Genomic DNA, 132,717 nt, shown 5'->3' with positions numbered 1-132,717 from the left:
TTCTTTCCTCCACTGTCCTTGCAAGACTCTTTGGTTTTTGCTTTGCAGATTGAAAAAGTCAAGGGGCATCTTTCCAGTCCCTGAATTATATACTAGCTTGTTAAATCACTCACAGATCTTGTTTACCAGACTCAATTTGACAGAATACCTATTGCAAAAATCACTTGGTAGACAGCACCAGTAGATGACCTTAAACAAGGCTCCAGCAGCTCCCAGGAGGTTTTTCTACAATCAGTTAAAACTATTTGTCAAGATGGTAAATACATGCCAGAACTGATGGTCTCATCTAAGCACAGACTCCCTGCTGCTGCTGGTACCATCCCTAATCTGGGGTAACATTGGCTGGAAGGTTTTCCAAAATTCCCTTGGATAGCTAAGGGTCTACTTTTCCAGGATTAAAAAGGCAAGAAAGCCTGGCATCTTACAGCATAAAAAAATGCCCTTATAATTTCCTTTATTCTACTCTCTGCAAAATTCTCATGGGTCTTCAATGCACAACACGGGAAGCAAAATGAAACACAAATTCATTATTTCCCCTTTGCCAGCTGCTTTTCCCTGTAATGAAACTTTATTTCCCATCATGTTTCCATCACAGATGTATTATGAGACTGGCCTGCTGCAGCACTGCTGCCCAGCCTGGCTTGCATTTTTTTGGAAGAGAGTGGCATAGGGAAAACACAGTGAAAAGTGAGCCTCGCTTTGTTGGAGCCTTTCCTGGATCAAGGCAGGAGTTCCTCGCAACCCCACGTGTTTGTGGCCAGAAGGTTCCCCAGCCAAGGATGTGACACCAGGTCATTTGACACAGGGAGCTTAACAAAGGGAAAAAGCCTTCAGAGTTTACTCGTGCTCTTGGCTGGAAACAGGCTGCTAAAAACTGCACTGGAATTAAAGGGCACAGTAGTGTGGAAACTGAAATCTCATCAGATGTTCCACTGGAAAACAGAAGGAGCAGCTTCTCCAAGCGTGAGGCAGCGCTGCTGCTCTTGGAGCTCTGGACAGAGCGAGAGCCAAGGGGCTGGGCAGGCCTGCCTGGCTCAACAAGACTGACTTCTCTGGATGCTGCTGAAACTTGCCACTGTTGGTGAAACCCTGGCTTTGACAGGAGCTTCAGCCAGAGGAGATAGATGTGGGGCAGGAGAGATGAGAGGGAAAAAGAGCACAGCGAGAGATAGGAGGGGAAAGGGGCTGCTCTGTTCCCAAAGCCCTGCCTGCCTCATCCCCCGTGAAAAGGCCCCTTCAGCTAGACCTATCTGTCAGCCTCTGACCTGCCTTTCAACATTATGATGCTCTTTGATTTTATTCATTCCTGCTGGAGGTTTTGCTGAAATATAAACAGCAGAGCATTTCAGCCGGAATTAAAAAAATACAAATAAAAGAAATGAGAAATTCCCCAAGCCTCCAGGCACATTTTAAAACACATTAAAAAGGACAGGACAGTACCAGCTTCATACATACCACAGCTGCAGTGATTTGCAGCAGAAGTAAGGAAGGTTGAATGTGCTAGTGTTTTGTTGTGAAATATGGGCTTTGCCTTCAGAGAGATCCCTACAACACCAAAACCTGAAGGAGAGAGTGAGATTGCCACCTTGGTATTTCTGCTTCTCCATGTGCAGGGCAGGCTGGACTGCGGGAGAGCAGAAGCTTTTGTGAGGTCCCCAGGACTCACAGGCAGCTTTACACTGGGATTTACAACCAGTAGGTAAAGAACAACTCCAAAGGTGTTTTATTACTTGTGATGAGGGTCTATCAAAGAAGCCACAGGCTACTTTGCCAACTGTTTGGTGTTACTTCTTTAGTTCTTATTGGCAACCCTCTAGGCTATTGCTCTATTTTTCTTTCCCCCTCCCACTCACTTATCTTTCATCTTCCAGTCTCCAATATTAACTCAGTTTCATGTTGGAAATTATTCCGCACAAATGCTAAAGAAATTCAGCTGCTAAAAAAGAGAAATAGAGAAAAAAAAAGGCAGCAGGTCAAGTACCTGACACACACAGAAGCCAGGATAATACAGACACACACAGGGGCCAGGATGCTACTCCAGCACTTTATCACAACACTGGTTGTGCAAACAGAAGATGAGTTCTTGACTTCTTTTAAATGAATCACCAGTAAAGGCAGAAAGCTTTTCTTGCACAGATTTTGACATTCCTGTTTTCTGGTTTGAAATATGGCCAAAGGATGAACATGGATGATTTTCCTTTTATAAGCACAGGCCTTTAATGACACATCCCACCTTGTGATTAACAGTAATATCTTGGTTTCTTGATTCTTCTGACACAAAGACCAAACAGTGTTGGAAACTGTGTCTATTTACCATATGCTTCTGCTTTTAGCCTTTTTCAAATACTGCCCAAAATAGAAGTTCAGACTTGCACTGTGATTGGCACGTGTACAGTCACTGTGGGAGACAAAAGATTAAGAAATGTAAGTGAATATTGACTGACACTTGTTTGCCCTGTGTGAAAATAAAGAGGCCCAGGCCAGGGCAGTTATGTGCTATAGCATCAGTAGAAATGGACTGTCTGCCTGTGTAACTTAAACAAAACCGGGGAGAGAGAGGTGGTCTATGCTGTTAATCTATACTGGAGGATTTAGAAGCAAATAAAGCTCTATTAATCTTTTCTAGCTTGTATGTACAGATGTTTTACTTTTGTAACACTATTTCAAGTTAAACCCAGATGGTGCAAATCAAGCTGTAATGCTCATTAAATATATTTCCAAAACAAGCATTTATTCCATCCCTTCAGCATTCCAAGGGGTTCAGCAGGGCACAGCACCCACCCTGAGCAAGGATTGCATATGGCAAACTTGACTCTGGCAAGGGAACACAGTTCCAGCAGTGGCTCTCTGCAAATGGCTCCTCCAGCCAAGACTTCCAGCCCAGGAGTCACTGGTATGTGTAAAATGCACCCAAATTTCCAAGCTGACAACAGCCACAGGGACTGGACCATCTAAGGTACATCTTTTTAGAATCAAATACACTTTTTTCCTCTGAACAGTTACAAGGCATTTTGGGAAATAAACCACAATTTTTAAAGTATTAACCATTTTTCTTCCTTCTTTTCTTTCTTTTCTTTCTTTCCTTCTTCTTTTTGTAAATTGTACCTTCACCAAGAATTCTTCATGTTTATAAGACTGCCTATACAACTTTTCCATGGATTACACTGTTTACAGTGACCATTAAATTCTACACAGACCACTATGTAAATGACCAGTTAAGCCTGAGCAAATATCCACCTTGTTTTTTCAATCCCACCATAACTTTTGCATTTACTCCTGTTTATCTGCTGTCTTGCAATGCCTTTTCTTGGCCTTCCAACCACATTAATTTGCTCCTGCAGTTCTTTCTATAAGCAAATTGTTTAAAAGAAATACCTATGTTTTTATGTAATAAAATGTGAAAGAGCAAAACCCCAAAGATGCAGTCCAGTGTAAATCATGATGGAACACTGATAATAAACGAACCTTATTCATGCCAGATAAAGCAACAAATCCTAATTTAACACACCAAATAATTTATCCTTAGCCAGAAAGACACTCAGACATTCAAACAGCCGTCTTTGTACATATGGAGGAGCTGCCAAGTCTCCATACTTGAATGATCTCATAGACTCTGGAAAAAAAAAAAAAAGAAAAACAAAAAGAAAATCAAAACATTTTACCATACTAGCTGAATACACAGGGGCAGAAAAGGACCAAAATGAAAACATTTTATTGGTCTGGGTCCTAGTACAGATCTGTAAACAAGTGTGGGGAAAAATTATGACCACAAAGACACAGAGGAAAAAACAGAGCTAAGCAAAACCTTATTTAAGTTTTCTGGCCTGTAATGGTGCTATCTATGAAGCAGTGAGGAATAACCACCCCTAAATATCTATTGCTGTTGTTCTCTCCCCAACTCACACCAAGCTTAACTCATATTTCTTTCTGAAACAAGGCAAAGAGGGACTATTTACAAGAGTATGGAGTGACAGGACAAAGGGGAATGGCTTCACGCTGAGGGAGGGCAGGTTTAGATGGGATATTGGAAAGAAATTCTCCCCTGTGAGAGTAGGGAGGCTGTGGCACAGGGTGCTCAGAGAACCTGTGGCTTCCCCATCCCTGGAAATGTTGGATGGGGCTTGGAGCAACACGGTCTAGTGGGAAGTGTCTCTGTCCATGGCAGGGGGTTGGAAGGAGATGAGCTCTAAGGTCCCTTCCAACCCAAACCATTCTGGGATTCTGTGAAAAGGTCTGCAGCAAATGATGACCACTGCTGGAGAAGTTAATGTGTAAAGGCAGTAAAGTTTTCCTCTGAATCATCAGGAAAAGGTGATCAATTTTCAGCTACAATGCCTTTTCCTTTTGGTGTGAGGATTGCTGAGTTAGAAGGGTGAGGAGAGCAGGGGACAACATGGATACATGCAAACAAGAGGACATTGATCCATGTGCTGCTACCTAGGAGAAATATATGTGTGCAGCCCAGTTGGCTTGGGCTGAGGACTGAGCACATAGAGTTACTGAACTCAGCTTGGTTCTCAGCTGTGTACACTGGACCTGATCCCCCAGTTGGGTCGATTTCCAGCTCAGGCTGTGGAGGATGACAATTTTACCAGCCAGAGACTGGCTGCACGCAGGGTGTCCAGACACACTGTGGTGCCTTTTATCAGGCACATGTGAAACCAGCTCTGAGAGATCACACCAGGTACACCTTACTCTGCTCAGGTGAGACACAGGCAAGCAAAAATCTCAGGTTTAAACAGCAACTGATCAGTTTGGATTTCAACTTTGTCAGTTGTTAGGTCAGAATGGGCTGAAATTCTAAACCTGCCACATACTTAAACTCCTAGTTGACAAGAGAGATTTAAACAGTCCATTACAGAACTGAAAATGTGAATTTTCTTGAAGCCTTAACATCCTGTTATCTACCTGTAACTCAGTATCTCCCTTATGTTGCTGTTCATAAAGGAGGAGAGCCACCTCAGATGGGAGAACCAACCCTGTCCCAGCACCTCTCACCCCACCTCAGCCTCTCCAGGCTGCTCCAGCATCCCACAACATTCCCCTCACCAGTGGGATGGCACTGGCAGTGCCTATTTGGTGTGTCTGAGCATGCAGGGCACAAACCCAGCTCTGTGTGTGTGTAGGAAGGAGCAGCCCAGCCCAGCCATCCCACCCCACTGCACACCTGCAGGGACTCCACACTCAGCCCACAGCTCTGGAATCTCTCTCCCCAGTCCTCTCTGCATAAATCAAGCAGCAGGGAGGCTCAGAAACATGACTAATACGTTGGCTAGAATCTCTCCTGCTGTAAAGACACAGGAGGAAGGGGGATACTAAACTAACCTTGCCTTGGATGGAAAAGCAGCTGGAATTTAATGTTCTTGGAAGCCAGCCCTGGCTGTTCAGACATGGATCTGCCAGGGAAGTCCCCAGTGGAGGCATCGCTCATTCTCCAAAACTAAAATGTCAAGAGAAAGCCCTGGAAATCATTAAGCACTCTGTTCAACATTTCTTGAACAATCTCAGGCAGGGGAGGAAAAAAAAAAACAACCGAAAAAAAGTCTCTCAACCAGACAAATTCTCAGTGTTAATATAAAACAGAGGGGGGGATCACCAGCAATCTGAAGTGGAATTTTGCTTAATTGTGTCAATCTGAAATGATTACAACATCAAACCAGCCTCCAAAAGGAAAAAAAGGCAAGAAGGAAAAGAGCAGGAAGAAAGAAAAAGGGGAAGATAAAACAGAAATAAGTGTTTGGCCTGGGCTTTCAGGGTTTGCACTATCACAGCCCACCCTGTGCAAACTGCCCTGGCCCAGCTACACCCCCCACCCCAGGAACTCCCAGTGGAAGAGAACTACTGCTCAAACAGAAGGCAAAAAGAAAACCTTCCCTGGAGAAGAGCTAGCAGATCCCACAGAAGCTGTGCCTCACTGGCACAAGCCCCACTTGGAAATACGTCACTACTTTTTCCTAGGGTTCAAATTAAAAAGAAAGGAGGTAATTTTGCCATCTGCCACAGAAGCACAGCTCTAGAAAAACCGTGGGTGAGTTTTAATCCTACACCAATTCAGCCACACACCTCAAGTGGCTTTGATGAAAACACATCTCTGGAGCTCGTTCTTTGCAGCCCTTCCAGTCAGGGATGATTTTCTCACAGATGTCCTGTTTTCTAAAGACTTTGCTAGTGAGGTGCCTCCTAAATCAGTGACCAGAGTCAGTGTGGAAATACACACCACAGGCACCACTGCCTTCCACTAGAAACACAAAGGATGAAGTCATGCCCACTGAAATAACTAAAAAGCCACTGGCCATTTTTGTAAGAGAAGCAAACTTGGTAAGCAGCAGGTTAGACTGGATAAGGTTTTTTGTTTGATGCAGTCCTAAGAAAATAAGGTTCTGTATTTTATGAGTTGCTTATTGTTGGCTGATCCAGTAGGTGCCAGAAACTATTTATCTTTTTTTTTTTTTTTTTTTTTTTTTTTTTTTTTTTTTATGATCCAGAAAACATTTGGCAATCTCTTTTGGATGAAAGCTGTATCAAGGAAAAATAAAAATCATCATGTACTCAAGTATCAGACTGTCAGGAGTCTGAGAGTGCTAACTAAGATCAGCTAAGTGCTCCACATTAGCTAAACTTGATTTATTTTTTTTCCATTTAGGATCAGTAACATTTCCTACAATGCTGGAAAACACAGGTAACAATGGTCCTACTGAGGACTGCTGCAGGCTGATGAAGCTGTTAACTCTCACAGCAACAGAAAAATTGACTTTTTTCTGTTCCCTGGATGCCTGGACAGGTTCTGCCTAAAAAGCTGCTAAAGGAGCAGATGGAAGGGGAAAGTGAAGGCTGGAAGACAATGACCAGAAGGATCCCCAAAAGCAGCCCTGAGGAAAGCCTGGCACAGCTGGGTGACTTCCTTGAGGGCTGGGGAAGGAAAGAGAGAAGCACAAGTCTGAGGTACTAGTGAGGATTTCCCAAATTTGTTTATGCACATCTATTATAGGACACATTTCATCAGAAAAGATTGATATTGCTTTAAAAAAAAAAACACAACAAAATGAGAAACAGCTTTTGTGCATTGGGATGAGACACCTCTTCCTAAACCAGGCTTCCAAAGCAGAAACTAACCACATTTATTCCAGTATCTAGCAGCATACATGGGACTGAAGCTGACAGAAATAAAGAAGTTTTATCCTCCCACAAGTTGACTGGTACAGCAATTTTCATCTCAAGCAGCAGCAGATTACCAGGACAAACATATTCACAGGGATTTCCTGTCAAAAATCACTCTAATACAAACACATTTTAGTGGCAGAAGGGGAAAAAAAGCTCACTAGTCACACGAGCAAAATACTATTTCCATTTAAAATGAAGAGCGTGGCAGCTCCAGTTTAATGGAAATTAAAGTGTGTTGGCACTGTCAACTAACTGCAAACCACTTGAAAGCTTTGTTTAATTTTTAATTTAAAAAGTAATACAGGAACAGGACATAATGTCAATACTTTTACAGATTCAATCCCACTTTCCATGTGTATAATGGAACCCTTAAAGTTCTCGATTCGCGTGACTTCAATTTGGGTTACCACAAGAAATGTGTTATGACTTCAACTCTTCAGCCTAATCTTTTAGGGAAAATAAAAGAGCATTTTTCTGTAGCTTGTAAACTAATTATACAAAGTTATTAGTACAAAATATCTGTTTTCCACTGTTCTGAATAACCTTTTATACCAACAAAGGAATCAGAGTCCAGCTTTGGAGAAACTTTATCAGTTAAAGTTTATTTTCAGCCTGGGATCTCCATGATTTAATTAGGATAAACAAAGGTCAGAGGTATTTTAAGCCTCAGATTCTTTGATGCCCAGATATCATAACGTGAATTCTTATCTTGTAAACTCAGATTTTGACAGAAGGTGTAACCAAAGGAAACTCTGGACTACTCTCAGTAAGTGGCAGGTTTCAGAGTTGCAGTACAACTGGACTCAGTATTATGTACTCATACATTCTTTTAAAAAAAACCTTTAGAAGATTGATTTTGCTTCAATATTTAACAGTCTGAGACTGTCCATGAGAGACCATAGCCTTCTCCCATTGCCAAGCTGTGCCTCGTGGCATTGCAGACACCTAAGAGTGGCATTCCTTTCATGACCTGATTAAGCCCCACAAAAGCCCCTCACACTTCTGGGTTGCTCCCCACTGTTCCTTTGAGGAGCTGTGACAGAAGCTTGCCCTCCTTGATGGTGTCAAACCTATCCTTTATCTACAGTCAGATTATACAAATTTGCTTGTGTGACAATATTCTCTTACTTCAGATGTTTCTTTTCCATTTCTGGCGTTCCAGGACATGCTTAAAGAGCAGCTTCAAGTTTCACAATGTGGGAATAATAGATTCTTGAAATACTAAAGTGAATCAGTAAGTAGATTTAAAACAGTAACATAACCTTAAAAAATGAAGTGTTGTGTGCCTAAATTGCCCTTTTAAAAACCATGAGAAATTAAAATTCATCTACTTACCAACATTCAAAACAGCATTGACTTAATCCAATTTGTTATTTCCTTGCCAGCAGCATATTTTTACTTTAGTCTTACTGCCTATTACATTTTGATTGCATATCCTTGGCACTGAAGGAACAAATGCTGGGTTGATAATATCAGAGCATTCAATGTCATTATCTAACTAGAAGTGACAGGCAGAATAATATATTTAAGAACTCTTGCTTAACTAAAGGACTGGATGAGCTCAAGGTGAACCAGTCTGATGCATCCCCAAAGCCTCCTTTGGAAGTTCTTGCTACATGCATGGCAGGAGGGGAAAAAAACCCCCCTGTATTTGCTCATTTACATTCAGTGCTGAAAAAGCAGCATTTCAAGGATCAAATGGCAACACAAGGCACTGAGTTAGAGAAAATAATAAATTTATAAGCCTTGCAGGATTTGTGACCTCCTTTTACTCTTGAAAAGGATCAGGATATGGGGGTGAATTGAGAGTTTTGCATACTTTCCCTTTTAAACTTGGACCTAATAAATAATCTTTCCTTACTGATTTATTTGAATAAACTATTCTGCTCATATTTTCCCTGGCCACTTTTGTGCAGACAGAATGGCAAGAGGAACACAGGGCTACCCCTTCTGAGACTGGCAGGAGACCGAGCAAGAGCAGTGGGCTCAGTCATCCAAATGCATCATTAACCTTGGGAGCATTGCTGATGAGCTATCGGAAACCCTTCAGCTCAGTGAGCTTTGTCTAGAGACTTGCTTTTCTTTTTGATATTTTAAGCTTCTTTGAGTGCAAGAGATGGTTCTGTCTGCACAGAGCTCCATAAAATCCCTGAGGTTCCACATCCACAGACACCCACCTACAGCCCTGGCACTACCAGGATTTAAATGATTTACCTTGCCCTGAATTTTTCTTGGGCTGACTGTCTGAGACACACAGCAAGGTCACTGATGGGCTCTACCTCCACACATCATCAGTGTCAAAAAGTGATTTAAATCAGGGTAGCTGATGGATTTTGGCTACAAAAACCAGAGCAGACGTGCTCTGACAAGTTCTTCCTGGATTATTTTATGCATTTATGACCCATTGGAAAGTGCACTGGATATCATTCTCCAGCCTGGCACTATTAGTGCTGCACACTGAACACAACATTTACTACTTGTCTGCTGTGCCTCAGTTTCTCCATCTGTAGCACAAGGACAGGATGATACCAGTTCCCTCTCTGAAGGCACTCAGACTGATGGATGAATCCCATGGGAAGAGCAAACATATGAACTGCTTGCTGATACTCTGAACTGGGCAGGAAGGCATCACCACATTCTTGAGGAACAGCTTCCTCTGGAATCTTATAACCAACAAGGAACTGAATTTTTCAGCTCTCATTTGGACAAATGTGACTGGAAGAAGAGCAGCACAAAAAGAAAGGATTTAAGCAAGATGTTGTTTAGTAAATATTCATTAGATATCAGAGTAGCAAGCATGATATATCAATGTATAATGGCTAGGAGAGAGATAACCAAAATCTATCCTGAAGTAGTTTCCTCTTTTCAATTAAGGTCACTGAAGGAACCTCACATATGTCCTTCAGAACCTCAAGGGAGCCCACAAGACATATGGAGAGAGACTGTTTTCAAGGGTGCAGAGTGCCAGGACAAGGGAGAATGGCTTCAAAGTGGTAAGGGCAGGGTTAGATGGGATATTGGGAGGAAATTCTTCCCTGTGAGGGTGGGGAAGCTCTGGCACAAAAAAGCTGTGGATGTCCCATCCCTGGAAGTGTCCAAGGCCAGGCTGGACAGGGCTTGGAGCAGCCTGGGACAGTGGAAGGTGCCCCTGCCATGGCAGGGGGAGTGGAATGAGATGACCTTTAAGGTACCTTTCAATCCAAACCATTCTGGGATTCTATGAAAATAAATGCAAAGTCGTGTGCAAGGACCCTATGTGTTGACATTACACGAACTATTTTAACTCCTAAAAGTAATAATATACAGATGTCTCTGACAAGATGTGAGCCAAGATTTAACAAAAAGTCTGGGGTACATTTCACATTGGCTCTGTGTTGGTGTGTTCATACCACATTCATTCTGCTCTTTATCATCTTACAGCTTATTTTCAAAGAAACCAAGAGATTATTTTCACTATTTTCAGTATTAAGCCATTATCCTATTGAATGAAATGGAGAAAATGAAACTGTAAAGCTTTCAATACACAGAAGTCATTAGGAGTCAGAACTTCCTTACCTGGCTAAAAGTTCACTCATGGTATGTTTACTCTTTCCTCTGAAGCCTCTGATACAGGTGTCACAAACAGGGAATTAGAACAGAAGCAGCACTGGTGTAAGATTACAGAATTTAATACTGGTGGGGACCTGATTACTGAGGTGAGTGACTCAGATTGGTAACTCCTATACACAGTATTTTGGGTATGCAATTCTAATCAGAAATTCATAATGCTTGCCAACACTAAATATCCCCCAAACAAGCAATTACAATAAATCATAATTACCCCATTTTGACTGTCTTGCTCTGAGTAAGTCTTATATTCATGTTTATACTCATTAAAGAGGACCTTCTGTTCCAGCACCAAGAACTCAGGGTTTGCATTTGTTGTTCCCAGTTCTAGCATGACATGTTACTGAGTTACTCACACCACCATCAGTTTATCTCTGAGCCACTGCTCTGGGGCTGCTCTTGTCTGAGGGAATGGCTCTCTCTTCCTCATGAGCTGTTTCAGTATTCCAGTCACCCTGGAACATTTCAGCACATCTGCAGGGCCAGGCAGTGACAAACACAGGCCACACTTTACCCTTGGCTGTCTTGTGCCATCTCCAACAAGCAATGCTTTGGTTAAATGTTTAGCTGCTGTATTATTTGACCTTAGAACAATTCAGCTCCTTATCCCTTTTCCACAATGAAAGTGACACATTTTCCTACCTGAAAAGAAAATGGAAGATACATTAGCACTTCGCTGTTGGCTGTGTTCTTGTACAAGTTTTCTCTTTAGCTTCATAAATGGCTTGGACTCATTTTGTGTTTCGATACACATAAACCCCACACTTTTTCAACCTGAAAAAAATATGCTTTTATTTTGCCCATTGCAGATCCCCTTTGAGCAGGCCCTTTCCAATGTTTTAGAATTAAAACAACAGCATCTTATACACTGGAATTATTCAATATGTGCTTGACACGCTCTATCACACTGTAGACATCATAGAAAAACCACTTCTCTTACACATCAAGATAAAGACATTCAGTAAAGGCAAGTTTTACATAGCAGCAGCTAACAGTTTCTTGAACCAGCTCAGGGAGACAAGCAGAAGGTTTTATTTTGGATCTGCATTTTGTCCTTAAGTACAAAGTTGAACTAAAAATGGGAAACTGGATAAGGCAAAGATAAGTATTACCCATGTAAGTATGTATGTATTATCCAGTATTAATGCTCAATTAAAGCAAAAAAACTAATAAAACTAAGAAAAACATTACTCACAAGTTAGAAGCACGGATTCAATCCTCTATATTCAATTTATTTGTTGATATAAACACCATAACCCTGCTCTGTTCTGTCAAAGCACGTAGGTTATGCCAAAACAGTATCATCTGTTTACATCTGGCTGTCTTCTGCTCACATTTTTGTTACCTAACGTTCTCACTTACAAAACCTAATATTAAAAAAAAGGGAAAAAGATCCTGTTCTTTCAGCTGGGTCATTTCCTCCATCTGTGGTCTGGTTTCTCTAGTTTTCCCACAGATGTGAATCCCTCCCCCTGCACTGTGGTTTCTTCCCATGCAAAAGGAAGAAAAAAAAAGGCAAACTAAAGATGAAGTTACAAAACCAAGGCAATTTCTATTCTTTCAAATCTTACAGTTTTAAGAAGAACATTCAGTTGCTGGACTCAGCATATACACCTGGGGAAAGAGAGCAGAAGTATATCTGGAATGAAAATCATTCCAGCTGGGAAGCAAGGAAGGGATCAGGTGGTTTTCCCCCACCTCTGTTCTCACTCTGTAGACCTGGAGGCCTGTGGACTCTCCTGCAAACAGCAGCCAGGAATGGGCCAAAAGGAGTCCTTGACATGTGCCTTGACACGGAAAAAAGATAGAATTAAAAATTACACCAAAGAACTCTCACTCCAGCCACTTCTATCAGGCTCTGCAGAGATGCCACAGCCTTTCAATACCTAAAGGCAAGAAAGAACTTGACTGACTGAAGTTGAACGATGGAGCTTCCAGAGCCAGACCTGGAATCTTTTCTGTGGACAGAGATGCAGTTCAAGTAGGGGAAAGTGTTTTCCAAGAAGGATCTGAACCAAGAATCTCTTTGCTCTGTCTGTGCCTCCCACCTTGCAAAGCATGGATCAGCTTTTGAGTTAATAAAGCAGCTTATCTGAAAATGTTTGCCAAGAAAAGAGCTTTCAGAAGGGAAAAAAAAGAAAAAAAAAAAAAGAAAAAAGAAAATAAAAGACACCATCTCATTAATCTTGTGTTTCCTTTCACACTCTTGAGCACAAAGCATTTCTCAAACTCAGTAATCTGGAAATAAGAAAAAGGAGGGGGTTACAAAAATCTACTTTATTCCTTCTCTCTTTGCAAATACATTTGAAATGAATGGTTCCATTAAGAAGAAAAGGCAAAGGAGCCCAAGGGTCACACCCTAAAAAGCATTTCACAGCCTGACCCCACAGCATTTCCCCCAGGGCTGTATGGTCAGTAAGGCTTCACAGCATTACAAAGGCACAGAGAGTAGGGAAGCAACACCAAACAAAGAGCTAAGGAAATACAAGGCTTTGCATGCTATTAATTCATTCTTCATTTTCAGTTTATCTTCCATGTTGCTCTTTAAGAGTCAGTCCACCTGATGACTGCTTTCAGTAAGTTTAAATTTACCACAGCTTTAAGTATAGAGACAACAGAAAAAAAAAATCTGATAAACTACCAAGGAGAGAAAAACCACATCATTTAACAGAACAATCTCTGAGACCAGACATGTATCTCTTCAATGAACTGTATCTCCCTGCTAGCCTTGAGATTTCTTTTGCACCAGCAGACAATGATATCTTTACATGCTTCATTTCAGAGGTTCATTGGAAAAATGCTACTAAAATTCCAGCATTCCAAAAGACAGTCAAATTCCATATTGCAAGATGTAGCTGGAGTTTGGATGCAGTTTTTTAAATGAGAAATTAAAACTTCAGACACAAGGTCATCTTTTAAATCATTTATTTCAGTAGGAAAGATTTTTGAAACCTGTTCTTAAATTAAACTAGCTTATGCAAACACACAATTTTCACACACACACACAGAATAAAGTATTAAAAAAGGTGAAGGAAGAGGCTCGAGGACAGGCAAACTGCACATCACTCAGCGAGATCATGGTGCAATCCCACCATCCCTGGAACCCCTCATGCCAGCAGGGAACATTAAAAATGGCTTGTGTTTACTGCATGACACCTTGATCCCCCCTCCAGTGATGGTTGGTCCTTACAGGATTATTATAAAACACATCTATGTTTCCTGGTGCTTTTCCCACTGCAGTACAGTAGTTTTTGAATGGATACACTCCTGCACACAAGGAGCCAGAAGTGCCAGTAAACCAGGCACCCCAGAACCCTTTATTTCAACATTTCATCGATTTATACTACTTGTCTGCTTTGCAGTTTCAGCTGCGAACAGCTTTGGAATGGTAAGAAATTACTTCAGCAAATACACATGAAAGCCAGAAGCCACCCAGAATAAAGAGAAATAATAAAAATCAAACACACAAAGGAAACTGAGTATTTACGGTGGTTTTAGTCACTCAAGAGCAAGACCAGGCTACCAGCCAGAACTGTGCCATGATCTGCAGGAACTTGCATTTCATTACATTTTATACACCTTCTTTTCCTTAGCAACTCAGGAACTTGGAGAAAACTTGTCAGCTCAGTTCTGCCACAGCCAGAGCTACACCAAGTAATTTGTATTTTCTCCTTCAGCCTTTCTGCTCTCTTTGAATATTTTTAGAAAGCATAAGATTAATTTTCAAATTATCCTTCCAACATCTGAATTTATAAAAAGACTATAGTAAAACTGCAGTGTTTTTATAAGGATGTATTCCAGGAAAATAAATATTTACTCGCTTAAGAACAACACATTCTTTCTTTCATTTCCCCTTCCAAAGCTTCTGAAGCCTTTGCTGCTAAAACAGTTTCTAGCAGTTGTTTCAGTGAAGGACAGTGCTCCCTACACAGTGTTGGCACCAGAAATACAATATCCAAAACTGAGCTCTTGGGATATTAAGACTAAGATTTATCCAAGCCTCCTCTTTCCCCAAACAGTTTTTCCCTCTGGTGTTTATTTTACATTAACAAAAAGTCTGCAAGAGAAATTGTCTCCTAAGAACTCTGCTCAGTGTTTACATCAAAGTGAGACAGACAAAAGCAAGCTCCTTTCTAATAACGTGAGCTCTTGAGCTCATGTGGTCTAGATCATGACTTGGACTATGCTCTTCATTTCCCCCTCCCCTCACCCCCCAGCTAAATCTACTCAAGAGACAAAATAAAAATAAGTTAATTTTTAAGAGGTCTGAGCTACTTCTGAAAAAAGCTGAACAAGCTCAAGCTACCAAAAACTTCTGCATTTTTCCTAAAAAGAGGCTATTCAAATACAGAAATGATACTACAGCAACTCAAGCCACAGCTATTTTACACTGACCAAAACAAATGACTGCTGCAGAAATGCAATGGCTGTCAGGAATGTCACCCCTTGGAACACTGAGGACACAGCCTGCAAGTCTGCCCAGGTGGGACTCACCACTGAAATAAAGGAATTGGTCTTCAAGTTAATAATAAGGCACTGACAAAAGTCCTCCTCAAATCCAAGCACTCACCCTCTTCATGCACTACAAATTAGAATGATGGTTTTTAAAAGAAGGGATAATCCCTAGGAAAGAATTCCATGTCCACTCACACAGATCCTTCTGATGCAACTTTCCCAAGCCAAACCACCTTAAGCACAAGCTGCTTTTAGAGAAAAATGAAAGAACAAGCTAACATTAAAGAATAATAAAAAAAACTTTCCTAGCTGTCTCCTTGTAGGAAGAACAGACAATTCACTGATGGGATTTAGTACCAGTCTTGGGGTCTTGGTGCTGTAACAGGTGAAGAGCTGGCCATGAATAAGGTTGGAAGTAGCAGTGTTGGTGAGTTAGAATGCCAAAAAGTTAAAAAGTAATGAAGAAGTAAATGAACAAGTAATGAAGAAGGCCACTGACAGAGCCAGAAGAAAAAGCATCCCACATTTTACCTTGATTTGGACAAGATTTGTTACAGTTAACCAAAACCATAAGATCAACTTGCCTTTTGTCAGAGGCACCTCTACTTCTCATGTGCCTCAGCAGCACAAAAACCTGCAACTGCTTCTGCTGGGAGAGAGGATTTGTTGTCACCACGTGTTGTGGCTCATACTGACAGAGGAGGACTAGTGTTGAAAACACAGAAATGCAAATACAGGAGGCTGATGTTGCAAGAAACATAAAATTAGATTAATTTACTTCTAGTGAGGAGTAGATAACTAATAAAAACCTGCTGTGTTTTTTTTATGCTTCCTTTTGCTTCCAATATGTTTTCCAATGTGCATTCTTCTCTAAACATGATTTTAAAGCTGGGTGCTAAAGCTATTCATTAAGTATTTATGTGACTTCATTTAGCATTTGTAGTTTTAATGCCTATAATGTGCACCTAAATACTTAATAAATCATAATAGCTTGAGCAATACTCCCCTGGCATGAAATAAACATTTGGAAATGAAAAAGTGTCTGGGATGAGCTATGTTCATTCAAACTACCAGAATTCTTTAAGAACAAAAATTATAAAAATTATTTGCTTTCAAAGGACGCTGGAATAGAAGTCAGGTTTGAAAATCCTAGCCAAAAGTAGCACAGATTAATTAGATAAAAACTAGCACTAAGCAGTGCAATGTTATATATTTTTAATGCAATGCACCAGTTTCATAAACCAGACATTCCCTGGTGCTTAATCTTTCCCAAAACTTTCAGTTTAGCTAAAAGCTGGTTATCAGGAGATAATTAATATTCATATTTGAAGTCTTGCTAGAAGAGCTACTCTAAATCATTTTTGCTCAAATGCAGCCAAAACAGGGAATTGCAAGGGGCATCTTTAGTTTTAAAATCAAAACATTAAGGGATAATGTGAAAAATATTAGCTGAAGTGGTTCAGCAGCTATTAACAAGATAAATAATTAGAGCAACACATAATAAATGAAAATCAAAGAAAAACGGCCAACTGTCTGAAGCAGTCTGGATGAGTCTTACCTGAATACCATAAGATTGCTGCTCTCCTTGTTTTCTCAGCAATAGTTTCAGTTATTTAACTTTTTAAACTCTTTTTTTTAAAGAAAAAAAAAAGAGCATTAGTACATTCTTTACAGTGTTTCATTTGACTCGTCTGAGACTTTCCATGAGGCAGCTTTCCCTGAGGGAACAAACCCAGCACCTCTTTCTGAGCACCATTTATCTCCAGCTCTAGAAATATCAGTGTTTGTGTGTTGCCCTGTAGGACTATGTGGCCATAAACAACAGGAAAGTATTGAACTACTCACTGTAACACGTGCCAAAAATACTTCCTGTGCTGTCATTACTGACTCCAGTAATTCTGGCTACACATTTTAAGAAACTCCTCCCACAATATTCAATCTTTCCCACAAAAACCCAGCAGATCTGAGGGCAGAAAACAAGGAAGAGTAGGAGGCCTAAGGAGAATGAAAGCTGGTAACAGCAACAATTCATTAATGAATAATTTGTGAATTGTTTTCCCCACCATCCTCCTACCATAAAAACCTAACTCAAAACAGCTGGAAAACTGCAAAAATCCAGTAATAAATGACATGTCCTGACCTGGCTCTGTCCTTAGCAAAGCTGTGGGCTGTCAGGCTGTGGCTCCCAGTTGCATGTTTCCTTTCACTAACAAAAGAACAGATACAGTTATGCTACAATGAACCTAGAATAGCTTATTTCAAAATTCAAAATCCACAGGCTATTATTATCCACAATGCTTAAAAAAAGGTCACAAACTGTTAAAAAAACCCAAACAAACACTTAGTCATGGAGAAGAAACACACATTAAGTAAGTTTTAAAACGGAAAAAAACCCCAAACTCAAGTTGTGCAAAGTCTACGAAGTAACACTGCTGGCTGTGAGGATGTTGTCTTTACTATACACCCAAGGAGGGTAAACTTGGGAGATATGTAAATTGCAGAGGGATTCAGCACAAGCAACCCCTTCCCAAAATTCTATTCATTCCCCAGATTAATAACAGCAAGAAAAGAACTGCAAGGGGAGCCAAATTCTCATAGTCCTTGTGGTGTAATTCCAACAGAAGCATCTTTCTACTGTTTGTCTTCCTACCAAGAGCCAATTCAGAACAATTCTTGGAAACATAAACCACCCTATTACTCTTTACATCACCAAGTGGTTGGAGTTTGTGTTTTATTTTGTTTATTGTGAGATTAGATTATCCTTCTTTTTCCCTGCCAGAAATCAAAAATTAATCATTTCCATTACGTGATTAATTTGACTCTGGAAAAAAAAAACCAAACCTCAAATGTGAATTTATAGGCTTCTACTCAGATGCAATAAACAAACTATACATTTTCAAAATAACAACTACTAGTAGAAACCTTTATTAGATAGTCAGAGAACTCTGAAACAGACTGGTAGGTAGCTTGTTTCTGTTTAAAAAGGAGAATTCATGGTGGAATCTGCAAGCATATTTACGGTCACTAAACCACAATGTCAATTGAACAGTTACTACTTTTTCACAGACTTCAAAGTTCCAATATCAGAGTCATATTTTGGACAATGTTTCCTTGCTTTACAAAGATCATATTTTTGAAGATTAAAGACCAATCATCCAGGAAACTAGGTGACGTCAAGGAAACCCCAATAAAGCAAGAATCAAAGTCTTAAGCATCAAACACACACATAAAGCACAGCTCCCTTTTTTACAACCATTATGTTTTTCTCTGTGAGTAATTTCAGTGACCAAGAATGATTCCTGTCAAGGATGGAATTTCAATGGCCCCACACCTTCTCTCTCCTTAGGTTATCTTACCTTCTAATAAATTAGTTAATTGCCTGAAGATCAAAAGAGCTTCTGCATGTAAGGTCTGCTTTAGGCCATGTTATCAACACCACACAACGTCAACTACTTTGACCAAGACAGATACTAAAATCAATTATTGCCAAATGAGAACATGAAAGCTTGAAATTGTGCCTCTATCTTTTTAAAATGTCCATCTGAAGTGATATTATGAAACACCACACACTAACAGTGGTCCCTAACTGATAATTAGCAGATACCCAAAGTCAAACATCTCAGTGAGCTGTACCCAGGTGTTGATGTTTTGTCATTCAGCTTTCCTGTGTAGGAGAGTCACAGGCATAGAAACAAATGGGACAAAACCACTCAGTTCTGACCCAACAGTGCTTTCAGTTTTGTCTTATACACACCCCCTGACTGCCCAAACCATGTGTTTTTAACCAGGAATTAGGTCAAAACATACCAAACCCATTTTTGGCTCAGCCTCTGTGCTACTGTAGGAGTCCACCTCCCATACAAGACCAAGGTTTGCAAGCTCAGTACCGCTCTGAACTTGCAGTTGTGTTACGTTTCTTACACTTGTAGGTCTGAGAGGAATGACACAGCTCCAGGATACGTCTGCCTGGGACAAGCTCCCCTCCAGGACTCCTGGTATAGCCTAAACAACATCTCCAGAACATGTAGTACCTTTCACCTGGTTCACACACAGCTTTTGATACAACTCTTAAATACCAGTTTACCTGTTTCCTTAAGAATGCCTAAAAAGGTGAGTTATTTTCAAAATTAGTATAAAGTTAAAAGAAACTCAAAACTAGCTACAATCTATTGAACTCAAGCACAGCACCGCCAGAAGTTTCACACACACTATTTGGTGTTTCATGTTGTTTTTCCTTTCACTCTTTAAGGCAGTGGTTTCCACAGGTCAGTTCTGAGAACATAATGAAGCATGGTCCATGGCAATTCATGTTGCAACTCCATTTTTAATTTGGGGGACTCCACTCCCCAACCATTAGTGGTTTTGTTCAGGGCTCCAGAGTTCAGAGATCGAGTTGACAGGTTCTGTTCTGGCACAGAATACAGCTGGCACATTTTTCATCAGGACCTTGTTCTCAATTATGAGATGGTTCAAATTGTCCTTTTTTATTGTTTTGAATTTGCTTGTTATTCAAAGGTCATCAAGTTGGCAGGAACCTGAAAACAAACCAACGAAGAATTTACTTCAGGTAGTAGCTACTTGCATTCAACTATTTCACAGACTAGACACCTTGTTGAAATGCACATCATTCTGTCGTCAAAAAAGGGGAGAAAGAATACAACTATTATCCAGCAGTAAAAATATACTTAGGGCTGTAGAAACCCTGAGTATTATAAAAATATTAAGCTGCTGTAAGGTTTATAATTTTCTTATATGGCCATAGAACTTCCTAATTTTGATGACATTTAAGTTGTCAGCAAAACAACATTAACATTATAAATCTCAGCTCTGCTAGACAAGGAGAACCCTCTCACCTGAGCCCCAGCTAGAAAATTCTTGGCACACAGATCAGTGATTGCTGTAGTCTTTTTGAGACTGATTTTAGAAAATGAGGGATAAACACTTATTTGGGCTTTTCCCATAGCAAACCTGAATGCCTACTGCAGATATCACTCCCTTTTTCATGAAGATTAAAGCTAATGTTTGCAATACATTAGTTTATATCCCCATTTTCTCTCCATCAGGAACCTGACAGCAACATCTCTCATTTAGCCAGGTTATTAAAGAGCCACCACATTCCTGATGACTGTCAATAAATAGTCAGTTTGGTCAGATATGAATCAAGCCTCTCTTGCTATGCATTTACCATTTATTTACCTGTAGAAGAAAGAATGCTCAACTGGGCTAAAGCTGCACCACTAAAATCACAAATGGTATCTATTAAAATAGTTCTTATCATTATTCAGCTATTACTATTAAACAGACTAGGAGTTTATATTCCATTGAAAACACATTTAAACACCCAATTTTTCTAAGGCAGTTACACTGTAAACACTAATAAACAGCATTGCCAACCCTTACTGTACCAGAGGTATCTTCAGAGGACAGTTTTTCACCACTTACTTGCAAATTCTTTGCCACTATTTGCTACTATTGCCATTTTCTTCAGCCAGGAACACAATTTCTCTCCTTTACACTGTCTCAAATCCCTTCACAGGAACTTCTGCAACCCTCCTTACTTCTTAAGATCTCTCTCAGAGGCAGAATTGAACAAGAAAGCACAGAAGGATCTGGAAAAGCCTTTTTGTTTCCCCTTGAAATTCAGTAGGATTTCTGCTCTGGGAACTCCATAAACAAATGTGTGAAGAGAAGGAAGAGTTCAGGGAGACAAAGTAACTTACAAAGGATTTTGCTGGTGAAAAAGGTCAGTAAGAACTTATATGAGAACAGCATTTAATAGGAGTTGGAGCAGTCTTATCCTCCTTTTTGATCCACAGAAAATGCTATTTTTGCTTTCAAAGCGTGGAAAACGTACCGAGGGCTAAACTACTTTCTATACATTTTAGGAATACAAAATACATACACAGCAGGAAATATGTATGTCCATGACCTGAAATAAGGCACTTCAGGAAACTTATCTGGGATTGACATTGAATGCTGCAGTTTACAGTTTTTTCATATAATTGTGCAATAGCCTTTTTCAAATGGACAAGACAAAAATACTGCTATTCAGACAGGTATTTTAGAGTATTCCCTGCATTTCTCCAATTGCTGTACATTAGTCTCAAGGTAGCCACAAATCTTTCTTCATTACCCCAGAAGGTCTGAGGACTTGTTTGCAAAGGGCCAAACAGAAAATCCAAGGCAAATCAATGAGGAAATCAAATCAAAGGGGTGGAGAGGCTGCTCAGGGAACACACAAAGCCCACGGTGACAGCTTGGTCAGCTTGAAGATCCATCAGTTCTGAGCTTTTAAAAGCTCATTCCTGTCCATTGTGTTGCTCTCACCTGTTGTCTGTTGCTTTGGCAGGCAGCACTCAGGTGTTTAAACCAGAGCATTGCATTCATTCTGTTTCCAGCTTGAAATTTATATGAATTTCCTAAAAAAGAGGAAAAAAACTGATGAAGAAATATAAACAGTGCTTGTTTTTAAACACTTAAATCCTACCCATATTCAAGTACCTCTAAATAGAAATATTATGAGACGATTTACTAATGATGCTCCATATAACTTTACACTTTGTCTGGAGTAGGTGCAATTGCTTGACTTATTATTGAAGAAAAATTTCAGCTTGCCTCTCTTCCTTTCCAACATTCTAGATTTCAGTTAATGCCTGTGTCAACTAGGAAAGAACGAAATATCCCTCAAAACAGAAGTGACTTTGTTCACTGCCATTACTGCAATTTGTTTATAATATCATGATTTTTTAAAATGAAGTGCAAGATATCACTGAAATGCACCCTGGAAAGCTACGTTTGAAAATATCTGAAAATCACTCCTAAATGTATTGATACATTTCAGACCAGTATTTTCAGTGGCTGGAATTACACAGTGCTTGTTTGGGTTCAGCAAGGTCAAGTGTTACAAAAACATTTCAGATTGCTGTTGCAGAGTTTAAGCTGACAAGCACTCAATATATTTATACCTTATATATCAGTGCTTCTAGGAGAGATGTTTGGAAATAAAATGTACTAAGACTTGAAGTAGACAAAGTAATAAATAATTTTAAGCTCCTTTATCAGAACTTGTAATAATGTTCTTTGTGCACAATTTGAAGTGCTATGGAAAAGCAACATTTTCTTCAGAGTTTGAGCTGAAAGCAGGCACTGAGTTGAAATAATAGACATCCACAGCCTTCTCCACATAACAATCAAGATCTCTGAGGGCTTTTTCATGGTAATAGCACTACATCTGAACAGATGGTTTGGGTTTTGGTTTTCATTTGGAGAGAAGGGACTGCCCAACCACATAGTGTTAGCTAAATCTTTTTTTTTTTTTTTGTTACTTACATTTTCACACATGTGAAAATGCCTCAAAGTGTTCTAAATATGGTTTAAAATAATACAGATGAATACTTCCAATTAAAATCTGGGGTTGTTAAGAGTTTGGAAAGATCCTACAACTCAATGAAAACTAAAGATTCTCCACGGGTTATTGTTCCCATAGCATTCCAAAGGCAAAGATGACAGGTCAGAGAGCAGCTGAAACTGGAAGGATGTCACCTTTCACCTGCTCATTTAGGTGCTGACAAATGAGCTCAGCAAAGAAAATATTTATTCTGGGGATCAGTGCACTGCTTACCCTTGTCAGAATCAGTCAATAAGAAGAGATCTGGATGCTCAGGGTCATCTGCCATCATCACCATCCAGCCCACCACTGAGACACTCTTACTCGGCGTGGATTTGAACTGGAAACACAAACAAGGTTTGAGCTGGAATTAAAACAGGAGATCTGCACAGAACAAGCACCAGCAGGGCAGTTCCTCTCAGTGCCACTGTTAAAGACTGGCTAACTTCAAATAAAACAAATTTAAGAAAATTAACAGAGGCTGTATGAAATTAGTGAAAACAGAACTTAAGACAATGAATGATATTCAAAACAAATGAAAAGGAATTTCACAGTCTGCAAAAGCTTGTTAGACATCTAATCTGCACTGCATGATTCCAGCAGCTTTCCTCACATTAGTGCATATTTGAATGCACAGTATAGTTCAAAGTGTATTAATAAATGCAAAAGTATTCCCTCCACTGTTCAAGAATTGAATTTGCCTGGGTTATAACTATTCACAGTTAGCATGCAGTAATTATTATAGTACTCTGTAATTACACATAACATGAGTCCTGGGGACAAGATAACACAACAGTGTAATTAAATATAATGACCTGATGAAATAAATGGATCAAGTGAGGATGTAAATTCAATAAACCAGTGCTCAGAAAAGGGCAGTAATGCTCATTTATCAACACGTTGTTGAAAATGATGGTGTTTTCCTGTTCCAGGTGTTATCCATGGATTGACAGATAACTTAGGCCTAAGCACAACACTTGTCTGCTACACCAGTCCCTCTCCTGACAGCTCTTTGACCCCACTTTATTTCATTCATCTGGTCACAGTATTATTTTCTTCTTCCCATGCTTCTCTCAGTTCCAGGCTCTACTCACCCATTCAATCCAATTTATCTCCAAACCATAAGCTTTCCTTTCTCCTTGGCCTTCTTCTATTTTACTTATTAGTAGACCCACCCAATTCACTTCTCCTTGCTTTTTCAGGCAGTCCCATCCACATCCCAGCTTCTCATTAATTCAGTTCCTCTCATGTCTTTGACTGCCAGGTCTCCTCTTCCCATGTTCTTGGGTCCAACAGAGACTTTTCCATCAATCCCTGCACTCTCACCCTCTGCAGGGCTTTACCTCATTTCTCTGCCCAGAAAGTCAAATTCTGGAATATGCTCATCCTCATCAGATGCATCTTCCTCCTATCCTGTGAATCCCCATTCCAACCTCTTTATTAACACAGCAATTCTGATCTCTCTTCTATTACATTATTGGAAACAATAAAACATCTTTGAGACAGTTTGGGCTTTAGGTTATTCAAATTAATCTACAGTTCTAAAATAGTTTTATTCTTCATACTAATGCATCAAGGTAGATGCACAACATTAAGCATCCAGTTACTTTGTTTCATTTAGAACTATTTCTTTAGTATTACAATCCTGGAACTCTGGTTCAACCAAGGAAAGAGTTACTGGTAATAAGTTTGAAGATACCATGAGCGAAGTAAGAGTTTATAAGAATGTTCTCTGCATGGGAATACAGTTGCTTTATAACTAAAATTCCACTGCAAGTCTAATGTCAGTTATTCTAATGTATGCTAGAGATTAACTGAAGACCTGGAAGGTCACAGAATCATCATGAAATCACACAATGTTTTGGGTTGGAAGGGACATTAAAGATCATCTCATTCAATCCCTCTGTGACAGGCAGGGACACCTTCCTCTAGATCAGGCTGCTCAAGCCCCATCCAGTCTGGCCTCGAACCCTTCCAAGGATGGGGCAGCCACAGCTTCTGTGGGCACCCTGTGCCAGGGCTTTACCTCTCTCACAGGGAGGAATTTCTCCCTATTATCCCATCTAACCCTGTCTTTTGTCAGTTTGAAGCCATTGTCCAGGTGAACTTATCTGTCTGGGACTTGCACAACTGGCTACATTTTAAGCCCTAGTTTAAAATCCATTAGAACTTGGAATGAAGAAATGTTAGACCAGGAGCTGAAAGCAAAAGCATTTAAATCAAGTTGAAAATAGTTTGAGTCCAGGCTCTTTGTATGCACACACTAAAGTTATGTAACTCACAGAGGTGGACAGATGTGGTAAAGCCTCAAAAGAGGAGGAGGTAAATGATACAGCTCTATCAGATAAGATTTCGTTACAGTGAGGGCTGTAAATCCTTTTCAAACAGAAATAGAAATTTCTTTGAGGAGGCAGTAAGTAATGTTAGTCTGTAGTGAAAATTAAGGCATTTTATCCGAAAGAAGTAGTAAAGACACTGAAAGGGAATAATGGAAATAGCCCATGAGTTCTTTAGAAAAAAGGAAGTGTATATAAAGGAGTTGTTATGGACTCACTGACAACACTGCCTCAAAAGGTATGATGACACAACACTTAAAAGGGATCTGCAAAATGCAAACTTCCAACTAGTCCTAAAGCATTAACAGCTTATTTTCACAAAGATGGAAATTTGAGTCACAAAGCAGTTTTGATGGATTACAGATCAAAATGTACCTCTTGAACAACACTTACTTCTAGAGTTTCATGGAAACAACACATGGGGCTTTCCTATCTTAGCTTATATCCCAACAGGTATCCAGTATGTGACACTGCCATGCAATCCAAACTGCCAGAGCTCCTTGCCTTTTCTTTTCACTCAAACCCATCAGTTAATCATGGTGCTTTCTCCATAAAATGAAAAGCTCCACACAAGGAAAGTGTTTCCTGCCAGCATCAATCCGTCATTGCTCGGAACACATGTCAGCCTTCCATCCCGTGCTCAGCTGGATTTGTATTCCATGTTTACACAGTCCCCCAGGGCAGCTCATTCTCTGCTGATGCACAGAGCCTTGCTAACAGCAAGTCTGCTTTGTTAACATGAAGGGAATGAAAGCTTCATTGTAATTTAATGTTCCTGGTTCCTATTTGCTTTTTGTAATATAGGCCACTGGAATGACTCTTATTATACACATGGAAAACTGCACAGCTCTGGCACTAGGCTTCACATAATTGATTTTTGCTGTTGTTGTTGTTGTTCTGAGCTCAAAGGCTCAGTAAGTAAATCTTTGAATCAAAAACCCTGAATTAATCTGTGAACAGACTTCTCACTCCAACATTTTGGCACCTACAAACCTCCTCCTCCACATCTCCAGCTTTATAATATCCAAATAATTTTCTCGGTGCCTGAACATCCTTCCCAGAATGACAGCATTCTTCATCAGGGTATTTCAGTGAAGTGCCTCACCCACAAGTACCAAGTTTTCTAGATTACAAATAAATTGATCTAATTTTGATTATAGCATGCACTGGAAAGCTTAGAACTAACTAGGGTTTGTGCTCAAGGGTGAAGCATAAAAAGTCTCTGTTGTTTCCAAGTACCCACAAACACAGTAAAATCTCTGATGCATGCTATGCTGTCACAGAAATCGGCAAGGCTCTCAGTCCCATCACTATAAAGTGTCTTCACATTTTCAGGGTGCTTATTTTAAGTGGCCATTCCTACTGCTGCCCTTTTCTAAATGTGCATGAATGCTCCAGTTTTCACAGAGGCTTCTCTGGGAGTTCCATTTCAGCATGAGATAAAACTATCGTGCACACATTCCTGTCAGATTGTGCTGTACTACATGTCTGGGCTATCAAGCTCACATGCTTATTTACAGACAACTCTTCATTACTGTAGTTATAACTGAAACCTGTTCACTATTTAAAGTCACTGCTAATTTTATGCTGTTACTCTTAGGAGATGCAGCACACAATACTGGATGTACTCCTTGGCCCTTGACCATAGGCAGGAGAAGAGCTGGCTTGCCTGTGTCTAAAAAGCAGAGGATTTCTTGCCCCTTTTGCTGAAAATTACTCTGGGATTTTTATGAGGTAATTTTCCAAAGAGGCTGGCTATTATAAGCCTGGAAGAGCTTTGAGTGCTGGTGCATTCCAAGCTGCCTGGAGCAATTGCAGCAGCAGAATGGTCAAAAGCATGCCTGTAATCAAGACACGTTTACCATGAGAGCTCCAGCCAGGAAACTTTATATAGCAGACTGACTCTTTTGTTGCCAGCCCTCCTTTCCATGTCACAGAGGGCTTGAGAAAGGAAGCAGAAAAGACAGATGTTTAAATGGCTCCAGAAGATGCTTGGAATATTTTGCTGAGGTAAATCTCCAATGTATCAATCTTTGAAAAAGAAACCTACTTCAAAGTAGATGGCATCATCCTTTTTATCTGGGAAGTATAAAAAACCTCAAAGCCTAAATCTAGCCTTGGATCTCTTCATTTTGCAGAGTGAATCTCTTGGGAATATTATTGGAAAGTATCTGGAGCATTTACTCATGCTCTAGCTATCTAGGGATGATTGACCATCTGCAGTTCATTCTCTTCTGATTAACTTCTCCTGAAAATGCAACCAAACGTGAACTGAAGCACGACCCTTGACAAGTCATCTCCACAAACTCCAGAACCAAAGCCGAGGCTCTGTACAGTAACTCTGGAGTGAAATGGATGGAAACCTAAGCCATCAATAGCCAGGCTCAAAGTAAAACATAGGCAGAGCAGCTGAACAAGTTACTGACCACCTATCATTAGCCTGTTTCATAAACTGGAATCCCTCAACTAACCCCTCAACCCCAACAGCAGTTACCAGGTTTTTCACCCTAATTTCAATATAAAGGTCATTCTCCATGTCATAACAACCTCTGAAGCAGAGGTTTGCCGTGACTATTTGTTTAAATAGTTATTTAAACAAATAACACTGCAAACTATTTGTTTAAATAAAAGACAACCCAAACTGTAGTAAATAGTTATTACAATATATTAACCTTGACTGCACCTGGGAGACCAAATCAGAGCCTGAGCTCCACAAAAGGCTTGGCATCCACGAACAGGACAGAGCCTAAACAGAACAGCCTAGGACAGCCTTTTTGCTGCCCTAAAAAGCTGAAAGCAAGACATGAGCTGTGTACAGCCAAATCCAAGGTTGTGCTGGACAGTTCAGTCCAACTTCATAGAGCCAACTATTAAAAGAAATTAATGTTCTTCACAGTCATTGCTTTTAACCACCACTCCTTCCTTTTTCTGGGAATTTCCTTGCTCAAACTCCTCTTGATATCTGCAAACCAAGAGGCTGGTGGGCTTCTACTGGGCAATCCTGCAAGCACCCTGGGCTCCAACACCTCCTGGCCTCTCTCTGCAAACTTCTTCATTGGTTTGCTGGAACATCCTTGGACAAAGAAACGAGCACACAAGCATGTGAGAGAGATTTTGGCTTCTTAAGCCTCTGTTCACCAGTGGTGTAGATGTTGTAGGAGTTGTAACATATCAGTGACTTGGGGTAATATCAGAAGTTAATTCAAGAGGTTTAGAAAACAATCTCTGAAAGAACATTCTATGTGGATGTGACTTATTTCTAGGCAAAGTAAAGGCTTTTGCAGGAAGAGAGACTCGGAAGGATCAGGTACCAAACTATTCACCTTTTTCCTTCATTTACTTTTGCTAAAGAAAGGGCAAGAATACTTCAATTATTGAAATTGTTATTCTGAAGGAAATGCGTAAACAATGTGAATTCCATGTACTTAATTTCCAATGAATTTAACTCCTTGCTAAGTAATTTTTTGAAGTTCTCTAAATCTGCATGCTGTTTAGATTGTTTTAAAATGCTAACACACAAGAGTGACCAAGCTTCCAAATGAATAGATACAAGTATGGTAAAGTCCTCCATAATTTTGTAAAGAACAGTGAACCAGGGAGACTTACAAATACATATTCTTTTCCTAAAAGAAAACAAAATGCAATTTTGGCACAAAGCCTGAAGGAATCACAGCAATAACAGGAACAGAAGGTCTGACATTACCACAAAAATTTCTTTTCCATTTCTCAATGTTTCCAGAAAAAACAGGCAACTAGCTGTGAGTGACATAATGCCAGCACAAGTTCTCTCCTAGTTCCTTCTTTTTTTTTTAATACTTTGCATTTCTACTCATAATAGCTTACAAGTCTGTTCTTTCCTTTTAATGAGGTGGAATCCTTCCCTGAAGTTTTCACTGAAGCCAGAAACAAATGCATCCAAACACACACACTTCTCCCAAGGAACCCAGAAGAGAGAAGGCTTGGTGAACAAACCTTTAGCCTGGGCTAGACAAATTAAGTAGGATCAGTTTAAATCTTACCTAAGCAAAGCTAGTAGGGGGGTGGATGGCTAAGAAACCACATAAATAGTTCTGAAAATAATTAGCTTTTATTAGCTACTTTGAGTATTAGAATACCGTTTCCTAATGAACCTCCAAATGGAAGTGGGAAATAATCTCTTAGATTAAGAGAACTGTATACACAAACTTTCTACACAGCAACTTCAATTATCCAGGAGCCTGTGAACCAGAAATGTTAAGCTTCGAGTCTCTACCCTCTGCATATAAAAGTGTTAGGATAAGAAAACAGTATTTTGTACCAAAGAGAAAGTCCCCTTTAAAAGGATTCCAAAAGCACAACTCAGTTTGCAAAATTCCATGAGCTCTATGCAAGGCAAACGTCCTACAGTGACAGTTGTCATAAATTAACCTGAAACACCTGCCAAGGCAACAAAGTAATGATTCTGAGCAGTGAATGAACTCAGATTCAAGTGTCTCAAATTTGACCCGGTTTCTTAAGAGAATCATTATAATTAACCAGGGACATCAAACAGGAACAATACACATCTTAACATCTCTGGGATGGGTACAGAAAATCCTCTTGCTCCTTCACCACATAAGCAAAGCATTCCCAGCTTCTTTCAGACTAAGCTGCAGCAAATAAAAGGAATCTCAGCATCATCTGAGATCACAGCTCTCTGCTAAGCAGATGAAGTGCTTGGTACTCCACTGCAGTTAATGGATTGCAGGATTACACAGAAAAATCAAACAGTCTAATTTTACCACATAGCTGAAATTAGTACATGTTTAATTGTTGTATCTCGTGACTGCTCAACTTTTCCTCATCAGTGCTTGTTTGGACTTAAACTGCTGCAAGACTCAAATCATCCAAAGAGAGAACCTCTGCCTGAGAGAACAGACAGGCCAATGACACAGCTCCTTTCCTAAAAGATCAGCAAAGTCAGAGACACACGGCAGATGCAAAGCAGATGTTCTTGGTGTAGCATACAAATGTAAACGATATTTCCTTGGGGTTTATCCATATGAGGTGACTGACTGACTGGGAGACAGGATAGTGCTGACTAGAAATCAGGCAAGGCCTGAGCTACTCTCAGTGTTTACATCAGGAAATCACATTTTAGGTTTGGCAGGTGATACTGGAACATGCCTGGTTTACATACATGTTTTCTCTCTGTAGCCTTCAGGGATTTTGCAGCGTAGTAGAAGAGCTGGGTTCCACACAGTGCTACCCAGTATTTCGTCCAAGATGCTACCTGGAGAGAAAATAAAAAAAACAACAACAACAACAAACAAACACCCAAAAGAGCAATGGATAAGTGAAATGCTTCATAACACTGAGCTGTGAAAGAGAAAGCACCATCTTGCAAGAATTGAGAGCACTGACTGTCCAGCCAAGCATCAGCCATGTTTCCAAAGCTGCTGTTGGTTATTCATGCGGGCCTATGAATGCATGAAAACTCCAGAAAGCAGGAAGAACACGTGCCTTTCCTCTCTAATCTGACAAAAATGTTCTGCATCTTGCTCTAGCCTTCCTGCAATCCCTACAGAACACTTTGTGGAGGCAGAGTTCCTTTCTTTTTCCATCTTAGGTGCTGCCATAAGGTATCCCCCATTGTCCTGAATGTGTATTTTGATTTATAATTTACCATCAAGTATTTGCAAATCCTAAGGGTTATCATCTATTGATAGATTGCTGGGATTTACCTACTGTTAAGGAAGACAAAACATGTTTCTCTCCATTTTAAAGTCATCAGTAATTGTAGAAATTAGACTGTATAAATTTTCCGCAGCATCCTCTTCTCTTCTACTTCCTAGATTGTGTACAAACTGAATAAATGCACCAAACAGAAGAATGGAAACTCTGGCAATGACCCTAAACCTTAATCAGCAAGGCAGAGGAGATCTCAGACACTTGAAGTAGTTGCCCAATGGCCATTTTACTGTATTTATAACTGGGCAAAGGAAGAAGGTGAGAAAATTAATTTATTAAAAAAAAATCTTACTGTAGGTTTTTTGCCTTCTTTCAACAAAGTCTTCCTCCTGAGAACACCTTGAATAGTAACTGCTCCTGGATACAAATGAACAGCCAAATCTTCAGATTCTAGGGAGCTGAAAGGAGCATGTGAAGAGTTGTGTGAAAAAATATTTTTCCTAAAGTAATTTTCCAACCATTACCAAAAACTAATGCAAATACCTTGATTGTAACTTGAAAATGTCAACTTTCTATTTATTTAACTTCATTGTGGAAAAAGACTTTGGCTGTTACAAGGAATTGCTGTTGTGGAATTAACACTCGCAAGCAAAAGTGATCAGAAAAATTAATTAGCCAAGCAGGTAATCCTTAATTAAAAAATTAAAACACGACTGAAAAACAAGAACAATAATTTTAAAAAGCAAACATTTGAAGTACATTGGTACAGTTGCTGTACATGTTAAACCTCTCCTTCAGCCCTCGCAGGAAAGATGTGACTATTTTTTGGTTAGAAACACCAGAACCATTAGCACATCAAAACCAAAGCACAGCTCAAACATGCACAATCCTTAAATTATCTGAAAGCAAGGAGAGTGGGCAGGAGCAGGAATAAAGAGTAGAAACCCAAACCACAGCTTTAAGGTGTTTTAATGCAACTGGTGCTCTACTGATCATCTGCCCTACGAAGGACGGGAGAGCAATGGGCTGAAACAAAGGCCAGGTACAGCACTGAGGAAAAAGACTGAGCTTGATTAAAGTTACAAAGCTGACTGGCTTCAAAAACACTTCCAATCAGAGAAAAGTTACATCAGGAATCATTTCAGTAAGTGTCAATCAGAGCATGTAACTGAAGTGCTGAACCCAGCAGCTTTTGTAGAAAAGCCAAAAGATTGCACAGCACCCAAAAATCATTGTGAAGGAAGCCAGGATTTGCTGTTTCATCCATCCTACGTCCACAGTAAACTGGAAATGTGGCAAACACTTTCACTGCAGCACCTACTGAGGATGATGGTATGGAGACAATTTTGGACACTGACAGATGTGAACATGGGTTTAATTCAGTGACACAATGCTTGCTTCTTAACGTGACAGAAGTTTCACAGTTAATGGAAATTTCTTTTCCAACTACAGTGACAAAGCTGGAGACAGAATCTGTATCCATGAGGAATCAGAATAATCAGTTATAATAATCAGAATAATCTGCCAGCTTGCAAATATTATGTCTATTGAATTGGGGGCACTTCGAATGTGTTACTCATTTCAGGAGTCTCTCTGATTTCAGGGAAGAGGAGCAAAGAAATTCAGTACAGAACTGCCAGCAAAGAAAACATCTGGAATGCCATCCATTAGCATCAGGAGCAGCTTTGTTTCCCCATGAGAACTACCAGCACTGCTCCAAGTGGCAGGAAGCTCAAAAGTTACCCTGGCAAAACATCTTTAAGCTTTGATAGAAAGATCTAATGGTTCAGAATTTGGATTTGCAGACTGGAATGAACAGTCCTTATGCTGATATAGAGTAAATCATTGAAGGGAAAAGTTTTAAGTCTGAAGAAAAAGGTCTCTACCTTTATTTTGACACGTAAGTTAGAAAGGTAACATCAGAAAACACCCACTTAATTATTAAACCAAACCAAATCACCAACAGCAGAGGGAAGGTTTGACACCTCTGTGTGCAGTGGGATTGTACCTGCTGGCCTTCATGTGGCCTCGATGGCCATTTCGTGACACTCTTGTCCCCGGACCGAGAGAATGGTACAACCTGTTCCTGTTGGATTCCATTATAAATTGGATGTATTACATATACTGTCATTCACACAAACAGCACAGAACTTCTTTTGTGTGCATAGCACAAAGCCACTTCTTCCATGAAAGAAAAAGTGAATAATTTTATTTAGAAAAATGCATGCAGAAGTAAATAATACGGTTTTCAATTTCATCAGATGTTTTCTTGGTCAGAACTCACAATACTGAAGTGTTTTACTGGTATTGAAGGATAACACATTTTTAGAACAAAGTCTGCATTTAGGTTAGACTAAATAAATGTAAAGGAACCATATTGATAAAATGTATCTTGAAATCTGACTTCAGATATTGCTACAAAAACGGTTTCAACTTCTCTGAGTATGAAAACACACAAACTGTTGGGATGAAAGGAACCACAAGCTCTGTCAAAATACGCCTGACACTGTTTAAAATCCTGTTGTGCCAAGTAACATTGAAATCAGCTCAGCAATATTTCCATTTTCCAGTTCATCTACACCGTACACTTTACCTGTAAGCTCCATGTTTTAAAATCATTTACCTGATCCATTCTGTTATCCCTATTCAGGAATTGCACCCCAGACCTGCCTTTTGAACTCAGCTTTGCTTCACTGAATCTTGTTTTTCTGAATCAGATTCCCTTAATCAACTGAATCCCATTTAAGTCAACATTAGCATTGTTGAGGCACTTTGTCCTCATATCCCATTTTTTAGTCCATTTTTCTAGTTGCTTGTATTCTGTTGAAAGACTGAAGATCAGCAATTCTGTGGGAGCAGGCAGTTAAGCACAAGCCTTGTTATCAAAAAGATACTAATGAAACACCATCTACTAACCTGTTCCACAATTTGCCATCATTTGTTTATCATCATAACAGATATCTCTGAACTTATTGTTTTTTAGAACACACTCAAGATATAGGCAAATAAAACAATAAAGAGGAAAAAAAAAAGTAATATGAGCTGTTTCTCTTTGTATACATATATTTGGCATGCAAATTAAGTATGTTTTCTTCTTACCTTAAAGCTTGGGGGGTTTTTTGCATAACAAGGAGGAATTCCACTCTTGGAATCCTGCTATTTCAGGGAAATCTATTCAGAGACACTCAGGATGACAACCAGAAAGACTGAAGTGTCACTTAATACACTGCCCTTAACAGGATATAACTGTAAGGACTTGGAATTTTAGTCCTTCCAGTAATTTTTGATTGGCCTGAAGGGACACCCCAATGCTGAAAACTCTTTCTCAAGTTTCAAACTAAGATCCTCTGGCACTGAAAAACAATCAGTGGCTCTAGTTCTCATCCCTTCTGCATTCCCCAGCTACAAGCAGAAAGGCCAGAAAAAACAAGAATACATTTTACATTTCCTTCTGTTACTTGGGGAATCTGTGTGTGGAGGAACTGTTTTCTTCCTCTTAAAGCATATGATGCAGATTTAAGCCTTCCTACTCAATGATGCTGTTCCTAAATCACTGAGAAATACTCAATTCCCACTTGCACTGCATAGAAAATAGCCATTAACACTGGATGCATCCCAATTTTGCCAGAGTTGATAATTCCAGGCAACTAATGCCTCTCCCTCATTTAAATATCTTTATAAAGAATGGAAACCACTGTGCTTCACTGTACAGACCAAAACCAGAGAGAGACCTTCTCTAATTATTTAAAATTTTGACACTTGTATGCCAGTGTATTACCTATCCCATTTTAAAACATGCCTCATCATCTTATAAACCAAGGAACAGACTCCAGGTTGCTGCAGATCTCCAGGAATTTCACCCATGATGTTGGGAATGTCTGTAAGGAACCCTATCCCTCTCCCTGGAACCAGGCAAGAGAACTCACCCTGAAACCTCCGAGAGTGTTCCCAAAAGCTTTCTCAGGAGAGATGGAAGCACAGAAGGCAAGTGGAATTTGGAGGAGAAATCTTCTGTTTGACATGGAGCAAACCTTTTAACTGAGGGAGCCTGGGGCTGCCAGTTCTTATTAGCACACGGATGAAATGCCCCTGCTTTGTCTCAGGAGTCTACACAACAATTCTGCAGTGTTATCGTAAGTGTAAGCCTAAATTTTAAAGTTTCTTATGCTGCTCTGGGTAAAAACACTCAGCTCATCACTTTTTCTAACTTAATGACTTTTTATCTTTGAGAAACAGCTTGCTACCAATGCACGATTCCATAAGGCAGCAGGGAAGGGAAAGAATGAAAGAAAACCTTTCGAATGTTGTTTGTGCTTTGTGATGCAGCCTACAAGTTAAGAGACTGCCTTTCTGACCCCATTTGTGTTCTCTGCTCATGTGGAATGTTACCTAATGAAATTTTTAAGGGCCTTTCCTCATGTATGTGTTCATATTTAAGGTATGAAGCATCCAGGAGTCCACTTTTGGCACAGAGAGATTTTTTAAAGATTTCTTCCAAAATTAACACAGAACTTCAACTGCTTCAGTGAGTTCAATCAAAATATGTTTGTGGTAACAGTTCCCAACTAAAATGACAAAGTTTTTTGACAAAAATTCCTATGAAAAATGTGAAAGTGTGGTAGCAAAAGACAGGACAAGACAACTCTGAAGCTGATGGATTACCTGAAATTGTGTTATAGAAGCAAGCAATGCACTGTATTGTGCTTCTTACTCAGCTGTGGGAAGGTGAATATTCCACCTTTTCCTGTGTTAACTACAGCTGTTTGTCTTTTTCCACATTCTCAGATACAGCATGAGAAGTGGCTGAAGTTGTGAATGCCACCTGAGCACTCTCAGGTGCTGGACAAGAAACAACTTGGTAACTCTGGATCACAAAGTCAGGCATTAGCAAGGGGAATTGTGTCTTCCCATGTAACAGTGAAGGGAAAAGAGCATGAGAGAGACAGAAGAGGTGACAATGTCAATGACAAGGGAGCAAAGGGACTGTGAACACATTAAGTGTCTCAGGGAAAGTGAAAATGAAAATCAGACCAACACAAACAGCACACGTGATATCCACATATATAAAACCTTTGGGGTCTAATGGTTCTCTGGCTGAGCTTCTTGAAGGATGTGTGCGCTGAGTAAGCACCCACTTAGATAAAAGCCCTATTAACCATTAGTGAGCAGAAGGTGTTTCTCTGCTGCTTTAACAGATCCAGTGAACTCACTACAGCTTTTTAGTGCTCTTACACACAGAATATCTCTAGTGCAGTAAAAAAAAGTATCATTTTCAGGAGTGAGAGACTCTAAGTCACAGTGTGAATAGAGAAACACAGATTTTTCTTACCTTTCAAATGCTGGCCAGGAAGTCTCTTCACTGAGTTCAGAACCATCACTGCTACCTAGAGAAATATAACAACAAATGACACATTATTTCTTCATCTACAAACCATCTCTGTCAATTATCTCTGAAAGAATCAGAATATTTGAGATTCTGGATATCAGACTATTTAAGATGACATGTGCAAAAATACTTCAGTAAAATACTACAAGGAAAACACTTTGTGATTTGCTTCAGGAATTTCACATAAACTGAGATGGAGATTGAAGGGACAGGATCTAATTCCGCATTAAGTTGAAGAAAAGAACCACTAATAAATGGGAACTGTATTTTCAAAATATATAGAACACTCTAAACACAGATTTGTCTGCATCCAGAAAAACAGGTCACTTATTTAAATAATTGCTTATCAAGTCACACACAGTCATGACACAGAGGTGCAAATTCCTTGCTGAAACTCCAGTACATGATTTGAGAAGCCTTGAACAGCTTTTTAAGGCTATCTCTCACTTACTCCATCAGATCACAACAGTATTATTTCCATCTATGGTTTGTAAACTAATCCACAATTATTTTAAACACTGAAAAGAGAGGAAAATCCTAAATCCCAAATGTCTGATGCATCCAGTCATGGCAGTCCAATAAATAAGACAGTAACTTTACAATCCCAGTAAATCCCACCAGTCTGAAAATGAGTATTTATATATAGATACAAGGTAGGTGTTATCTGTAATGTTAAATAGCAGTAAATAATTATCAGTAGAGATGCTGTTATCAGAAATCAGTAACTTCTGTACACAATTCCAAGCTGTTGCCTTGCTGCTCCAAATCTTTCAGACCAGCCCAGCTGCCCACATGAGCTATTATCCTTGTTCACTACTTCAAATCAACATTTTTGGCTCCAGATAACACCAAAGCCTAAATATCAGTGCAATTCAATGTCAGTCAATGCTCAAAGCCACCTTTTGGCACACTGACTTGCCACCATGTTTTCTCTGCTGCCTGAACACCCGTATATAAAGGGAAGAATTTATTCACAATTGTTTTGAAACAAAGCAGAAAACAAACAAATAAATCTGAATCAATGCTCCTTACTTAAGAGTTCCCTCAGAGAAACAGCAGCTGAAGATGGGAACCAGTTCCCTGTAATTTTACACAGAAAATCAGCAGGAAAAAGTGGTGCCCTGAAAAATAATGTGTACAAAGTAGGTCTGGATATTCACTGAGTAAACACTGACTAAAGATGGAGGCAATAAAGATTTACACACGGCAGGGGTAATTCCAGCCAAGAGCCGTGAAAATCTCAGCATGGGCTGAAGTTCCCTCTGTGCAAAATTTAAAAGAAAATACATGCCTTTATCTGCCAGCCAATTCAACTGAGATGCCTCTTTTGCAAGCATTAGCTCAGCATCAACATATTAACATGATCTCTGTGGGATACTAGATAATTTGGTCTCAGTTTATTCTGGATTTTTCCTGAAGGAAAGTCCTAACCTGGTTCACACCAACACTACAGTAAGAGCCATTTGTGCAGTGGAAGGAGCCATGAGATACAGAAGTGATGTCCAGTGGAGGCATAAAGGGCTGCAAGCAGGGAGGGAAACTATTCCACAGGTAACTTGCATCACTTTCTAGAAGTGCCTTGAAGTTTTTAGTACTTCCATTTGCAGATCATTGACCCTTAAGCAGCAGCTGCTGGGAGGGTTACAGCAGCAGGTAGCTCTGTCCACAGTTATATCCAGGTGCCACAGGGTAGATGAGAAAAGAAGTGACCATAAAAATGATCAGAAGTTCTGTTCGGCACAGCTTACACCTGACCTGCAATGTGGAAAAGAGAACGTGTGGGAGCAACTCCACATTATTCCCAGCACTTCTATACAGAAGGACTACCAGGTAAATCATGAACTATCCCAGGAACAAAAGGAGTAACAGTGGAATAACCTATCCAGGTGGAACCTCCTGTTCCAGCAGGAGTCTTTGTAAAGTCCTTATTTCCTGGAAGAAACAACTGTCACTCAGTACTTGCAGCAAATTCTACAATCCACATCACAGTGAAAAAAAAGCTCCGTGATTTATTTCATCCTAATGAAACCACAGTTGTATTCTCTGTAAGGCAATACATGAAGTCTCTTCAAATTAATAAGAAGTATGGTTTGGGGATGAGGAGACAGAATCAGATGTAACAATTCCCAGACAATTTTAAGCAGGCATTTTGGGTAAGACCTCCCAGCTGTCTTTGAAGAAGGCTGTTTGTGGTAGAACAATCTCTTACAGCAAGGTCTTAAGGTGCTGAAATCCTTTTAGCAGTTGGAATGACAATTAGGATGGTAGAGTTTAACCCCAACATGAAAATAGCGTTCCATGCATATAATTGAAGTTTTCCTTGCAATTACTTGGAGCGATCCGTCCTGCAAAATGGGGCAGCAATTGCTGTCAGGTCATTCAGCCAGCACTGAATGCATTAGGGACACTTAGAATCTAATTTATTTTCTTACTACTGCTTAGATTTAGCTTTGTATTAGCAAGAAGTGCAGGTTTAATATGACAAGAGCTCTACTAAATTTAGGTCCATGTGATAAATCCACACAATTAAAACCCCCTAATAAGACAGTATTATGAAGTTATTGTTTGCACTTAAAGCAGGCTGATACATTAAAATTCTACCTGAAATGACATTTGATGGCAACTGTATCAGCTTTGCTAATAAAGTTATATTCAATTGCTGTGCTAAGTACACTACAGAAAGACTTAAAAGCTAACGTTGCTTTGTAAAAATGCAAAGCAATCATGAGCAAGAGCTAAAATGTCACCTGTCACAATCCCTGGTACGGTATCAGTACAGTGAGAAAACCTACAGAAATTTCGGAGCTTTGTACAGCAAAAGTTTCACTTAAAAAGTTAAGTGAAAATACAATACAGAAATTGCCAATTACACTTAAAAGGAACATCAATTTGTAAAAAACACTGGACAAAACACCATAGCAATTGATTTAACATTTACACTGATGCCTAGAGGGCTTGTAAAAACTTCAACAAAAACTTAGAAAAGGTTGAATTTTAGTGTTTAACAATTCCTGTAACATCCACATAAAAATATCTCCAACAGGATTTTTTAGATTCTAAAACCCTCTAGGAGATATTTTGCATGACACAAGTTCTGATACTAAAAACACCTCTCTCCTGAAAAGCAAAAAAACCCACAAAACCTGACATCCCTCCTTCCAAAACAAAACAGAGGTAAAAGGGACAGTTTTTAACTTAATAAAAGTTAGATGTCTAGCCAAGTTCTGTTTAAACATTAAGTGCACTATTTGAGTGTCACCTCAACTGGAAATATTTCATTCATTCAGTACTCTAAAAATATATCACCTTCTTAAATTCTTCTCAAGTATGTACTCAATATTTGAGTTTTTCCAACAACCTCAAGCAGGTTCTTCAGTTAAACTTAATAACAAACCCTAGATAGTATAAGCCCTTTCTGTTAGTTAATGTTCTAAACAAATTTTGGTTTTATGTAAGAAGCCACTTAATACAAGACACTATCTTCCTAGTTTTCCTCATTGCTAATAAACTTCTTGTGCAGGATTGAAATAAAATCAAATCTTTATGAAGGTTTTCTTCTATCTTAGGAATAACAGCACTTGGCAAGATGGCTTTTTTGCTAACTGTGCTGGTGATTATCTGAGAAGGCTCATGATTGCCTGCAGAGCCCCAGCACTGTGAGTTTTCCACTCACATCTGCAGATGTGCAGATGCAGATGCATGTCTGTGAGATGTCTGTGCTGCTGCCACACAAACAGCGTGAGGTTCCCAGTTTCGGGATAGGGAATGCCTGTGCTATCCCATATCCACTCCCCTGGTCACGGCACCCACTCACTGCCCCAGGTCTGGGGGTATTGAACACTTAACACAGGCTTGCTTTATCCAGAAGTTAGTCCCCAAAGTTAAACAGGTGTTAATATAAACAAACCAACCCCAAAGAGTTTTAAAAAGTCTTCAGACTACAAATTCTTTCCCCTTCCCAAATCTGTCATCGACACTCTCCTGGCTCCGGTTACAGTGCGTTTCCAGAGCTGGGGACGGACTCAACAGAGCCTGAAATGTGAAAACACACAAAACTGCTCAGGAGGCCTGAACATCAACTGCTGCAGCACAGCCCAGACAACAAACAATACAGAGATGGGCTCCATGCCCTGAAAGCTCTGTTCTGCTTTGGTGAGTTCACAACCACACTGCAAAGCCTCATATATAGCTCATGACCATTTAACTATTGTAAAGTTTAAGCAGCTCAACTCTGCTCCCCAGTTAACCAAATACAGATGGCAAAAACTTTGGCAGAGGACTCAAGCAATATCATGCCAGAAAAATGATAGAAACTTTTAATACCACCACTGTATCAGCAAGAGCAAATATCCAAATGGATAAAGATGGGGCAGAAACAGGGGGTTTGTACAACTACATTGATTTCAACACATCCAGAGCGTGAGCCTTGGACCAAAGAGTACCAAGAAAGATTGGGGAAGAACTGGAGTGCTAGGCTGTGCCTTCTCCTCTCAAATCCAGGCACCTACATGTACATTTTTAACCTCTAATATTATACAGTTCTTTTTATTTATCCTATCACTAAAGAAGTGGCAGATCACAACAGCAAAATCAGATATCCACATTTAACACAAGACACAGGCATCCATATACTCAAATAAAGGCAATATATAAATAAAACATACTACTTCTGCCTGAAACCCTACCTGAAATCTGATCTGATGACTCAGAGTCCTGAACACCTGAACAGCACAGTACAGGTTAAAGAATCAAACAAACACTGGCTGTGTAAAGGTCTTCCCTACTCCACAGGCTGCCAAGACCCCTGAAAGTAAATGCACACATACTACATTTATTTAAAGAGAAATATAATCCCTTGTAGAATTCAATAACTTCGAGGTGGTGACTTAACAGAGGAATTCATTAAAATGCTGATACTCTCGTAAGTATTTCATGCCAGTTTAGGTTTGGAAATGTACTGTTCTTACAAAGGCACTTTCTTACATCAATTCACACTGATTTAAAATACTTTTCTTTGACTCTGCAGCATTAATTCCTCCAATTGCATTAGAACACAGGCTTTAGCTATTCTCCACTGATTGCAACACACAAAGGCAAATGTTCAAGAGTTCTAGTTTTTCCAGAGCTTTCATCCATATAATTGTAGATTAGGAAAAATACGTGGGAAAAAAATAGCTTAAAAAGAATCTGCACCCAACACTGCTACAAACACAACCCATAATTGTTTCCTTTGAATTTTTAAACACCTCAAGTTACAATCTCAATTTCAGCAGTGTTCCTGTGTTCATACCTACACATCTGTTTTTAAGTGCTACACATGAGACAGCACTCTCAAAGAATAACTTCCTCAGCAAAATTACTTTGCATCCTCCAGGTTAGATGCTCTAAGAGGAGAAAAGCCACACAGAAGCAATATATGAAAAGAGGGACCTATTTTACACTGTCCCTTTACTTCTTCAGAATTATCTGAACAATTTGCCATTGTAAACAAACTCAGCTTAAGAAATTCAGTAATGTGGCAGAGCCAAATTGTAAGTAATGGTGGAAATCCAAAGCTTCTGAGAACATTAATGAAACAAGCTGAACATTCCTGCAAAGATACTTAGGAGCATAGTCAAGCAATAAATACTTTAAAAGTGTAAGAAAATTGGGAATGAATTTAGAACCATGTATGCTTTAGAAAAATATCTTACAAATTAAAGGAAGTTTCATGCTGTTTCTGAGGGGAACCAGGATCTCTTAAAATCATCTTAATTTATCCTACTTGTAGGTGAAGAGGTGACAGGAGGCAAATACAGGCAAGAGAACAGGTGGTGGGAGTGTGCAGGTGGTTCCTTGAACCCAGCCAAGAGCAATGCTCACACCTCAGGAGGGCAGAGTGTACACAGTGACCTCACCACAACAGTGACCTCATCCAAACACAGCCCTCCAAGAACAAAACCACGTTGTAGCTCTAGGCCTGGCTGATAGCAGTGGCTGGGGGTTCTCCATGACCTTCCACTGCAAAGTAAAAAGCATCTGTCCCAATTTATTGAAAGCAGATACTCTGGACTGTCTGAACAAAACAGACATTTTCAGTACTATTCATCTGTCTGTACTTTCATGTGTTGTCTCACTAAAGTGTCTGCAATAAACAGGAATAAAGTGGAGTTTTAAGGACTCAGGCCATATAACTTCTTTTTAGCCACCCACCTAAGAATGAGAAGAATCATATCCTTGAGGATTTCAATTCTCTATGTGATTATAAAGAGCTCAAATTATAACCAGCTCAAATGCAGCCAAATACATTATAAATGTCTGAAACTTACAAAAGACTCTTTTCTCTTGCTACATTCCTGAGTTCAAGAGAATATTTCCCATCTTACACCATATATGGGACTGGGAAAGTGTTTCTTCCTTCTTATTAGGATGGCCCTGGCACTGCTGGAAAGAGATTTCTCACTTTTTAAAAACTTCTGTCCAGATAACAAGCACCTATTTATAATATAAATAAATAAATATAAATGGAGGATGGCAACAGAACCAGAGGTACAGCTCCCTGATTCCAGCATAACACATGACCATCAGCTCTGGAACACCATCCCACAGTGCCAGGAACAAGAACTGTTTTGACCCAAGCACAAGAAATCAATATAGAAGAGGCTGTATCTTTATTGTTTGTTGGTTTGTTTGTTTTCAGAATGAATTGAATTACACAATCAGCATCCAATGGCTGAAATTAAGAAAACAATCTGACAAAAGTCTCTGCCCATGGCTGTCACGTCATAGATTGGTCTGTTTTGAGCAAACCCCATAACTGTCTCACTTTCTGCATTGCTGCTGCTTTAGGAATCATTCATTGCAATGAAAAACATCGAACTAGCATATTCTTCATATGTGGAAGGTTAATGACACTGCTGTAAAAACTGTGGCATGCTCTGCAGCACTCCCAGAGTGGACTGTCAGTCCTTCCCAGCAGGGCATAACCAAAATGTCCATCATCACTTCAATGTGTGTTTTAGGGTACAGACTCACTGAGGGATTCCTATGGACGGTGTTGTTACATTGGTGGTGTTTTGATATTTAACAGAGGCAGATCCTATCAGATCCTTCAACATGAAAGGACTGGAAAGGTCTAAACACCTCTGAGCCCTCAAAACACAGGAGTGATTTAAAGCAGCATTACGGTTGTCTTTAAAGGCACATTCAAGGTGCTGACATAGCAGAAACTCTGTCCATGTTTTGAAGAAGGATCATTTATCCAAAAAGTTAAGTCCTATATAGGCTTATATGTAAAAAAGGTAGTCCTGTTTCTAGAGCAACAGGTTTAAATCCACGTTTATGGGCAAGGTGAGGAATAACACTCCTTTCAGTACACACATTCAGGAGACATTTTCCTGACTGTCTTTTGAAGCTGTGCTGTAGAATACCATAAACCTCCTCTCTGCTGCAGTGACTGTACTAATTCCAAGTCCTGCGTAAACAGACTACTTCAAACATGATGGAGAAACTCAGCAGCTTCAATCAACTTCCTTAAATCCTGCTGAGGCAGCAGCACAGAATGCCAGACAACTTACATTTCCAAGAATTCTGCAGTAATAGATACTGCAAACCTCCAGAACTTACCCTCTTCTTCCATACGTATTTCTAGCACCTCTATCAACCTTTTGTGTCATTGAAATTTTCATCATCAAGAAGCAGCAAAAATAACAACACTGCTGGACTGTTCAAACAGTGATAAAAGTGAGTATGGGGAGGCTGGAGGTGAAAGAGAATGGGAGGGGGAATTTCTAACCACAAATGCTGATCTGGCACTAAATGCCCAAGGTTGCTGTTTTACAAGCCATTTATACAAGTCTCCTAAAGTGGCAATTTTGTTCCAGCTGGTCAGGTCATGCTTGAGCTAGAGAACAGAACTGAGAAATTCAGAGAGGAGACAAAGTAGGAAAATCCTATATTCTCCAAAATATATAAATGGTGACTGTTTCTCAATTGTACCTTATGAAAAATTGCCTGTCAGCTCTGACAAACCTTCCTTGCTAGACTCTAATGGAGGTACAGAAATAATTTAGCCGGGAAAAAAAGGATCAAGTGCAGAGAATTTCTTAGGTATTTAGATAGAAAACATCCATAAGACATTGCCCTGAAAAAAGGGCACTGCTGCATCTCAGCAATGGTGACAGAAGGTTGGTTCTCCTGCACCATGCAAGCCCTGGGAATGAAGCTGCCTGGACACTGAGGAGAAGCACCACTGCTGATGGACTTTGAAGTGGAAAACTTTGCCACAGCAGAGAATCCGCAGAGACAGGCAATGCACACTAAATAGTGGAAGCTGTCTGATGTGAACAGCTTCACTTAGACCAATTACTTTGGTCTAATTCCATATGGTTTTCTCCTCAAGAAAATACACATACAGCTCCTGAAAGCAGCATCATCTGACAATCTCTGACCTTGCCTCCTTCCACAAAGCCTAAAAAGAAAAACTGCTTTTAAAATTCAGTTATCCAATGAAATGTGAAGCATTACAAAGATCTTTCATCACCATAAATGCATAAAATTTGAACACCATTGAATTCCATCAAACAAATAATTCTAAGGAAAAAGACTGCAGAGAGGTTCCATTTGTCAGCCCTGCTGGCAGACAGGTGGATTTGAGAGGCACTTTTGTCCTGTCCTCCCTCCACTTAAAAGATCTGTGTGCAACAGTAAAAAAAAGCCCCTCTTGTCACAGAAGAAACTCAGGAAGCAGAACTTCTCAAAAAAAGCACCACTCTAAATATAAGAAGATAAATAATTTATCAAAATTTAGTAGATTCTGACATTTTGAGGCATTTGAGAGCTAAATTTCTATCTTCTGTCTAAGTCAGAAGCACTTAAAAATTATGCTCTTAAAATTGTCAGCAATTTACACTGTCAAGTCAATATGGCATTTTAAACAGAAATCCCACAATCAAACTTTTTAAACTTGAATTGATTTAAGGGAAAAAAAGATAATAGAAAATCATGTCCTGCACTTCCTTCCCTTGAGAAAAAGGAGTATCAGAAGCTGTATCACTAACAGGGATAGGAAAAAAATCTTCCTTTTCATAATTTCTCAGTTCATGCTGTATAAATGAAGTCACCCTCCTTCCCCCACATTTCTCAGATTTGTTCTGCAACAGAAGAAGTATTCTAGAGCAGCATTGCTGCAGGCACAATCACTACCTGATTATGCTAAAACCTTGATTTAAAAGGTTTAAACACCTCAAGTTACAATCTCAATTTCAGCAGTGTTCCTGTGTTCATACCTACACATCTGTTTTTAAGTGGTATACAGGAGACAGCACTCTCAAAGAATAACTTCCTCAGCAAAATGACTTTGCATCCTCTAGGTTAGATGCTCTAAGAGGAGAAAAGTCACACAGAAGCAATATATGAAAAGAGGGACCTATTTTACACTGTCCCTTTACTTCTTCAGAATTATCTGAACAATTTGCCATTGTAAACAAACTAAGCTTAAGAAATTCAGTAATGTGGCAGAGCCAAATTAGAAGAACCGGTGGAAATCCAAATCCAGGCAGTGCATGGGTGTGTTTGCAGCTCCTACCTATTGAAATTCCACTGGAGAGGGTGGAGCTCTCAGCCTGCCCCCGGGAAGGGACATGGGGCTCCATGACGCTGTCGTCCAGCAGGTGCCGCGGGCCTGCGTTGGGGAATGTCGCGCTTTTGAATTCCGCCGTGTTCATCTTGTGGATGAAACTAGAAACGAACAAAGACACAACTGTTACAGCCTTGCTTTTGGTACCTCTCAGGAGCTGCTTTAACATCCTGAAGGATTGTGTGCACTGTGCTCCTAAAGCCAAGCTAAATTGTGGCCAAGCCATAAGGAATTGTGCACAAACAAATGATCGGTGAGAATTGCCAGTTTTAAAACTGCACAGAACTCGTGTAACGAAGAGGACGTCAGGAGTACATTAACAATCACTTTCAACATCTTATGTTATTTTTGTCTTCTATAACACATAACTGAACTGCAACATTGCATTCTAGCTCATTAAAAGAAAACTTACATAATAGAAGTTATTCATTACTGGGTAGTTACAATCTTGCATATTGAAGACATGACAAGGGAAATGATGAGATAATGATCAAGATATCATTAGAAAATATGGAAAAAGCCTGAAGCCATTACTAAAAAGAGTTAGTCTACAAAGAAAGTCTATAAAGCAGGTCTCCCTGTAAAAATACCAATTAAATAGTGATAAAATTTTGAATTCGAAATAATTGCTGTGGCATTGATAAAAAGTGATAGTTTTGTCATTCAGAAAGAGCCATTCTGGTTAACTCATTGATTAGTCTTATCACCAAAACTTCAGCCTTCCTATTTTCATTAATTCTCTTCTGTTGGAATACCAGCATTATAGTTCTGAGCTTGCTCCCTGGCCACAAATTGCTCTGCAAGTGAAGTACTGTGTACAGATCATGTTCCTTTTTACAAGCAAAGCTTTTGTATTGAAAGATGATACATCACTTAAAAAAAAAAATAAAAAGCTCAGGATTTTTAGGTTAAGCAAAATGCTGACTTGTATCCCAGACTGTGACATTTCCTATGTCCATGGGGTATCAGGTTCCGAGGTGAAGGGGGTGTTGGTGGTAGCAAAGCTCCTTCAGCTGCAACATTTTTCCGTCCACTTTGTGGAGATGCTCCGACTTCAGGGCCTAGGAAAGAAAAAGACATTACTCCTAAGTCATTTCAGAATTACTGTCAGGATCACTTCTTAGAAAATCATGGAAAAATTGCACAAAACTTCCTAAACCCCCTTTATAAGAGATAGCTGCTATAAAACTCATCGATCTATTGATAATTAAACCCCCTGCACTTCAGGGGTTTTGCACAGGACTAAAACCAAACACACTTAGTTCAAACAGACCATCCAGTGAAAGTATTTTGCAAGTAATAAAGGTGGCTGCATTCACTACACCAGCAATGGGCACATTCCACTGATTCTACATTTTCAAACTCCTGCCTTCAACCACTTTTGGCACTGCTCAAGAAGAATGTTCATTTTTGGAAGGATATTATGCCATGAGAAGTTTAGATGAAGGCCCTTCTGTCTAGACACAACAAAGAATGAATATTTAACAGCTCTTCACCCCAAATGACATGAACAACTTAGTGCCACAATACATACAAGAACCTAAAAAAAATTACTCAATTGCTTCTTTACAGATCACCTTTAGACTTTTTATTACAAACATGCAGTGTTTAAACTTCACACTTCTTTATAGACTCAGGCAAATATTTTCCACGTCTGCAATTCTAAAATAATGCACATGACAACCTCAAGTCTTCCCACATTTATTAAGCATTTACCTACTAAATCTTCTCTGGAAGCAGCAGAGTGGGGGGTGCTGGTCCCTGGTTCTATCTTTAATGAAAGTCTGTGTTAAAGAAACATTAAAAGTTTACTTTAGCAGGAAATAAAAATTCGTGAGTTTGTGAAGAAGAATTTTATAAATTTATGCTTGCAAGCTGCCTGACTCTGTGATTGCAAGAAATACTACAAAGGTAATACAAACAGTGCAGAGTTATCTTTAGCACACACTATTTCCACACTTGATTTTTCCTGCCTATTGCTTTGGTTCATACAGACCACCAGGCCTTTCAGTGCCCCAGGATGGCTGGCACACACATGAAACTAATACTCCAGATAAAACCTGGGAAAAATGAAAATAATAGACGACTTCTCCCCCCACCTTGGCTAAAAATATTTATTCTTGGAACACTTCATATTTTAAATTTTTATATGAAATGCACTAGTGTGCCAAGCACCAAGCCTTTTTGTCTTTACTGGTCCAAAAGCCAAAATCCTCTTTTGTGTTTTGGAAAATACATTATCAACGTGATTTCAGCCATAATTCAAGCTTTTTCTGTAACCTTTTAATGACATTTCCAGCAGGCCCACAAAGAAAGCAGACTATAGGAGTAGATAGCTCCAGGAAGATGGAATGTATCTTGTCCATACAGTTTGCAGAACTAAAATCTTTGAAACTACTGACACTGAAAAAGCATCCATTTGATTTTGGGGAGAAAAAGTTTAAAGTTTGACAGCTCCCCTCCCTCTCATTTCCAGATAGGATAGGAATGATTCATTACAATTTTATAATCTATTTTTTTCAAATAAAATCTTTTAGGAAGAAAAAACATGTATTCAAGTCACACTTGCTGTTCTCCAACTTCAACCTTTTTGCTGACAGACATTTTTAGGGGTGAAAAGTAGAAGAGCCACTTTAAGTAAGAACAATTCTTCAAATACACTCCTTGGCCATAAAAACATTCACTTTAGAGATGTACAAAACCCATCAGTGCAAAACCAGACATTGTGAACAGCTGTCATGCTTCTGATTTATGTCCCATTGTCTCCAGTCATTGCCCTGCTACCAAAACATGGATTGTACAGGATGAAGAGACTGCAGCTCCTTCATCAATCAAATTCCCACTGCTGGTGAGTCCTACTCAGTGAAGGTGAAGGAAGGTGGAGAGTGGAATTCATGAATACAGTGTACTAAGGAGACACTGCAGGTAAGAAGCTTGGGTTTGGGTTGGCTTTTTTTTTTTTCTGTCCTTTAAATGTTTGACCGCAGAGCTTTACTTTCAGTGATAGAAAAGTGAGACTTCCCAAATCGGACTGTAGAACATCCCAGGGAAAAGGTAAGGCTGGATGCTTCCACAAGGACATGCAGAGAACAACTTACACACCAAGGGTCTGAGTCCTCATTAACTGTTCTCTGACATAAACTGAAGGGTCTTCATTTGCTGCCTTTCAGTAAATCCAAGTTAGGGCTATTAAATGGCAAAGCATAGCTGTTCCTAAAGTGTGCATCCCCCTCCTGCCATTCCAAGGGAGCTGCACAAGCAACCAATTCAGGCCCTCTGAGGTGACAAACTTCCCGGGCGGGCAGGATGGGAATGGGTGGGGAACCTCCTCCAGCACATCAGCCAATGAACAAAACCTTCCTTCATAGGCAACAGATTTGCCTCAGGGTGTTTCCTATCCTCAGTTCCTGCCTCTTGCCAGAGATTTCCCTCCCCCAGTTTTGCTGGATGCCAAATCACTTAATACAGTAATAATCTTTTAATTAAGGACGTAGAAACCTTGGGTGGGAGGCTGGGAGGAACAGGCAGAGACAGAGAGGAACAGGAACTTGCCTCTCAAAAATCAAGTGCTTACATTTTACTCACACTTTATAACCTAATCAAAGAGAAAAGTATAAAAAGAAGTATTATCTGCAAGTGAAAGCTTTAAGTCACCCTCAGTAAAAACTTGGGAGTGGATGCACAGATGGTTTTGTTCTGATGAAGAATGACTTAAGCCATCTCCATTGACAGGATTCCTCCTAATGATGGAACAGTGTTACAGGTGAGTCGCAGGCAGAAAGCCTTTCTCAGCACACCAAACCAACCTGAAGCAAGGGCTTGGTGCAGTCTGGCACAGAAAAGGGAGCAGATCTGCCATTCAGCATGTGCGAAAGTGCCTTGAGCACAACATCCTGCTGGAACCACAGCTGCTCACAGCTGGTGTGTCTGAGGTGCATAACCACAGAATCACAGAATGGTGCAGGTCAGAAGGAACCCTACATCTCATCTAGTTCTAACCCCCTGCCATGGGCAGAGACATCCACATAATATAATACAATTCCCCAATGCAAGTGCAATCTCACAAGGCTTTGAATTACAGAAGTAATTTTGCAATAAATTATGGTCAGTTTATAGCATTTTGTACTTACTCATAATTGGCATCTTCTACAAACTTTTGTAGTTCTTCTATGTACTGAACTGAGTTTAGATATTTTTGGACGTGAGGCAACATAGGAATATCTGGAAAACAGACAGCATTCATTGACACTGTGCCACTCATCGGTAAGCAAAGTTTGGATTTTTTCCAGAATCTATTTGAACAGATTCAGATCTCTTGCCTTTATATGTGAGATGGAGCTACAAACTACTGATATTTTAGAACTCCACAGCAATTCTCATGCATTGAGCTGACAGTCCCCACACACACAAACCCCAGAGCTGCTCACCAGAGCACATGTAAGGGAAAAGTAAGACAACATCCTTGGCCAAAGTGAAGGCCCAGAACTGGGACATGGAAGGCTGTCTGAGAACTCCTTCACAGCCCACATTCTCTTCACACTGAGCTTTCAGGGAAGCCACAATCCTGTGCTAATTCACATTCCGCCATCACAAACACAGAATTAGGACTTCACTAGAATGGGAAGAGGACTGTGAGGGAAACCATCTTTGAAGAAAAAAATACATTTTCTGATCTATGGGCAGAACCATAAATGTCCAAAAGACAAGCTGAATGTATTTTATTATCTCCAGTAAAAGTACTATTCAAAAAGCAATCCTATTTTTAGAATTCAGTCATAAAATTATGAACACAGGGATATAAGCTTATAAATACCAGTAAAATTACTCTTGAGTATGATGTACTACTACATATTTATCATCAGAAAATATATACTGCAGTTTGCTTGATGTAAGAGAAAGGCAATTTTATTCTGTCTCCTCACCCTGATGCTCTGTCTTAACCAACAATACTAGAACAAACCCAGACTTTTGGGCTGAGAGGATGAAGGAGGGTGTTATTGGCATTCACATAGACCCAGCCTCAATTAAATTGCACCACAGCAGACAAAAATTAAAGCTTGTTAAGTTATTCTCTATCACTGTGGTATTTACATACTAGCTTACCATATTCACACGACTGCTGCAAATCTGAGATAATTCGAAGAATGTTGTTCATTAAATTTGTTCTTTGCTCACTTTCCAGAATGCTTGCTGTTGAGGGGTAGGCAGAGTCAATATATGTCAAGTCTGACAGATAAATACCTGAAATGAGATTAGAATGAAAAGTTTCTTTGTTTAATCTCTTTAATTGAGCAGAAAAAAAAACCCACCCTCATTGAGACTATTGTGAAGAATTTTTGCTTGCATTAACATCAAAGCAGGTTGACAAAAGCATTGTCTCAGAATAGTATTTTGGATTTACCTGGGAAATCATTTTAGAAATCTAAAAGTAATTACAAGGACATGCACAGGTACTCATAAACCTCTTCTTCTCCACAGCACCAATTTACTACTCCCTCGACAAATATGAAGCATACTAAACACACAATGTTAAAAAACACCATCAAAATTAATAGTTTAGGAAGTCTACTACTTCATTCCTCCAATGCAGCAATTAAAAAGCAACAGAAGGATAAATCATACTCATAACTCTTCAAGCTGAATAAAAACTCTAGCTCAACTTGCAGCAACATGGGAAAGATTAACTAGGGTAAATGAGCACCCAGACTGAAATGAATGAATCCTGCAGTTTGTAATAATCCCAGTTCCAAAGACTCAACTCTAGATAAGTCACTTCATATTCCCTACCTGCCTTCTTCCCCTGCACTGCTTGCAACCTTACTGCTCCTTCAACACCCTGATCATGTGGAGAGAAAAATCCTCCTCCTTACACAGTAATGTCGTAGATAAAATGTTTATTTTATTTCTAACCACTACTCCATTTCTTGAACTTCACCTGGCTGTCTCAACAAGTGAAGCATACCCTGACCAACTCTGCTGTTCAAAGGAATTGGTCTGCATCCCTCACATCTTTCACAGATATCCCAATTAAAAAATGACACAAACTTAAATAATACTGTTTAAGAAACTTGTTTCAGTAACAGGGAAATTTTTGAATTATATTTTACTTCACCTCTCAGCCTTGTACAACCAAAATCATAACAAGGGCTTTGGCTTTACAGGTGGAAGACTATTAATACAACCTCACAAGAACAGCAGTTGTGTTTGTATAGCACCTAACCAGTACAGTCCTCAAATGTGAGCTGGGAAACTCTGGGCATCCCTCCAAAACCAACACACACAAACACACACACACACGTGTGTGCGCACACACAGAAACAAATTAAAATACTTGTGGTTGAAAGGTGACATATAAAAAAGTGAATAAAAAGGTATTATACATGACCTGATATACTACTAAATCTCTCAATTTTCTGTTCTGCTAGAAACAGTTTGCTAAAACCCAGAAAGGATAATCAGAAACATCAGGTAGTCGCATTTAATTGCTATGCTACCTAAAGTGCATAAGCTGTCCTGAACCTGAGTTTACTAACCCATGTCCAAACAAGCCTTAAAAATCCCAAACCCACTTGGTCTTCCACAGAAGGAAGTAAATCATACTTATTAACTACATTTAAGGAAATTCCCTGTAACAGCCACCTGCACTATTATGCAGGATTTTATAAACCACTGTATTTGTAGAGTTACCTCTGAATGACTTGTACTGATTTTTTTTTTTTTTTTAGCTAAATCAAAAACAAGCCTTCTGTAAAGAGCAGTTCTTTAAACCTATTGGATGCATTTCTACGAAATCTAAAATAATTTTGAAAGCACACAAGGGTAATTCTCTTTCAAATGTAATTGGCAGTGCCTTTGTGAAGAAACCAGAAAGATCAATGGCAGTAAATTGAATGCACTCAAGTGCTGGCTGAGTATGGACAGAACCAAGCCCAGCCTGTATTTCTTGTAGAGTGTAATCTCTGTGGCTTTTGCTACTTCTAACACCAGTCAGATGTTATCAAATATTCTGATACCTACCCAAAACCATCACACACAGAGTTTTAACGTTTTCCACATGTATTGGAGAATTCATGCCTTTAACAACTGGAACTGTTTCTTATTAAGTGAACATCAAGAATTGAATGCGACATTCTGTTGAACATTCTTCTAGACTACAAATGCTTCATTTTCCCTGTTGTATCCAGCCAGGCTGCCCCTTTTATTCCCAGCAACACAAATCGAGTTTTATCAGCCTGAAAGAATCTTTCTTCTAAATGAAGCCCAGTACTGTAATAACTTGAAAGGCATCTTTAGGCAGCATAGTAAAAATGTTTGATTTGTAATTGCCTGCTGAACTCTTGCACAGTCCGTTGCCATATGGTACCTCCCTTCTACTGGCAAACAATCTTTCCTTGTTCCTAACTTCTCAGCCTCCCTACCCCCTCCTTTTCTGGAGGGTATGGATAGGAAATCCGAAGGAGGAGTTTCTCCTGCTCTCCGAGTGCTCGCAGTGACATCATAGGTGGGCTGAACGACTGAGCCGAGTGTGTGTTTGTTTAAAAAAACACTGTCCAAAAGTGATGTATATGGAATCTGGGTCAGCTGTAGCTGGTTTAGAGCACTTCTGCATGTGAGAATTAAACACTGCAGTTTCAAAAAACATTTCTGTCTCTCTCTCCTGGAATAACGCGTACTGGAGCATTATCTTTTTTCTATTTTTAAACTGATTAGTTAGCTTGGTTATCGTATGGAGAAACCCAACTCCTCAATACAGCTTGGATCTAACAGAGAAAGACAAAAGCAGTTTTCAGCTTCTCCAGCTGCAGATTAACACTCCACACCATCGGGTAATATAGGAAGCAAAAGCAACTTGGCCTCTGGATTTTCCATCTGCCACAGAAGGAAACCAGCTGGAAGACTTTATTTCTTGGTAAGTTTTAAAGTTATTCTTACTTACGAGTTTAATTTTGAGCTATTTCTGAATGCTACATACATCACCCTCAACATGCAATTGTGAAGAAACAAATCCCTCTCAGCCTGAGAAACATTTGACAACAGACATTAAGACTCATTTTTGTGGCATTTGGTAGGCTTTGGAAAGAATTAAAAAAGGCACTGCATAAGAGCACAGACTAACTTGTTCCAGTTGTAGGGATGAACAAGTTTCGGTTGTTTAGCTGTATTGTTATCTACAGTTACAGAAAATTAGCACTACCAGATTCTTTGCTAAGCATGTAATTTGGATACTGTGAACATACTCATGTGAAATTCTGATCCTACCAGAAGGCAAAAGCCAAAAATCCTATCAATTTCAGGGAAGCTGGATTTCACCCAACACCAGAGCATAGACCTAGCATTACTAGAACTAGAAAATGGATACCTCAATAAAACCACTGTGAGAATTCCCAAGCAAATCAATGCACATCTGTAAGTAGCAATCATTGTGTGTCGTTTCAAGTACGTTTTTATTTATGGTACTTCTGAGGAGCTGAAGTTGCCTGAGTCCTAGAGCCAGCCAAGCATCCAGAGTCATAAACTGATTCAGAACATAATCGAGTTTGTAGCACAATCAATTGTGCAGCTGAAAATCCAAAGACATTGTTGCAACAGGCACTAATACCTTCCTTCAGCAGTTTCTGGGAAGTTAATTGTACCTCAATTGAACTGCAGTCTGTTTCTAAATAAAGATCTGTTTCATAAACATGAAATGCATTGTACAAAGCAACAGCACAATAAGTGGGAAATTGAGGGGTTTGTTACAGTTCATTAGGGGAAGGAAGGGAGAAGAATGCTGCTGCTAATCAGTTATTAAAACAAGAAAGTTGTTTACAAACAGAAGACAAAAATACAGATACAAACCAAAAACTACTTGCTTATACGTAGGAAAAGCATGGAAAACTTTCTTCATGCTGACTTGGAAATGAAAATAGAGTAAAAAAATCCAGAACAATGCAAATGATCTTGAGTGATGTATTTGCATTTACAAACTCAGAGCTGCTTTACACAGTAAGAGAGAATGAAGGGGCTGATGCTAAAGGAGAGACAAAGTATTACAGAAGACAAACTTAATTAAGATGTAGTAGCTACCAGAGGAAAGAAGTCTGAAGCAGCCTCGATAAACAAGAAAGATGGATGCTTTCCAAGTTCCTGAACCCTTTTCCTTACTATTCTTTTGTGCTGATTTACATAAAGAGGAGAATCGTCTAAACAACAACAACACAACCCCATTTGAAGCACATAATGTGCTTTGGACACCAGGCTCCATTCATTCATCATCAGCCAAGGGTTTGATTTACGCTGCTTAGAACAATTCCTAAATCGCCCACAAATGAAAACAGCTGAGTCAATAATTTTAAAGCAATAAACTGGCTGTATACAAGGTTTTAACTCTCTTTCCTTTGCTGCCTTCCAACTTCCAAGTTGAAATTTCAAAATGTTTATTTTAAAACAAATAATGCAATACTAATACTATGCTGCTGCCAAAAGAATGATCTGAAGTACAGTGAAAAAATACAGTGAAGTTTTAAAGGAACTTACTAAAAAGAATGGAAATTCTGAACCTTTAAACTCTAGCAGTAACTACATGGCTCTGTCAGGTTTTAATTATTGTTTTATTAGGCTCTGTTTTTTGTAACATGCCCTATTGGTTTGGTCCTTAAAATTTATACACCAATGAATGAAGTACAATTTCCTATAGCAAGCATAACTACATGCTTAATATTTTCAGTATTTGTTCTAAGTAGAACTCTGGAGGCCCAAAATCACACATTTCCAAACACAAAATGCACCCTGCATTGTACCTGCCTGCTCAAACATTGCAAACACACACAGTGGCTGCGAACAAATGCAAAGGAACCCCCAAGCTAAAAAAACTTGACCAAAAGATCTGGAAATGCCATGAAATTTTGCTGTGCTTTCAGAATATCTACTATGACAAAATGAACAAATCTCTTCTGCAGAGAATTTCTAAGAAGTTATCATTTTTGAAAGGGGCATGTTTTCAATGACAACCTAAAACCCCCTGAAGATTTTTAGATTGGCTTTCTTGAAAGGAATCAGATTCATGGCAATCTCTGAGAAGCAGAATTCTGTGACTCAATACATCACGCATCTGATGAACAAAACCCAAGAACATATTATTCCTGGATCCCAGTCAATACAATTGAAAGTAATCCTGTTATTTCAGCAGAGGCAGAGGGACTTGCCGGAAAAGCACTTGTTTATACAGGGAGAAGTAACTTACTTAAATACAGAGATATACTGAAATCCATGGGAACATTTCTCCCTAGGAAGAGTGTTTTCCCCACATTAGTATTACTTCTAATGTCATGGACTCAGTTTTAAGCTAAAAAAATCTACAGAAATCCTCACTTAGCCTTTGCAGACATAAGGGAACTTAGTTGGGTTTATTGATTTCAGCTGCTAAGGCAAAGCTCAACAGAAAATGAAGTCTGTGTAACATCAATAACAGAGCTCCCTGATTAGCTGGTATCATGGTCAGAGAATCTTTAGTCTCAGCACTGTAATTTACTTTCTCAAAGAACCCAGTCTGTTTCTCTTCCTGTTACACATATAAGGGCACTGCTGGCATTTATCACTTGACCATATTCTTTTAATAAATATTTGGAATAAAGATAAGTACTGATACTGCATTTTCCATACAAAAGGAATCCTGTATTCCCATTTACCTGCAACAGCTTTGTTACATTCACTGATATCACCCTACACTGCCCAGGGAGAACAAGCCTTTGTCAGTTCTGAAAGAACAGATTCCAATTTGTGTTGTGGGTTTCCAAATTTTACATCCTGCTGAACATGAGTCACAGCAGTACAACAAAGAAGAAATAGTTTGCTATGCAGAAAGCTATAAAATGCCAAATATATACCAGCTTACCCACATCCGGATCCATGCAATCTGTATTTGTGATTACAGTATTTCTTGGGGGGGGGGGGGGGGGGGGGGGGGGGTAACACAGTCTGTTTTACAGCAATTAAAAATACTAGTTACTGGCTTGTTTTTGCTCTTTTAAAGTGGAATTTTGTACCTTTAAACACTTTTTAAAGTAATAAATCAAAAACTAATTCTGAAAGCAAGTTCAGGTGGTTTTTTTTTGCACAGGGATCACTCTGGAAAAAAAAAAGAAATCAGAAGAAATGGCATTGAATATAAAATAGCATTGAAGCCCTGTCCACAGCTCTGAGTGTTTCTGACAAGTTGATGAAGAAGCTTGTGTTCTGTGGATAACTGCACATTTTCTTCTGCAGAAGCTATAAAACATCAGCAGCCCAGAACATATGTAATGAAACTTCTACAGAGATCTGAGACCCAAAACTTGGTGGCACAGAAACAGAACAGAATCAGCTGAGATGACAGCTTCTTCTAATTTAAAAAACATGATATTTAATAAAGAGTTAAATAATCTATTTCAAAACAATGGTATCTGCAATCACACACTCCCTTCTTGCATTTCCAAGGTCTGCACCAGCAGCTACACTCAGCACAGGCAACCCCAAACCTGCAGGGAGGGTTGGACACTGTGGCTCTGTCTGAGCTGATCCCTGAGCCTCAGCTGTCTCCTGACAGTTCTGCCACTACTTCAGCATCTAAACCTGGGAATCCAGGACAAAATGTGTCTAATCTAAAAACCCTAAAACTATTTCCCAACCCTAATTTTAATTTGTCATTTAGGTCTTACATATTAGGCTATCATTCTGGGATACTTTGGATAAACAGCTCCTATTTTTTTAAGCTGCTTGCCCAGAACATCAGGAAATTTCTGAAACAGTATTTTCATTTCCTTCTAAGCTGATTAAAACTCCAGGTAAATATCTCGCTCAGAACCTATTCTTGTATAACAAGTTAGGCATTAAGCTGCTCACACTTGACAAGCAACATTTTAAGACATTTAATTTTTTCAGTATCAGCATTTCCATGGAAGCATGTACATTTCCTACCAGGTAGATTTTCAGAAGGAACTCATCTCTACTTATCTAAAAGGCTCAGTTTACTACAAGATATTTCTGAATTTCAAATTCTAGGACATAATCTTATGCAGCTGCTGGATTTAGCTATGCTGTATTAGACCCTTTAATTCATTTAATGGTCTGACGTGTAGACACAGAGCTTGAAACTTTAACATATAAGGGTAAAAGTTCAAAGTGAACACATTTAATATTAAAAGAAATGCAGGAAGCAGACTGCAGCAGAATACATGGCCAGAACGTGGACTGTATTGCAAAGTGCTTTGTTTAGAAAGATTCATTTAAATTCTATGTATTTCAGGGGGGAAATGTGCTGTTGTGGGGAACCATCTCCAGCCATTCATTATTTCAGTAACTCTGTAGGGTGTTGAAAAGCTCCCAGGAACTAAAATGCTATTCACTTTCTTGGACTATGAAGTACCTATTAGACACTGTGAAAACAGCAAAATATCGGACTTGTACTATGGCTTCATCCTCAACCATATACCATGAAGTTTCTTTTCCTCAATCTGCAAATAGTAAATGCAAAAGTATTGAAAAATAAGTTAGAAGATGCAAAGAGGTTTTAAGCTTCAGAGAATTAATTCAGCTCATCCTTGTCAAGTTAGAAACCACATACAGACCAGTTCACATGCCCATGATGCATGTGAACATTTAACCTAATGAACTACCAAATCTGAGCACTGTCCAAGTGATTAATATTTTAAATGTCTGAAATTACCAAAGGAAAACACACAACCAGCTCTGGAGAAAGTGATACTTTTTCCTAACTTTTTTCCTTTAAACAGAAGTTACAGTTTCAGCACAGAAATATTAACAAAACTATTAAGTTTTGGTTTTGATAAAATATTTACTAGTAGACACAAAAATACCTATGACTACAAACTAAGAGAAGTAAGTATTTTAAAATAAACTTCCTCAAACTTATGTTTCATTTATGCAGAGTAAGGCAAGATTTTTAGTACGTTTTAAATGTGTTTTCTTCCCCTTCCAGAAGCAGGACTTGCAATGCAACCATCAGACAAACAAAAAGTTATCAAACATTTAAGCAGAATTTGTAGCTCTAACTCCTGACTGCATGTACATCATGCTTTGAAGCTTGTAACCACTGCTCTCAGTGAAGCCAAAACCCAAAGACTTGACAGGTTTCCTGAGGCTGAGCAGACACCCTGTGCTGCAATAACATTAAAGCTAGTGACAGAACTGGGAGAAGTGACCTGACCCAAAAGTCACCTTATCATTTGTAATGTGAATGTAAAGGAAGCAGCAGAGCTCTGCTTCTTCTTTGGGATCACTGTGTCAGGATTGCCAAGTGCACTTAAACTTGGACTTAGCAGGAACAGCAGGATAATTAACTTTCTCTACTCTTACTGTATTTCTCCTTGTAATTATCCAAAGGCCACTGTAGAAAAACTATCCAAAGGCTTGCAGAAGGAGTCTGGAAAGGAAAGCCAGATCAACAGCTGAGATAAGAAGAGTGATCTGCTTCACAAAGCAAACAAAACAGAAGAAATGAAGGCTTTTTTCCTTATTTAAGTGCTACCTTTGTTTATCACCTCAAATATTTAAAGCTAAAAACGGGTCTCAAAAAACATTCCTGTATCTTTCTCATTGTACTTTAATTATTTAGAGTTAAAAGAAATTCCTAGTTTTCTTTAGAAAATGAATACCTTCATATTCAGTATGGTATTTATAATGGCAACACACCTGATACTTCAGCATTATTTGGATAAAGATCTTCTCAAAGATACAAAATTAGCGTGACAACAATTCTCAACGTTCATCTCAAGGCAACTAAATAGGGACACATACGCAGAGCAAACAGTGTTCTAAGCTTTCCTTACAAATTCAAAGTCACTTGAATAAGTAATTTTCAATGTTTGCAACAATATCTAATCTAGGCCTTCTCCTGCCTAACATTCATGCCCAAAAATAGTCTTACAGATGTGTTTTTCAAGTCTACTAAAACTGTGTGTATATATAAGCTTGAAAAATAGGTATATATATGAATCAGCATGTATACACTATTTAAGAAATTATGTATCTATATATCAAGCTAAAGGAGGACCAAAAAAGCTTATATAATCCAAATTCCAACATTAATATAAATAATTTCATCTCCCTGCTTCCCTTCCAGGAAGCTATTCTGCAAGCACTCCATGTTCTATAACCTTGTGCAGATAATTGCAGTGAGCACAGACTTGAGCAGTCAAACCGATAACAGAGTGTAACATAGAACCTCAGCAAAACAGTGCTTCTGAAAACTTATCCATTACAACAACACTTTTACTAAATCCTGTATCTAAATTTTAACATTTGCTGCTCAAAACAGCCAGCCAATCTAACGGAATCTACCTCCAAGGAAGAGATTCCAAAGGCTTGGCTGAATACGTGCAAGCATGGCAAACCCATCAATTTAGGCAGCTCTGCCTCTGGTTTAATGACTTTATCTTTTATCTGTTCAACAGGCTCCTGACAGGTGTTACACTTGGTTTAAAATGAAGATATTGAAGTGGACTTTGGGTGTCCTGCTGTTCCTGCTGCTGTCCATCGGGCGCTGTACAGAACAATCCACGCCCAACAAGGCGCCCCAGCAGAGGCAGCCTCGCTCAGCAGACGGGGCAGAGGAAGGGAAGAAATGTGGTTACACCTTCCTGGTCCCAGAACAAAAAATCACAGGGCCAATCTGCGTGAACACCAATGACCCAGGGACAGGGAACAGGAAAGATGAAGTCACCAGGATGGACATCGAGAACCTGAAGGATGTGCTCTCCAAGCAGAAGAGAGAGATAGACATTTTGCAGTTGGTGGTGGACGTGGATGGAAATATCGTGAATGAAGTCAAATTACTGAGGAAAGAAAGTCGGAACATGAACTCTCGTGTGACCCAACTGTACATGCAACTCCTGCACGAGATCATTCGGAAGCGTGACAACTCTCTTGAGCTCTCCCAGCTGGAAAACAAAGTCCTCAACGTCACGACAGAAATGCTGAAGATGGCAACAAAATACAAGGAGCTTGAGGTAAAATACGCGGCACTGACGGACCTGGTGAACAATCAGTCTGTGACTATCTCGCTGCTGGAGGAGCAGTGCCTGAAGATCTTCTCGCGGCAGGACCCGCATGGGGCCCCGCCGCTGGTGCAGGTGGTGCCGCAGCACATCCCCAACAGCCAGCCCTACCCTCCCGTCCTGCTGGGCGGCAACGAGATCCAGAGAGACCCGGGATACCCCCGGGACAGAGATGTACGGCCACCGCCCGACCCCGCCACCTCTCCTACAAAGAGTCCTTTCAGAGTGCCCCCCCTGGCTTTGATTAACGAGGGTGAGTTACCTGGCGCTGTTTGTCTAACCTGAGATCTCCCGTTTGTCTAACCTGAGATCTCCCCACTTCTGAGGGAAACTGTCCCCACCATAGAGACAGAAGGGAGAACTCAACGTACCTGGTACAGCTCGCTCTTGCTCCTTGATTTTCTCTCCCCCTTCTACCTCCCAGGGAAGGCTTTAGTTTGCCAAATGGCCTAAATGTCCCTAAAATGAATTTGTTGAAATGGCCGATACCCAGAAATTCAATCTGAACAATATTCACCTTCAAGTCACAAAGTGTTGGGGGTTCTCTCTGCAGCTGGATTTGAGTTAACGAAAATATGAAAATTCAGTATTAACTTTCTAATATTTACCCATTTCTTTGATGATGCCTGCTAGCTACATGTTACTGTACCAAGAGTGAATAAGAGGAACTAATTAATCATAAATTAATTTCAAGTTTTTGTCCTTTATATTTACATTTGTCAGAAGAAAATTCTACTAGAAGAATTTTCACCCTTCTAATCTGACTTATTTTAAAAAGAACATTTCAATCCACCAACACAGTCATGCAATGAGTCTCTTAAGTGTTTAGTTGAAATATTCAAGAGTGGTAAGTTTGAAAGGATAATTGAGTCAAGGCTGGATCCAATTAGAGGCACTCAGTTTTGAAAATTTAAAATCAGTAACTATACTCCTAGTAACCTGTTGTCAGTAGGGGATGGCAAGTTAAACTAAACCCATAAATATTATGAAAATACATTCAGGAGACTGTATCCCATCTTCATATGTTACACTCTTTAGGTCATTAGATAAATTCATGTATCACTAGGAATCAAAATTAATGACAAGAAAACGAACTACCTCTGAGCTGCCCTGAAATCTATCATGTTTCTCACTTTATTAAAATTTTGACAGAATTTATATTTAAAAAAAATTCAAGGATTCAGAAAAACAAGTTTTTCTCAGACATCCCTTTGAGTGCTTGCTCTTGGCTTCTGTTAGCACAGCAAAGGGTTTGGTGGGGGTTTTGGGTTTAGGTGGCTGTTTTGTTTTTGTTTCTTTCAAATTTGCTTTAGTCACAGCTGAAAGTACAACTTTTCCTAGGTTCCTAGGATGAAGCCAAACATTCATATTTGACTGTTCTGCAGCATTACACCCAACCAGCTGCTAATGTAAAGAACACCTATTTTTATTCAAGGTCTGCAGAAAATTCAGGCATGAGCCCAAGCAAAATGCCAGATGTCATGTGAATTTCAGTGGCACATCATGACAGAAAGGAAACAGTTCATATCAAAGCACTGTGCTGATGTCTGGTCAGACAGCACAAGTACAATTCTAAAAAAAGCCACGACTTCCTCCTTCCCAGCAAACCCTTGCTTCCAGGTTCTGTTCTAAACACATCTTTTTCTCAGTACATGCCTGCTGCACATATAAAATGAGGCAACAGCACTAAGTATTACCCTCTAAATTATCTACCCTGGTGTTCACTGACCCTCCTACCCCTAGAGGTTCAGAGTTTGAATCCATTTTTGGAAGAGAACACAAAAAAGTTTTAGGAAGCTTCTTGTAACATTATTCACCTTCCTTTAATACTAGATTCTTGAGTTGGAAGTTTGTTTCTTGCAGTGCTTGGGAGAAGGAGGGTTGAGAATTGCTACAGCTGGCAGAGCATCAGTCATCACAACCAAAACTTGGACATTCCAACACAATGCCCAATTCCTATCCCTGATTTTTAAAATTAAGGTAGATTAACAGATTTAATGATGCACAGAATCAAAACTATGTCAGAGAAGAAACATCTTTATGGTTAAAAGATAAAGATCTTTTCTAATCTATAAAGATGTCAAAAAAGACCAATGAAAACCAGACAGTCCCATATCAGAAACAGGCCTGTTAAAGACTGATGTCAGAATAAATACCTGGACCTCCTCACAAATACCTGCATGCAGCAGATGGGTCAGAAGGGTCAATGTGCCTCTGAATATTGTGAGTGGAGAGTAAAATGCAGAATATATGGGAACAAAAGGATGAAGTCCTGTTTTCTGAGTATAGTGGTTATTTTGTACAAAAAATACTCTAATTTGTTAGAGTAATCATGAATTGTAGTTGTCACAATTACCTTAGTATTTGGAATAATAACCAGTGGCCCCAAAATTACTGCCACTATTTTTGCAAAAAGTAGGTTCAAGGTAGTGAAGTACTCGAAAATTAGACACACCCTGCCCCATATAACAATTTCTAATGCCTCTTGGTTAACAATATAGCTTATTTTTTTTAATATATGCCGATTTTCTTTTGGACTTTTCCTCTACTAATGCCCCCCAAAATCCTTTCTATGAAGCTTACATAAGCACAACTTCTGTATCATCTGCTCAAGATAAAATGGGATTCAGTCATCAAGTTATCAAGCTTTCAACTTAAATTATTTAATCTCTTTCCTTCTCTGCTTTATTTAATTTAGCACAGAATATGATCTGCACTAAATCATACATCTAAGCCACAATTTTGGAAGTGAAATATTTAGCAGATCATCTTCTCAGAGTATTTCTGACTTATCACTGTCTCAGTGACTTAGAGCACACAGACTGTTACAAAAGACTAGATGTGCATGAGATACTTATTTCCTATATAAACTATAAAACCTGTAAGCTTTCAAACAGAAAATCATGCTTTTTTCATCAGACCTCCACCCACACCAGCACTGTGGAGAATCTCTCAGTTTCACAAACCTCTGTATTTCCACTGAACAACATTAGTTCTTATAACGTGAACTTGAAATAATTATACCTAATAAAGAATTTACTTCAGTAAAACCCAAAAAATTATGGGATATGTTGGATTTCCTTACGTTCAGAGCAGAAGCCTCTTACCCCTACCACAACACTAATTTATGTTAATATATGCAGACAAAGTTGAGCATCAAAGCAGATGAGTTGCATCCTGTGAACTTAAAGCCAGCTGAACTCCAGAAGGGATCCAAGTATTACATAAACAGACTGGTACAATTCCATCTGCCTCAAAATCTACTTAAAATGACCCCAAACATCTGCTTGGGTCTCTCATGAAAAAATGAGTGCTCAAGTCCTCCTCCAATGATAATCACATGGGATAATACCCAGATAACAGCAGATCTAATTAAGCTATTCATAATGTCCAATTAACATTACAAAATATAAGGCTTATTTGTTTATACTTTTCCTAAAGCAATAACCGTTTTACAAAAATCCTTCTGGAACAGCATTCCTGTTGAGTTATAGAGCACCCAAATTTACTCCAGACAGTTCAAGGAATGGGAATGATTCCCAGCTTAGCTTAGGAAATTATCTATGCCCTGGACAAATTGCAATATTCACAGTCTACATGGGAATTTTAACTGTGAGCAAGAGGAGGAAAAAAGCACTTATATACCAAATAGAGGACTTATTTCCTAAGGTGCCACTGCTTGCACTGGAAGAATGACAAAGCCATCCCCATCCTGAGAGTGCAGCAATACTTTCAGCAATGGCTCAGTGTCTGTGACATTCCTGTCACAGCCACAAGCTCTAAGTACTCCTCATTAGATACACAAGCCTCATGTACTCTAATTATGCTTTATGGATTTCTTGCTAATTACATACTTGTCCAACTGGAAACTACTACCTCAAAATCTAAGGAAAGTGCAATTTTTAGCTTGCTTTTGTCACACAAGCTTAATCTGCAGTGAAGGTTCCTTTCCCTCAGTCTCTACTTTTGATTAAAGAAGAATCTCAACAAATGTCTTTCTATGCTGCTTTGCACATGAGCTGTTTCTGTGACTGATGGGTTCTCTCTGAATTTCCATAGAGATCTGAGAAAATAAACCCACTGGAAGGAGAGGAATGCTGTAGCTAATTTATTTTCAGATGTGTTGACTTTTCAAATACATTTAGGGCATCCACCACTAACTAGTCATCAGAACACATTTTGCTTTTCATTAGTAAATTACCAGTTTCTCTAAACCAGCTGAAGAAATGACACACAAACAAACCTTTTTCTAAAGAGTGGAAAATAAAAACATTACCAAAAATTGAAAGGCAAACTAGGCAAGGTTTTCAGACATGTAAGCTGGATCCTTCTCAGAGAATTACCAGATGGTCTTCTCTAAGTATTATTTGTAAAACCACTATTCACATGGACTAAAACAGAGCTTTTGAGCAGCACTCACAACAGCAACAGCAATTTTGTGCAACTGCAGCTCTGAGAACAAATATGTGAGTCCTTTCAGCTGCTCAAAAAATCCTTCTCCATTGCTTGCTTATTTCCTTCACCAGTATCCATCTACACACACCACACCAGGATGACACATGAAACTTAAAAAGATTCCTATCCACAGTTAACCGTCTAATCCTCAAACTGACTAAGTACAGAACAGCAGAAAATTACGCATTGTAAGAGTTCTCTCTGACTAAATTCCTTATCTGTAGACTCTGGAAGTAAATATTTCTTACAGCAGCACTCAAACTACTTATATATTCAGAAATAGGGAGGGTTGGTTTGGTATCCTGGGTTTGTTTTGGTTTTTACTTCCACTAGTTTCAAAGTGGTGTGCCAGAAAATGAAGGAAATTGATGTCTGCCTTTTGTAAAAAAGAAAATAATAATGAAAAAAATTCATAATATTCTTCAGTATCAAGAGCCAGAGTACAAATCTTTGCCACAGCAGACAAAAAAATCAAGTGTTAGTAAGCAAAGTCTATCATCTGTTTAGCAAAACAAAGCTTTTGTTCAAAAATATATGGAGAGAAGACATTGACATGTTTATTTATATATCCAATTAATCTCAGACAGTAACTTTTTGCACTGTTTTCCATGGTAGGTTCATACCTTAATTGAATTCCTGACTTTCCATTACAATATATTCCTGGACAATGGGCACTGCACAGCCAAGTTTACAGTATTTCTTTTCCAAAAGGTCCATTCAAAGACTGCCAACACGCCAGGGAAGCTGGGCATGCCAACAGCGGGATTTACATGATCAAACCCAAAAACAGCAACGAGCCAATGCAACTCTGGTGTGAGAACAGCCTGGACCCTGGAGGATGGGCAGTTATCCAGAAGAGGACAGATGGATCTGTCAACTTCTTCAGAAATTGGGACAGTTACAAGGTAAATTCTAGAATTCAGAAAATCAGCAGGCAAAGAAAGATAATTGGAAAGAGTGATCATCCCTCAGAGGCAAGCATGGGAATGTCCCATTTCCCTCCGTGCACAGTTAACTTTGTATGAACCAACCTGGCTGAAAAGCCTGGGTTTGTCATGCACAACACAACTGGGAGACATGTTATTCTAGACAGTGGCTGGGAAGTAATTTATTACAAAGTTCTAACTGAACATATGATTCTTATTAACACACTGAGAACTACAGTGAGTACTTGGAAAGCTTCATTTGTGTCCCTTACGAATAAGCACACTCAGCTACTGAAATTATTCATTTAAACACACTATTAGATTTGCTGGATTGGGGGCTCAACTTAAAAATAGTCCTAATAATGAATTAAAGGAAGTAATTTCCATCTGTTAATTTAGGTTAGAAATTTAAAGATGTCAGGCTGTGTGTTACTGTGATATTATGCACTAGGCAGGCAGAATGTTGAGGATGACAAGAGGATGCTGCTTTGGAGTAATTACATGCTAAAGAGGAAATTTGAAGATCCTTTGGTTGGGATAATAATAACAGTAATAACAGTAATAGTAATAATAACAATAACATATAGGACACAAATTACCATGAGGATTTTAGCTTCTTGCATTCGTGGAATTTTATGATTGAAATATTAATCTCTAAACCAATAATAACTAAAACATATATTCAATAATCAATCAAACAAATAATTATGCAGCCTTTACTTTTCAGGGTTGGTTTTGGAGTTGTTAAATATTATAAAATGTTATGGCAGTTATGAAGTTATAAAGCAATCATAAACATCCTGAACCTAATGCAACACCAAACATTAACAACACTGGTTTCCTTGGGGAAAGCAGACAGCAGATAGGAAATATCACTTCACAGCTACTGCGCTGGTAGTCTGTGAGCTGAAAGAAAAGATGTCTTTATATTTCATTTCTAATAAATCCTGTAAAGAACACAGAGGAATAGTGGGATTAAATTCAAAATAAAAAACACCACCAGTTGCAACACAGAAGCAACAAGAAGTTTTTTGCCTTGAACACTGAGACTGTTGATCCACAAATACCTTTTTCAACCTGGAATTATAACCTAAAATTCCATAATTCACCCATTATTATAAACCCCCTTAGATTGTCAAGAAATATTGTTTCAGTTTCCCTATTCTCCTTCCCTTTATCTTAAAAAGAGGAGGACAGCAAGAACAGAGATGTTTTGCCACCATTACCGGTGCTGGAAGCATCTCATGCAGCTTAGCAGCCCCAGTGCAGCAAAATAAAGCACTTAAATGCATGGGCTGAAGTCATTCAGAAGTTGAAAGGCATTCAGTAGCCAAGTTCCACTGGTTTATCACACTCCTGCTGATGAGTGTTTTAACAAACATGGAAAACTGAGCTAACAGCACCGTCCGATCTTCCTTTGCACAGAAAGGATTTGGGAACATTGATGGAGAGTACTGGCTGGGACTGGAAAACATCTACTTGCTCACCAACCAGGATAATTACAGACTGCTGATTGAGCTGGAGGACTGGAGCAACAAGAAGGTGTATGCAGAGTACAGCAGCTTCCGCCTGGAGCCCGAGAGCGAATTCTACCGGCTGCGCCTGGGCACGTACCAGGGCAACGCCGGGGACTCCATGATATGGCACAATGGAAAGCAATTCACAACACTGGACAGGGACAGGGACATGTATTCAGGTAAGCAAAGCAGTGCAGCTGTGAAAAGTGAGTAATGTGTGCTCCACCGGTGACACCACCTCAAAAAATACAGCATAGGACAAAAAAAAAAAAAAAAAAAAAAAGTCAATTCTGATAAAATAACCCTAATGGAAGATGATGATGATAGAAACCACATTGGTAAGGCCCCCTTTGGGCCCCTTCACCTGTCAGAAATCCAAAATCTGTTACCCTCGCTGAAACACAAGGCAGCAATTTTCCGTTTAGCTTGTCACTTGCATGTGACTCTGCAGTCGGAATACCTGTCCAGGTGATATCTGAGTAGTGCTGCTGCCACAGAATCACCAGGAACTAAAGTCTCTGAAGAGCATGAAAGGAACTGCAAGAGTGTAGAGGTTTAGCTGTGTACCAATACTTAAGTAAGGGGCACATAACTCAGTTTTTGTACTCCTTAAAGCTCCCTTTTTCTCATTTCCACCAGTTTTTCCCTTGCAGTAACAGGAAGGTTGGGGAGTGCAATACTTCAACTGCTTTTCCTCAGCTGTCAATAACCATAAAGCTGGACAAATCCTGCAAACTCTAAGACAAGCCTGTAACAGTAAAAACACAAGTTACAAGCAAGTCTTTGTGGAAGCGTGGCCCAGCGTGCTGCTCGGGGCTGTATCAACTCACATTGCTTCCGCTCGAGTATTTCTAAACAGCACATAATCTGAGTTCCTTGGGTGTTAGCTCATGGACAAGCAGTGCTGGCAGGCTGAGGAGAGCTCTCTCCTTCATTTTCAGCTGTCACATTAAACACCATGTCAATATCTCCCCCTCCAGCAATGGCTGCTGTTACAACAGAATTTACAATTTAGCAAGAACAGCAAGATTCGACCACAACAGGCTGTGAAGCACTTCCAAGTTGCCTCTGAGAATAAGCCACAATATGAAAACATTTAGCAAATCTCCATTTCTAGTGCCTAAAGCTGAAGCTGACCCGTGTCCTTCTGTTCCACAGGAAACTGTGCTCACTTCCACAAGGGAGGCTGGTGGTACAACGCTTGCGCCCACTCCAACCTCAACGGGGTCTGGTACCGAGGGGGTCACTACAGGAGCAAGTACCAGGATGGAATATTTTGGGCTGAGTACAGGGGAGGTTCCTACTCCTTGAAAGCAGTTCAGATGATGATCAGACCTATAGACTGAGGACGAAAATCTCATGGTGCTCCCATATAGAATTCTCAGTGTTTGAGCTCCAGAAAAATAAAATATTACTTTTTAATCATTGTTTTGCACAACCTGCCCCTGCAAAAAGCAGGTCTACGGTTTTCCTGTCTTCTTTCCCCAGCCAAGTTCCCCTCTCCTTTATTAGGACCCTTCTCTACTGTGACAGACAGTGTTTTTTTAAAACACACATTCACAACAGCAGATGTTTGTGCTTGCAAAGCATATTTATCTTTTTTTCAAGATCAACATGCTTGATGTAAACAGTCAAAGCTGGTAAAAAATTCCAGATCTTTGACAAGATATAAGCTTTTCCAGTTCAAAAAGCTTATGCTTTTTCAGGTTAGCTCAACCCTTAAATGTAAATATGTGAAATGACATTGTCTTGCTTTAATGTGAAAATTGATTAGTTATTTAACAATTTATTTAAAAATGTTGGTATTACTTTCAATGAAAAATCTGACTACACATTACTGTTTGATATTTACTCCAAGAACCTCCAATGAAAAATTGGAGATATTTTATCTTTGCCAGCAGAGAAAGATTTTTGCAACAAATAATTATTTCAAAATGAAGAGGTAAATTTAACACAAAATACAAAATTTCTTTGGGAATTCTCTACACTGCTAAGATCTGCAAGTCCTACCTTCAGTAAAAAATTAGGCAAAATGTTCCTTGAGTAAGAAAGTTAATTGTATGAAGTTATTGATAAACTTGAGACAGTCAAATTACTTGGTACTTTTTTACTTTCAACCTCCATATTCAAGCTTTCTAATCAAACTTTGAACTTAAATGGCAAAACTGAAAGTCCTGGTATTAAAATCAGGACTTGACACTTCCCTGCTCCAATTAGGAGGGATGAGGGCTGACCCAGCATTCACACATAGGAACAGAGATAAGTCTCTGAATATCAGAAGTTTTCCTCTAACACATCTTTCTGCTCCCACAGTAAAACCAAGGTTAGAAATCAGCTCTGAGTGTGTTCTCACTGACATCCCAAACTTGGGCTGCTTTTATGGCACACACATATCCCTTCCATTACACCTATATAACTTTTGATACTGTCTATACTAAATTTTAGCTTCTAGGTATCAGATTTCCACTGGAACTAATATGTAATTTAAGAAATTAAATAAAAAATACTTTCCCAACATTTAACAAAAGCTATACTACATGGTGATTCAAAACAATGTATTTCCAAAATCAGATACAACCAAACATTTGCTTTAGGTACCAGAATCTCTGACCTAAAGCTTTCTTCCTGATATATAAAATTATTTAATAAATGCACTTATAGCCATCAGCCATAGGTTGCCTGATTTAATTTTATATTATGTAAAACTGAAAACACTGTTCTGAACTGTAACCAGTGTGTTTGTTTAGCAATTCATATGTGCCTTCAGGATTTTAAAGAACTTTGTCCCTATTTAAAATAAGAGACAATAATAGCTAAAAGAATAATACAGTATTATTATTATGTTAATTTGTCAATATCAATTACTATGCAAAGCCTTGTATGTAATTCAGAGGAGAAAAACCAGCATTTTGCTTTCAGAACACACCCTCTGGAGCAGAGATAAAGCTTCATTGATAATGTATGGCTGCAAGGCTTGTAGTTAAATCTTTGGTCAGAGATCAAAGCCAACCAGTTCCACCAATATTTAATTGGGGTTGGCAGCGGTGGGGAATCAGTCCCAGCATATTCCATTCCCAAATTCCAAGAATTTTAACTGACAAATGTTTATGATTACAATTCTGAAATTGTTCTTCATATAAGGAATATTTGTTTGTTACAAATATCATACAGACCTCATTGATTGAGTGTCCTGCAAAATATTTTTTAATTGCAAATGCTTAAAACTCAGACTCTCTATAGTCTGTCCTTTTTTCTCTATGGTAGCTGGATAGAAGAGCAGTTCAGGTAAACTTAAAAAAAAAGGAAAATGCTCTCCAAAACATTCCTTTAATGATCACTTCTGACAGCTTTTAGTTCATTCAACTGGCAGATTTCCTCTCCTTGGCAGAGAGCGTATTTTACCCCAAGAAGCTCTTGCCTGCTACAAAAACAGTGTTTATTCAGTGCACTCAGTGAAAGGTGTACTTTGCAGAAACCCCAAAGTAAAATTAGCTTGCACTCAGCCTTATAATTAAATCTTATATACTGGACATCTAAAAAGTGAGCCTTTCCCAATTTAAAGCTGCAGGATTGACATTAACTAAACTTTATTACAAAATCCACCCAGAAACCTCAGACTGTAGAAATGCTGTGCTCTGAAAGGAAAGAGTTAATTAAGCTGTCAATTTAAGATTATGAAGAAGGAAAGCATAGCATGTCTTTCTCAGGTTGATTCATACTCTGTACAATAATTCACTTTCAAATGGTTGTAACTCAATCAGTTTGTAGCTTTCAGGCTGAATTTTCTAAGCGGGGTGAATGACTTTAAAAGTTCAATGTTTTCTCTCACACTTTCTTTTGAAAGATTTTCAAAAGAGGCTGTAGTATCCCTCGGGCTCCTTGTCCTGGGCATTCAGAAGCAGTCTGTTTGGGAGGGATAAAGCCTTCACCATTCCTCTACCATGAATCCAAATTTAACCAGGCAAACCTCAAGAAAATTCAAGTGGTATGAAACCTAAAATATGGTTTTCGTATCTATTTCCAAAATCTGTTGCAAGCACTATCACTGAAGCAGCTGAATATTCCTCAGATGAATACTTAATAACCTGTTTTCAGCTTTTCTCTTTCTGGATATCACTCCTCAAAGACAGGTATAAGAAAAATATCTCACAAGGTAGTACTGCTTAGTTAAATAAAAATCTTACTTCTCAAGATATGGCTCAGTTGTTTCATTGTGCAATCTCAAATGGACCAGAACTCTGGAATAAGACTCCCTTAGAGAACAGAGTTTTATTTTAAGGTGAAATATAACATCACATACACAGCTCCCATTTGTTCTGGCTGCTTTAGTTGCCTGAGTGATGCCACACTGATGACGTATCCCACACTGTGTACCCAGGGCCTGGTGCCAAACATCTTTTTTGCTATTGCACAGCTTTTCACACTCACATTTAAGTAGGTGAGTCCACACTGATGATGATGCTCTCACCTGCATTCCTAGAGTTCTGGAATCACATCACAATCATTGCTGCAAGGAGCTGAGAAACATTTTTATTCCACACGCGCCCCCCCCCCGCCCCAGTTAAATGTGGAAGCACATAATCATCTTGTCCACAGAGGGTGAGCTGTGGAAATCGGACAACAATCTGTGCTTCTGTGGCTCCACTCCTATTGCACAAGCTACACCAAGAAAGCATTTAAACTTTCTCTTATAATGCCAACATGGCCATGAAAAAATCTATACTCACATCTGGTATTTGGCTGCATAAGGGTGAACCATTCATCCTTGAAATTGCAGCTGACATTCCTTTATATGCTCATTTTCCCTATGACCTTCCAAACAGAGGTCTTCACAACCAGTGCCAGTGTTTCTCTAGAGGAGATTTGCAATGGCAAATTTAATTGTGTGGCAAGTCTGATGCTCTACACTCCTCCAAAGAGCATTTTGGGGGAGGGTGGCAGCTGCTGGCTCTCCCCACCAGGAGTGAGGAACCCCCTACTCCTCCTTTTACCATGAGAGGGAATGGTCCTCCTGGGGAATCCCCTTCCCTGCATGTGCCATAATCACCATTTCCACCTGCAGACTTCTAGGTAGGCTTTCCTACGTGTTTTAAACCAGGAGCAGCACTGCTCCCTTAGAGAATCTTACAGCAGAAGTACTCCTTTTAGGAATTGTAACCTGTAACTGATAAGCTAAAAACAGTAAGTTAAACAAGCAATTTAAGTTACTTCTCTTCCAAATTATTTTATTAGTAAAAGTGCCTTGGGAAAGAAATTGAAGAAATAACAAATCTACTCAGGTCTTAGCAGAGATTAAAGCTTTCATCAAATGAAAAACTTGGACTCAACTATCAATCCTCCAAAGTGGATCCAGATTTATTATGACTGCATGTTAAAGGCAATTTTTTTCTTTTTGCCACTTTTTAAAACTGTACAATATTAATTTGAGAGGGAGTGCACCAGTGGGAATTTGCTACTCCTTTGGAGAATTAAAAAGGCTGGAGGACATTCCTTATGTCACTAATAAGAACTGGTATCACATGAAACCAGGTCACAGTAAAGAGCATTTCTTTCTAAATAGAAAAGAATTATATATTTCACTTCAAACTATCAAGTCAAGCCCAAAAGTTATTCTAATGTAAAAGACAAGAAACTCCTACTTACTGGGGAAAACATCTGTAACTGAATAAAACTTAACTGTTTCCCAATACTTCTTTGGGAATTTTACAATCACCAAGAAAACAATTTGATGCTGGCTTCATGTTTCAAAAATCATGGCATACAGGTAAAAATCATCAGCATAAGAAGCATTTCAGAACTATGTTTCAAGTGTCTATATTGTCCATATACACAAGATGGGAAAGCTCCATGTTTTACCACATTATATAATGCTTGGTTTCCTTTTTGTGCCTTTCAATTCAGGCCCTGAATGACAAACATTACAGAGCATTAAAATCTGGTCCCCACACTCAAGTAATTCAACCAATTAATCCTGGAAAAGTTAACAGTCCAGCAGGATAAAGGAAGTATCAAAATTCAGGAACAGAGATGACAGTTTAATAGGTCTTAACAACCACAAGAACTCATCTTGAATTCAGGTGTAAGAGCAACTTGTTACCTGCAAAAATATGAAGAACTGGATACACACTTCCTTAATTTTATGGGATTACCAACATTGCATGAACCAAAAGCCACATTAAAAACAGCACACATCATTTTAATGTCTATTTAGTTTAAGTAACACTAAAGTAGCTTGACAACAAAACCAATACATATTAAATGTATTTATCTAGTTTTTAGATACATAGGATTATCATTTACTAATAGTTATTCCATAAGGCTGAATCAGTTATAACAATCTAGTTTCTCTTGTCACATTGGTGTATATTAAATGCAGCAATATCTCCAGATTTTAGCATGTTCCAAACTCTAATTTATTAACTCTATATTTATTTCTCTCAGAGGCTTGTGATTTTGTAGCTTCTCATAAATTAAAAGCCATCATTACTAGAACAGTCAAGTATTCAGTATTTAGGAGGGCTAGCAGGCATAACAATGGAACTACTTCTCCAGAAGTCATTGTATCTGTACAACACGTGGCAAAATAGTTTCCTGGAAAACTGATACTGGATGTAAAACCTGCAGTGGTTGTGAGCTTTAAGAGGTATTTTCTTTCTGAGGTTCTGTCCTGCCACATACAGAGTGTCCAGAATCACCTCAGGTTGTAGATTCTCCACTGAAGTACTCAGAGATTCCTGAATGCTTAAAAGATGGTGTTTAGGTGGTGTAATTAGTGGAGAAATAGGCTACAGCTTACCTAAGTAGGGAATACAAGGAGTCATCTTCAAGCTACTGATGTAGTCTCTAAGCCTTTTGTAGTTATCTTCTTTACTCATAACATATTCCAGCTTGTCAAAGGTGGCTTTATCCTTCCGACTCAGCAACTAGGCAAAGGAAATAGAAAGCAAAACCAGATGAGTTTAAGTTTGATCATTATGATTTTCTCTTTTACCCTTACAGGCGCAAATTTTCACTTCCCCATTGTTGTTGTTGTAATTGATGCGCTGGTGGGTTTTTTTGTTTGTTTGTTTGTTTGTTTTGGTGGTTTGGTTGTTTTTTTTTTAACTCAACTGCTTCAAAATTACATCATTTACTCCTTGAAGAGGAGCACTTGGAAAGTTTACAAAGAAAAGCATCAATTCTGGGTGTTAAATTTAAAAAGACTTCTAAAAATTAAGCAGGTAAACATGCTGGTGTCCTGGAGGATCCTTCTGAGGCAATGTAAGTTATCAAAAAACAAATCTAGCTAACACACATCACAAACTCATGTGCTGTCCACATCAGCAATATTCATGCCAGTAACATTTTCACTCTGATTATCCATAAGTGCGTAGGCTTGGGATGAAATGGAGTCAATTCTCTCCAGAGTGGCTAGTATGGGCTCTATCTTGGATTTGAGTAAGGATTTTATCTATGGTTTTTTATAGAAGGCTCATGGACTTGTATTCATCTGCCAACTGGCAATTTTACTGGCCCTCAATATTACAGAAATGTCCACTTTGAACAGAAAACTTGTAAGTCATGGTTCTCCTTCTTTATCATTCCTCCTGCCTCCAATCCCTTCCTTAGACAGAATTAACAACAACCAAGCTCTCTTTGTAAGATGGGGAAAGTAAGTTATTTTCCAAACATCTTGTTGAACTGCTGCTGCAAAACTGCCTCAAAGTCTTCACTTCAACTCAGAGTCAGAATTTAACAAAGGGTGGAAGATGTTCCCAACCAATATTTTGGCAGGAGATTCACCATTCCAAGTCCCAGTCACAGTTTTTCCCATACATTGCAATTACAAGGGTCAGATAACTGAATTTCTATGCATATTCCCATTTCACTTCAGTTACAGATCAACCTAGGTGAGCCTGACAGAAGTGAAGTCTCCCTTCTGTAAATTCACTGCTGAAATAATTTGTTTTTACTTCCATTGCCTACACCCAACTCTTCATGAGGACAGAAAAACTAAACACTGGCTTTCAGGAGAAATCCACTAGTTGAGAGTAATTGTCTCCCAAGACATACTCATCATTACCATTCCAGCAATTAATTTGCATCTTTAATTTAGGTTTGGTTCCAATACTCAAATGAACAGTATCTCTATTCATTAGAACTGCAGACTGTTCCAGGAGAAGGAAGCAGCAGACTGACATGACTCCTTTCCAACCACCCAAACATGACATTTATCTTTTGAAGTTCATCTTCTCAAAGCTGGTTCCAGTTTTATCAGCCTGAACTAGCTTGCTTCTATCTAATAATATCCTAAAACATTCTGCCATCATTTAATGTCTGAAAGGTTTTCATGGTTTTGCAGACTGAAAGGTAAGACAAGACTAACAGATACAATAATGGCCTGATTTCAAACTTGAATGAAATGACTGTATTTTCCTCAAAACATGATGATTTGCACACGTATTCAAGTCTGATGGATCTTTTCAGGCTCTTTGGATCATCTTGTAACAAGCTGATCCTGCATGACTTCCCCTGGTGCTCCAAGGCCAATCCATGCCATGCCTCCACCTCCTGCATTCAGGAGAAAAGTCCAGAGAAGTCAAGAATATTAAAAGTGTTTCTGTGAGGGCCAATAAGGACCCATTTCTTAGTCCTTCAGTTTTGGAGCTGCTTCTTTTTTAAATAATGTTTCTTCTTCTGTGTCTTGGATGAAAAGAACAATAAAGAGCTGTACATATGCAGAGACAATAAAAGCTGACAGTTTATAGCAGCAGGGAAGGATTTGGAGCCTTCTAAATTGCTCTTGGCTTTCTAACTATAGTGCTAGCACTGAATACAACCTTTTTGAAATGCCAGCAAGAAGAGATGAAGTCTCAGGACACTGGCCTACCCCACTTAACATATTTAATGATTATTTGCTTTATTGCCCAAACCCTCACTGGTCATCTAGAATTCCTTTACATTAAATGGAGAGAAGCTGACTATTCTGTTCTGTGAACTTTCTTGGAAAGGCTCACAATTCTTCTCAAGTTTTGAATGAGGCAGGTCACACATTAAAAGCAGCACTTATTATTCTCCAGAGTTCAGAGTGTGTGTTCAGGCAATGAGCAAGACAAATTTCAGACAAATTCAGACATACTGTCAGAAGACATGAATTTCATCTTTTTTAGGAACATTAGATTACCAAGCAAGTATTCAATGGCTCCCTTCAAATCTAGATTCCAACCATTAAAGGTGACTTTTTATTTTTTTAGCGAATAAATATTTGCAGCTATTTTCCTGACTTTGTAAATCGAGTTGATTGAGGGTTGCTACAAACCATCTCAGAAACAGAGAAGAAATTCATCCTTGTTGAAGGTTTTGTAGGATTCCTGTGTAACTTACCCAAATGCCTTTGTGACTCAAATGACTTGGTGTTCCTTTTCTTGCTTTTAATATACAGAAAGCCAAAGGCTTAGAATTATCTTCAAGAATTTATAAGCTGAACTTGCAAGAGAAGGACAACTAAATCAATTTGCAGTGCACACATTGCTGGGAGCTACCCTACAACTGGAATTTGCAAAGGCTTATGTAAGATGATGAAAAGTACAGACTTGCCTGGAATTGTAAGATGAATCAAACACCTGCACAAATGTGGGAGAAATTACCTGGAATTTCAGAGGTTGGAAGAGGGATGAACTGTAAAGATTGATACATATGTCAAGAGCATACAAATAGTGTGTGCAAACTAGTGCATAACCAAGCATCAAAAGGAACTGGGGACTCTCAGTTCTGAATGGCATCATCATGGTACTAATTAATGTATAATAATAATAATAATAATAATAATAATGTATAATTGTAATAATTAATGTATAATGTAGCAATTAATATATGGTAATAGTCACATTTATTTTGAGCTGTGTACAAAAAGAGATTTAAAAATCAACTTGGCCTCACAGTTACAGAAAACTGTTGAGGCATCAATTCATCAACATAAAATCTGAAAACCAGAAGTTCTCCCTGAGATCATTTTGAAGTGTTAATTTCACTAAGATTTCCTCAGAGATATTTTTTGGTATTTGGAAGCAATGTCTAACTTAATTGTGCATTTGCGAAATGTGACCAGAACTCCAGATGAGTATCTTGGCAGAAGTGAATTATACTCAATTTGGGAAAATTTATCAACTAAATGACATTTTCATGCAGTTGTCACACAAACTTTCTGCAACATCCAAGGTTGCACTGATGTGTGTACAGTGAAAGTTTTCAGCTTTTTTTAGTAATCTATTTATATGTGTCCCTTGCACAGGAGCATCTCACAGTCACCCGATTTTTTTCTGCCACACTGAATGTCACATTCATCCAAAACAGCTGAAAAACTACACAATATGTGGCTGAATAAGGACTGTTTTCTAAAGTCTAAAGTATCAATGAGCAAAAGTAATTCCTAATATTCTTATCAAGGATACAATGATAAACAATATTAAAAACAAATGACAAATAAAAATGATTCCAAAGAATACTGTCCTTTCACAACCGTACAAAGGCAGAGCTACAAATATACCTTCTAAAGGAGTTGTAACTATGAAATTATAATGAAACATGCTAGAGTTAGTTATCAGTCAGAGAAACAACAAATCTCTTTAGGGAAACTGAATCAAGAATTTCTGAGCATCTGCTCTCCATACAAAAAAAAAAAAAAAAAAAAAAAAAAATTCCAACCGCAAGAGATTAAAGTATGACCCGCTTTGGCATTCAGAATTTTCCAGCAACTGAATACAAAATAGCTTCTGGCCACATGAGAAGCCTCTGCATTTAGCAGAATCTGCAGGGAACTATTTTTCAGAGGAAAATATTTCTACAGCAGAATGGAAAAAAAAAAATTTAGAGGAAACCATAGACTTCGGAGGAACTAGGAGCATTATGTACACAGCAGAACAAAGTTAAACCTCTCTGTAGTAGCTGCTGCACCCTTGAAAACAAGCTCCAGAATGTTGTATTTACCTGAGAATAAATTAACCCCAGTCCCTTGTCCTGCTGCTCACTTACCGCCCACGTCTTGGTCAGCCTGAAGATGGGAGCGCTCTGGAGGCCCGACACCACTGCCATGAGAGCATGAAGGTTATTCAGCTCATACAGTTTCTGAGGACAAAAAAAAGACAAAAGTTATAACAATGAACAACATTCTGAGTGCTGTCAATAGTGAATACAGAATAAATAACAATATAAAGATGCCGAAATCTCACATGGTCTGAAATGAAGTGTTACAGTGAACTGCTGTGCACACGGACCACTTTTTATGGCACCTCCTAATTTTTCATTACTGCATCTCTCTGCTTTTGGATTAGACTAACTAGCTGTTTCATAGCCCACAGAGGACCCTTAAAAATATCTATATAGACACACATCTTGGGGAATATATTAGAAGTGCCAGAAATTTTCTGACATTCAAACCCAACAAATTCCTTTCATAGCATTCAAGAGTATTTTAAAAAAACACGCCAGAAAGGACAACCCAATGGTGAATGATGTAATCATGTCAGTACCAAAAGTTTATGCAACTACCAAGGCTACATCAAAACACCCAAAAAATTTCTTAGCAGGATGAAATCAAGGAGGTAAATTTCAAAAACCACAGGCCTGGAGTACTCCTATCACTGAAAGGCCATTTCTGGGGTATGACAAGTAACTAGTGGAAAGCAACAGCCCCATCAAAATTGAACAGCAAAAACATTAGGGTAAAAGAATTCCCTTAAAAACTCTCTACAAAACACTGATTTAAGTGCATTTTCTCACACATTTGGAATTTCCCTCCCTTTTCTTTTTCCTTTCCCTCTGTCTCCAAAACTATCCACTGCCTTAGCCAAGTAACTACTGGTACTACTGTCATGAAAGCTTAAAAACAGTCTGGAGGAAAATGCTCTTCCTGAAGCTCTTCTGCAATCTCGACTCTTCTGATAGCTGTGAGCTCCCAGAGATCCAAACTACATTCATTTTTGGTGCAGTGCACCCAAACTGAGATCTTACCCCAAACAGAGAGGCTTTGCTAAGGAGAAATGATACTCAATCACAGTCTTGCAGATCTTGTTTCATCCATCTGGAATATCCACCAAAGTAGATTAGGATTCCAGCAAAAAGAAATAAGGAACCCTTCCTATTCACAAAATGGTAGAAATCCTTCTTACTTGAAACTCAGCTTACTTCTTGCTTAGGAAGCTTTTCATGAGGCAAAAGGACTAAAAAACTAGACCAAAGGAATACTGACTAAATGCTGAACACCAAAGGAGAGCCTCTATTGGGAAGGGCGAAAGCCAAAACCCAAGGATGTGTTTCCGGCTAACAGTTTTGGAATAGGGCAAATTGTTCTCTCTCCACTTAACACACTGCCAGGAAACTTACAGCCTTCTCTGGAACAAAGTCCTCACAAGTATTAGTCACAAATGCCACTTTTAATGGCACCCCAGTAGCATTTCCAGCCTGGGTGCTCAGACCCCCACGATTCCAGCATGTCCTGCTAACAGTGGAAGTTTGCCCAAACCTTCTGATGAAGTGCTTCCCTCTCCTCATCCTCTTTTGGGAGGATTCCTCAGTAACCAAGTGTAAAGGGTAATCAGTATTTTGTGGGGCAAGGTGAAAGGGGTTGGATGTTTGTCATACACAACAGTCCTGTTACCCTCCCTGTAACTGAAGTTAGTCCTGCTGAAGTTTGTCCCTCCACTTACACAATAACCTTTTTCCTCACACACAGATCCCAAGCAAGGCAATAAAGTTCACTGTCCCAAAGGACAGTATAGCTGATCAGAAATGAAAAGAAGGGCTTTCCCAGCTGCTGCAGCAGTGAAACAGAAGCCATCACCAACCAGGACAGTCTGGGAACTTCAGGGGAATGCAGCTGCTGGGTCTAATTACCTCACACATTAAGCAGTATAGATGAGACACCATTTAAGGACTTCCAGCTATACAATAGGTTGCCAGCACAAGAATTCACTGTGGAGTGGATTTAAAGCTTCTCTAAAGAAAGGGTAATTAATGTGACCTCTGGTACCAAGCTGCTTTGATAATAGCTTTGGGTAACAGAAACTCCTTCCAACAGCCCCCACTGCAGTAACTTCATGTCAGCAGCCATATGAAAGCAAAGCCAAGGTAACAAGCACTGAAGTAAATTAACTGATATAAAAACCACCCCATACAGAGCTTCTTGCTTTTTGTAACTGATTTTTACAGCTGATAGGTAAGCAAAGCTCAATTATCTGATTGTTAGAGCACATCACTGCCTCCAAGGAGCAGCATTCCAGCAGACACTGCAGCCTGCAGTGCACTGGTGAGGTCAGGCATGTTCAGGGTGATGAGCCCACAACACCCAGCACTGGCCAGTCCCATCCCAGTATGAAGCAGAGCTGAGCCCACATGGCTTCCCACACCTGTTCTGCACTATGGCCACATAGAGCTGAACCTCCCCTTCCTATTGAGGCAATATGGATCATGAAGCCAATTTTTTTATGTTTGTATTTCAAACAAAAGCACGAGAATTGACTTTTAAAAATACATGAGATGAAGATAACATTAACTCATCAGATATAAAAGATGTTTAAGAGAGATCATTAACCCTTTATGACCACATCAAGATTATTGAGCAAAGCCTGTAGAATCCTACAAAATCAGCTTTTGCTTTGCCCAGAGTTGAGAGTCAAATCCCACAGGAGTAAAATATTGCTTCATTAAAAAAGGGCTTGTCAAGACAGGCAATGCACTTGAAAACAAAATTAATTACAAATATTTTACATCTTTTTTTTTTTTTGCAGGCAACCTAGGGTAGTCATAGCAGTCAGCTATAGCAAAAAGCAGGCACTATCTGACAGCAGAAACTTGAAAACCATCCCTTTCGTCTCACTCCTGTGAAGAAGTTTCATCTATTTGAAGGGCAATTTGTCACTCCAGATTTGCTGACCCTTTTCTTTTGAATGTCAGTCCAAAAGGCTTTAGGAAAGATTGAGAGCTCCAAAATGTCTTCTGAATTAAAGTCTATTTTTCAAACCACATTTTTAAAGTTGACATTATTTGAGTAAGAGATAAAAGATTCTTTCCTTCCAATGGTAAAAGCAAACAAACTATTTCTGTTCTGACTAATGCTGTTTAAATTGACTGTACACTTTGTGACAACACAGAAGCCAAACAGTTACTGGGGTCAACAGAAACAACCACAGCTAAGTCAGGTATCAGACAAACATTTCCCCATGTGTATTTCTGAACTCACCAAACTGGGTATAAACCCTTTGATCACGGTGAATCCCACACTCCCTTCACAATAAAAAGTCTTACCTTTGCAGTTTTGATGTAGTGGCTCAAAACCTCAGCTCTTATTTTTAAAGTCTGTGCATGCAGAATCTCTCTAACAACCCAGAAGCTTACCTAAAATGGAGAAAAAAAAAAGCCTTTTAAAAATACAGAGTTTGAACACTATACTTTAAAAGTTTTATTTATTTTTATGGAAATATGATCAATGGAAACAGACTTCAGTTCAGGCAAAGCTGAGGATGAGATCACACACAAAGCAAATGGCAAAACACTCGAACTTCGAACAGTGCTGTCCCAGGAAAATAAAATCATGAGGAAATTTTATGAAAAAACCCACAAAATGAAGGAATATAAACACTAACATCAAATCATAGCCATTGGTTTGCTCTCCCACAACATCAAAGCTGCGTTACTCAACTCTTACATGAATTGAACAGCTTCAACTACAGTTCATTGACATTTACAACACCTCAAAAAAAAAAAAATTAACCCTGAACAAAATTAGAACATAAGGTAGGAAGCTCTGTCATAACCCAGCTTCTAGTTTATACTCTTATTTCTGGCTATGCCAATTACCTGCTGAGGTACAGCACAGCATCATACTCTTAGTTAAGCTCTCTAGGACTGACTTCACTGGTGCATAAGATCCCTGCTAAATTCAGTATAAAGAATGGTTGCTGCATTTCATACTAACATGAATCTCATAAAGGCTGCACTGTAAAAGTGTTTGGTAATATGTGTAAACTCCACTGTTTTCTATTCTCTCCTTCCTCCCACCCTCTGCCCTCACAAAGAATGATAAAAATTAAACACCTTTGTAACTGTAATAAAGCAGTAGCAAAGAACTAGCAAAGGGTAACAAATATTGCAGCTTTTATTTATGTATTTTCTAGGAGTTAGGAAAAAAATTAATTATCATCAAGATACAGCATGACTGGTAATTACAAAACTACTGAAAACAGTGTATGAAGAAATTTACTGTAAGTTTACTCTTATACATGAAAACCTTTCAACACGTTATGTTGGTTTGATTTTTAAGTGATGCTAAACTACTTCTTGCAAACTAACTTTGTGTATGTATTCAGGTTCCTGGCCAAAATCTTAATTAGAAAAATGAAATGTCCTGTTCCACTTGGTATAGTACAATAGCTCCTAAGACAGAAGGGCACAAGAAGATCCACACCTCCAAAATGATTACATTTGCAGTGAAGCTACAGAGATCTGATGAAAACTGGGATGTTAAATCACAACAGCTCTTTGGAACTGAGAAATGGAAGAATGACAAGAAAACCCACAAAAAATCCTCACAAACATCTTGCATAAGAATCACTTTCCTTTGGTCTGTTTGTCTAAGATTGTGTTAGCCAGGAAAGAATTAACTATGGAGCTCAGGTTTCTCTTTCCTTTCATTTTTCTTCATTTTCTTTCCTCTTTTTCTTTTTTGCAAATCAAAATATCTGCTGAAAAACCACATTATGCTCACAAACAAAAATTGGTTCCATGCAATTAAAAAAAAATCCCAGCATATCACCATGGTCAAAAATGGCAGATGTTTTGAAACCACTGTTTAAAGTTAAAAGGAGAAAATATGGAAAATTGTCTCATTTTTGATGGTACATCATCAAATTGCATAATCTGAAAATCATAGTGATAGTACCTGTATTTAAATGACAGAGATTGCCATTCCCTTTGTTATAGAATAATTTTCCTTTAAGGACAGGGCTCCAAGTGCTCAGACAAGCTCAGGAGGAGTGAGAGAAAAAAAGAATTGAAACTCTTGCACTTTCTTCATCGTGTAGAAAATGAAAATAGATATTGTAGCCAGGTCTTCTCCAGTATTTTCTTTAATTAAATATTCTGAAGGTGTCCTTAGTGAGTTCTGCAGGGGTAGGGATTTGCACTCCATGATCCTTATGGGCCCCTTCCAACTTGAGATATTCTATGATTCTGTCAAATACAGAAGTACTGAATACATAAAATATTTGACAGTACTTCAAAATTTTGTCATAAAAAGCTTGACCTCAGTTTAGTGCTCTGCTGTAGTTACACAGCTTAGAAAAAGAACTTTCTTTCCCCTGACTGATCAATGAGGTTTTTAAGGAGGTGCTTTCCCGTTGAGGATCAAGGGAATTTAAATTTTTAACACAGATTCCTGTATTATAAGGAATCGGGTAAGGACAACACACACAGCACTACACCTTAAGATCCCAAATGTCTTTGGTTTTAAGTTCCCAGAGTGTTGATGGAACATGAGAATGCCTGTGATGGGCCAGACTGTGACACTTGCTCGGAACACAGAGCAACAGTCCAGGACCGACAGAGGGAATTGGGGGATTTTTGTCCTGACTTCTGTGCAAGTTCACTGGCACCACAGAGACACAAACACTGTGACACACAATTGCTCTTGTTTGCCCAAGGCAGCCGGGACTCTGTTCCAGTCCCAGCCAGACCTCAGCTCAACCATTCCAAGCTCTTGTAGGAAAAGAAAAAAACCCCAAACAAATCAGAACAAATTTCCTTTGAAGCTTAGAGCACTCCAGTCCCTTCAGTGACAGAGCAGGCAGGAGATACAGAATTAAACACACTTAATCACTTCCACTTCAGCCACTTCCAGTCCTCTCTGGTGTGTTTTTACTGACATAAACACTGGGTTTTGGCTGGTCTTGTCTATTAACTGGTATCTTTAGACAGCACCATAACCTAATGCATTGCACATATTGAAAAAGCAATAATTTAAATAAACACTTTTATTTCATTCTTCTCATGAATAATACGTATTTGTTCCATATAACCCTCTCTTGTTGCATTTAAATGTTATTATATCAACATCAATCAGCTACATGACTCCCAGCCTCTGAGTATCAATACCTTTGATATCAGTTCAAGGCAGCATTTAAAGCCTTGACATATAATTGTATATTTATATTCTTCCCTATTAAGGTCAACTGAGAATAACAGATTTAACTTTGAACACATTTGCTCCTGAATCAAATCTTAAGGTTTTTAAATTATCCCATGTTTGCCTTATCTGAAATACTAATTCTGTTATACTGGTGCTTTTAAGTTCATAGTCATTGCTTCTAAAAGTATCTTTGCTTTCTGGGTTAATCAAAAGATAGGGAAATACAATAATATCCCTTTAATAGTTTCTGGATTTTTCTTTCAGATATCTTCCATGCATACTAGCCACTCCATTCCTTAATTTCCAGTAATCCCAGTTAAATCCACTGCAATTCAGCAACACTATAATATTCAAGAAAAAGTTCTTTATACAATGTTTGCATTTGGGTTAAAAAAGGATGAAAAAACACCCCCCAAAAAATCCCATAAACACAGTCAGTAAAACATAAAATTCTCCTTTTGCAATTGGGATCTCTTCCTTTAAAACTGTTCCATTGTGAATTCCAACTGAATCTAGCTGACAAGTTTCTCTAATATTTTAAGTTCTGTGGCACCACAGTTCCACTCCCATTTAAATAAAAACCTCAAGAAAGAGGTTTTCAGTTGAAGGACTCTGATAACCAAGAAACCAACAGTGACCTTTACACAAACAGTTACCTTTAAAAACCTGTTTATTTGAAACATATGATAAAAGTTTATTTTCAAAAGGTAAGACAATGATCAAGTAAGTGAACTTGGCAATTGTGCACTCTGACAAGTTCACCAGCAACAGCAAGTATACAACTCACTTTCAGAACAAAGCTGAAAAAGGAGAGGTCAAAGTTTTTAAAAAAGTGAAGAAGTTACATATTTATACTTTCTTTTAATATTAGATATGTAGATCGATATGGAGTACTACTCAATAATGAATTCTCCAAGAATAGGAGAGTCCTGGCATGGAAGGATTCAACCGATTTCTCTTCCCTGAACTCGATCTGTTTTAACAATCCAATTATCCCATAACTAATGCTGGAAGTGCCCTACATCATCCTCAGTGGAATGTAATCAACTGTACAGAATCATCACTGCTTCCAAAATGCTACCTGCACATCATTGTGCTATGAAGCAGCTGTTAGTAATTTAATATTCTCTTTATTTTAAAAAATGAGAGCTGTTGATGGTTTTCCTTTGGCAAGCTGGGGGCAAAAAGGGAAGAGGCAGATGCATAATACCTAATTTAAACCCAGAGAAATTTCAAAATATAACAAAAGTTTGATGACTTGTATTCCTGCCTGAGAAGGCCACAAGTCCCTATGACTTTCCTGATTATTTATTTTAGGACTAAGTATTAGAATGCCCCAGGTAAGCGGAGCAGAAACAATATCTGTCATTTTCCCTCTTTACTCCTATACTGATGGCTTCCTTGATGGCAGAACAAAGGCTGATATAAACTTCATGGAAGTTCTTATTCCCATGATAAGGTTTTCCCTCCTTCCTTCTGGCTACTGAGCATATTTTACCAACTATTTAGTACATCTCAAGTTGACTTCAGGCAGCTCCTGTAGTTCTTCAGCGCAGCGCATAACAAGTAAGAAGTGAAGTCCTTGATGAGTTACACTGCCTAACATGGTTTTTACTACAAAAACATTCCACAATATCCAGCAAAACTAAACATTTATTTGAAGAGTCAACTTCCATGAATAAGCAAGGCAGCAAATGTTGGAATCAGTGGTGTATCAGTGAGATTAGTGTCAAAACCATGAGTGTTTTTATACTAGCCTATACATTCTAACAAGACCAATTTAAAAATAAAAAAAAGCTAGATTAGGAAAGTTTCAACCAAATGCAGAAGAGCAACAACAACAAAAAAAACCCACAAAAAATCTTGACCAAACCCTCCAGATCTCAACAGATGCTACAGTCACAAAAAGTTTGCAGTGTAACTTTTTCTCTTCAGTCCAGTGCAGAATCAGGCAAGTGTCCAAAACTCAAACCCAGATAAGCATTTCAGTCAGTAAGTTAAGAAATATTCTAAGTTTTGTCAGTGAAAAGTAATAGGATTTGATCATATACTCAGTGAGAGCAATCATGAATAGTGAGAAAGTACACAAGAATTGATAGGGAAAAGAACCCTGAAAAGTTGAGAGGTTTGGTCTGAGTTTCAGATTAACAAAGACCTCTCTAAGTCTGAGACTGGGTACAGAGGTTTAGTCTGCAAGACAGCTTGTAAGTTTGAGACACTATTAAACATTTACAAGAGGAGAGATGAGAGTAATAGAATTACTTCATCTGAAAGAGAAAATATGGCATTACTTAAAAAAGAGCATCACAGTTTTGAGAGATGATTGGGTAACTACACAGCTGGACTCCTCCAGCTTTACTTGTGGAGAAAAGCAGAATTCTGTTCTTTTTATAGCTGATTTTATACAGAGAAACTGTTGAGTAAGAAAACAATAAATCCCAAATATACTACCTAAAAACCATGCCAAATAGAGAATTAAAGAACAAAATTTTTACAGAAAAATTGTTTGGAATTTTTAGAAGTTTGCCTAGAACCACCTTAAAAAGGCACCTATGCTGACAAGAGGCTTCTATTTCTAGGGACAAAAACATCTATGTGAAGCATAAGACACTCAACTATCACAGAAGGAAATTACATCTAATTACTAGTCCAGAAATCCTGTATGGCAAGCCTTTAACCTGTAATTATGATTCTGTCTTTTATATAAAACACAGCCAGCAGTTCTGAGGAAAATAAGCACTTTTCATCGATTGCTGCTATTTAAAACAGAATATTCCTTCAACACTGGCTTGGTCTTCCTGCATATCCTATAGATAAAGTATCTGCTAAAAGGAGTTCCTTAAGTTGTCAAGTAATAAGCTGTGATCAAAAATAAAAGTGATGTGCCAGAACACTTAATCCCACAGACTTTCTAAAATGTGTCCATGTAATAATGCTGGAAAAAAAATAACTCACATGATTGAATCTTCTGGTGAAAGCAACAGCATTTGGTGCAAAACGGTATTTCTCCTTTTTATTCCAGCCACAGCTTGCCAGCTCCTGGGAGAACAAGGATGAAAATTCACTTCTTTAATTTAGTGCACATGTTCAGAGCCAAAGGCATACAGAGACACAAATCCTGTAAGTTTTAAAATAACAGAGCAACAACACATTGAAGTAATACAGTTACACTGGTTCTGATTCCTTCTGCAAATTGAGATTCCACAAGTGTCATTTCTGAACTTTGTTGAGTTATTGGATTATTACAATTAATCTTTTGCTGAATTAGAGCTTTCCTGATTTTGTTACCCCAGTAAATCCTGCTTCAAACGTGAATCTGAGCTAGAGAGCCAAATGTCCTTTTGTATTTAATCACTCTCTTAAGATATTTAAAGAGATGATACACCTAGTTAACTCAATCTAAGATATGTCCCATATTTTTAACTTGGCACATTGCATTAAAGAAATACCAAAAAAGTGTCATAATTTGCAGCAACAATAAAAGAAACGCTATTTTCAGTTTTCACTTCCAAAGGAGCCTGTTTTGGGAAACTGCATCATATTGTTATTTACTATCACTTAATTTCAACAAAGAAGTTTTCATTAAAATCATAAACAACCAAAAGTACCAAAATAAGCTCTTCCATTTTTATAGAACAGCACATGAGTAGATGCAAAGACAGCATTCAGCACACAGCCTGTTCCACAGCGCTAGCAAGAAAAATAATCAATATAGACACAGCTTAATTATTCAAGTGGTATAATACCAAAGTACAGCCCTTCCTTTTTACTTACTCATGTCTTCATTCCAGATCATCCACTCTGAGGTGCTTCCAGTTATATCATCACACTGAAAACTCCTCACTGAAGCCAGATTGACATTACACATCCAGCTACCACACAACTTACTTAAGATGACTAAACATGTAACCAATAATTGTGCCATTTCACAGAATCACACAATGACTTGGAAGAGACCTTCAAGACCATTGACTCCAACCCAGCCCTAAAACACCTCAATTAAACCATGGCACCAAGTGCCACATCCATTCTTTTCCTTAAACACATCCAGGGATGGTGACCCCACCACCTCCCCAGGCAGACCTTTCCAGTACTTTATCAACCTTTCTGTAAAAAACTTTTTCCTAATATCCAACCTAAATTTCCCTCGGAAGAGATTTAGACTGTGTCCTCTTGTTCTGTCAGTTGCTGCCTGGAGAAAGAGACCAACCCCAGCTGAGCACAGCCACCCTTCAGGGAGTTGTGGAGAGTGATAAGGTCACCCCTGAGTCTCCTTTTCTCCAGGATAAACAACCCCAGCTCCCTCAGTTGTTCCTCACAGGGTTTGTGTCCCAAGCCCCTCACCAGCCTCGCTGCCTCCTCTGGACATGCTCAAGCATCTCAATGTCCTTTAAGACACAGTTTAAAAAAAATTGGTATCTGGATAGTCCAAGTTTTAATGTTTTTGACTTTTTTTAATCAGGAACTTCTTAGCATCTTTCCAACCAATGTCTCAAAACTCCTAAAGAATCTCATGCCAGTTAAGAGGGATCTCAAAATCTTCTACTTGGAAGACTTCTTAGACTTCTACTAAATTTGTGGTGTGCTGGTATTTCTTAGAGAAGACCTGGTGACTCCTGGCCAGGCACTGGAAAGAATGCAGTATTTCTAGCTTTGTATTTAGGGCCATTCCTTCAAAGTTCACTAGGAAGTTCTGCCACCTAAATCTACCCTGGAAAATCTGGCATGTTCAGCACGGGAAAGCACATGCCCCTGGTTCTTACACCTCCACTTCAGTGAGTATGCATGAGACAACCACACAGCCCTGAATCACTCCTGTTCCAAAGGAGAGCAGCCTACTGGAGAAGGGAGCCATTCAAGAGACTCTTGATTACACTCACTACTCCTCAGTATCTCTGGTTTCCACTGGAATCACAGCTCTGCACTTGGAGGAACACAACAGAATTCATCCATCTGATAACCCTTCCTTAACAGTGGGAAAAAATTAGTTGTCACCTCAGGTTTAGGGAAAACATAAGAATTTCTTACAAATTCAGGCCATGTCTTTCAATTGCAATTCTCATCACTGAGTGAAAAACTCATCATGATTCCAGGCAGAAGCTCCTCACTGCCCTGGCCCTGTACATCTAAGGGCCCACAGGGTACAGACATCAGTGGCAACAGATTTGAGAATACTGCAAAACAAAGGATCCTGCTCCTGCCTGGGAAGACGCACATCCACATCTTTTTCCAGAGGTGTTGAAGCACAGTTACACAGGCACTTGGGACCTGTGCCATCAGCTCTGATTCTTCAACAGCTTAGGGTGACATCCACACCAGCTTTCAGGAACAGACACAGGAGAGGCACACAGCTTTGAGTTCCAAAAGCATTTTCCCCCTTCCTTTAGGAAATGTAGGAAACACTTCCTCATCTCACTTGCAAGACCTCTCTCCCTTGTATAGCCAAGTTTCTTTTCTCTTGTTTTCAAGCTAAAAGAAGAGTGGTTTCCCTTTGCCTGTTAGGTTTCCCAGCAGGACCACCTGACCTTTGTGCCTCAGGGACCCCTGCTCAGAACCCTCCTGCCCCACTCTAGAACTTGCTGTGTGAGCTCACTGCCCTTAGCACTGCCCACCCTGCTGCCCCAAGATGCCATCAGCAGAAGAGCAGCCACCAAGGTTTTTGGCCTCCCTGGACTTGGCCTGGAGCAGTCCCATACAGTTCCAACAAGGACACGTCTGACTGCACGCACAATGGCAATAAAACACACTCACACACCATACTGGAACTGAGAAATCACTCTTGTCCTTCTATAAAAATACTCCTCTGCTCAACAGGCAGTGCTGCCTATTTCTTACTTACTCTAATTCTTGATCTTCTAGGATTCCACTTTTTCTACCACAAATTTCAAACCTGAAGTATTCCCCAGGATTATTTCTTTAGTCTGTTAATGAGCTCAGGAACAGGACCTACACCACTACAACCACCAATTTCTTATTTAATGTTGCACATTTAAACTGATGTGAAAAACGGAAAGACACAGGATCAAGAATACAAAACCTGAACTTTCTCTGTAACTCATTTTGGTTTTCATTCCCTTTTGAATACAGAGCACTTTATTTGCCTTAACAAAATACTGTGGGAACATTTAAATTATAACCTGTACTACACAGCAGAGAGCAAGATTGTGTTTCTCACAGAAACTTTTATCTAGGGTCAAAGGGAAAGTTTCAAAAAGAGGAGAGAAGAAGCAAAGATTAACAGTGGAACTGTTCTACAGCTTCAGAGTAAGCAGAGATTAAGAATACTCAGTAAGTGTTTGGGTTTTTTTTCACTGCCTAGCCTGGTGAAGCAGAGGGGATGAAAAGGTTAAAGGCAATAACCCAGAAGAGACTTTCAATATGAACACATATGGGCAAATAATTTTGGATTACATACTAAAACATGTAAAGCAAGTAATCAGATTTTCCAAAAAAAACCAAGCTGATGTGTTCTGCAAGGGGTCATGTGGCTGTTATTTAATGTTAACACAACTACCAGCAGCACAGCCAAGCAAGTCTATGATTCCCTTCTTTTACAGTAAAGCAGAGCTTTACAGTCACTGCTCTCTAGAAAGCCACAACCACTACAAGAGAGAGAGAGAACAAAAACCAACACACCACTTGCCACTCCCAGGGAATAGAAGGAAATCTTATGACTGACTGGGGGAACTCTGTAATATTTTTTCCCCTAAAAATCAGAATACAAATTGGCTGCTTTCATACAGCTAGATGTTTATGTCAGAGAGATGTGCTCTTTATAGTCTTTATTTCTTATACTGCAGCCCACTAACTATTAATTAACAAGCAAACAGTAATTCCTTCTCCTTTCTCAGAAGTAACTTGCAGGTGTTTTTAATGAAGAAGGAAGGTGGTTTCCAGAATCCAGGAGTGATAGAGCCTGCACACAGCTCAGGGAGAGGATTGTGTCACTAAAGAGTATCTAACCACAGTAATGGTTCAAGTCCCTGCTTCTGCCTCACCCCAAATGTAAAGGGATCCAGCACTTTGCTTAATCCCAGATTCTATAAGCAATACTAAGTTGCTCTCTTTTTCTATTTTCTATTTTTGCAGCCTATTTTTTAGCCAAGCATGAAATGGGGAGTTGTAGTGGGCAGTGTACAGGAACTTGAGTACACATGTGAACCCACAATATTGCAAAGAAATTTGAATATAAACAGAAATAATTCTATTTACTTGCTACAGATAGAGGCAAAAAGCTGCTGAAGTATGCAAGTGTGCTGTGAGCATGTTCATTGATTCTGATGCTAAAAGAAAAACTACTACATATTGCTTTGGAAAGTGTTATTCAGCTGGTTTGTTTTTTTTTTTTAAGATAACCAAGATGAAATTCTGGTATTGCTTTTTATTTTAAAAAAGCCACATGTAATAATGTAAGAAATATTTTAACACCATGAGGAAGATACAACACAGTAAAAGATATTTAAAGAGTACTTAAATATTTAAAAGATATTTAAAGAATACTGCTCACACAGCCTAAAGATGAAAATTCATCTCCAGCAATTTAAAAAATTAAGCATCTCTGAGTACATCTTTCAGAAACTTTATTTGAGAAAATAAATGACCACACATTAAAGGCTAAAAAATTTCATTCTGCAGTTTGGGAAGCAAAGGGAGATTCACAACCCATGTAATGAAGATCTGCTGGTGAATTACAAATTGCAATAAACACTCTGTTTTTAAATCACAACACACTGGGGAAAAAAATTGCTCATCATCTCCCACCACACATACAGATGAGGGCTGTGAAATTCAGTGTCAGCATTTACAATGAAAAATTCCAAGTCTATCAATGCCTTTCAGTCACTCATTGAAGACTCAGTTTAGGAGCCCTTTTATACAGGTGATATCAGCTCAGTGGTGTTTTGTTTTTTAATTACAAACTCCACAATGTCTGAGTGTACATGCCAAGGGATGGATAAGGATTTACAAGTTGAATCAAGACATGGAAATAGCACAGGCTGGTAGAAACTTGAAGGAAGCTCAGAAATCTACAACACCTCATTAACCTGCTGTCAAGATGGCTTTGAGTAAACTAAGCCTACCATGTCTGATATTCCCTTCTGCAAGCCAGGACAGAAGCAACTTATTTGTGTTTAGCCTTTTCTGATGTGAGAGCTGATCTTTACAGCCCTTTTCCTCAGGGGGACTAACACAGTTTGGAGACACATCAGCCACCAGCCTCAGTGTACTGTGAAGGAGCACTGATGGACAGGTAATACTTGCACACTGTCAGAGCCTTCAGCTGCTTGTGTGTAAATACTCCAAAGAGTCAAACAGCCACTCTTCCCCACAGAAATTTTCTAGTGAAGGCATCACACCAATTTTTCTTATTAAATTTTTCTTATTCTTATAAATAATTACCTTCCAGATATATCCACCTACACTCTCATGTTTTTATTGAATAGACTTGGAGGGCTTTTAACTGGCAGAATATGTTTATCCTGATCTTCTATTAGGATCTTTCTTTTTTTTTAAAGCTCTTCTCCAAAGCTTTAAAGCATTTTACCCTCTTAGCTGACTCTTTTAAATGTTTTCCTCATATGTATGTCTGTGTACTACTCTGGCTAATATTAAGTACTGCTGTGATGTAGGTTCAAATCAGATCAAATGAAAAGCTCTCTGAAGGATTAAACCAACAAGAAACTCCAAAAACCCAAACCAACTACTAAAAAAAGAACAAAAAAATCACACACAGATCTACAGGTGCTAGGAAATACCTTGCTGAAATACTGTGAAAGCTGAATCATGACATCTTCAAGCACAGATCAAACAGCAGCCTTCAAAAAAATACCAAGGTAACACAAATGATGAATTCAGTAATCACAGCCAAGAGACTGAGCAGGTTTTTCCACTTGAAGCAAAATATTCTTCAGCTTGTCACAAGAGTGACATACCAAACCTTCTGCCAGTGAAATAGTTTGGAATGGATTGAAGTGACTGATGCCCTGAGAAAGACTTCCACAGTACTGATAAAATGGACAATAAACTGAAAAATAAACCCTCAAAAGTGCAAAACAGTGCCCACAGGAAAATGCTAATGGTACAAAAATAAGGAGAAACAAATCCATAATTTATTACAGTCACTCTGAAGATGCTGAAATGAGCTCCAGTCAGCTAAAATCTGAAAGGAATATGGCATTACATAAAAACAAATGAGAAAATACAAATCATCAGTGTATTATCCCAACATATCCAGAAATCACACACATCTTGAATGCCACTACAACCATTTTCATTTTGCCAAAGGACAAATGAAGCATTTATGGAAACATGGGACATGATGAAGTATTAAAACAGGTAACAGTAGGTGAAACCTAAAACATTATGATCAGAATTATCAAATCAGGATGTTTGTCATTTAGAAACACTAAATCCCACATGCTTCATCTCCAGCACAAGCTGAATTAAATACCAATATTAGTCCCAAAACAAACTATTGGTTCCAGATATTTTTCTGTTAAAAAACCATTTGCTTCAGAGCTGTATGAACTTGGACAAAAAATAAGATTTATAGACATACAGTTTGCAATTCCAGAATTTATACTCTGGCATCGCTTGTCTTATTGAAACTGAAAAACAAAGCTAACAAAATACTTACCTCTGGCTGAATTGCTTTAAATACAGGCACATCCATTAGTGTTATTTGACCCTGGAATAAAAATTTAAAAAAACATAAGTTAAGATCAAAATTAACCTTGCATTCCATTTAGATGCTGTGCTGCTTAAGGAATGTGTCTGTTGTTTCCTTTTCTTATTTGGCTTTCATTTTTGTACCTAATTTCAGAGGTTTCTGCTTCTACCACAGGGTCATCCTTCAAAACCAAAGAAAAACGTGCTCCCAGCTCTACATACACTAATAATAAACCAATTATGAGAAATTATTCTCAGGAGCAGAATCCTGCCGTTTCATAGGCAAGTAAGAGTTTGACCTCAAACATGATACAAGAAACTCCCCAAGAAGACAAGGAACTGACTGCAGTTGCTCAAGGGTAGCTTCTCTCCAAACTCTGAATGTTAGCCCAGCTACACAATTCTGCTGGAACATCCCCACAAGTTTTCAATCAATACTTGAACCATATTTGAGTAAAGAAGCAAAGCAATTGTTCAGTTGCTCAGCAACAGTTAAAATTAAACAGAGTCATCTCTTTTCCAGCACGGCAGAGTCAATAAGTGCATTTTCATTCTGAGGTGTTTGCTTAGCTTTGAAAAGAGTAAAGTCAAAGACCAGGTTTTGCATTTTGAAATATATTCACAGAGCCTTATTTTAAATTTATTAGTTCTGCACATTTTAGGATTGCTGACAGCCTATGTATCCAGAAAAACAAACAAACAAACAAAACCATTTCTTTCAAAGGCAGCCCAGAAATACCAGTGTCATCCGAGTTAGGTACCACAAATTTTCTTTTAATAATGAATCCAGGGACCTTGTTCTGTTCCCTCAGCTGTCAGCTGCACAGCTTTATTCCCATTTCCTTGAAAACAGCAGTGTCCCATATATACACTCCAAGGTACACACTGACAGCTTTGTGACTCTCACAAATTGCAAGTGCCACTGGATGCCACTGTGGAAGGTGGAACAGCTCCTCAGAGAAAGCCAACCTTGCAGGAAAATTTTAACTGGGATGCTCCAGGTGAAAGTCAGCAAGCCCAGAGATGTACCTGCTCTAATGAGGCAAGATGTGTTTTGCAAAGATAACAATCTATACTTGGTAGCACATCTTGACCTCTAAATGGGTTTTTAGATAGGAATTCTGACAATCACTGACAAACATAAAAAAATTATATATATTATTTGTCTGTAACCAGCATGCTGACACAACCATCTGGTATTTTGCAGTATAACACCAAAGATGTACCAAGCCCTTTCTATGTTTTGACTTTTTACACACTCTCTTTCCTGGGCTCTGCTCTAGGGGGCTGCTCTTTCCCCAAACACCATGGAGTGGGGCTGGAATGCTGATGTGCTGGAGGGCAGGAATTCTCTGCAGAGGGATCTGGACAGGCTGGATTCATGGCCAGTGGTGTGAGGGTCAACAAGGCCAAGGCCTGGGTCCTGCCCTTGGATCACAGCAACCCCAGACAGAGCTACAGCCTGTGAGGAGAGTGGCTGGAAAATGTCCTGGAACAGCAGCCACAGAACTCCAGTCTCCCATTTGTGTGCTTAAGTCTATCAAACTTTCTCAGAAACGTGTCATTTTTGCTGAATATGTGCCTGAGTGGGTGCACCATTATGCTTCACAGTAAGGCAAATTAATAGGAAAATCAGTTAGGTTTGAGAAGGTGAAATGAAAAGAATGGGCACTTCAATAAAATTCAAATAGAAGGCACATTAAAAGTTCCCTACAAAAGATATGGGCATTTCAATAGTTATTAATGTTTCACTGCAAATCCTCCTCACTTAAACAAAATTGCAACAACAGCACAATAAATATAAGGCTGGAAACTGATTCTTCAAAAAATACTTAAAAATAAATGTTGTCTTTCTTGGTAGCCCTCCAGAATCCGTCCTCTTCATCAGCCTGAACTGCCTTAGCTAAATCTGACTTGCTTCAATAGTGACTCCTAAACAAATTAATACTTTAAGATGAGATCAATAAAAAAAACTTATGAAATAAAAAGTATTAGTAGAACTTCACACCAGAATTAAACAGAGATAGTAAAAAAGATATTTTAACACCAAAAAAACACACAAGTGTCAAGGTTCAGGATTAATGTTCATTACTAAAAATACTTGAAATTGCTATTAAGTATATTAAAATATATTAAAAAGTCTGACAATTTAAAAAACCCTTTTAACAAAGAAACCTCTTTCTTCTCCGAACATGTTGATATTAGGCTGATGGGTTTTTTCCTTGCTTGGTTGACACATTTTTGCTTTTATTAGAAGCTTAAGTAACACTGTATCACAGAAGCACTTGTTCAAGAAACAACCCTTATTGCAGTTCCTTTCTTAGAGGGCTTGAAATTTCCATTAGGAGTTCCCAGGGCTTAGCAAACTGCTCATAATTCAAAGGAATCAAGCCACTGAAAGCTGAATATCTAAGCTGACTGCTAAAAAGCCATTTGAGTTCATAGATATGACAGCGTAACTCACATTAGAGTCTAAAATTGCTTTTAACAAAATAGATTTTTTTAAACATTAACTTGCTCATATTTATAAGTCTATATTTATAAGCCTAAAGACTGAATTTTTATTCTTTTAAAACGTGCTCGCTCACTGCAAAGTAAGGAAATAAAGCAGACTGGAAGGCTGGCAGCCTAATTAACAGCACTTGAAATGACAAAGCTTCAAAAGTAATTTATGAGTTTTATGTTATGTGCCATTGCTCAACTCTAACAGCAACAAAAAAGTCCTCCATGAGCATCTCAAGGGGAATTTATTAAACCCCAATAAGCAAAGCCCCTAGTTTGGTTTCTGCAAGTGAGGGAGATACAATGCACTAACTTTTCTCACTGCAGCTCCCCAACCCAGCCAATACAAATTCTTGGAGAGCTTCCCTCTCCCAAATGTGGTTTAATGCTTTAATATTCAAACCAGAAATTATAAGTGTTCAAATCAACTTGTTACATGAAGCATGCCAACCATAACTTCTCTGGTTTTGGAGCTGCCAGCTGCACAGATTTTAAAAAAATAAAAATAATTACGTGTGCAATACAAAACTGTGAACGTGTCCTTAATTATCATTTAAATAAGTATTCTGATTATGCAACGATAGGGAAAGTTGGTATTTTCTCTCTTTCCAGAAGTGATATCTCTACCAAGTTAATCCAGCTGTAATAAAATATTTCATCATTGCATAGGGTGAGCTGAATGGAGGTTTTGTTTCTGTTTGCCCTAGATCCCAGATAACAGTTCTAGATGATGAGTAGAATAGGTATGTTTTAAATATAACACAATTATATTTCCAATTCTCAACCACTTGAAGAGCTGTACAATACAAAACCATCTTTTAAAAGCAGTTCATGATCATTTTCCAATTAACACACTGGAATGGCTGCTGGAAGACACCTCCCCACCCCTTCACAGCCATAGGAGTTTGGTCTGTATAGAAGACCCTGCCTGGGGAGTCTCCAATAGCCAAGTGTAAAAATATTTTAGCTCTCGTGGGTGTTGAGAAGTTGGACTTGTTAACAATTAAGTACTTCAAAATACTAAAATTATTACCACACAGCTTCATATAAAGAGGTTTTACCCCTCTCTTGGGGAGGTCTGCCAGGTCAGAAATTTTACATTCAAACAACTCAGAACTACATTTCTGTGTGCTGCTTCTTTGAGGAATATGAAGAAACTTAATCAAATAAAATTTAAAAATATTTCCTGATTATTTCTCTTTTCTATGAGGACACATGGATTACCTTCCTTCCACAAGAATCTGTAACTTAAGAACTTCTAGTTGCAGTTAAGACCACTGCATTAAACTCCTCTCCACATTTCTGTATGAAAGTTCTCATTGGATCTGGGCTATATTCCGACTTTTCTAGTCCCTAGTCCTTCTCAAGCATGAACTCTTTCTATCAGGCCACCTGCTGTATGTACTACAAGTTTTCTTGCCATGTACCTATCCTAAGGACAGGGCACTGCCCCCACTGCTCCCTCCCAGACAGAAAACCCTCAGTGTAAAAAGAAACTCAGTTTCTGTTTGAGATGAAGGAAGTCAAATGTCTGCATTCTGGTCATTGAAGAGTATTGCCATCACCTGATTTTCCTTGAAGCCATGTTGGTTCATGCAGCACTTCATAAATTGTTCCTTAATCTGAATTTCTAGAAGGAATTATATTTAAGCCTTCCAACTTGGCTTAGCACTGTCTCTCTGGGCTGCCAGGATATTTTCCTCAGTGAAAAAATAGCTAAGCCTCTGTTAAGCACAGCATTGGTAGGAGAATAATTCTGCTGTCCAGAATGAACACCAGGGGATTCAAGTTCCTGTGTTGAAGCTCCACTTGTTTTCTCACAAAGTCCACTCCAAAACTTTTATCATTAATAGTCCCTCCACATGCTATAATTAAGTTGCTTCTTGTTGTTCTCATTAGGAACATATTTATTCTAATACTCTTCTGCGAAGTAAAGCTGACAGGATGTAGATAATCTAGTATTTCACTAACCTAAGAACCTCTCTGAGAACTCCTCCTTGTTTCATCAAAACCTTTTTTAAATAAACTCTATTTGCACATTGTTTCCAAAATAAGCAGCATTTTCTTCCAACAACCATTTGACAAAGCTTCACGGGAAGGAAAAAGAAAGAAATACACATACATCTTAGCATGAGTTTACTCCATAGCACTTCCAGGGACTAGGGCAAAGAATAAAGGATCTTTCTTAGATAACTAGGTGGAAAAAAAAGCAATGGATTTATACAGCTGCGCTTCCCTTAATTCTACCTCAAATATTTACACCACTGTGGCTAAGTTGAAGTATAAAATGAAAAAGTGAGTCAAAAAGTAATAAACAGTCTAATAATTAAACAGTAGCTGTCTAAGGAATAAGAATTTACTGTAAAGCAAAAAATAAATATTTCCTCAACCTGAGGTTGGCCAGCACCTTAATTTGGAGCTCATGTCCTCCCCAAGCCTTCTCCTCCTTTCCTTCAGCCTCACCAGCCTCTCTTTTCCACTGCCACTGCACCACTGACAGATCCCTCCCCCACAAATTGTGCCCTGTGTGCTCAAAACCACATTTCTCCCTTGGATGAAAATGGGGAGCATTCACTGCGACCACGCTGACCCTGGACACACAACAGCAGGGCCAGACACCACGGGGCAACCCTGGCACCAGCCTGGCTGTGGCTTCCAGCCCAGGAATAAAGAACTGAGCAGTGACCAGCCTAAAAGCAGGGCTTTAAATCAGAGATGGTCTCCTTACTAGCTACATCTACAAGCCGGCCATTGAGTCCTTAAATGTGTCCTACTTCACGCTCATTCAATGGGATTCTTCTTCCCCAAAATCTATGCAACACTCTTGTATGCAACACATGCCCTGGAAGCATTCTGTAAGCTGCAAGGTGATAAAGCAAACTACAAATTTGCAACAGCAGCAGCAGGGCCTGAAGATCTCACCCGTTTCTGTAACTTGGCCCTTTCTAAAGCAGTCTTCAACCTTAAGAAGAATTAAAACCACCCAGTTGCTAACAAGGTTATAACTGACTATTACAACTCTACTACAACAAGAATTTCCATTACTGTTCAGATTGGCCCCCTTGAAGGGCTGGAAGGCTTTTGCTTATGAGACAAAGGACCATTACATGAAACAGCACTCCTACTGTGTGCTCAGGACAGTGCTAGATGACTGCCAAAGGGAGAATATGGAAATAAAATCACCAAAAATATCTGCTCTCAGGTTTCTCTTTGGCTTGGTAGCAGCTTCTTGAAAATACAGGATTACAAGCGATACCTTTTGTTGTCCAACTTGTCTCTTACCCACTAAATGACTAAACAGATGGAGTTTCGAAATAATAATAATGTCTCTGAGACAGTGGGAACTGAAAATACATCTGTGTCTCTCATTGGTACTGAAATCACCATTGTGGATCTTATTTCCAGCATATCTCAACCTCAATTATCTTTCAGATTTTTGTTGTTCCTCCTCTGGCGTAATTGTACTTCTCCCATCTGTGCCTGGGGACCCATTCTGATCAAAATGCACAGATCACATAAGATACAGGATGGGACCTCACAGTGTTAATGTTGACTTGACCAGTGAACTCTCACCTTTACACTACCTCTGTACAGGAACTCCTTCCCATTGGAGCCAAGATTTCCTAACAATTATTTAGACAGCTGTCTAACTACCTCTCATGCAGCAACTTTTATTGCTGCGTTACTGGCTTTTTCATGTTATCTCTCAATCAATAAGCTAGTTATGTACCCCACAAATTATTTCATCAGTTTACCACTTTAAAACAAATTAGATTATTTTAAACAGTTTTCACTCAGCTGTCACAGAGACATGTCTGCAGCCTGCGCTGCATCCATTTTAAAAGAACTACCATTAAATGAGCTTTCTCATGCTTTGAAAAAGCAACCGCCAGCATATCCATGAGGTACTACCCACCACCAGGAAACCTCACACACTTCTGCATCCTCAAGAGTTTGGCCCTACTGCATCACTCTGGTGGCCTTCACATCCACACTGAAATCCAGATGAAGATTTTACACTTCTCTGTTATAGCAGGACTAAACCCAGTAAGAGTAAGGAAGTGGCCAAGAAAATAAAAACAAACTTAAGGGTAGAAGATACTTTTCCTCCAGGGTACCTAAGCTTTTTGGCATATTTACTTATTTCTACAACCTTCAGCAAGAATGATCAGAAAAAGACAGCACTCAAAGCAAAAAGGTGCTACTGCTACAGATATGTGCCTCAGGAAACAAACATTAACAAAGAAGCACAGCTGTGTAAAGAAACATTGAAAAAGAAATGAAATTAATTATTTCCTTGCCAAAGGACTGAATACTGATGATTTTGTTCAATTGTTCAGAATTCTACATTCAAGGTGTTTCATATTGATTTACAGTAAATCAAACATGGTATGAAGAACTAGATCCTTTAAAAGGAAAAAAGTTAGAAGCAAAGATGTTTCTTTTAAGGGACTGAGAAAACAGCAAAATCAGACTAAGTAATAGAAACCAAAAATACAGGCACAGCTTCATAACTGTAATGTGAAATCCTTAATTAAATGATTCCTGTTGGTGAGTAGAGCTCTACCCACTTTGAGGCATAACATGAAAACAGGAAAAACACTGGATTTGAATACAGATTTTTATCTAACCAAGATTTCTTAAGTGGGTAACATTTCACATACACAGAGTCAAAGGTTGCTGCATTTGAGAGAAGAAGGATTAGATGGTGGAGCAAAAGGATTATGAAATGTGATTCTGTGACAAGGCACCTCTGTATATTCTGCTGTCCAAGTGAGTGACAGCAGCTCCACAGAGACTGACCGATCTATTCTGCTGCCCAACAGCATCCACCACTGGTAAAAAGTGGAGCCATTCAACAAACTCCTACTGGCCTGAATGCATAATTCCACTTGAATTCATGTCCCTAACCCCAAATTCCCTAAGTACTTAGATTTGCTTTATGTACAGGAATCATAAGATAAAACTGGAAGGATAGGCAGCCCCAAAAAACATCTTCCCATGGAAAGTAGGTGATTCATTGCCCAGCTGTTCCTGACAACAGTGTAAGGAAGAGGCCCAAACCACATGACTTGAGCCTGAGTCAGGAATAAATCCCATAATTAATTATGATCCCTAACCAAGAAGAATTAAATATGTAAGTACCACTTCATAATCCAGCTGCTTTAAATTTTCAGTGTTCTCATGAAAATCAATTGAGGCAATAATAATTAACTGAAATAGTTATTAACAATTACAAACTGGAACAAATTGAATGGGAATATTTTGTGACACGTATTACTCCATATCAATAATCTCCCCAGGACAACTCCTCACAAATCTCATCACTTGAATTAGGAATACATTAAGAGCTTAGCAATCGTTCTAGTAACATACTTGAATCACTTAGAGGGACCATCTGTTGTCCTCACCTCTACAAGGAGTAAAAATAAAACAAAACAATCACCCAATGTTTTGGTTAAACATCTCATTATTCTGTGCACCCAAAAGAAGAAAACTAGAAAAGCTTCCTAGAGCAAAAATTAGCAGAATTAAGAATTAAAATGCCTCCATGAAAAAAAAAAAAAAAACCAAGTACAGATCAAGTATAGCTTTGCAACTAAAATATGCATGTTAGAATTAAGCTGCATCACATAGAATAAAAAATCTTTTGGTCTATGCTACATATAAGAGTATGAAAAATACCTGGACAGCAGAGCCCAAAAGGATCACTTAATTTCAAACAGAATAGAGACAATGAAGAACTAAGAACAGGATCTGTATCTAAAACCCATGGATGACAGAAGTTAGGCAAAAAAAAGTACAGACGCAGAGATGCAGAGGAAAAGCTGCAAAGGAGATTCAAACACAAAGTAATTAGAATTCCTGGACTTGCTTACCGCATATTCCTCTGGTGTAACCTTTAGAACATCAAATACCACGGCATCAAAGCTCTTCTTCAGCTCAGCTGAACCCTTGTCACTCAAGGACTCGGAGCTGCTACTCTTCTGCAGAAACAAACAAAAACACTGAGGATATTTTGGACCTGTCCTCTTCTTTTTCTCTTCTCTTTTTTACTCTCCCAAAAGCAAAACTTCTGTTCAAGTGTCATTGATCACATACTTTTTCTATTGGTTAAATTATCAATTCAAATTCAGTCATAGAACATACTTTCTAACATACTTTCTCCTGACATGGACTGCAAAAAATCAGACCCTCAACATCCAGACATCTGGGTTTCCATGGATTTCCTGCTAGCTGAAGGAGGGCAGGGTTAGATTAGATATTAGGAAGAAGTTTTTTGCTGTGAGGGTGGGGAGGCCCTGGCACAGGCTGCCCAGACAAGCTGTGGCTGCCTCTGGATCACTGGCAGTGTCCAAGGGCAGGTTGGATGGGGCTTGGAGCAACCTGGGACAGTGGAAGGTGTCCCTGTACTGGCAGGGGGTGGCACTAGATGGGCTTTAGCCTCCCTTCCAATCCAAATAATTCCATGATTTCAAATGAATTCCTCAAAACACAGCAGTTATATTTCAGTGTATAATTAAATTCCAATGTTATTGACAGGAAAAGTAATAACAGCAACTCTATCAACAAAAGCAACACAGTCACATTGAATTTCAAATACAAAAATCATCATGATGATAAGGAAAAAGACATAGTCTGCCCCAAGGGAACAGATACCAATTCTCTTCCTCTTTCGCTTAAAAACATGGGAACTTACAAAAATTACACTGAGCTACATGTGTTCCTGTTGAAGATATTTAGTAGAAGGAATTTTAGTGTTGTTTTTAAATTACAGTAATTCACATACGCAAAATACACCATATCCTAGGATATCATTCTATGAACACTTATCTACAAAATAAAGATTTTGCTTCCCTACAAAACACAAATGTGGTTCAAAAAATTAGCACTTCATATTAGTTTAATATGTTTCCTACAGGATTTTCACATTAAAGCAATACATCTGTGTTATGAGCAATCACTTCTTTTAGCACATAGATGCAGACCTAGATTCTATTTATTCATTCCTGAAGTTGTGTCAGGGATGGTTAGGCTTGGGAATTAGGAAAAGCTTCTTCCCACAGAGGGTGGATGGGCACTGAACAGGGAACTGGCATAGTCCCAAGGCTGCCAGAGCTCCAGAAAGGTTTGGACAACACTCCCAGGGATGCACAGGGTGTGATTGTTGGGGTGGCCAACACAATCCAGGCCCTTTCTGACAGTCTGTGCCATTTCACTGCTAATGTTGCAAGATTTCATGGCTGTGGACATGGATCCTTGAGGATTCAGCCAGTTGAAATAAAGCCATGTCCATTTTCAAGCACTTTTGTTATAAGGGCACATTATAAAGAAAATGCTTATTTAATAATGATGTCCACTTTTGATTAGACTCTGACAGTACAATCTCTCTGAAAAATCTGCCTTTGAAAACACCACCAAGAGCTCCAAACCAGACATGCATTTTCAGCAACCAGTATGCTTACAGAAACATTCCAGTTACAAGTCCCCTTTCTTACTTCTTAGTCAAGACAGAAAAAAAAATACTACTTGCTTAAAGTAAATTAATGTAATTTTGCCAGAATATATTTTACACAATTTTATCAGTCATCACATAAACATTGAAGACTATTTTGCTGAGTAAAAAGGTTGCCGAATAGTCAATGATTCATGAAGCAATTATAAGGGGAGTACAAGGATCTACATAAAAACAAACAATGGTCTTGGAAACTGATGCAAACTTTCTTGACAATAGTTGTGAAATTGTGGTGGAGATTATTTGGTTCCTTTTGGTAATACAAGACTCTAATTTTCTTTTCACCTTGTTTGAGGTGCTCTCCATTTCCATATGCAAGTGCATACCACACATAGCTGCTATCAAAACTCATCTGTAAATACGGAAATAAACAAAACAGCTTTGGTACAGTGCAGAGATCTGAGGAAGGAAGCAACTACAGTCAGGACTTTGTAGCTCTCATCACTATTGACTTTGTAGTGTTCTAATTTCAGCCCAAGCCTCTTCCTTAACAAGCAGATGACAAACAGAAAACTACATTCACTTCAAAATAAGAGGCAGCAGCAGATGAGGCCAATCTCCACTTGGCTGATGCACACACTCAACTCATAAGCTGCTCATTTCTAGAGGGCAGAAGCTTTGATGGGCATGAGGGACTCCTACCTATGCCAGAATACAGTCCAAGAGACAAAGGGAACAACTTTATTCCACTGCTGCTGTGTCAGACTGCCCTCAGTACGCACACAAGTACCTGTCAAGGAAAAGAACATTTCCCACCAGCCTTGCCAACCCAGCTTAACGTGCTAAGAGTATCTATTCTTGTTAGAACTTGAAAAGAAAAGCTTCCTTGTCTAGATGTGATAGAACAGAACATGGAAAAAGGCAGCTTTGGTTATGGTATATGCAGGTTCATGCTCTATTTTGGTATGCCAAGTTTAGGACTTTACATTTTATTCATACTAAACTGGGGTGTATGAAATCAACAGACAGAACAAGAATGTATTGGATGAGAGCCGTTAAAAGAAAAACTTACACTTTAGTGCACTTAAAGTAAAAATGGAGTACTTAGTGACCCAGTAGAAGTGAGGTTTTCAGTCCTTACCTCTGAAGCAGTGGCTGCAATATTAACACTGCTGGGCTGTCCGTTCATTAGGTCCATACTGCCCACACCATTAATCTTCAGCCCTACATTTACAGCAGCATCATCTCCATGGCAACCGAATAACCATTCCTACAAAGAGCAAAAAGCCATCAGAAACCACTTTCTGCAGGGCTTTTAATCAACATTCAGTGTCTAAAATCCGTAACAAAAATAAAGGGCTTCCAAAATGGCTACACCACTCTGAGGGCCAGACTTTAGATTCTAGCCTGTAATTTAAAATTACCTACTTAAAACCAAACATAAACAACCAAAGGTTGCATTAAGATCCATCAGTTACTGGCAGTATTGACTTACCATACTATTTTCCCCCATTATTTTCTCTATGCCAGGAACCAATATGTAAATATATGCAGTAGCCCTTAACAAGGTGAGGTCTGCAACATCAGCGCACATGTGATGCTTTTCCTTTCATTATCAACTTTAAAATGTATATTCCAGGTGTTAACTCTATTATGTAACTTTAACAAGGTAGTATCCAATCACTTCCTGTCTTATATGACTCTTCACTAGCTTCAAGAGAAAATGATTACATTGAAAGCAATTAAAAGTACAAATGGAATTTATACTTTTCTCCATAAATGACTCAAACTATTGCTTAGTAAAAAAAAAACCCAAACAGAAAAAAACCACAAAAGCAAACTCCACACACTGACTTTCAATGCATCCTTGCATGAACATTATGACTTTCATTTCTGCAGAGAAAAGGCTGCAAAGAAACTGAAGCCTTTGGCATCCACTATAAATATAGTAAGACTACCCAACCCCAAAGTGTTACAGAGTAAAAATTGGTTTATGCTTAAATTAATGAGCTGTTAGTGCCCTCTAGTGTGAAAACTATTATAAATCAGCTTCCATGGATCTATGTCTACAGCACTTGTGACTGCTTCCAAAGTTGCTGCTGTTTATGAAATTCACTTTTGGTTTGTAGCTTAATTCAGAGTTATTGCATGGTCTGAAAATAAATGGAGAGTGACAGGTAACTGGGTAATTCCACATGAAAAAACAGTATTGCAACTGCTCATACTAAATGCCTCTAAGGAATGAAATAAAATAATCTGAAAGGCTGTATCTCCAAGTGACCTAAACCAAGTATGTCAGACAGGCAAGACTGGAAGGCAAGAAACTGCAATATTCAAATAAGAAAATATCCTTTAAAAAAGCAGTATTTAAGCAATAAAATATCCTCAGATTTTAAAGTGTCACCATAAGAATGCAAGACAGAAAGGAAAGCAATGCAAGAGAGCAAGGTGGCAAATGTCAGTCAAACATTACAGCTTCCAGGTATTTCTGAGTATGACCAGTCCCATCTGAGCTGCGCTTCTGCAGTTCAGGACAGCCACCCACACTCTACCCTCTGTTGTTTTGGAAAACGTGACAAAACTGCCTCATTCCCAGGACAGAGGATGCTACATTTCACTTTAATGTTACACTCTCAGCCCATGTGCTTTAATTAACACTGATTCCTCCACTAAAAATGCATTCAGCTGCACTTAAGCTTTAAGTTACAGACCACATAAAGAAAAAAAAAAATCTCAACTGTGGCTTCTGAGTGTCACTGCTGTCCTGTCCTTCCCCATCTCAATTACCCTTCAGACTGTCTTGTGGAGAATTGCCAAATGCTCAGCTCCCCAGTGCCTCTCTCCTACAGCTTTTTCATTTACTGAAGGGAAAAGCACAGAAATAAAACCCTGATGCGTTACAAGTTTCATTTATGTAGTGGCAGTAGAGGACAGAGGTATCACATCTTGAAAACCAGTTTTAGGCCCCCCACATGCTCAAAATGGTACGTTTATCCCAAAGTAATCTCCTCTGCTAAAAAATCCTACCTGTTAAAATTTTGGGGTTTTTTAATCACTGTATTTTTAAGGAAAGTTGACACTTTGGCTTTGTATGATGCAGTTATGGAGAGCATGAGGAAATTGTGTAATCATAAATTAAGGTTATATATGTGACCCTTGGCTCACATGAGCTTCAATTGTTCCCCTTTCCCATATTAATGAGAGGCAAAAAAGGAAAGAATTATGGATGTCTTTCTGTGCAAGGAAAAATAAAAACCTCAGCTCTGGGGGCTTTTTTTTTTTAAGATATTTGGATGATGCTAATTAAAAGAAATAACAGATACCATAGAAGCCCATGGAGTTGGCTGCTCAGCCTCACATCAACAAGAGCAAACTAATTCCTCTATCAGCAAATGCTAAAGCCCAGTTTCCTCAGTGACTACTCTTACATAACCCACAGAAACTTCCTCCCCTTATTTCCTGACTGACTTTCCACCTCAGAGGATCTGTCTGGAAGGTACAGCAGTGCTGCATGCTGATCCATGTTTTCCTTTTCTACCTGGTTAGTGTGATGGGAGCTGAGAGAACTCTGTCTCTTAGTTAGGTGTGGGCACCATGCAGAGAAGTGACTTCTGTGAGGCACGCAAACATTGTTTTTTAGGTTTTTTTAAATAAGTAGAAAATCACTTAGGAAAAAAACCCTCCATGCAAAGGAAATGGAGTTTACAAAATATAACATCTGCCATCAAGCTGTATCCTAACAAAGCTGTCCACTTTTTTGGCACAACGATAACTTTGTGCCCATTGTTGCATTACAAGAGTATGTCTGAAAGCATTTATACTTTTTCACATTTTGGGGAGATAGAGTAAGGAGCTGAATTAGTACTGAACTGCTATAAATATATAGTTATCAACTTTAAAGTTCCAGAATGGCAACTTTTACAATGTTCTCATGTCTAGCAGCTTTGAAAAGTACATCACTACTCCCATAACAGAAAGAGTCACAGCAACAGTTTTGGTCAATGTGCCATTTGAGACAAATATTGAAAAAAATCCTCACATTGGAATAATGAAATAATTTGCTTCCTATACCATCCTTCTGCTCAACATCACAATAATCTGTGAACAGCAGTATCAGAAAGTGATCAAGAGCAGAGAAGTTCAGAGCAGCACAGCTGGGTCTGTGAAATGACTGTCACCATACTGCAACAGTGAGTCAGTCACAGTGTTTACAGCCTATCTTGTATATCCAATTACCAAAACTGAATTACACTGAGTAATTTGAACTTCCAGTCTGTTTCTCCTCTCCAATTTAATAAATGCCTTTGTGCTCAGAAATTAATTACATGTAACTGAGAGTGTTTTATATGATGCACAAAATACCTAAGCATTTATGCCAATCCTTGTGACACACTGTGGTATCTTCCTACTTCTTCATGCCATACATACTGTACAGTAGAAAGCAAATTATAAATACTGATACAAATATTCATCACACCCAAACAATGAAAATATCTAGACTATTGCTGTGGTTTAGCCCCACCCAGCAGCTCAGCCCCGTGCAGCCACTTGCTCACTCCCCCACAGTGGATGGGGGAGAGAATCAGCAGAATGAAAGGGAAAAATCTCATCAGTTGAGATGGAGACAGCTCAGTAGAGAAAGCAAAAACTGTGTGCTCAAGCAAAGCAAGGAATTAATTCACTGCTTCCCATGGGCAAGTGCTGGAAGTGCTGGAGGGTGTTCAGCCATCCCCAGGAAGGCAGGGCTTCATCCCGTGTAACAGTGACTTGGAAAGGCAAAAGCCACTCTGAATGTCATCCCTTCCACCTTCTTCCTCCAGATTTATATTATCATATATATGGCCAAGAATAACCAACCCTCTTGGGGTCAGTTGTCCTGACTATACCCCCTCCCAATTTGCTGTGCACCCCAGCACACTTGCTGGTGGGATGAGGACCAGAAGAGACCTTGACTCTGTGTAAGCTCTGCTCAGCAGTAACCAAAATATTCCTGTGGTATCAATACCGTTCTCAGCACAAATCCAAAACACAGCCCCACACTAGATACTGTGGAGAAAATGAACTTTATCCCAGCCAAAGCCAGCACAGCTAAGCAGGCTCTGTTGCCTTCAGTGAGTTTTTCTGCAAACCGACCCAAGGCTGTGTTGCTGATCGTTCTCTTCCAGAGACTGACCTGCAGGTCCCCCCGAAGGGAAGGCAGCTCGGTGAGGAGGAGCAGGGGCAGCAGCCGGGTGTGCCCGAGCACAGCTGCTGCAGAGCCGACCTGATCTCAGCACAAAGGGGAGCAGAGAGTGCCCTTTGTTTCAGATGAACAGCCCTGTGAGTGCAGCACATCAACTGACTACATCCCAGCTGAGTGAATCAACTGGTGCTGTAAATGCCTCTCCCCTGGTCCTTTGTCACAAGGGACTGTCCCCGGGGTTGGCTGCAGCAACACGGGGGAGCCCAGACGTGGCTCTTCAAAACCACAGGACCGAGGAATTTCAGAGAGCTTGAGCTGGCTTCAGCCCACGTATTCCTCCTTCCCGGTGACTGGGGACACCAGCATCGTGACAGTGAGCACACTCCAGAGACCAGCAGTGGGGCTCTCACTGGTATTGTGCTCTGTACACTGCAATTGCTGGAGTTGGCTAAGTTGAACTTGCATCTGTAAGTACACGCGATTTCAGTGTATTTTGTATCACACTGCTAAAACAGAAATCCTCTGTAACATCAGCTGTATTCAATTAGTAAATCTAGCACAAAGCATTGCACCCTCCACGTGTGGAATATCTGAAGGAACCTGAGCAGAGAGTACTGAACTCTCACAGAACGTGTAACAGAACACGCCTCACTCCCATCCACAGCAGATGTTTTTGACTCAGTTTGGATCAAACACTGTCCCAAAAATACTGTATAAACAGCATTTTAAAAGACAACCCTAAAATTACATTTGAAACTTCCTGCTCAGAACAGTACAAAAGCTTTGAGGAAACAAACAGTGAAGTTTAGGAATAGCTCAAGAGTCAAGATGACCAATATCCTCTTTGTTCTTATTCATAATGTCAGTACAAAGTGTCATTTGTTTGGATCACAGATCCCCATTAAGAAAACAAAAGTGCCTTGCAGGGATCATCATTAACTGTAAATGCAGAGTCACTACCAAAGACTTCAGAGACCAAAAAAATCTGTTCCAGAGCTCCTGATCTTGAGGAAACTAGAAAGTGCAGGAAAATTTACCTTCTAAAAGGTAAAAGCTGAAACAACTGCTAAGAATCACCACAACCCACAATGAAAAAAACTAAGAAACAAAACATATTAAAAAAAAAGCAAAGCACACACTCCACACCAAAACCAGAAGACCCACAATGAAGCAGAGAGGCACCAAGGAACAGGCAAAGAACAACAAAGAAAAAACAAACTGCACCTTCTAAACGATATCCTTCAGTTTCACATTCCAGCCACCAAAGCAGAAACGCAAAGTTACTGCACAGTAAGAATAAAGACGGTATGTACATCTCCTTAAAGAAGAGAAATGAAATTCACCTAAAAGCTATGCTTTAATTCAGGTTTTGGTAAGCGTGATGATATTATGATAGTAAAACTGATAAAAATAGTAACTTCCACGAAAGACATAAAATAAAAGCTCAAGCAACTTAATAATCACTGAAAATAATAAAATCCCAGACCTGAAATCTCACACACTATGAAATCTCCAGATGTGTGAATCTTGGCAAAGCACTTCCTAATTTACCACTGAGATAAGAGACACGAGAAGGCACACATTGGGTAGAGACCTGACAAAAAGAGATAGGGGAGCATAACATTAAAAACCAGATTATTAAGAGTTGTTAAATATGCAACACTACTAAAACTATTAGAACAAAAAACATTTAGAAATACAGGAAAGCAATGTAATACAGGATAAATAAAACTATCTGATAGACAGAAGAATGAAAAAAAAAAAAGTAGTGAATCATTAAAGGACTCTTGTAGCTGCCTGCTGTAAAATGATGCCACTAAAGCTGTAAGCATCAAGCAGCCACATGAGACCCAGATATTCGCATTAGTTATGGACCAATGCTACCTACAAAACATTGCAAAACAGACACTGATGCTGTACTCTATGCAGTTCTGGTCACCTTGTTTCCAAAACATTTTTGCCATGAAATGCATGCACACAAGGGCTTGCAGGTACTCTGAAGACAGTGAAATGTCTTTTGTAATTGGAACCCACGAGACCTCAGCTTGCTTATGGTACAAAACTGCACAAGGACACACTTGCCACGTTTAACTATCAGAAAGATAAGCCAGAAGTATATAATGCAGATAAACCAGAAGAATAAAATGCAAATTTATGCTCAAAATCTGAGTAACAGCAACTGGGTTCTTGAAGAGTCTTCAGACACCACCAGTGATAGCAAATGTCTCATAGCTGCTTAAGCCCATGCTGGACTCCCTCCTGCAGAAAGCGTGTCCCAGGGGCAGCACAGCTGACCCAGTGACACACACTCCTGCTGGGCACTCAAAGCACTTCTGTGCTCACACAGCTCACTTCTGTCACACACACATTCTTCCCCCAAGCATCAGTTGCACAATAATCACAGCAATATCAGCTGGTTAAGCTCCAAGACAGATGAAATTGGAATCCACGGAATAGCAAGAAAGGGAACAAAAAAGTCTTTCATTAGGTTTGACACTGAAGTTTTAAATAAAAAAAAAGAAGCTCCATTTAAACATGTTCATTTAAATTTAGATTCTCTTTTTCTACCTTAGAAAAGGCTTTACCTGTCAATTAGGTATAATTATTATTCTTTAAGAAGACACTATTCACAGACCACTTTCACTATAATTTGTTCTGAATATATCCTATTGCTGCTTTTATGTACCTCATTTCCCAGCTTTGGGAATGGAAGGAGGCTGGGGGAGAAAGAAAGAGAGAGAACATTAAGGTAACAGCAAGGCTCTGTCTCATTCATATCTTGGTTTCCAGCTATCTAGGTCCCTTCTCTGTGGTTCTTCAGTACCCAGTGCTCTCCTTTTTAATCTCAGGAACTGGTACAACTTGTAGCTCCCATTTCCTCCAATGAGATAAAGAAAGAAAAACCAAACCTGAAAGCCAGAATAACCTTCTCCAGAGCACAAGTTACTCATTTACCAAATCCTATTACAAAATTCAAACCATTTTCTCAGCCTGTCATCAACTTGCAACAACAATCAAGAGCTTCAGCTGAAAATGAAAATTTTTCCAGGTTAGTTACACACAAATAGGAAGGAGATCCTTACCACTCTGACTTCCACCACTCAAAAGCAGCTTTCCTCACCAGACTGACTCAGGGCCAAGACTTAACTGGGAGATTTTCTAGCACAAGGCAACAAATTTTAGTATGAGAACTGGTACACAGCTGCAAGCAGTGGCAGATCCAGGCCCTCACAAAGGCATGAATCAAACAGAAGGAAAAGGATCATTGCAGGCAACAACTGGAGTAAGCCAAAAGTGAACATGTGTACATGCTATTTAGGTTTAGCCTGAGGTCATAAGAGGTTGGTTTTCTGCTAACAAAAGGCCTCTCCAGCAGTGTCTGAGTGTTAAAAGACAAAATATAGGCACACTAAGACAATAACTGCACCAAACCTGAAGAACTTTCGGCTCACAAATCATCAGGTACCTGGTGCTTCTTCCTTCAGAGATCACCAAGAAGCCTCTGTTTGCAGTTCTTAAGAAAAGTGCACAGAAGAAAGTTTTATTCCTTTGGATCTGCCTCCTATTACTTTGCAATTGGTACCAGAAGAGTGGAACTCTGAATTTATGAGACATAGCTTAGTTTCCTTCCCATATACCAAAAGAATAAGCAGTAGGGAATTCTTTTAGCACAGAAATTACATCAAAACTCTAAGGTTCTACCTCTACAACTAAAGCCAACCCGAAGTTTAACTTTTTTGAGGAAAATTTGTTTCCATCCTGAAGAAGAAATTCAGGTTTGCTCAGTGAGGAACCAGAGGAGAATCCCTCCTTGCCTCAAAGACACACAAGAGGAGAAAACATAACCTAGAGACATTTCTGAAGGAAATACTTATTTTCTAGAATAAGAACTAAGAAGATGGCAAAGAAAATAAATAGGGTTTAAACTAGAAGCAAATATTTTTAATTAATTAGGCAGTTCTATAAGACAATAATATTTCCCCCACTGTATTTTCCAAGACTTCCACCACATAGCCGTACAGTGATCAGTTTTGTTTGCAAACAAGAGGAGCAGTAAATGATTAATGTCCTCTGGATTAACTGATGCTCAGTTTGCAAAGTGTTATTATGGCTAAAAAGTGCAGGCACAATATCAGTGGAGTTAATACAGGAAGAACACATCTGTGGGCATCATTCTGAACAAGGAAGTCATATTTAAGAGAATGTAACAGTGGAGCACTGAATGCTGCTAACATGGACTTCAGGATCCAAAAATTCTTTTCAGAGGTACTTAGATCCAGTTCTGCTTTGTTTGAGGATAATACAAACAACACATGAATAGGGAAGAATTGTTAAGACTGTGCAACAGCAAAAATATCACATCTCGCAGTGAAAAGTCTCTAGAACTGCCTTCTATATTCCTAGCTTTTTAAAAATTGTTTTCAATAAAGCAACACAAAAAATGTCAGCAGAAGGCAGACTTGAAGAAAAATCATTGTAATGATCTGCAAATGGATCCATGCAGGTATCATTGCCTTCTCTCAAAAGAAAGTGCTACACAGGAAAACAATTTCGGAAAAATACTTGAATATAATTTTATGTACAATGGCACACTTGCAAGTTCTGAGACAGGAATGACAAGTGACAGCCTGAACTTTGTTACTGTCTGCAAACAGACTACAGGAACTCTGACATGAGCAATCACCACCACTCATATGCCAAAAGCACATGCAAGAAAAAGAACTGACAAAAACTAAGCCCTACACATCACACAGGGATATAAAGAAAACTCAAATTTCCATGCCCACTCCTGTAGGCATTAAGTGCTAGAATCAAAATTGAAAACATTCAAACCAAAATTAAGATGATCAAATCATCCTAGAACAGATTTTTAACAAGAGAGAAATGAGAAAGTCCCAATTGTTGCTGAGTAACAGCCTCCAAATCCACAGAATCAAGGACTTGGTACATCCATCATCCTTGACTGTACCTTTTGTACAATATGGTAAAAAAGGTTGACATTTAAGGAAAAGAAGTCAAAACTCCTCCCCTGCTGAATGCCTGACCTTCTCACTCAGAAGAAAATAGTGGTGAGAGAACATTTTACTGTATTTCTTTATCAATTCACCAAGAAACACTAAGGAGCTTTCTCAAGGGGGACACACAGTATCTTAGTCTGGTTTAAAATTCAGCTTTCAGAGAGATGAGTGCAGCCTTTATCAATAAAACCTGGGATAACATTTCAGCAATGATCTCTATAATTATTCTTTTCTGAACATCACACATCGATATGCACCGTTGCTATAGAAATGGTGCTAACAGGAAAAAAATCTATCAGCCTCTGAACTGCCTGTTTGGTATGGGGACTATTATGGGAAACTACAACAGACATTTAGGGAAGAGAGCTGGATCTTCTGCCTGTGTCACTACCCCCTGCATTCATTGCTGGAAGTGTGTCAAGCCCAGGGTAGACAACTTCAACAAGCAAACAACACACAAACCAGTTACTTTTCAGTCTGGGCATCCCATTCACCTCCTTTCCATATTTCTAACTCCCTTTGGGAGAGCCTCACACACAGCTAAAGACCCAAATACTCATTGTTTAATGTTAAATCCCTTTCTCCACCCAAGATCAGTCAGCAATTGGTGACCACCAAAGCTTTATCTGTCTAATAAAACATGACAGAAACCAAGTCACATAGAAACCCAGAGACCAAGTTAATTCAAATACAGGACCCCAACAGTCAGATGGCCTGACCATTTCCCAGGGACCCACTCAAAGTGCCTGAAACTGTTGATAAATAATATGGTTCCTTCAACTGAAATAATTCAGAGTGAATGTTTTCATGAAGGAGGGCAGTGTATTTTTAAGATGCTCTCAGACTTTTTTCTTGTTATCAAAATAGAAACTTTGAGTAGACCACAGGGCAATGGTGTCTCTTTAGACACTCAAGGTAGACAAGAATTTCTTTGAAGGCCTGAAATTCTGGTAAACCCATTTATTGTTTGTGCACTAACAACAATAATCCAGTCACCAGAAAAATCTCAATGTGATTTCAGGTAAATGGGCAGTATAAATGAGAGCCCTGCTGGAGCCATTTCTAATCCATCTATCTACATTATTGATGAAAGGATATGGCCTAAAGAGAGAATGACATAATAAATATCTACAGAACTGGTGTAACTGACGTAGAATACAATGCTTTCTAGAAGACATCAAAAAGACACTGAGATGTAGCAGCACAAGCATTAATTTGAAGAGCACAGCTGGCAAAGAGTAAGAACCAGCTATACAAAATCATTTGTATACCTCTAAGGGCAGTAAAGGCAAGCCTTAAATTCTTGTTACGAAACCAAGAGAAAGACACTGCAGGGGCAAGATTAATGACATACTTTTGATACAGACTGTCAAGAAGGATTTTTAAGATTATTCCAGCACTATGAATTCAGCACAGTATGTTCACAAGTGATACCCTACCCAACTACTTGGGTATTTGAGCTATTCAGTGGATGACTGGATAATTATCACTCAAACATATCCTTAAGCTCACAAAACACAGCTGGGTCCATTTCTGCCAAATCAATGAAAGCAGATATTAAAGATTGATTTAAGTGTAGATATGTGCAAGCTGGAAACTTGGGTCCAAGAATAATGACAGAGGTATCCTGCACACAATATAGTTGTGACAGATTTGAAGGAAAATGGTGTTTTGAATGTAAACTACTGGTTTACAGCAGATAACACTTTCCCTTTAAGGAAACCATGCTATTTAACATTTGAGTTAACTAAAAAGAGAATTATATTCATCTTTTTGTTAATCTTTTATCTAACAGATAAAAAGTAAACCTAGAATGCTATAATGAAGAAAATGCATGGCATGACAGGGCAGACTATGACAAGTACGGATATAAAACCCATAGTCGTGTGACCACGAAGTGATGGTAACTTTATCTTTAAAAAGCTCACAGATTAGAATCTTCCAATAAAATCCCCTATCTGCTACTTCACTAAGAGCTAAAATCTCTAATCTTAGCAAAATGATTGAAAAATGCTTTGCTTTCCTTTCCAGGTTCACCAAAACCATCACAGTGATAAAGCAGCACAAAGCTCAGGGAAACCACAATTAGAAGAACTAAAGCAAAGATTCTTAGATCCTTCGACATCTGCCCGGTAAGGATTCCTGTTCCCTGGCAACATCTGGCAGGAAATCCTGCAAGAATTCTGTCTTAAATTTTGCACAAACATCTTCTTTCCCCGTTCTGCAGAGAGGACATCTTCTGGCCCAGAATAACCAACAACACTGGCTTTTTCTAAAGCAACGGACATTGGTCATTCTGGACAAACCAACAGAAATTATTTCTTCACCTCATCTAAATGAAAATAGAACCCTTCTTTGAGCCCTGCCATACCCTGTATTGCTGCCTTAAAACAAAAATTCAGCCACATAATCATGTGGCTTTGCTAAGACAAGCATTTTTGCTCTCATGCAAGATTCACCTTGAAGAGGAGGAAAAACCATAAAAAACGGCCATGACTAACACAGAGAACTGAAAGGGTCTGAGCAATTGTTTCTAAGTATTTGGAATGAGTAGCCTAAGTTACAGTTTGGATAAGGATTTGATGCTGCTTTGTCATTACTGTCATTAAACTGTCCCTGTTCTGGAGGTACAAGGAAATCTGTCAACATTAGAAGGATGAGTGGACACCAAAGAGGGAGCAGCTTTGCCTGAGCAACAAAAAAGCCCCAGTAAAAAGAAAGCCGTGCTGGGAAACAAACTCAGCTGGGAGAGCTCGACAGGGAACCCAATTAAATATATACATGTGTGTGTGTATATATATACACACAAAACTGATTAAGATCTTTCAGTATTGTCTCAAAGTCAAGATCATCCATATCACACAGCTAAAAAACCAAAGGAAAACACAAATTAGTAAAGCATTTCCTCATTCTGTACTAGCAGGAACCAAGTTGCCTGTTACCTGCTGAAAGAATGGCTGAAAAAGTCAATACCTTGGCTGCACTTTGAAAACACTTTAGTCTTTTAGTTTCATGTTCAGCTTGCCAAGTAGGGGAGGTTCATGCTGGTCCTGCTGTTATTTAAACATAAAAGAGAACCAGCCACATCATAAATAGGGCATTAGTACCTGATAGCTGAAATACAGTGAAGTCACCAGCCACAACATGGTTAGTGTGTTTTGGCAGGTGATACTTTTGAAACAGCTTTATCACTTAAAAGCAAAGATATTTTAATTACCTATACAAATTTACCTTTCACTACCTCCAAGACAACAAATTAAAACTACCTAAGCAAAACCAGGCAACACAACTACCAATTTAAGTGCAATATTCATATAGGGATTTACAGGGTCTTTCTGACAGAAAAACCTAGTTTGTTCACAAACAACAGAGCAGGGCTTTCCAGGGGAGTTGTGTGTGGCTAATAAACACCATTAATCTGACAGAGCTGGCAAACATCAGCCAGCAGGGCTGCTCTAGCAGAGACTGCTGCAGAAACCAGCTCCCCCACTGACAAATGAAACCAATTCAACATCAGCTCACCCTGGGACCCAAGGACATGCTCAACCCAGCCCCATAACCAAAAGAGAACACAATTCACAGGTGGCATCTCCAACCTAGGCAAGGCTCCTTTATTTCTTCCATGATATGTTCTCTGATTTTAAGTATTGTTACATTAAAAATCATCAGCCTCCTCATAACTGGAGAAGACGCTAATTATGAATTCCAAAACACAGCAATTTTTTCCTGTAAGCAAAGCACTTCTACCAACTTTAGGAGAATCAGAAATAAAGAAAAAGCCACAAAGAAACAGTGATCAGCAAATCTAAAGATAAGATCATAGAAACACACTCTACTGCCCTGGGGAAAAAAAGATATCCAATTCCATTAATGGGCTGGAACGTAATAGGGAAAGATGACACCAGAGAAGGAGACAAGCAACAAAACCTTCAGTTGCTGAAGTCCATCACTTCTCCTCATCTTCCCTCCCTCACTTCAAGTAAAATCAAGAAGATATCCATGACATTCAGTAGCAGACACAGAAATCTGACACCTCAAAGCAACACAGAACTCCAGCAAATCCCAAGGCAGCAAGGGAAGCCTGTCTTTTCCTAGTCCCTGGAGAGATCTCACCTCTGTCCATGTCCTTTAACTCCACTACTGTCTGGTTCTGTTTTCCATTTAAGATTATTACCTCATAAAAACACACAAAGAAAAAGTAAGCAAAATAATTTCCAAAGTCAGGAAAATAGGAGTTACCTTTAAAAAAAAACAAAACAGGTACAGCTGAAATAAAGGTATAAACTCTTCTAAAATATAGCTTTGTTTATAAATGAGAGATTTAACAAAAGTTTTGCGGGTGCAATAGCTTAGCAAGACATCTCTTATGTTTGTCTGATAAATAATGCAAGGAGCTATCTTCCCTTTTTAGCAGTATCACTTAACAGATGCCGACTGGATTTCTACATCTGTCTAACAGTGCAACACAAATACAACACACCTCTGAGTCATGTCAACAACAGATCTGCACAACAGATTTCACATCTTCCAAACATACCCTTTATAAAAGACTTTGGCCCCAACAATGCCCCTTCAATTAATGTCTTTACTGTCTTGTAAGTGATACAATTCAGATCAAGAATTATTCTTCAACAAAACCACATCAGCCTCAAATCAATAGTGCATATTGTTTACCCCTCTTACTTTAAACATGCTTAACAATTCATACCCATTTTGCATACTTGCTAAGTTTTTCTCATAAGCCCTGACATGATGTCACCTTAAATACTTTAAAACTTTTCCCTGTACATACAAAAAAAAAAAAAAAAAAAAAAAAAAAAAAAAAAAAAAAAAGCAGCAATGTGCAACAACAAAAATGTGAATATTTCTTTCCCCTCTCCCTCCCAGTGGTATGGCATTCATGACCAAGACCAGAAGAAATTAAAACAGTTCCAGCTGTTGGTCTCTGACAGTTTTAGACCTCTCTTCTTAACCAACCCGTGTCCCTGAATACCAGCTTATCCACAGCTATAGAAAGACCTCTTTGAAGATAAATTAAATTGCCTTATCTGAAACATGAACAAGGTCCTAATTGAAGATACCTTCCCACCACTAAGACAGCTTCAGAAAAGAATCAAGACTGACTTTTCAGAAGTATTAAAGTCAAGTCACAGCATGAAATACAGTTCAAGTTTTGTCATCACATAGACCCTATCCACATTAAAAAAAAAGCCAACGAGTTAATTAAGTACAAGGGCAAGTCATTACATGCAGGCACTGAGGAAGCTGCACACAAGCAGGTCCTGGAGCACTCCCTCTCTTACCTGCCATTCCTCAAAGGTAAAGAAATACTGCACCTCAAAAGTAGCTTTTTTCACTTCATATTGCTTTAATGTGCCTGCAGCTTTGTAAAACACCGTACATCTGGCACCCACCTCCAGTGACAACTTATCATCCTGCCTTTTTGTTTCATCTCCTGACTACTATTTGGTTAACATAATTTTCCTGTCCAAATTCCTTTAAAATTATTCCAGGTAGATATTTAACCACTTTAATAGATATAGGCAGTAGAGCTGAACAATCTCCACAAATAAAATCATCTTTTGCCAGTATACCTACAAGTACCTAAGGGTTTAAAAGATAATCAAAGAATCACAGTTTCATACTGCTATTAGATTTGCTACTGCCACCTTCCTTTGTCCAATGTAACACAATATGTATTGGTTTAAAGCACCATTAAAAACTTAGCAAGGCATATCACTAGGAAGACCAACATCTATTATCAAAGAGCTACCTGGCAAAATCTGTACGAAATAAATACAAAACAGGCCCAGCCTATGAGGGAAAAAAATCCCAAAACCCAAAGGAGGATTATAAGAAATTATGTATCATCAACAGAGCAAACAACCAGTAAAAGGATGGTGAGTGAAGCAGTTTTCAAACACAAAGTAGCAAAAACATTTCTACCAGAGAGGGACATTTGCTATTACATAAATAACACAGAAAAGTTTCCTAAGAAACCACACACCTGACACCCTCAGTGAATGACATTTTAAAAGGTAATAATAATAAAGCCTTATAGCTAGGTAATGTTTAACCTTATTTTATCATGAGGCAGACCTGCAAGGGCCACGTTTTACTCACCCTAACAAATGCCTCAAGTTTCAGGCTGCTCACTGTCCACCACACTCATGTGTCTCAGAAGCAGACGGTTTGTCTGTAGCTGAGAAGAAATCTTCCTAATACTTCAGTAATTTTGCACTCTGAGCTCTAGAAAATCACTTCAACTGCATGGAAGGACTGAACTCAATGGATTCTACTCTTATCCATTATTCTTTTCCAAAATACCTGTTGGCATATTTCTGTAGAAGTCTGATCAATAACAATATCAAAATTATTTAAAGGTTCTTACCAGACAAGCCTGATGACTAATGCCTAAACAAACTGGTCAGTCTAAAAGTACATGACTAATATTCTAAAAATAAACTAGATAGCTGCCACTACTCAGGTAGACTTACCAATAAAGCACATGGGAAAAGTGGCTGTTGGCAGAGTGGTCTGGACCTGCCAGCACCAGCAGCACTGTTCAGGTGCCCTTTAACCACACAGGGAAAGTTAATGACACGACAGTGGGAGAGGAAGTACAACAATGGTGAGTCATCCACGTAACCATCATGTGCTTTATCAATACACTTTGTAATATTAAAGTTACTAATTAGTGACAGCACAAAACAGTGATGCAGTAATGGGGGAGTGAGCAGCTTGAATCTTTGGACCTTTTTATCTTTTACTGATCTGGCACTCAGAACTGACATGCATTTTGAAATCCACAACAAACACGTAGGAAACTATGCAATGCTACCGGCATTCTAACACCTCACATCTAACTGCAGATGCTTTTGCAATCCCTAAAATACTTCACAGACTTCTGGACATGATAAGCTACATTACCAGGTTTCCACCAACAACATCATCATTCTCAACTTACTTCACCAGCCTACTGGTAAAAGATGCAACAATGGTAGAGTTTAGCTCTGTGCAAAAGGAACTTTCAGAAGTGCCACAAGGATCCTAAAGTGCCTCAAATTTTTCTGCATAAAATCTGAAACAAAGTTTATCCCAAGCTCCCAGACTTGCACACCCAGCTAGGGAGACAGGTGTCATTTGATCCACTTTTGATTTCAGCTAATTTATGGCAACTTGATTTTATAATTGCCAATCATCTCCACCACTAATCCTTTTTCCTGTTCCTTTCTCTGCGACAACATTAGCCCAAGATTTTGTATAGCTGAATTGAACAGTTTGGGGGAGCCATCAAACTGAAAACAAGACAAGGAGGGGGAGAAGCCTAATTTCTTAGCTGGGTAAGTTCCCTGATGCAGTTCTCTCTCCTGCATTATCTATTTCTGCCAATACAGGGTGAGAAGTGAGCAGTCAATAAATAAGCTGCCTCACTGCACATGGGGTCACAATCTAATTCAATTACAAACCAACTTAGATTAGTTACAACTGGGGAGGACCCCAAAGTCATCAAGCAAGAGACAGAAATTCAGAGCAATTAGAAGATTACACAAACAACCTGGCAATAAAACAAGTGGACTAGAAACAACCATTTACAGAGTTTATAAATTTGAGTTTTACACAGAAGTCACAAGTCTACCTGTGCTTACACACCTCCTCAGACAAATTCATATAAGAAGCTAATAAAGAAAAACGGCAATTTGAGAAAACGGTAATTTTCACTGGAGGCTTCTGCCTGCCTACACATTAACGTGAAAAGGATATACCACAGCAGAAAATGTGCTTTGTACTAGTCCTGTTTATTCACTTATTGGTCTAAGTCCAGCCACTCTGTGACATTATATCACTAATTCTAAATCTAAATGAAAATATAATACTATAGTCTAGACAATTACCCCAAACCCTGGGCACATTAATAATGTGATAAAAGCAATCCAATTTACAAACTGCATTAAGATCACTTTTTTCAGGATCTCTGCCAGTTTTATCTAGCCACTATTATCTAAGAAATACACCTTCAACTTCTGAAAAAGATCAATATCCTTCTTCCCCAGCACAATCAATCCAAGCCCATTTCAATGAGAGCAGATTCCAGAGTCTCCAAGCTGTCCCTTAATGAATAATGAGGCAGGCATAAATCAAACAGCTTTTAATGCCACACTACTACAGCAATGGTCAGAGCATGGACAACCAGACCCAGGTCACTTCAGACTTAACTGATTGCTGCCAATAGCACAGCTCCATTAAAGAGGAAAAGAGGTGACACATACATATCCCAAAGCATAAGAGCCACTGAGGCAGCTCCAAACCAGCAAAACCTTCTAAACCACATTCTGCATCCAAATCACTTTAAAGCAGAATTACAGCACGAGAGCCAGGGTATCTCAAGCTTGTCCTCTGCAAACCCTGTTACCCATTTCTTCTCTGAGCACTTCAGCCCTCAGACAGCTGATGGACACACAGGACAAGCAGTGTAAGTCAGGAGATTCCTGAGCTCCAAGAAATTAATAAATGGGGCCAACCACTTTTTGGCAGAGGAGCTCACAGCAAGCTTGACAATCAAATTCCCTCACTGGCAGTTCTGCTTATGCCTTGGGCATGCTGGTTTCAACTCCTTAACTGACCCAAGCTTGACGTATTTCCTTACTTGCACTAGGAACTACTACTTACTACTAGGAACTACCTAAAACCCATGGGAAGAAGGGCAAAGACAACTTCCAGTCAAATTTTCCAAATCTAATCAGTGGGGGGGGGGGGTGTCTCAGCCTCCCAAAGACTTAAAAAAATTATTTTATTGCTTCAATATGATTGCTAAGAACAAGTAATAAACGTGAGTCACCAGAGGGCACTAACACTTCTACCAAATGGCAAATGCAGTCCTTCAATTAGGGAGGCTGATAATTACATCCACATCATCATGTATATTTTATCTGGATTGAACTTCAGCCAGCTTGTTCTAATCCATGTTCAAATCTCAACTACATACTGATGAGGCACTGAGCTACATTAACTGTTGTGGTCACACTTGAAATACATGGGAGAGACTCACAGTCTCCTCACACAGACCAGGGAAAATAGGCCAGGCACATGTTCACACACAATCTCAAGCCTACAGGATGTATATGTACCTCTAAATACAAATGAAATTCTGAAACAGGCATGGAGAATAAGCCACAAGTCCTGCATCTCAAAGAAACGGAATACATAACTATTCCTACGAGTTTGAATCAAGATCTCTCCTATCATAGGGAACTGCAAGCAACATCTGCCCGTAAAAGAGAAAAGGGAAAGGCTTCCCCTTGACCATCAAGCAGCAATGGATGTGCTGTTCTCTCATGTCTGGCATCAAATCAACAGCCTTAATCTTTAACAAAGGAGGCTGCTCTTTACCACTGAGAAATAGGCAGATTTTTAAACCACAAATATGATGCTCAGGAGGGGCTGATAAGAGAGTTTCTTGATATTCTGACCAAGCAGCTCTAGAGCGTCTCTGTGCCAGCCCAAGGTGTGCACTGCAGCACAGCCAGGGAGTTTCTGGGGCAGGAAACCTTGACTTGTTGATGCAGTTGATACAAAGAGCCAAAACACACCTGAACAGTGCAGACCTATAGAAATAATGGCAAAGTCTCCAGGCCCTGCATGGTACAATACTGCTTCTTTTCCCAGTTTAACCTAAACTGTCATTCTTGTAGTCAGGACTGCAGGACAACAAAGACATGGGAAGAGAAAGTGAATCCTATCCTTATGGAAAAGCACACCTTATGCACCGAGCTGTTGTTTGTCTTTGCTGAAGTTACTGACATGTAAAAAGTTACAGTGACAATAAGGCTGGGGTAGGAAGCACTCTGTGAGCAAACTCAGGGGATCTCCATGGGTTCAAGGAAGACACCACTTGTGCCATATGACAGTCTACAACCCATGTGGAAACCCCTGGGGAATTCTGAAAACACCAGCTGAGAGTGTACCAGAGCAGCACACCTCAGAGCAGTGAGTCCAAGAAAGTAAAGATCAGCCTTATATGCAGGTCAGGAACACTGAATTTTAAAGTACTTTGTGGTGACTCACTAGACTTGCCAGTGTTTTATTTGCTGTACTGTAAGATTTACCCAACAGGTCCCATTTTTGAGACAAACTCTCCTATAAACTGAAGCCCAGACTGGGAACAGCCTCCCTTGGCCACGAGCCGGTTCAACACCCATCATTTCTGCCAGTCCAACCTCTGAGTCCCAGCAAGCAGCTCCAGTGCTCACAGCACACCACAAAGCCTGATACACCTCCTTGCTTCAGACGTGGGGGCAGCCTGTCCCTGTTCCCTCACCTTGTCCACGTCACAGAGCTCCTCCTGACTGCTCAGAGCCAGCGCTGGGAGCCCTTCCACACCTCACCCTGGCTCTGATCTCGGGTGGCCCTTCCTGCTGGGGACCAGCCTCCCCACAGCCAGGACTCCAATGCCACTCTCCTTAGAATCCTACAGGGCTTGTATGGATCTTTGTAAAGGAAAAAGAGTTGCAGTCACACATCCACATGTTCCAGAGGACTGAGCATACAGAGAATCTACTTAAAACACCCAACCGCAACATTAAGACACACTCGCTCCAGCAGTCCTTTAAAGTGATTAATTCATAAACAGACAAAACATGAAGCCCACAAAGCTTCTGTTCATGCAGTAACTATGACACACACACTTATATTAAAAGATGATTCCTACTGCAGCAGTTGCAGGTATTTAAATGCAGAGGTTTTTAACAGAAATGTTTCCTCATTGTTTTGAAAATATATTTCCAAGTCTGTTTTCTAACAAGAGCTGTAAATCAACTTGGAAGATAAATATATCGCGTCTTTGGTGGCTTATAGTTTGAAAAAATGCAACCAATTACACTCTCCACCCCTAAAGGATATGTTCAACTCAGCTTTAGTTATTGAATAAAAGGAGGAGCTCAAATGACTCAGCTTCAAGCAAATATAAAGGGAAAGATTAACCCCTAATCTCAATGAAAAAAACAGTGGAACAAACTGATTAAGATGGAGGTGTGGCTTGTCAATTCACATCTTTTAATATTCAAACACATCAACTAGAACATTAATACACCATGACTGCATTACTTTTCTATACAAACACAGTCCACTTCAAAAATCAAAATTTACACAAGTAGTTAAGTTAAAGTCAGCCCTGTATCTTCATTCTTGTACCTTAGTGCTGAGCAGCATAAAGATCAATAAAACATCAAAATACTGGCATTTTTCATCTATAGTCACCAGACAAGACAGAAGCGTGAAAAGGAAAAGACCTCTCCAAAATTCTGCAGGGAAACCCCCACATTTCTACCGGAAAAAAAACCCCTAAAAACCCCAACAAAACCCACTAGTGAGTAAATAGAATAACCTCAGGAAGGGGGTTTTCTTGGAGGGGGTGCATTGTCTCAACTGGACTGAGTTAAACATTTCTTATTAAAATGCAGCAAAATAAATGACAAGGTAGAATATTTCACAGGGGGGCTCACAGGCGCCAAGGGACTGCTGTACATCCTCCACATGAATTCACAAGTGCTTGTCCCCCATCTCAGCCATGCCACACCAGCATCTCAGTGCACAACACACCCCCAGCTGTGCTGGAGGAATATTCAATTCCAGACTAGCCAGAGTGTTCCTTTACACGCAGCCCAAATTCCAAACACAGATGTCACCAGAGGGCAGCCTCTCAATTCCAGTGACCCAGCTTTAGCCAACTTCTGAGCAGGACTGCAGAAAACCCATGAGCAGGGATGTGCAGAGGCTGTGCAAAGCAGGAATAGTTCTGCTTCCACAAGGAATTCCCTTTAAAAAAAGCCCAGCATAGAAATAAAATTAAAAAAAAACAAAAAAACAAAAAAACAAAAAAACCCCTTACTTATATAACCTAGAAACATAAACTATTTTTCAGAGTAAACATAGACATTGCTAGAAAAAAAACACAATTATCAACTTCTGTACAATGTTATGCTGTGGCACTTGATGGTGCCAACTCAGTCCAGCTGTTTGGGCACCCATGTGGATCACATAACTCCCAAAAGCAGAGTCCAAGGCAGCACAGCTCATGCAGAGGTGCCTATGGAAGTCCTCTGGCTCTGCTATCACATACTACAATACTACATGAAAATAACGCATGAGTAGTTTTCAAGCTTTGCTCCATCCATTAATTTCTAATGTCTTGTTAAGAGTTAATAATGTTTTAAAACAAACACCTGGTAAGTTGAAGTCCATTAAATAAAATTACGCACAAGCAGTAAATCATTATATAGGTTTATATAGGTTATATAGGTTTATATATCAAAAAGGGTCTCAAACCACCAGTTTGCATGAACATAATGTCATACTCATTTTGTTTAGAAATAAACCCCACTATAGTACAACTAAAATGAAGTCAGCTGCAGAAGCAAGCAGTGATAAGAGAAAAAGAGGAAATAATCATTGTGCATCACATATTTTCCAATCCTGAGAAAACCTGTAGGCCTATCAAACATGTGATTGCCTGGTTATCCACCGATCCCATTTGAAAAGAAATAGTCTCCACCTCTTCTAGCTATCTGTGACTGCAAAGCTCCTTAATTCAGCAGAGGCACAGAAGGAGGGGTGCAGGAACAAGACCTGTGCAGAAGCACCTTTTTTCAGTAGAGGGATCTCTCCAATAGTGTCAGTATAGGAAACCTGCAAACAGATACACACATCCACAGAATTTCACCAGGCCTATAACTACTATTAAACCCACAGGGCAAGTTACTCCAAACTATTACCTGCCATCACCACTCATCGTGGTTTGAAATATGTCTACAGAATTGCTTCTCCAGCATCTGCTACCAGAAGAGAAATAATGCTAAACACGCCTCATGTCTAATAAACAGCAACTATTTATCCATCCTCTAAAGCAGATTCCCGTCTACTGGGAGGCAACATGCTCTGAAATTACCCTGGTTTACATGGAAGTGATGCGACGTGGTGTTCATCCCGTGCTTACAGCCACTGCCCATGTTGTCGCTCGTGTCCTCACCCCTGGGCACTGCCCTGCCCCTCGTGTCCCCATCCCTCCGTGCTGCCCTGCCCCTCGTGTCCGCATCCCCTGCCCTGCCCTGTCCCCGTGCCCCGGTCCCGGGCCCATCCCCGGGGCAGGACCGATGGATAGCGGTATCTCGCCGCCACAGCCTCCGCTCCGCCCCGGCCGCCCTCCGGCCCCGCGGTGCCCCACGCGGCTCTGCCCGGCCCCACGCACCGACACCCCGTCCCCGAGGGCTCCACACACGGCACAGGTGGGGTGTCCGCGTTATAACCCACTCTTCAGCCCCGCAGGCAGGCACCGGGGGGGCCGAACATCTCCCCCCGAGCCCCGCATGCCCCCGTCCCACAGCCAGGCTATGCCCCGCCGCGTACACACCGGCGAGAGGGGGCTCCGCTCCCCGCCACCCCCGGGCCAGGAGGAGGAGAAGGAGGAGGAGAGGAGAGGAGAGGGCGGCAGGTGGGCGGTGGAGCCCCGGGGGGGCCGGGACCCTCCCCGGATCTGGGAGGGGACGGAGCGCCTCCAATCCCCGGCCGGCAACAGCCCTGCAAGGCCCGGCGTGCGAGCCGGGGTGAAGCCTCCTTTCTTCTCTCCTCCTCCTCCTCCTCCTCCTCCTCCTCCGCTGAGGAGCCGGACAATGAGCCCCGCGGAGGCGGGCGCCGGCTCCCTCCTCCTTCTCCTCCTCCCTGGCGCGACAGCGCAGCAGCGCAGCTCACCTGCGAGAGGGGGATGGATGGCGGCGGGGCGGCCGCTCGGAGGTGCTGCCGGCGGGGCCGCGGTGTGTGCGCGGCTCCGTGCGCGCCCCCGGCTCGGCAGGCGCGGGGCGGCCGCGGCCACGCTCCCCCTCCCTCCCTCCCTCACATACACACACACACACACACACACACACACACACGGGCTGGGGGGGTGGGGGGGGGCAGCCGCCCCGCCCGCGCATGCGCGCAGAGACACCCACCCACCTCCCCCCCCCCCGAGCCGCCTCCTCCCGGCGCCGCGCGCGGGCCGCGCACGCGCCGCCTGAACCCCGCCCGGCGCTGAGGGCGGCGAGTTCCGCCGCGCGCGCCCCCACGGCAGCGCTGAGCGTGGAGAGACCCCCGGCACCGGCACCGGCACCGGCACCGCCGGGTCTGACCTGTGACCGGCACCGCCGGGTCAGCCGGCCCGCGGTACTTCCATGCCACGTCCCGAAACACCTGCAGGGACGGTGACTCCGCCGCCTCCCCGGGCAGCCCGTTCCAATGTTTAATTACAGAATGCTGGTGTTGTTAGCGTTGGAAGGGACCTGTGGACGTTATCCGGTCCAAGCCCCCTCCCCAGGCAGGTCACCTGGGGCAGGTGACACAGGGACGCGCCCAGGCGGGTTTGGAATGTCTCCTCAGAGGGAGACTCCACGCCCTCCCCGGGCAGCTGTTCCAGTGCTCTGCCGCCCTCGCTGCAAAGTTCATTTACATTTACATCTTCACCCTTTCTGTGAAGGAATTCCTTCTGCTGTCCAGCCTAAACCTCTCCTGGCAGAGTTTAGGGCCATTCCCCCTCGTCCTGCCCCTCGTTCCCTGGGAGCAGAGCCCGGCTGGCCCTGGCCGCGCCCTCCTGTCAGGGCGTGTGGGGAGCGAGCAGAGCCCTCCCGCGCCTCCTTTAACCCGGGCTCAGCGCTCCCTCCCTGAGGCGCCGCTCCCTAAAGAGCGAAAACACAACAGGGACAAGGTAAGTAATAAAAAGTAAAAACTACTGCATTGCTAAGAACTCTGTTCTGAAGGGATGCAGTGCAATGAGTTTTATGATTTCCTTCTCTGCTCCCACAGTCGTTACAGACTAATCGGCCTATGGAGCGGGGAAAGCAAGGCCTTCAAGGTGATTACACCATTTCTGGAGTGAAAGCCCTCAGAAAACCACAAGGTTTTGCAAGAGTTGCTCTCCAGTCACCAGAGCTGGCAGTGCTGCTGTCGTGGGGACAGGGGTCAGCATCAGCACATTCCCATCCACAGCCCAGCCAGGCAGGCTCCACCCCAGTGAGTTATTGCCATAATTAATAGCTACCATTTATACGTATTCTGAGTGCTTTGAAAGCAATGCCTAATCTCATTAAATTGTGAATTGACTTATTTTCATCCTGTCGTGGCGTTAAAACAAGTCACTGTTTCCTTCATATCCATGGGAGATGGAGTCAGTAATTTGTTCCTATCCTGGAACTGCTGCCATTGGGTCCATGGCCACCTGCTCTGGGTTTTAATGAAATACAGAGCCACCTGCTATGCAGAATGCCTGGTTTTTAATAGGCTTGCAGACTGGTGAGAATATAGGTGCCACAATCCAGATTAAACAAGTCCAGCAGGAGGGAAAGAGGGTACCAGCTTTTAAATCTGTGACAGGGAAATAAGGCAGGAAGGATTTGTGAAACTACAGGACCATGTTTGACAATGCAAAGAAAAGCATTACTTTTAGATACAGTGCCATTTCCCCAATTTTAATAAATCTTTGTGCCTAGAAAGAGAACATTGTTTCCTCTTGGGATTTGTTTGGGGTTTTGTTTGTTTGTTTTACCACGGTAATCTGGCACAGTATCAAATTCATTCTGAACCAGAATAAATGAAAGGAAAATAAAATGCCAGATGCCATCCTGCTGCAAGTTTTTCAACAGGTGAGTCACTAGATGGAAAGGATGTTTCACCAGATTTGGAAACACAACAATTTATAATACAGAAATAAGAAAATATTAGAGAATTGCAGAATTGCTAAGGTTGAAAAAGAGCTCTAAAACAACCGAAGAATAAGAGAAAAGAAAAAGTAGTAAAAACACCTCAGAAGGGGAGAAGCAATGGGATATTTTTGAAAGCTATTCTCCTTCACCAAAGCGGGAGACAAACTACTTTTTCTTGTAAAACAAGTTTAGGGGTGTATATATGGGTTAGGTGACAAATTTTCAAAGACATTTTACAATCTTCTCACTAAATGCATGCAGAAAAACTGGGTTGCGAGGAAAAAAGCAATGGCACAGAGCAAAACCTAACAGAGATTGAACAGGAGAACATTCATAATGGTGGTGAAAATCCAAAAGAGTAAGGTGGTTCTCATTTGATTGTAAATACCCTTAAAATAATCTAGTAAAATGAGACAACATTTGTAGGAGACACAACATCACTCCAAATTTTGGGTAAGATTGTGAAGATACTTGGAGTGTGTAGGAAGAAAATATAGTGACATTCAATATTGATAAATAATGATCAGTACAACGCAGTGGCTACTGGAGTAAAGAATTCTGAGCAGGCATCACAGAGGGGTCTAAACCAAAGCAAATAGTTTCAGAAGTGCTCAGGCATCCTAGGCAGTGCTTCAGGAGAAACCTCTCCTCAGTTTATGAACACAGTCATGCATGGAACACATCAAGAGACAAAATGAGAAAACAAGAAAATGTTGTCTGTCTTGCCATCATTTCATATTAAAAAGTGTTAGAGGATGAGCAGGGAGGAGAATGTACATTAGACTGTGAAACTGTGTCTGGGTTGTAGTGTAGGATGTACACAAAGTATTTATTCCATCACCATCTTCATGAACTGTTAAACCAAGTGGGGCAGTGTCTTCCCAGGCCCCTCCTTTGGGCTCTTCTGCTCATGGCCCATCAACGCCTGGCCCGTGACTCACAGGTAACTCCCTCCAGGAGTTATCTCTGTTTAATGGGCCATCAAATACCCACTTCACAACTCATCATCCCATTGGGAGATGCTCCACCCAGGGGGAGGAGCCAAGAATTCTCACCTGGATATAATCTGGGATTTAGGACAGGACAAGCAGCCCTTACCTACTGGATTCCCAGAGGACCAGAGCTACCAGACCTTTCTACAGGATCACTGCTTCAGGAAGACCATCTCATCTGGACTGCTTCCACCATCCTGCTCAGGTTGTATTCTGACTCTGTCAGTCGTCCTTTGTGTTATTGCATTTATTTTATTTTATTTTATTTTACCTTTTTACCTTTCTTCTTATTCAATTGTATTTCTGACTTGGAGCCTCTCACTCATTTGCTTTCAAACCACGACAAACTGAAATACCCAATTCCACTCAAGTTTTACACCAGAGCCCCATGTTTAGCTGCTTTTCACTATGATTCCAGAATCTTTTCCAAGAAACCACCTTCCAATACTCACTTGTTAACTCTATACACATAGCTGATGTTCCTTATTATTTTTATAGGTACAGATCTTCCCCATTTTCCTAAATATGCCATTTAAAATGCGTTATTAGTTGAATATTGCAGCTGTGCTGTTAGATATTCCAATCACAGGAAGCAGTGAAAAGAGGAAATGACTCTATGATGTGTGGCAAAGTGGTCGGTTATAATGAAGAAAGCTGGTGTCAAAAGTGACAGGAAACCACAGAAGGCCAAAACTGAACCAACACAGTCATGGGAATTGCCCCTTAATGAACACAGCTGAAACTCTTACCGCCCCCAGGTGTCTTGGGTTGCAATATGTAACCAAAAGTGTGTGTTCTATTTGCCATCTGTTGAAACCTCTTGGGGAGGTGTTTTCTTTATCTCTTGTATAACCCATTCCTCAGAACTCTGGGGGGTGAGTGCCTTCTGTTAATGGGCAGCTGTTAAACCAGGTGGGGCAGAGTCTTTATCCCTTCCAGGACCCATCCTCCCTCCAGGGGATCTCTGCTGTCCATGGGCCATCCAGGCTCACTGCAGGGCTGATACAATTCCATCATCCCATGGGGAGATGCTCCACCCAGGGGGAGGAGCCCAGCATTCCCACCTGGATCAAACCTGAGAGTCAGAACAGCAGCACAGCCTGTTTGCACTGGATTCCCAGAGGGAGACCAGACCCATCTACACCACCACTGGACCCTTCTACAGGGTCATCTCTGCGCCAACAGAACCACATTTGTTACTCCAGGAGGACTCATTTTGAACTGCTCCCAACACCCTGACCAACAGGGTGCCAGGTTGTGTTCTGACTCTGTCAGTGTTTCTAGGATTTTTTGTTTGTTTGCTTTTTTTTTGTACTGCTACATTTGTAGTTTTTAATATTCCTGGTAAAGAACTGTTATTCCTATGCCCATATCTTTGCCTGAAAGCCCCTTAATTGCAAACTTACAATAATTTGGAGGGAGAGGGTTTACATTCTCCATCCCAAGGGAAGCTCCAGCTTTCCCTGGCAGACACCTGTCTTTCCAAACT

At 39.6% G+C, this 132,717-nt stretch overlaps 2 protein-coding genes across 7 annotated transcripts; one reads left to right on the top strand and one right to left on the bottom strand.

The window, feature by feature from the left end:
- Positions 1–14,994: 14,994 nt before the first annotated feature.
- RALGPS2 (Ral GEF with PH domain and SH3 binding motif 2) lies at positions 14,995–128,319 on the bottom strand. Of its 6 annotated transcripts, none has more exons than XM_083867202.1 (20): positions 128,255–128,319; positions 105,453–105,581; positions 102,735–102,863; positions 94,322–94,372; positions 87,640–87,723; positions 81,807–81,896; positions 78,537–78,629; positions 74,323–74,449; positions 50,700–50,837; positions 49,727–49,817; positions 47,313–47,380; positions 46,522–46,657; positions 45,546–45,697; positions 35,924–35,978; positions 32,603–32,680; positions 30,947–31,052; positions 30,104–30,196; positions 22,844–22,949; positions 21,550–21,641; positions 14,995–19,757 (listed from the first exon to the last, which is right to left on the bottom strand). In XM_083867202.1, the coding sequence occupies exons 2-20, from the start codon at positions 105,507–105,509 to the stop codon at positions 19,728–19,730; spliced, it is 1,776 nt and encodes a 591-aa protein (XP_083723328.1). In that variant the 5' UTR covers positions 105,510–105,581; positions 128,255–128,319; the 3' UTR covers positions 14,995–19,727. The 6 variants fall into 6 exon arrangements, with proteins under 6 accessions (XP_083723328.1, XP_083723327.1, XP_083723330.1 ...); XM_083867201.1 differs by lacking the exon at positions 128,255–128,319 and adding an exon at positions 127,917–128,022; XM_083867204.1 differs by lacking the exon at positions 128,255–128,319 and adding an exon at positions 127,917–128,022 and having other exon boundaries at positions 102,735–102,842.
- ANGPTL1 (angiopoietin like 1) lies at positions 60,056–68,872 on the top strand (the record flags this gene model as incomplete). Its single annotated transcript, XM_083868061.1, has 4 exons — positions 60,056–60,881; positions 65,795–65,988; positions 67,435–67,705; positions 68,685–68,872. 4 exons carry the CDS (start codon positions 60,056–60,058, stop codon positions 68,870–68,872), a joined length of 1,479 nt encoding a protein of 492 aa, XP_083724187.1.
- Positions 128,320–132,717: the final 4,398 nt, after the last annotated feature.

The sequence above is a fragment of the Zosterops lateralis genome, assembly GCF_965231275.1.
Source record: "Zosterops lateralis genome assembly, chromosome: 9".
Classification (NCBI taxonomy): domain Eukaryota; kingdom Metazoa; phylum Chordata; class Aves; order Passeriformes; family Zosteropidae; genus Zosterops; species Zosterops lateralis.
This window is presented reverse-complemented; position numbering and strand designations above follow the sequence as displayed.

Coding starts and splice junctions, on each gene's coding strand:
- RALGPS2 (XM_083867202.1), bottom strand. CDS start 105,509: ATGGACCTAATGAACGGACAGCCCAGCAGTGTTAATATTGCAGCCACT. Junction 102,864..105,452: donor TTGCAGCCACTGCTTCAGAG/GTAAGGACTGAA, acceptor AAATATCCTCAG/TGTTTTTGTTTGTTTCTGCA. Junction 81,897..87,639: donor TCACCAGAAGATTCAATCAT/GTGAGTTATTTT, acceptor TCTCCATTTTAG/GTAAGCTTCTGGGTTGTTAG.